The sequence below is a fragment of the Mesoplodon bidens genome, assembly GCF_964165515.1.
Source record: "Mesoplodon bidens genome assembly, chromosome: 14".
NCBI lineage: Eukaryota > Metazoa > Chordata > Mammalia > Artiodactyla > Ziphiidae > Mesoplodon > Mesoplodon bidens.
This window is the reverse complement of record NC_138170.1, coordinates 29,921,063-30,025,329: the sequence shown is the minus strand read 5'-3', so window position 1 is coordinate 30,025,329 and position 104,267 is coordinate 29,921,063. Positions and strand designations below refer to the sequence as shown.

The following is a 104,267-nucleotide window of genomic DNA, read 5'->3' as shown; positions in this document are numbered from 1 at the left end:
AAGTTTTCTGGGATTTTAAATGGACCACCTGTGTGGGAATTAACTGATCTGAGCCTCCCGACATACAACTGGCTGAAAGGGAAGGCCACACAGGAAATTTGCCAAGGGCAAAGGGAAGGGGAAGGTTCACAGCAAGCTGTGCCTCCGGGGATGGACAAGTGTTGGTGGGGTGCCAGGACACTGGCGCTAGGAACCTTCGAGGAGGGAGGGAGGACAAGGGCATCAGGGCAAATACACTGACTTCCCGGCCCTGAGGAGGTAGGTCCGCTTCTCAGCCTACTCGGGCCTGAGGCCCCTTACTGTGAACTCTCAGGCTTGGAGGCCTTTTAGATGTCCTGAGTGGATGATGCTGCTGCCTAGAATAGCGGGAGCAGAAAAGGGGAGAGAAGAGGAACAGAAAGGGCTGGCAAAGCTCGCGATGGGTCCCTCCCCCAAACCCTTCCCCCCACAGCCCTGTGGAGGACTTGGCACTTAAGGATGCTCGGCAATCTCAGTACTTGTGTCCTCAGTCTGTTTCAGCTGAGCCTCTTGTTCTGCTGGAAACCCAAGGTCTCTGGTAGCCTTCCTAAGAACACAGGACGGGGCCAAGTATAAAGCAAAAAGAAGATTCAGTTTCGAAAAAGTATACTTGAAAATTTACCCAGTGGGCTACCTGAGCACCAGGTTTCGGGTAGAAGGTGGGAGTGGAGGGGAAACTCATGTGTCATGGTCAACAGTTCTGCCCGTCTAGCCATCTCCCCCTCCCTTCTTCTGGATACAGCGTCTCACTTTTCTGAGGGAGACTTCCAGCTCCCTCAATTCCCAGTGGGACTGTCAGCACAGGATCCAAACCTGCCAATGAGACTCTGTCTGGGGATCACACAAGGAGGCTGGCACTACCTCTGTCCAAAGGCAGCCTTCCTGTTCCTGAAAGTCTAGGTCCAATTTTCCTGGCCTTCCTGAGGCCTCAAGGTCAACCCTTTCTTCAAGGTGGTGAGCTAGGATTCTTCTAATAAATGACCTCTTTTGGCTTGTATCAGCTGGACCTACACTGATAAGGTATGCCAAACATGATGCAATGGTACTAAAAATTCCCATTATTTACTGATTATCTACCATGTGCCAGGAACAGTGAGGGGGCCTGTCACATGTATTATCTAATTCTCTTTCCATAGAAGCAGAAACCAGGACTCAGAGGATTAATACCATGTCTACAGTTCCATAATTAAAGGAGATGGAAAGGGGATTCAGGTCCAGTTTGATCTAGCTTCCAAGTCTAGGCACACTCTCTTATTCTCTCGCTCTCCTTTCTTCCTTCCTTCCCTCTCTGTCTCTTTTAGACTTGGACCTTGGGGCAGAGAGCTGAGTTAACCAAGCTCCTCAGTTCCTGGCACTTGATCACCATTGGTCCACATAAAGCCCCTCTCTTGTTTTATTATCCAAGTTCTTCCCACCTCACCATACCACCTTCTCACTGCCCAGGATCATGGTTCGCAAGTGATAGGGGCTGGCCTCTCGCTGACAGGCACTCCAGGTATTTGGGAGAATCTAGCCTCTGGGTTCCTTTATTTCATTGAGAATCAAAATCCAGTTGGACCTGGGAAACTTTTCCTGTTGACTCTCCAGCACTCCCATCAATTGGCCAAACTATCAGCCTTATTATGGGCTCAGGCCTGGGCTGGACTGAGATGTGGAATTAGTAAGAAAGAGAATGACTCAGTCTCTACTCTCAAGAAGTTTAAAATTCATACATCCATCTAGTCAACAAATACATATGGAGCACAAACTTCATGTGCGAGGTCCAAGACAGAAAGATGAATGCAACAGTTACTGCCCTCTGAGAGATAAGAGCCTCCTCCACTAGGAGGAGAAGAAAATTAACCAACAAGACTTGTGTCACAATGCTGTGGTAGGAGAGATGCAGGAGAGCTAGGTGAACACGGAACCCAGGCCTGGGCATGGTGTGGCTCGTAACATAACCCCAGAAGTGATGAAGAAAGAAGAAGTATAAATCTATAAGTACATTTGTTTCTCCTCATCTGCCTCAGCATCGCACAATAATGGTGGGTGGGATTTTCATCAGACTTGGAGGGGAAGTGTGGGATGGCCAGACTTAAAATGTGGACTATGGGGCATGCAGTAAATTAGATGTGGGGGGCCCAGAGGACATCTCAGACAAGGAAGCACTCATCCTAGACTAGATCTGTCTAGGAACCAAGGGAGGCCTGCCTGCCTGTCAAATGGGACACAGATGTCCCCATATGCAGATGCTTTCACTGGAGAAAAACAGTGTGTCTAATATGAATCCCAGTCAAAAGACACAGTGCAGAAGGCTCTGCCCTGAAGGCAGGACCTCAGAGCTGGGCTGCTTCCCACACGGGATAGGTAGTAGTGGGGGCAGTTTAGCTAACAGTGCCCATTACGGGTCCCAGCACAGAGTAGGGCTCCAAAGCAAAGGTTTCTGCTCGTTGAGGAATGTTCCAGTATTACAGCAGACCCCCAAATGGTGCGGGCTTCCTTGTGAGGTAGTAAGCTGCCTGCTATGAGAATTCTTCAGGCAGAGGCTACAGACCCTAAACAAAAGTGTTTTTCAAACTCTTGGTGATCTATTACACATGTACACAAACATTATGCAAAAAAACAAGTTTCACAAATGATAGGTAAATGATACTTACTCTTTCTTCCATGTAGTATGCCCTAATATTTTTATTCGATTTCATTTTTAATAAATGCTTTTAACCACTAAAAACTGGTTTCACGAGCCACAAATGGGTCGAGACCCACAGTTTAAAAACACTCCCATGCTAGCCAGCATGTTCGATTCCCTGACCTCCACAGCGCTACCATTTCTCTTGACACCAGTGGGCACCTGTAGATAAATTACCCCATCAAAAGGTTGATTCTCTTAGAGCCGAGCAGGGACTAGAAGGGGAAGGTTCTGCTGACAGGTACAAGGGCTTCCTGGTACAGCTGCCTAGAGACCAAAGCTGCTGATTCATCCAACCCAACAAATATTTATTGAGTACCTACTATGTGCTGGGCACTGTCCTAGTCTCTGGATACAGCCATGAACAAGAGATTAAAAAGCCCTGGAACTTCCCTGGCAGTCCAGTGGTTAAGACTCTGCACTCCCAATGCAGGGGGCACGGGTTCAATCCTTGGTTGGGGAACTAAGATCCCACATGCCAGACGGTGCAGCCAGAAAAAAACAAAACAAACAAAACAAACAAAAACCCCCTGCCACGATGGCAAGAACACAGAGAAACTGGACCCCTTGTACATTGCCGGTGGGAATATAAGATCGTGCATCCTTTGTGGAAAATGGTAAGACAGTTCCCCAAAAAATTAAACATAGAATCACATGGCATATACCCACAATGGAATATCACTCAACCTTAAAAAGGAAGGAAATCTGACACATGCTACCACATGGATGAACCTTGAAGACAATATGCTAAGTGAAATAAGCCAGACACAAAAAGACAAATATTGTATGATTCCACTTATGAGAAAAGACCCAGAATAGGTCTACCTAGAATAGACAAATTCATAGAGACAGAGTAGGATGGTGGTTGCCAGAATCTGGGGGGAGAGAAGATGGGGAGTTATTGTTTCATGGGTAGAGAGATTCCGTTTGGGATAATAAAAAAGTTCTGGGAAAAAATGGTTTTGAAGAACCTAGCGGCAGGACAGGAATAAAGATGCAGACGTAGAGAATGGACTTGAGGACACGGGGAGGGGGAAGGGTATGCTGGCATGAAGTGAGAGAGTGGCATGGACATATACACACTACCAAATGTAAAACAGATAGCTAGTGGGAAGCAGCCGCATAGCACAGGGAGATCAGCTCCAGCTCTGTGCTTTGTGTCCACCTAGAGGGGTGGGATAGGGAGGGTGGGAGGGAGGGAGATGCAAGAGGGAGGAGATATGGGAACATATGTATATGTATAGCTGATTCACTTTGTTATACAGCAGAAACTAACACACCATTGTAAAGCAATTATACTCTAATAAAGACGTTAAAAAAAATAAACAAAAAAAATTCTGGAAACAGATGGTGGTGATGGTTGCAGAACAGTGTGAATGTACTTAATGCCACTGAACTGCACACTCAAAAATGGTTAAAATGGTAAATTTTGTGTTGTGTATCTATTAGCATAATTTTTTTAAAAACCTGCCTAGAACTTAGGTTCTAGAGGCACAATCTGGGGAAGAGCTCATTAACAAAGAGTAGCGCTAACTCTCCCCACCTCAGAGCAGGGGTCGTAAACTACGTCCGGGTTCTGCAGAATCTGGGTGGGGTGGTAGAGGGAGGTCAAGAGGCAGGAGGGCACGCACAGGTTCCCACACATTCTCTTCACACAGAATATCTGTTTTCAATTTCAAGCAAGTTCAGATAAAACTCTGGGGAAAAGGCCACCACATCGATTCATCAGTTGTAACAAACACATGGATCCAGCGGGGGACGCTGACGCTGGGGGAGGCTGTGTATGTGTGGAGGCGGGGGTTACATGGGAACCCTTGCTCTTAATTTTGTTGTGAACCTGAAACTGTTCTTCAAAAAAGAAGTCTTTAGGGGAAAAAAAAAGGCCACCACTACTACTTTTTTCCGTAAACCACTGCCTTCCTTTTTCAAAATGACCACTGGTTGAGAGATGTTTCCGTGAAGAGTGAGCAGGCAGGGACCACTTTGCAAGACGGGGTCCCCTGAGCACTTCCCAGGCTTCATGAGGGGGATCTCATGAGGAGGCAGGGATCCGGGGAGCAGGAGACAGGCCTGGAAGGGTAAGGATCTCAGAGCCCTTCTGGTCCTTCCCCTGGGCTGGAGTAGTCAGCTATCAGACCTCTGGCTCCAACTCCTCCCGAGGGCTGGGTTCTCGGCTGAGTCACCTCTGGTGGGGTATGGAAATGGCACCCAATTTTGGCCTTGGAAATCTTCGGTCCACATCCTGGCCCTGCCCTTTATAAGACATTTAATGTCGCAGCCTGTTTACTTAGCTGTAAAATGGGGATGACTGATACCACCTGTCTCCCGGCATACGATGTGCCACAACTCTGCAGGAGGACACCCAGCACAGTGCCGGGCACAGAGGAGGCACACAGGGAGCTTCAGCGTTTGGGGCCCTAAAGCTCAGGAATAGGGTCTGCGGGCCCCAGCTGTGCCGGGGGGCCCTGTGGCGCCCCTATACCCTTGGACCTGCCAAGCCAGCCTGGCCAGTCCTAGCACTTGATGGGGTGCAGAAGGGGCACCTCGTGCATAGCCACTCCCAGAGCAAACGGCCAGGGAGAGCACTGGACTGACGAGACAGCAGCTCTGGGGTGCCTGGAAGTGCTGTGGAGCCAGGCCAGGGTTTCAGGAGCCGGTCTCAGAGGAAGGAGGCCCTGGACTGCCACCCCGCCCCACAAGCCTTCTGCAACTGGCCGTGCCCTGGGCTCCCCAAACCCCATCCCCACATGCGACACTCCTCCACCTTCCACACTGGGCTTTGACTTGTTGAAGGCAGGGAGCCAACCTGCTCACCTGTACTCCCCCAGCACTGTGTGACGAATCAGAGGAGGTGGCGGTGGTGGTGACAATGAGTGGATGACCATCACTGAAGCTATCTGGTACACAGCCCTTACCAAGGCTGTGGAATAGCTCTAAATGCCTCGCTTTAACTCGACTAAACTTCACAGAAGTCCTGGCAGGAGTGTACTATTGCCATGATCCATATATATATATTTTTTTTTTTTTGCAGTACACGGGCCTCTCACTGTTGTGGCCTCTCCCGTTGCGGAGCACAGGCTCCGGACACGCAGGCCCAGCGGCCATGGCTCACGGGCCCAGCCGCTCCACGGCCTGTGGGATCTTCCCGGACCGGGGCACGAACCCGTGTCCCCTGCATCGGCAGGCGGACTCCCAACCACTGCGCCACCAGGGAAGCCCAAGATCCATATTTTTAATGAAGGGACCACAGTGCAGAGAGTAACTAGTCAAAGGTCACACGCAAAGTGACCAAAGCAGGACTTGACCCCGGAGCCTCAGTTTGCCCTTGTACAGCTACTTACTCCAAAGTGCCTGCGCAAAGGTGCTCTCTGCAGACTCCTCGTCCATGGCAGAGGGAACATCTTGGGAAGGAACTTTAGAATCCTCATGCCACCTCGCTAGGCATCCCCTCTGAGATGTCCCTGGCAGGGAGGCCATCCCAAGGCCGTACAAACCCTCCATTGACAGGGAAGACACAGTGCATCTTCCTCAAGCAGAACCTAGGCCTACTTCCCTCTAACTTGGGTCGCCCTCTGGACATTACAGAATTGTCCCCTCTTTCACTCTGAGACTCTTGGTGTATTTGGACTCACCTCTCTTCCCAAAGCTGACGGTCCTTGCCTCGTCACCCACTCCTCTGTCCCCAGACCCTCTCCAACCTGATGACCCGCCCTGAATGTTTCCTTGTTAGTCTCCAGAAGCCTGCACCCCACACTGGACATCCACATGTCCTAAGGAGCAGGGAGTGGAAATGGGCTGCACCCCCTCCTTTGTTCCGGGTTGGCACCTCCGGTGTGTGGCTGGGCTCTCTTGAGCCCCACACTCCTGGTCCACAAGGAGCCTGTGGAAAACCCAGCCCCTTCAGGCCCCTCCACAAGTCCGTCTCAGGCACCCCCATTACGCACTTGGATGATTAAAGTTGTTGAACCCAAATATATTAAATTTTCCCTTATAAAATTCCCTCCTCTTTTTCCACCCTGATAAGACTGTTTCAAATCCTGACTTTGTCACCCCCAAAGCCATTTACTTGTCCCTCCCAGAGCTACGTCATCTTTAGCTTAGAGAAGCCTACCTAGTGGGTCTTTATTGATTTAAATTTTAAAAATTGCTGAAAAGGACAGGTTTCAGTTTCCTTATCTATGTTGAAATCTAGGACTAATAAATGGATCTGTCTCTAGTTAGACCGCCTCTCCCTGGAAGTACTGATTCAGGGACGTGAGTCAACCTAGATGGGAAATGCGTCAGTGGTCTCTGCCCCCGGGAAGAGGGTTCCACTAACATCTCCTCTACTGTTGGGAGCCTCATTTCATTCCATATGATGTTACTTTTTCTCCTCAGTTTGGGGACTATTCTCAAGGGAGGCAGAGTTGGAAGCAAATGGGAATTGGGCACCTTTTGTTTTCTCTCTGACATGAATGCTCTGTGCTTCCCCCTTGCAGAAGGCCTGTCTTTGCCTTGTTCCTCCTCTTGACTTCAATAAGGAAGCAGACAAGCAACCTTTGTGCTGGTTGGGATTCCTTTACAATCTCTTCTAATTCTGGACTTTGCTCCTTCTGGACGTTCCGACGTGGGTGTATCACACACCAGGTATCCCATACACGTGAGAAAACAGTAGGTTCATTGAAAATTTAAGCTCGCTGGTCTTCTTTCGCTGATGCCCCTTCTTCTCCCTGTTAAAATCATTTGTGATTTCATCATCAGAATCTAATTTCCACTAGTTAGAGTGCTTAAGCTCAAGTGGTTTTTCTCTACCCTTCACATTATATTCCTACCAAAAAAAAAAAAAAGAATTCCATTAGGCAGCTTCTCAGAACCACCACTTGACCAAGCCCCAATTCATTTCTGGCCAAAGCCCCTGAAATCTTTTTTTTTGTTTTTTAATTTATTTATTTTTATTTTTGGGTGCATTGGGTCTTCGTTGCTGCGCACGGGCTTTCTCTAGTTGTGGCGAGCGGGGGCTACTCTTCGTTGCAGTGCACTGGCTTCTCATTGCGGTGGCTTCTCTTCTTGAGGAGCACGGGCTCTAGGCACGCAGGCTCAGTAGTTGTGGCTCGTGGGCTATAGAGCACAGGCTCAGTAGTTGTGGCGCACGAGCTTATTTGCTCCGTGGAATGTGGGATCTTCCCAGACCAGGGCCCAAACCCGTGTCTCCTGCACTGGCAGGCGGATTCTTAACCAGTGCGCCACCACCGAAGTCCCGCAAACCCCTGAGATCTTTTCAAAGACTTTTGATATTGTTACTTTAGTTTATTGTTGTTATTCTCCCCACGGAGAGAAATTTCATCATTTTGTAGTCACAGGGCATTTGTAAATATCAATACTAGAATTGTAATGTATTGTGCATGCATACTATGTAGCAATCTATTGTTAAGACAGAAACCTCCTGGTGGTGTGACACACCACCAACCCCACTACCTCCTACTTAAAGGTTGCTTTCTCAGATGATACGGAATAAATGATCTTTGTCTCAGAAACAGCTGGCTTTTCTTTGAGGTCCCCTTACTTATTGGAGCACCCCCGCAGTCACTCAGGGTAACTCACAGAAGCAGATCTGGGGACCAGGTGGCCAGTGAGCCGCGAGGGGACAGGCTATGGAAGAAACAGAGACCTGGTTCTGCCTCAGTGAGTGGGCTGTCCTCAAGAAGTGAAAGCAGTGAAAAGGGTGGAACTCAGCTTCCAAGCCTGCCCCCCACTGCTCCCTAAAAGCTCACCACAGCCCAAATCCCAGTGGTTTTGTCCTGCCCTCTGGTCATTTAGGCCACCCCATCCTCAGGTAGGGTCCAGATCAGAGTTCTCTCTCTACATCTACCTTCAGAATATCCGGAAGCCACTATCAAGAAGCTTTCAGAATGGAAAGAATTTATTCACAAATTCACACAGGTGAACAAAGGAACCCAACAGTAATGGTAATGGAGGGGTTTCAGGCTATGAGGCAGCCTAGGGCTGGGTGGGGAGGACTTGCCCGTGAACCTGAGATTACAGCATGCCTCAAACCTATGACTAGTCCTAATCAGGGGCAGTTCAAAAGCACCTAATTTATCCAGAATCACTGAGGTTCTCATGAATACTTTTCCTGAAAAGTGAAACTTCAATGGCCAACCACTCTAAAGTGAAATCTTGCTAAAATGTGGTCCACCGCTCTCTGATGCTTTAAAAAATGTCCTTTTCCCACATAAGTGGTCATTAGGAACATTCCCTAAGGAACTAGATAATAACATGATTGTGTCCCCTTCTTACTGTTTCTCTATCCTTCCCCATGGCTTTTACTTTCCTGTTACCTACATGTCTCTCTCTGGAAAAGACCTACCACCACCTTTCCAGGCAATTTTCTTCTGCAGTGGGTTGAGACATCAGATAGCCACTTTTCTTAGAAAAGTGTACTAAGTAAATGTCAACAGGCTTTGAGGATCTCAGAGGGATAAAACACCGGGCTTAAATGCAGGGGTTTTGAGGTAGCTATTTCTGTGGGTTCGGTTTTCAGTAACTTCCAGTTCCAAAGGGAGACGGGGCTCCAAGACTCACTGCCCCCTGGAATGTTCCTTATGTATATTTATCATCCATCCTCTAACCAGGAAGATGTTTGTCATTGTTATGCTGCATGCAAGAGCTTCCTGTTTTGTTTTTTTTTGTTGTTTTTTTTTGCGGTACGCGGGCCTCTCCCTGTTGTGGCCTCTCCCGTTGTGGAGCACAGGCTCTGGACGCACAGGCTCAGCGGCCATGGCTCACGGGCCCAGCCGCTCCGCGGCATGTGGGATCTTCCCGGACTGGGGCAAGAACACGTGTCCCCCGCATCGGCAGGCAGACTCTCAACCATTGTGCCACCAGGGAAGCCCCACTGTTTTGCTTTTATTCTATTTGTTATTCATAGCCCTCCCAGGTGAGCAGCACCAGTGAGCCCCATGGGGCCTGGAAGCTTTGTCTCCATGAAGAGCCTCATGAAATGGGTTGAGGTATACAGCCTTGTGACACTGAGCCAGCATCTTTCTGTCAAGTGTATGGAGTGCTTTATAGACTTCAACCTCCTTCCACAGCACTGAGAAAACATCTGTGGCCACTTTATGGCACAACCAACTGGGGCCCTGAAAGAAGACTCCACGGGGAGAGCAGAGCACCACCAGGGGGACCACACCGCCGCCCGTGCCATCACCTGCCAGCTCTTCGAGGCACCCAAAGGGCAACGTCTGCACAGGGTCCCTTGGCTGTGTTCAGAGTTGTTCCGAGCAGTAATGGTCTCACTCTGCATTTTTCACCCTGTGGGTTGTGTCCCATTACTGGGTTATGAAATCAGTTCAGTGGGTTATAACCAGCGTTTTCCTTTAAAAAATAAATAGAACAGAAAATATCCAAATGCATCACACGTAGTGAGTGTTATTTTTACAAAGTTTTTGTTTCAGTTTTAGATATCTGTATGTAGATGTGTGTGGTCGTTGGGACATAAGATATATTTTTCACTGGAAGTTTGAAATGCAGTGACCTAATGCACATCCATCCTGCAGCTACAGCTTCCTGAGATCCATCCCTGCCACCGCCACCCTCAACCGGGAAGCCAAGTGGAATCTGTTCAGAGCCCTACAACTGGCCTCACCTGGAAGGGACAGGCGTCGGGGAAGTCTCCTTGGAGGAAGTGGGGTTTACCGTGGCACGAGCAGGACTAGAGAGAGGATGTGGCAGGGCAGAAGGATGGGATGTTCTGGAATGAGCAAAGGAATAAGTCATTCCAGGACCGCCTTCCCTCAGGAATGCGACATCTTCCATTATTTCCATTATACCTGTAGTTCTGAATGCAAATGCCTCTGGGCGAGTAGTGGAATGGCTTAATCTCTTACCAAAGGGTAACTGGTTGATATCAAGGGCCTGAAGAAAACCAGAGTCTAAGAAACCATCAGTGGCAGAGTATGTGTGAAGCATGAGGGTGAACGGAGGTCGGAAGATAAGACACTGTCCCCAGCTGAATGTGCTGTCGGAGGATACTGATGGAGGATTAAGCTCTTCCGTCTGCGGATGTGGAAACCCTTGAGACCTCTGAGGAAAGGAAGTGACCCATAGTTATTCTTCTTCTTCAAGTGAGAAGACTGATTTTATTCCCCAACAGTCCTCAGCAAGGGGGCTATTAATACATGAGAAATAAGTGCTTCTCTGTCTCTAAGGAGGGAGGAAGTAGTGGACGCAGGCCTTCCCAGAGGTGGATGCTTGTGAACTTGGCCCTCTCCTGACTTCTACGCTCACTCTACGACTAGACCCATGGCTTTACCTACCTCCTTCACAGTGATGACTCCCTGAAAAACACCAAAGGCTCAGGCCTAGAGATCCAAATACTAACTTGGTGTTTCCACCAGAAGCCTCCACTCAATAGTCCCAAGGACAATTATAACAATCTCTGGCCCACTGCCCACCCCCACTTCCTGTAGTCTCAATTCTGGCTCATCCTCCACCTACTCAAGACGCCATTCAGGTCAGCACCCTGTGAATCACCCCAGACTCCTCCCCCTCCCTCCTTGCTCCCCACCCAAGGTCATCATCTTGGCCACCTCTCCACTCTGCCTTGAATCTGCACAGCTCAATCCTCTCCAGCCCTCACGATCGCAGGGGCCACCCACTGATCTTCCTGCAGCCTGTCATGGCCACCTCCAGCCCAGTGGTTCTTAACCGGGATAAGCAACACAATGACTTGGGGAGGTGTTTAAACTCTAGATTCTGACTCAGTACATCTGGCCAGGTTGAGAATGTATATTTGCAAAGGTGCCCCAGGTGACTCTGACGTGTGCCCTTCATTAAGAACTACTGCCTCCTCCTATTAATCACAAAAACAACAATTAACATGTTTTGTGCACTTACATGGACTTCCTTGTGTAATCTTCATGACAACCTTGTGAGGCAAGAGCTATCATCTACTCCCATTTTACAATTGTTGAAACTGAGGCACAAAAGTCCCATGGCTAGGAAGGGGGAGGACCAAAACATGACCCATCACTCCTAACCCTTCTGCTCTCCACGTACCGTATAGACTTGATATGTGGCTCCCTCCTTAACACTCTTTAAAGGCAGTTCTAGAAAAAGATGGCAACTTGAGGGCACACTCATGACTTCCCTCTCTACCCAACCTCCCACCAACAGCTTCTTAACTCTAAAACACCTATCTTGATCGGGGTGGTGGTTCCACAGTGTACACATATATAAAAACTCATTGAGATGTACGCTTAGGATTTGTGACTTTACGGTATGTTCATGACTCCTCAATAAAAAAGACCCTGAAAAAGTCACTTAAATAAGAAAAAGCCTAGCAAATGTGAAATAGGGAAAAACTTATAGGCACAGAAGAAACTAGGAAGAAGCCATCACAATGCTGCCAATTATGAAGAATTCTCTAGAAGAAACACATTTAAGAACAGATTAAGAAAAGATCCCCAGGGACTTCCTTGGTGGTCCAGCGGTTAAGACTCCGCGTTCCCGATGCAGGGGGCCCGGGTTCGATCCCTGGTCAGGGAACTAGAGCCCGCATGCATGCTGCAACTTTAGTTACAGGCTGCAACTAAAGATCCTGCACGCCACAGTGAAGATCCTGCGTGCCACAACTAAGACCACAACTAAGACCCTGGGCAGCCAAATAAATAAATACTGGGGAAAAAAAGGAAAAGAAAAGATCCTCAGAGCTAACCTACAGAAAATCGTTAGAGGAGAACAGGCTTGGAGAGCGCACTGAGGGCACTGGCTAGAGACAGGATTCCCTGCAAGACGGAGAATAAAACCCCAGTATAGGCTGGCTTGGCTACAGTGGGGAGCATATGGCTGGGTGCTGTAGCAGCCACAGCAGCAAGGACATAGGGGCTCTGAGGGCCCACAGGACTGTCTTTGGGCCAGAGACTGGGCGATGCCCCAAGTCAATGGCAGTGAGGGGCTCCTTCCTAAAGAGGCCCCATGTGATTTCTGTATCAAGGAGAAAGTCCAGGCTCACCAAACCCAGTTCCTGGTATATTTGGTGCTTATAAATACAGAGGGTCCCAATGGGGTCACCCGTGTTTCCAGCTCCCACTGTGCAGTCCAAGGGAGCAGGGCTTACAATGATTTTGCAGTCCATCCTAAAAGAACAAAGAAAATTCTGAGGAAAAAAAGTGTGAAGTACACCTTACCCTAGCACCTATTAGATATATTTAAAGAAAATGTGATCAGAACAGTGCTGCTGCAGGAGCAGACAATTCAGTGGAACACACCAGAGAATTCTAGAGCAGACTCAGGTATATACATGGAAATATACTGTAAGACACAGGTGTTATTTCAGATCACAAGAGCAAGGATAGATGTTTTAATCATTAGTCACTTAGGGGAAAAAAAGTTAAATCTTTAACTCACAATTCACCAAAATATGACAAATTCCATCCACATTTAAATGTAAAGCCTGTGAGGTGGGCCGCAACCTGGGCTCGCAGGGGCGCGCAGGGCAGCACGGGCCGCTGAGGGAAGCTGGGCCCGAGTGGGAGCTGGGAGGGGCCTGGCGGGCGGGGCAGGCGGCGCAGGGCCCTGCCCTGCCCTCCCCCTGGGTGTGGCATGTTGCCCTGGACCCCCCGGCGGTGGGGCGCAGGTGAAGAGCAGATGCCAGGCCTGGGACTCTGGAGAGGAAGCCCTGGGGGAGCCAAGAACACCCCACAGGACAATGTTCAGCCCTGGTCCCGAAGGCCTTCCTGGACCGGAAAGAGCAGCTGCTGCCTTGGCCGCCCCCAGGCCTGGCTGCCGAGCAGTCCCCGGGAACCCCAGTTCCCCTCTCCCCACAGACAACCTGGGAGTTGGCCCCGTCAAAGATGACCCTGCTGGCATCCTGGGACCCCAACTATGAAGCTCAGGCTGGTGTGGGGACCCAGATGTGGGTCAGGCACCTCCTTCTCAGGCCGGACCTCATGCCATCCCTCATTCTGGCCTCTGTACAAGGCAGCCTCAGGCAGAGGCCTCAGGCCCAGTCTAGCAGGACATCAGAGTGGAGAGCAGGCACCCAGGGATGCAGGGTTCCCAGTGATATGCTGTGAAGACGTCTTTCTTTCTTTCTGACCCTCTGCTGCCCTGTGGGCAGCATGCTCCCTTGTACCTGTCTCAGGCCCCTCAGCAGGTGATGGGCTCTCTGAAACTGCTGCTCCCACCCCCAGTAATGTCCCCCTGGGTCCTCCCCATCCCATCCTCTGGCTGCTCCACCGCCTGGCTCAGTGGGCCTGAGCTGATCGCCCTCACTGGCCTCCTGCAGATGAGCCAGGGGGAGCCAAGACCCAGCTCCCCGGGGGCTCCCATGGCCCCTGCTGGCCCCCCAGACCCTGCCTCTGACCACCCAGGTGCCAGTGGTGGCCAGAGCTGTTCTCACTGCACAGACCCATCTCTCCCACGGGCCCCAGACAACCAAGGTCCATAGCGCCTCCAGGGGCAGAGTGGGCCCTCTACTTCCCCAGGCAGGTTCTGTTGACAATAAAACAGTGTTGGTTTGCAAAAAAAAAAGCCTAAAAAAACAGATGAAACAAAGTATTAAGAGAGAATTTATTTAAATCTATAATTCTGTAGCAGAGAAAGGCTCTCTGAGCTTGACACAAAGACAGAAGCGAGGCCAGGCCTAGAGATTCAAACACCAAAGAGTTCTCTCTACCAGGAGACTCCAACAACAATCCCTAGAGGAATTATAACAGTCTCTGCGCCTGACCCCTAACCCCTTTCTTCCTGTATTCCCGATTCTGGTTCATCCTCCACCTGCTCGCTCTGCCATACAGGTCAGCACCCTGTGAGTCACCCCAGACTCCTCTCCCTCCTTCTTCACTCCCCCACTCAAGATCACCACATCTTGGTCACCTCTACTCTGCCTTGAACTGCACAGCTCCATCCTCTCCAGCCTGGCCCTGACTGTGGGCCTCGTCTTGCCACCTTGGTACAAGTGCAGGGGCCACCAATGGGCCTCCCTGCTCCCAGTCATGGCCACTCCAGCCCAGTGGTTCGGAAAGCCTAGACAGACTACGTCGATTGCATGGACATTTCAGTTTTACAAATGCTTAAATAATAATAATAATAATAATAATAATAATGCTTAAAACTAAATGGCAAATGACAATCTAGGATAAAATATTTGTAATATAAAAAAGACAAAGAGTTAATAGACTGAATATTCATCAAGTACCCTTATCAATCAGTAAGACAAAAAGAATAAACCACACTAAATAATAATAAAAAAATACTGCACAAATAAAATGAAAAAAAAGACTATTCCAATTGAAAACTAAGTACATAATCAAACAATTTGTCAAGAGAATTACCAATGACTAACTGGCCTATAAAAATATAAAAGTCCAAGTGATAAAATAATAATAATAAAGAAAAATAAAGCAGTAACAATGAAACACTATTTTGCTTATCAAATTTGCAATTAAAAATAATAATAATACCTAGTGTTGGGAAGGATGTAGTGAAAGAGACACTCTCATAGGACTGGAGAGCCTAAGCTGATATATCCTTTCTGAAAGGCAACTGGGCAATATGTACCAAAACCGCTGACAGTGCACATATTCTTTGATCTAACAATTCTACTTAAAGACTATAACCTAAGCATAAAAATAGGTTGTGCACAGTGTCGGTATTATATATCGGCCACCACTGTCAGTAACCTAAAGGGGCAATAACAAGGGATTAGTTAAATCATGGTAGGTACACAGTGAAATACAAGAGATCCATCAGTTTACTGACAAGGAAAACTGTCCACAACTTATCGCTAAGTATAAAAAGCAAGACAAAGAACAGTATGTACCACATGAGCATATGAACCCATTTATGTAATGAAATGTATGTGCTCATACCCATATATGTGCACAGAAAAAAGATCTTAAAGGATGTAACCAAGATAGTAACAATGTATATCTCTGACAAGTGTTAATATGATTCATTTTCTTCTTTATTCTTCATGTTTCCTACTTCTTTTACAAGAAACATGCCAGTGTGATACAGACCTCTCTCCCTTCCATCACCTGGTCCAGAATTCCCATTTGGCTCTGAGGGTCCACATCCCTTATATGTAATATATAGTTGGCCCTCCTTATCTGTGAATTCAATAAGCCAAGGACTGAAAATATTCGAGAAAAAAAAATTCCATAAAGTTCCAAAAAGCAAAACTTGAAATTGCCCCATCGCTAGCAACTATTTACATAGCATTTACACTGTATTTACAACTATTTAAATAGCCTTTACATTGTATTAGTTATTATAAGTACTCTAGAGGTGATTTAAAGTATACTGGAATTCCCTGGTGGTCCAGTGGTTAGGACTCGGCACTTTCACTGCCATGGCCCGGGGTCAATCCCTGGTTGGAGAACTAAGATCCTGCAAGCCTCGTAGCATGGCCAAAAAAAAAACCGGTATATGGGAGGATGTGCATAACTTATATGCAAATACTATACCATTCTGTACGGGAGACTTGAACATCCATGAATTTTGGTATCTCTAGGGGTGAAGGGGGGGAAGATCCTGGAACCAATCCCCGGATATGGGGGGACAGTTATGTATATTTCTGTGCTAGTATAACTTTTCAAACTTAATCTTGTCTCCTCAATTCTCTTGACTGTGGGTATGGTCTGTGTCTTACATTTCTTTTGTGTTCCTCTCAGCAAGTTTCCAGCAAATGGCCCAAGAATGAGTATGTCACTTCTGTGTCGATGCCTCTTAGGCTGCCCAAGCATGGGCTGACTGGCTCCACAGGTGTAGTATCCAAGCCTGGTTCCAGGCCAGGCTTGAGGCTGTGCGTTGTGAGCCACCTGTCAATCTGGTCCTATGAAGATGCCTATTGTTGCTGCTCATTACTGCTGAGTGATGGGGCTGTTTGTTCAAAGCACAGCTTACTACTCCCACACTCAGAGGCAAAGCCAATCCTATGGCCTCCTATAATTAAGTATTTCCTCTGGTGAAACGTTGGCTTTGATCCAACAGATCCCTTCCCACTTCTTCTGCCATCCTCACCCCATTTACAACTTCCCATCTGTTGGAGGCCTCCTGTGGAGAAGTACCCACTTCATCCAAACTATGGGCCTAGTCAGAACAGCCCTGTGTCCCTGGTGTCCCAAAACTGACTCACCAGCTCCTTCTTGTCCTCCTGGATGATAAAGTTTGCTCTCATGTCTAAGCAAATCTACTATCCAAGCTGCCCAGACTGTAGGCCCAGAGGCTGAAAGAGTCCTAAGAGACCACTGCAGGAGTGACAGGATTTTTTCGTGTAAACTCAACAAGTAAATTTTCATGGTTGTCCATAATCTCTGCCCTCAGTACTCATTTCAGTTAAACCCTCTGAAGAAAAAAATACAAAAGCCACTGGAAATGTCAGAATCAAAGAGAAGGACCAGTTGACTGTTTTTGTTTTTGTTTTTGTTTTCTCTTTGTACAGATATAAACAACCCCTGGTGCTTCCAAGGTTCTGGAAGAAGCAGAGAGAGGAGAGAAGTCCTGGAGCACTTGCCATGAGCACTTGTGAGAGGCCAAGCTTAGACTGCTACCCTGGGAACCTTGAACTAGTACTTTACAGCTCTATGCCTCAGTTCCTCATCTGTAAATGGGATGATCACAGTGGAACTTGCCTCATAGACTTCTTTTGAGGATTAAATGAGTTAATGGGTGTAAACCACTTAAAACAGTGGCAAGCTACAGGTGAATAAGTCGTAAGTGTTTGCCCCTGTTAAGAAAAACGGAGAGTGTCATGGTGACAGCCACTTGCTGGGCACTGTCTGCCCTCCTGTAGCCCAGGATTTCTCCCCTCAGCACTACTGACATTTTGGGCTGGATAACTCTTTGTTGTGATAGCTGTCCTGTGCATTCATTGTAGGATGTTTAGCAGCATCCTTGGCCTCTCTCTATCCACTAGATGCCAGCAGCACACCCCACCGAACCCCCTCACCAAGTTGTGATGACCAAAAACATCCCCAAACGTTGCTACATATCCCATGCTGGTGCGGATGGGGGCAAAATCACCCCACTTTGAGAACCACTGACATAGCGATAAGTTGCGGACGGTTTTGTCTGTAAACTAATGGATCTCTTGTATTTCACTGTGTACCTAACATGATTTAACTAATCCCTTGTTATTGCCTCTTTAGGTTACTGACAGTGGACAGTGCTGGCCAATATATAATTCCGACTCTGTGCACATCCTTATTTATATCCTTACGTTATAGTCTTTAAGTAGAATTGTTAGATCAGGTTGATTCCATTTTCTCCACTGCCATGGAGAAGCCATGCCACATACTCTGACCTCCCACTTCTGTGCAGGTCCGGGGTGGATCCAGGCCTAGAAGCCCCACATTGATGTCCCTTGCAGTTAGATGTAGGAGCTTCAGGTGGGGAAGTAAAGAGTAGCCAACTGTTTCTCTATGTGGCTGCCATTTTCTCTTCTTGCAGATAGAATAGGAAACTGGAATCTGGGCAGTCTCCTAGTTGTTAGGTACCCTCGCCCTTGAGAGACCAACAGGGTACAGAGAGAAAAGGAGTCCAGGGGCTGAATTCTCTGGCAGCTTGTGGCTGTGGCCTTAGTAATAGGGCATAAGCATGGTTACCAAGACTCCTGGGAGCACAGTCCAGCCCAGAGAGGAGAAGGCTAGATAGGATTCAGAGCTGAAGCCCTGGCCACCGCAAAGAAAACACCCTTACCTAGTGAGGTCTCTGGGCACAAGAGGTGTGGCCTTTCTCTTCTCAGGAAACAAGTGGGTTCTGTACTTGATTATGAAAAGAAGCACGCTGCTCTCTTCATAAAATAAACTCCTAACCATTTAGCACTATTAAAGTTTAACATGCATTTGTTGACCCAGCAGCTGCACTGCTTCAAATGTATTCTATGGATATCTCAGCACAGGTACACAGCATATACACAGGGACTGTGGTGTACTAATTTAAAGTTTAGGCTTGGGACCTGATGCCTGATTCAAATTCCAGACCTAGTACTACCACATATGTGACCATGGGAAAGTTACTGACCTCTTTGTGGCTTAGTCCCTTTATTTGTGAAGCAGGGGCAATAACAGGGCCTATATCTCATTGGGCTGTTACAAGGGTTATGTGACTTACCATATACTAAGAACAATGTCTGTGATCAATAAATGCTAGCTATTATTATGTTCATTGTGCCCTTAATTGGTAATAGCTAAAAATCTGGAAATTTAGGCCAATCAACTGGTTAAACATATGTGGTACATCCATTCTACGGAATACTGGGCATCACTGAAAGAAATAAAGTCAAACTATATCTACTTAAATAATAGGATTTATTTAACAATAAAGGTCAAATTGTTAAATAATCAAAAGAGTTGCAGATAAGTACCTGTAGTTTGCGATTATTTGTATATAAAAAGAGTTACACAGAAATAGATGCAGGTCTTTATCTGCATAGGAAACTTCTAGAACACTCAAAAAGCTGTTAGCAGTAATTATGCCTAGGGAATGGGAATGGATGACTGGAGAACTTCTGCTTTCTCCTTCAATATTGTTAGAATTTCCTACTATGAGCCTGTATTTTAAAAAAAATAATAGTTTTTTAAAAAGAATAAATCTGTATCTACTTCTATGGAAACATTTTCAAGATATATTGTGAAATCTTTTTCACAAGTGGCAAAATATGAATGGTACAAGCAACAGGAAGAAATCTCAGTTCACAAATTCAGGTGAGCAAGAAACCAAACTTTAGTTTCTATAACTCAACTCAATGTTTATGGTGAGTTTCCATCCTGCCAACAGGCAACTTAATTCTAGGTGTGTCTGAACCCTGAGAAGTGCCAGACATGGGACACAGGAAGGGGCTGTGAAGGTGGCTGAGGCCAGGTCTAGCAGCCTCTGCTGCTCTGTGCCACTGTGGGCAGCGAGGAATCTAGGACGAGGCTGCCTGCATCCCTACAGCTTGGTCCCACCATGTGGCCACCGCTCTCTGGGATCTTACTCCTGCCTGCCCAGGTGAGCTGCTTGAAGGCAGGGTGGGCTCCAGAGACCACAGATCTTTCTCCCCTGTGTCTCCTGCCCCCAACCAGTCTGGGGGATGGGAAGGCTGCAAAGAGTTGGGCGTCTTGCCACTTCAGGTGAAATCCTTCTTCCATCTTGTTTCTAGTCAAAGTATTCAGACTGTGCAAGAGGATCCTTTTCCTTCGATGAGCTATTCTGCAAATGCTGAAGTTTCCCTAAGTGTGTAAGCTTTTGATACACAAAAGCCAGAGACATCTGAAGGTTGATTCCATTTTCTAATCTGGAGAGCTGGTTCAAGACGAAATAAGCTCCATGAATGTGAGAGTGGAAAAGGGGAAAATCCAGGGAGGAAAAAAGAGATACTTTTTCAAATATTATGCAAGCCATACACATGTGTAAAAGCAGAGCAAAAAGTCTGAACATTTCCACCAAATAGTTAAGCAACCAGTACTACCAGTAGTGTAAGCTTTAAGACAGGGGAAGGGGTGGAAGAGGAGCTTTACCTTTTTATTCTATGTATTTCTGAGCTGCTTGGATTTTTTAATGATTAAGCTATATTCAGTTTTGCTTATATAATCTATTCTTTTAAATAGATAAATACCCGTACATTTTTTGCCTCCAGGCTGGAGACGGAAGGTGATGAAGGTCACACTTGTCTGGTCCGCTGGTGGGCAGAACCTTGGGAAGCTATCTTCATGAGCAGCTGGGAGGCCTGTCGGGAAATAACTCTTTCTAAAGGAAGAAGGAAATAGGTACAATGAGCTGATCCAGAGTCAAAAGCTTTGCTCTGTGGAAAGGAGGAGGTAATTCTGAGCCAAGGTGGTAACTGTGATTTAGACATACCTGTGGAGCCAAAGCCAATGGTTCTATAAGGCAATGGGGGCACCAGAAGCCCCATAGCCCTGCTCTGATAGTGGAGCTGGCTGACCTCATGCCAAAATGTCAGTGACTCCTAGCAGGGGCGGGGTGCCTGATGGGTGTGGTAATGTCCTGCAGAACTGATAGCTCCATGGGGTGTGTCAGGGGCAAAGGTTGCAGAGCTGGAGGAGGGGAAAAGATACCTAGGGGTGGGGGTAGGAGGTAGGGGGTTAAACTGCCTAACCTTATCCACCAGCACATGGGAGACACACACCCCCGGGATGCCCAAAATGCTCATGGGGTGAGCGAGTGGGAACTAGGCAGGACCTGGGATCCTGCACTGGCAGGTAGGAGCAAGAGTCAGAGACACACTTGGACGGGCTCTAATGATGTGATAAATGCACACAAGTCCAGCTGTGTGCACAGGTAGGCAGCACAGGAGACGGAGCCACAAAGTCTAGGTGGGAGAGGTCAGAGAAGGTCTCCTGAGTCAGCTGACACTGGTAACTCAGAGAGGAGGGGAAGGGTGGAAGACATGAGGAAGTGTGTATGCAAAGGCCAGGAACTGTGAGAGAGTGAGCCGGGATTTGGGGGAACTGAAAGCAACCTGGGCTGAATACAGGGGAATAGCAGGTGAAGCCACAAAGGTTGTGTTCCATGGTAAGGAATTTGGACTTTATACTGCAGGCAGTGGTGTAGCTCAAAAGGGCGTTTTAAACAGGGAAATGAGATGATCAAATTAGAGGAAAGCTTTCTCACCACCACACAACCACCACTTCTAGCTAACTCCCACCCAGTTGTGCCGTCTGAGTGTTGCTTCCTTCCGGAAGTGTTCCCTGGCCACCCCTTGGACTTAGCTAACCCTCAGTTAAGGCTTCTAGGGGTTGCCAAGCACCCCCCCATTTCTCTCTATCACACTGTGTCGGCCAGGGACTGTTGTCTGTTGTGTTCTGTGTTGTATCCCCAGCACCCTGCACAGAGCCTGGCATAGTAAGCACACAATATGTATTTATTTAATGGAAAAAACCCCCAAAACCTGTGAGAAGGTATCTTGAGATTTCCAGCCTGAGCTGTAAAGTATAGGTTGGAAAGGGAGGACAGGGGACCAGGGAGAGGGTTCTTGCAATAGTTTGAGTGAGAAATGATGAGGGCCCGGTCCTAGGCAGTGGTGGCGGAACTGGAGAGCAGGGAGTGCTTGGGAAAATAGTTAGGGGGCAGAACTGATAGGCCTGGGTGATTAGATGATGGAAGTAAGGGGGCCAGATAAGGGGAGTTCCTGGGCTTCTGGCTTAACTAGTTAGGTGGATGAAGGATGAACCAGGACTGGCTATGTGTGGAGGAAGATGATGCAATCAGTTTAGACATGTTGACTGTGACATGCCTATAGGGCATACAGGTGGAGAGGTACCAGGGGCAGCTTAAATCACAGAACTGGAGCCCGGGACAGATATCTGGACTAAAGATAGAGATTTGGAAGCTGTCAGCCTGCGGGTGATGGTTAAAGACCAGGGAGGGGATAAGATCACCCAAGGAGTGAAGGAGCAGGTAAAACAAGGAGGACACCCACCTATAAGAAGTGGGCTGGGCTTCTCGGGTGGCGCAGTGCTTGAGAGTCCACCTGCCGATGCAGGGGACACGGGTTCGTGCCCCGGTCCAGGAAGATCCCACATGCCACGGAGCTGCTGGGCCTGTGAGCCATGGCTGCTGAGCCTGCGCATCCGGAGCCTGTGCTCTGCAACGGGAGAGGCCACAACAGGGAGAGGCCCACGTACCGCAAAAAAAAAGAAGTGGGCTGAGGAGGAGCTTTGGAGAGAAAAGAAGACATGAGAGAGGAAGAGAGAAAAAAGAGCAGTAGCACAGTTGCTGGGGGAGAAGGAGCTTCAAGAACTAGCGAACAGGGTCCAACAATGTGGAGAAACTGAGAACCCACCCAGGCCCCTCCTTACAGTTGAGAAAACTGAGGCACAGGTAGGCTGACTGAGGTGTTCGAGCCCACAAGCTATCATTGCCCATGATCACATAGATCAATTATGATCTCTGGACTCCTGGGGGGTCCCGAAGACCCTTCCAGGGTGGTCAGAGAAGTAAAGACTATTTTTATAATAATACCAAGACTTTCTATAGTATTCACTTTGTTAACATTTGCACTAATACAAAAGCAACAGTAGATAAAACTGCTGGGGCCTTAACGCAAATCAACGAAGTCATATTCTTCACCCCCAAGCACTTCTATTTTAACAAAAAGGCCAACTTCATATAAGAATGTCTATAATGGAGCAATAATCATTAATTTTATTAAAACATGACCCTTGAGTGCATATCGTGTTATTAGCCTTGCACAAAGCACTTCTGCTGCACACTGAAGTACTGGATGCATTTACGTTATTGTTTGCATTGAGAGCTAAACTACCTGCTTTTTTTTGTGGAACACCATTTTTATTAGAAAGAACAATTGACAAACTATGATAATTCAGACTTGGGTATTTAGCAGACATGTTCTTGAAAATGAATGAAGTGAACTTGTCAAATCAAGAAAAATTGATAGTATTTTTTGCCAATGATAAAATTTGAGCTGTCAAGTGAAAATCAGGATGAGCTTGACAGCTTCCCAATACCTAGACTTGGTGATGAAATCAGTGATAATATTAACAAATGTGGTATTATGAACTGAACTGTGTCTACATTTGGAAGATCTGCATAAATCACTGAGCCATTATTTTCCAATGACCAATGCATGATGTTACAAAATCAGTCATGAACAAAAGGCCTATTCAAAGTGCAAGACAAACCAATGGAATTTAACACAGCTGAGTATGAGAAATTCATTGATATGGTTTCAGATCTTACATTGCAACTAACCTTTCACAAACTGACATCTGTCCAGTTTTGGTGACATATCAAAGAAGATATCCACAATTATCTGAAAAGGCTATTAAAGTACTCCTACTGAGCTGGCAAGGCACAACTAAAGGAGCCCTGGAGCCACAACTAAGGAGGCCATGTGCTGCAACTAAGGAGCTGGTGAGCCTCAACTAAGGAGCCCATGAGCCACAACTAAGGAGCCCGCCTGTCACAACTAAGACCTGGTGCAACCAAATAAATAATAAAATAAAATATATTTAAAAAGTAAATAAATAAAATACTCCTACTTTTTCCAACTACAAATCTGTATGAAGCCGAATTTTATTTATCTACTCCAACCAAAGCAAGATATCACAACAGACTGAATACAGAAGCAGGTATGAGGAACTTCCCTGGTGGCACAGTGGTTAAGAATCCACCTGCCAATGCAGGGGATATGGGTTCGAGCGCTGGTCTGGGATGATCCCGCATGCCGCGGAGCAACTAAGCCCGTGCCTCACAACTACTGAGCTCACGTGCCGCAACTACTGAAGCCCACGCGCCTACAGCCCGTGCTCCACAACAACAGAAGCCACCACAATGAGAAGCCTGCGCACCCCAACGAAGAGTAGCCCCCGCTCGCTGCAACTAGAGAAAGCTCGTGCACAGCAACGAAGACCCAACGCAGCCAAATAAATAAATTAAATAAATGGTAAAAAAACAAAAAAACAAAAATATCCTCCCTGCTCCAGACACACCTGGCACCTAACATTTCACCATTAGAGGTCCTTAAAGTAACTCAATAGGTCTCTAGGAAAACAAAAAGACCTCTTGATTCAGGGTAGGGGTGGGGGATTAGTGAGAAGTCACAAAAGAACAAACCAGTGGTAGGCCTTCAATTCCTAGATTAAAGGCTTAGAGGTAGCAATCCAGTGGGAAGAGGAGTGGGGGTGGGGAAGTGGGAGGGTTGAGAGTATCTAAAGCCATTTTTCATAGTGAATGCAGGGTTTTTAATTACACTGAATATTTATTTGGGGCGGCTTTGGCAAGGGATTGATAGAGATCTGGGATGCTAAAGACTCCCCCGTAAACCACCCCTTGACGGTAACACTGCAACAAGAGAAACAATCAGAGCGCCAAGACCTTAGAAACCAAGACACAAGAGTCCTGGACTTGGGGGGTTGGGGGAGAATACCAAATTCAATTCCTTCCCCTCTTAGTCACTCTGCTTGTCAGAGGCAGGCAAACACCCCAAGGCTGAGCTGAGGAATATCCAAGAGGGTCTTGCGTCCTCAGAATTCTCGGCAGGGTCCCCTCCCTTGTGGAGGCCTTGAATGGAAGTGCAGGAGCTGGGGCCAAGAAAGGCAGGAAAAGGGCAGAATAAATTGTGGGCTGACTGTCCAGTCACATGATGAGATCTCACTGCTTCTTGTCACGTAATTTCTTTTTCCCTCCTCCTCTGGTCTCTCCCTCTCCTCCTTTCCCCTCCCTTTGCTCTTGATTTGGTTAAAATAGATGCAAACTCTGGTCTTTTCTATTTTTAATACCTAGCCATTACATAATCTACGCTGTAATTGCTGACTTGAAAAACTATTGGCAACAGTAGAAAATCCCCAGAGTTTTAAACAGGAAAAGGATTATTACAGCACAAAAGCCTTTGGCAGTTTTACTGACTGGTAAACCGTCTGTAGTCGTCACTTGCCAGTGGAAGTCACGTGGGCCTTGGGAAACACTCTCCCCATCTCAGGGAAAGCAGGCTGGGGGAAGGGATGAACCACAGCTTCATCTGGGAGGAGGATGCTTTGTGTGGCGAGTCAGGGGGTGGGATGGTGTACTGGAGCTCCTGCTGGGCCCAGCCCAGCGCGGGAGGGAGGATGGAGTGAGCTTCAGGATATCCGCCCCCTCTCCTCCCAGGGGCCACTTTTTACTGCGTCTGTTTCTTGCTAGAGAGTCAAGTCTCCAGCATCCCCAACCTCTCCCTCATCGACTTCCTGGGCCTTCCTACAGCCTCCGGCACATTTCTGAGCAAGCCTGAGTGAGGGTGGACTATCTCAGTTAAATAGATCATTTTATATAAAGACAAAGGAGCAAGGAAGACTGCTTGTTAATCACACAGGTCTGACCCACTCCTTTGCAAGGCTTTCCACATATTAAGTCAACAACCACACTATTTAATTCCTCAATAAAATGACCTTATAACAATATAGCACTAGAGGTTTGATTTAACTATCTCATTAAGACAAAAATTCTCTGTATATGTGTTGGGGGTGTGGGTAGTATAGGAGATACAAAGGGGACAGGGACAGCTTTCCCTGATTTTGCCAGTTCTGCCACAATCTTAACCCCAGTAATCAAGGAGGGTCAGTCCAATCTGGGTGACTATACGTGACAATTCATTCAATAAATGTTTGCTGAATGCCACACGCTGAACTAGTTGCTGGGGATATAACATTGAGTAAAATCACTGCCCTAGTGGAATTGCCAGGTCAGTGAGGAAGACAGACATTAATCAAAATATTACATAAACATATCATTACTAACTATGATGAAGGGTTAGGGAAAAGTATAGGGCACTAGGGGCATTTAGAACAGGAAGATCTGATAGGGTCTGAGGGTTCCTAGATACCTACAGACTTCAGGGTTCTTTTAATTCAGCACCCTATCTTCCTTCCCGTTCCCCTTCCTCCCTCCCTCCTTACTTCCTGTAGTTAATATTTACTTCAAAAAAATTACTTTTTACTACAAATAGAACTACCATATGACCCAGCAATCCCACTACTGGGCATATACCCTGAGAAAACCATAATTCAAAAAGAGTCATGTACCCAAATGTTCATTGCAGCTCTATTTACAACAGACTGGAGGTGGAAACGACCTAAGTGTTCATCATCCGATGAATGGATAAAGATGCGGCACATATATGCAATGGAATATTACTCAGCCATAAAAAGAAATGAAATTGAGCTATTTGTAATGAGGTGGAGAGACCTAGAGTCTGTCATACAGAGTGAAGTAAGTCAGAAAGACAAATAACCGTATGCTAACACATATATATGGAATTTAAGAAAAAAAATGTCATGAAGAACCTAGGGGTAAAACAGGAATAAAGACACAGACCTACTTGAGAATGGACTTGAGGATATGGGGAGGGGGAAGGGTAAGCTGTGACAAAGTGAGAGAGAGAGGCATGGACATATATACACTACCAAACGTAAGGTAGATAGCTAGTGGGAAGCAGCCACATAGCACAGGGAGATCAGCTCCGTGACCGCCTGGAGGGGTGGGATAGGGAGGGTGGGAGGGAGGGAGACGCAAGAGGGAAGGGATATGGGAACATATGTATATGTATAACTGGTTCACTTTGTTATAAAGCAGAAACTAATACACCATTGTGAAGCAATTATACTCCAATAAAGTTGTAAAAAAAATTACTTTTCTTCTATGTAGAGAGGATGATACTAGGTTCTTTATGGTCTCATTTGCTTCACAGAGCAAACTTACAATTTAGTGCTTTAGGACAAAACTGTCTGTTAAGAAAAGCCAAACCACACTTTACAGTGAAAACTATATATAATTCATGATGACCTGAATTAGCACTCAACTGGCTGCAGATGACAAAAATCCAAATCACACTTTCAAAAGGAAAAGAAAAGGGGAAGCCTAGACCCATGTAAGAAAGATATCCAGAGTTAGACTAGCTTAAGGTATGGTTAGATACTGGTGCTCAAAAGATGTCATTTAGTCTCCATCTCTCTCCATCTTGCAGCTCAGCTTTCATCTGTATTGGCTTCAGAACTCCCCCTGGGGCAGCAAGATGGTCACCAGCAGCCTCAGGATTACGTACATTCTACAGGTTTGGCAATCCAGTTGGAAAAGAAATGAGAATTCACTTCTTAACAGTTCCAGTGAAAGTCCAGAGTCCTGACTGGCCTGAATTTCAGACCGTGCCCACGCTAACTGCCATTCTCTGACTGGCACAGTCATGTGTCCCCCATCTAGAACCAAAGGATGGACTTTACTACACCAGAACCTGACCTGAGATTAGGAAGGAGGTGGTCCCTCAGAGTAAATCAAGGTGCTCTTATCTAAGGCGGGAGAATGATGTTGGGCAGTCAAAGTCCACTCATCTCTACTGTCCTCAAAGTTTGAAATTACAGTGGATGTTAAGACTAAACAATAGGTTCTTCCATCAACTGAGTCTTCCTCCTTAAGGAATGAGCAAGAGTGCTTATTTAGGGCTTCCCTGGTGGCGCAGTGGTTGAGAGTCCGCCTGCCAATGCAGGGGACACGGGTTTGTGCCCCGGTCCGGGAAGATCCCACATGCCGAGGAGCAGCTAGGCCTGTGAGCCATGGCCGCTGAGCCTGTGCATCCAGAGCCTGTGCTCCGCAACGGGAGAGGCCACAACAGTGAGAGGCCCGCGTACCTCAAAAAAAAAAAAAGAGTGCTTATTTAGTGTGGCACTGGGTAGATTTGCCCTGTTCCCAATCCAGCTACACGGAGAACTTGGTGTCTTTAGGGCCCTCACTGGAGCCTTAATATTTGTTTAGGTACTTGCTCAGAGCAGTCTTCAAGTCCCAATACCTCGTGCAAAACTTTTCCTACCTCCCTTCACTCCCTACACAGGGCTGGCGTGGCTGGGGAGGCCACAGTTCTCTGGCTGTAACAAGCGTCCTCAGGGTCTGTGTAAATTACAGGAAAGGAAGAGAACGACAAGCCCTTTGTTGGCAAGTTTTGCTTCCCTTTTGGAATCTAAACTGAAAATGGCTTCCGTTGGGCAGAAACGGGAGTATCAGGACAGTTCCTGGAGCATCCAACAAACAGACCTCCACCAGAAAGACCTTGGGGCGGGGGTGGGGGTGGATCACTGTTAAACAGTCTGTGAGTTACACAGCACTACAGCAATCATATGTTAGCTGCAACCACCCTCACCTTGAGCATGTTACAGAAGTGCCTGGATCCCCCTATCCAATAGCCTCTCGCAATTTCTGCAAATTCCCAGCAGCTAATACTCTTAGCAGTCCCTTCTGGCTCTGGCTCCAGCTCCTGCTGGACTTTTGATCTCACTCACATCTCACCTCTTGAAGCTGGTCTCTTACCTCTGCTCTGAGTTGTCCCAGATATGGGACTTGGTTCCCTTTCTCCATGCTTTACCAGAAAGAAAAATATACACATATACCAACTCCATCAAAACACTATGCGTTCATCAGCCTTTCCTAATGTTATGAAAAGACAGATGGGTTTTATATTACCATGTTGCTTGGCTCCTTCACCCTCTCCAGACACTTCTCTCATTTGGGAGGGGTCTCCCCATCCCTCAGGAAACTAAATTCCCCTCATATTATTCAGAGCAACTTAGCTTTCCATCCCCCTACCTCTGATACCCAACAACCCATAGCTAGAGTCAGCCCACTATGAACCACCTACTCCAGGTTCCACTCGGACCAGCACTATGGAACATAAAGAAGTATAAGTTTTGAACTTTCACTCTCTCACCACTACCATTCTGTGGTAGAATGCTTTTTTCCCCTAATATGAATTGTACTACCCTTTTTAGAACAGAACTGGCTGCAGTCAGTTTGGGTTTTAAATAAGTTTCTGTTACATCACTCTATGTGAACTCTCCAGCTCAGAGAAAAGCCTACATTACCAGTCTAAACCAATTCCCATACACCCATATTGGGGTCTACTGACACTGAGAATGTGATTAAGGAACACAGTGCTTCTGTCCCAAAGAAGGACAAAGGGGTTATATGTAAGTCCTTGTGCCACCCTGCAATAGAATTCCTACTGTTTCCAGGCTGGAGTTCTGGAGCTTCAAATGCCAGGCAACTAGGCAAAACTAAGGTGTCAGTTTCAAGGATTCCTTTCACCTCTGTTGGTGGGTGCCTAAAACCAGCTGAGAGGCTTCTCCAAAGGAGAGGTAAGGACACAGGCAAGGAGCAGGCTTCCTCCCAAGATCTAGGGCAGCTCTAATAAGCCTTGCCTTCCTAGGCCACTCAGGTAATTACCTTCCCTTTCTAAGGGGAAGAAGAAAGGCCTCCCTAAGGAGGCCCCTGTCCCTTCCACTGCATCTGAGGCAGGAGGCTGAGAGGCTCTGCAAGGCTGTGTATACCAAAAAGGAGCAAATCCTAGGCAAGAAGAATTCTGAGCGTTGAATTCCTTTGTTCATCACACCAGAAACTGCAACTGTAGGCACCATGGCCCAGTAGCCTTCCTCAGGAATCCTTTTCGTTCCAGGAAGGGAGGGGTAGTGAGAGGTCCCTAAATTCTTCACAGAGGCTAAAATTTATAATACCAGATTAAACAAAGAGAGGAAGAGGTAAGAATGGGAAATAGATCTTCTATCTTATATGAAGAGAAGATAAAACTTGATGTTTTATTTGTTAATGTCATAATTTTAATAATACAGCCTTAAATATTGTTTAACCTAAAGGAACCCTCTAATAAAATTTAAAACAGGATGAACACATTCCAAATCAAATAAATAGGAATATTAAAAAAAAATTAATAGGGGCCTTTCTCACCTTCTGAGATGGCCCACACTCTGCCTGTGGAGTGTGTTTCTCCCAAGGCCGCTCTTGCCTTCTGAGATGGCCCACATTCTGTCTGTGAAGTGTGTTTCTCTCTAAATAAATCCACTTCTCACCTATCACTTTGTCTCTCACCGAATTCTTTCTGCGATGAGACATCAAGAACCTGAGCTTCATTAAGTCCTGAGACCAGCTAGACCAACTCCCGCTCATCATCAACACCACTGGGGACGTCTTCTGTGCCGTTTCTTCGTGACTTTTTGGGCACTAACACCTGGTTGGGAGACTACCTTGGAAGGGATAGCATCTAAAATCATATTTTTGTACTCTGATGCTGTTACAAAAAGTGCTTCATCATCAAGGAGATTCATAGAAAAGCTATGGAAACAATTACAACCATTCCACGCCAAGATGATGGCTATGCGAGGATTCCAGCCCATACTGACTTAAAACAAGGAGCTGTCCTGCCCCTGGGGCCCCTAGATCAGGCATCCAGAGATTTTTACTCCCTGACAGGCAGGGTTGATGTCCCTACTCAGCCTTGAAGCAGTTACATAAGACAGACCATCGCCCTTCTGATTCCCATAAGAATATGGGAATAAAATCTCTGAGGGGGAGAATGACACAGGAGGGAAGGAGGCAGGGCACAACTTCTGAAAGAATGACATAGCCCGACGACATGACTTAAACTGATTAGAACCAAATGGGTCCAAGATGTCAGACACAAGTCAACTTCCATTAGACCTTGAGCCTCAGTATATGCTCACATCAGCAAGCTAAATGACACACCCATAGGCGCCATGACAGTTCCAAGACCAACAAAAAGTGGGTGGTGGCCCAATTCCTGGAAACCCCGCCCCTTACTAAAATAGCTGGAATACTCCTCCCACTCATTAGCCTATGAAATTACCTACTGTGTACCTACTTTGTACTGACAACCCCATACCCTGGTGCCTTTCTCACCTTCTGAGATGGCCCACACTCTGTGTGGGGAGTGTGTTTCTCTCTAAATAAATCCACTTCTTACCTAAAAAAAAAAAAAAATTAATAGGAACATTCTATTCATATTGCTCTGTACTTACTTCTTTTTTTTTGGGGGGGGGTGGATGTGAATTTATTTACATTAAGGCCTTATGAAGGGATAAAAAGGTTACATTTTGTGGCATATTTAACAAAATGTACTGACTGAAAATAAAGCTGGAATTGTCCCCAGAAAACTCAGGACCCCTAGTCTCACCAGGCTCTTTATAGCAGTCTTGTAGGGTATACTTGCTCTTTTCATTGATACAGAACCTACTTCAATGTTTTCATGGCCACATAGCATTTCACAGTCCCTACTCATGGATATTTACCAATGCAATAAACATTCTTGTCCAGAGAACTCTGTGCTCAAGGATAAGCACTTCTTTAGACAAAATTCTAGTTTGCTCTGCTGTGATTTGCCTATTTGTATTTTTTGCCCATTTCCTATAGGACTTGCTGTCTTTTCTTTATTGATTTTTAGAAACCTTTTATAGATTATAGATACTAATCCACTGGGTTTTTTTTTAGGCTACATTGGGTCTTTGTTGCTGCGCGTGGGCTTTCTCTAGTTATGGCGAGTGGGGGCTACTCTTCGTTGTGGTGCACGGGCTTCTCATTGCAGTGGCTTCTCTTGTTGCGGAGCATGGGCTCTAGGTGCATGGGCTTCAGTAGTTGTAGCACACAGGCTCAGTAGTTGTGGCGTGCGGGCTTCAGTAGTTGTGGCACGTGGGCCCTAGGTGCACAGGCTTCAGTAGTTGTGGCGCATGGACTTAGTTGCTCCACAGCATGTGGGATCCTCCCGGACCAGGGCTCGAACCCGCATCCCCTGCATTGGCAGGCAGATTCTTAACCACTGTACCACCAGGGAAGTCCCTTAATCCATTGTTTATATTGCGAAAATTTTCTCCCAGCCTGTTGGCTGTCTTCTAACTTTGTTTATGATGACTGTGCCATACAGAAGTTTCTCATTTTTATGTGACAAAACCAATTACAAACAATTTAGAAAGTACTGCCATGGGAGCAATGCATTCCAAGCTCTGAGCCACACAGCCTCTTCTGCTAGGGCCCACATAGCTGTGCCTAGTAGGTTCCTGTGGTGAAACGGGGCTGGTTAGGCAATCATTTTCTGAGCTGTTCACGTCTGGTTTTACAGCCAAGGTGGTGGTGTAAATTAATCAAGTTAAGAAGGAGCAAAAAAGTTGTGAAGATTTTACTTGCTTGCTCGTTTTCATCTATTTGGAGGTTTCTTTCTTAAATGTTTGGAGTCATGTACTAACAATGTCAAAGAAATCCTGAGCCACTGAAAATCCAAAAACATCTTTATAAACAATAATCTGAGTATTTCCAGACCCTTTCAAATGTGGGCTTTAGGGCACTATTTGCTGTCACTATGGAGGGAAAAAATACATTCCAGACCCCACAGGAATAGAAAGGCTCAAGAGTCAAATGACTCCTAAAGTTTCAAGCAAGAAACCTTTAAAGTTTCCCTTCAGCCTCTCACAGATGATTAGCACTGGCCCCAATCTGATCCTGAACAGTTCAAAAAACCCTAGTGGCCAAATGGGATTTTGCCTGCAAGAGTACTTAGTCCCTGTTGCTGCAAACTGTGCCTACAGGCCCAATACTTTGTGGAGGCCATCTCACTTGGCCAGAACTACCTGCCGCCCCACTACTGAAACTCCATAGTATTCAGGCCAGCTGTGCAGAAGACAGGCCTAAAAGATGGTTCTGGCCTCCTTTCCCCTAGCTGAAACCTGACAGTTCTTAAGGAACTTGGTTTCTGAACAATGAAGGTTCTGCCATAAAATCATCCTTCAGTATCCAGTGGTACCAAAAGGAGAAACAGATGGTCTGTCTCAATGCTGCTTTAACGCCATTATTCCTATAACCTTAAAAAAAAAAATCCTTCCTTTGCTGAGGCCTATACCAAACAACAACGTTCCTCCTCATTTCTGTAAGCTATTGACCTCCTCCTGGTCATCAAGGACTTGGCCCCTTGATCAGAGTCTGCCTTTCCACTCCAAGTCACACCTTTTGCCTGCTCATGGTCTCCTATATCCTCCTATACTTCTACCTCTCCTTGTCTTGTCTTCTACAGTTTCTTCTTCAACTTCATTGATATTTCCAGCCTCTCGATACCCACCCCCCTCATCGTTTTGCTGCCTATCAGTCCTCTCCTAGATTCACTTCTTTCTCTAGTCACGTAGACAAGCACTCTACTACCAATATCCGAGACTCCCCTTACTCCAAGTCTTCCATTTGCCCCACAAAACACAGCTCCTGTTTGAATACGAATGTCCTCTGCTTTAACTCCCAAGTTGCTGAGCACTGCTAAAGCAATCATTCATCATGAGGGCTACTTCCTCTAGAAAGTCACTGTCTCCAATATTAGCTGGGTCTTTAGCACGGCTCAGCTATCCTCCTCCATGTCTCCAGATTACAGCCATTGGCACAACAGATTTTAAAAACCATGCCACTGTCCCCACTATCCCACCTGCTCCCGGCAGATGACTTCCATTTCTTCTGCCCAGAGAAAACAAAGCCCAACAGAAAGAAACTGTCTCCTCAAAACACCAAAGCCCTCTGCCCCACCACATCCCTCAGCCCTATCAAATGACAGTGAAAAGTGCTCAAGAGAGTACTAGCAAAAGGTAGGAAAGCAATAAATGGTGATGTGGTGGCGATGCAGTTAAAATCAGCGATGGCTTTGTCCTTTATTCAAGTTTAATCTACCGATTCTTAGGATACAGTAATCCCTTCTTCCCTGGAACCTTGCTCAACAATTTTTATTTCTCTTTTCTGTCTTCAACGTTTCCCTCTCTTCTAGCTCTTTCCCCACAGCACAAGGTCATACTTGGGTCTCAAAAAACAAATAACCCTCCCTAGATCCTGTGTCCCCGCTTCACCAACTCTCCTCTCTTCACAGACAAGCTTCTTGAAAGAGTGGCCTCCCTGATGGGGCCCACACCCTTGCCTCCATCTGCTAGCTGCAGAGATACTATCTAATAAAAGAGAGTGGACTGCTCTTATTTACCAAAGGTCTGCTCTTCGGAAAACTGCTCTAGAGATTAGCGAAGAAGCATAGTGAAAAGAAATACACTGTGTTGCGATTAATTCAGAACTTTAATAATATAAATGAAAAGAACAGATTTTCCTTTGTATCAACACTACCTCTGACCAGGGTATCAGCAAGATCGTTTAAAGTGTTAAAGCAAAGAAACGTGTTTTCACAAAACTCTGATTCTCTAGATCCAAAGGTAAAAATCATCTCTCCTCTCTGAGTTCCCACAGCATTAGTCTTATACCTGTCATACCCTATCAGTTTATATCAAATTATCATAAAACTCTCTGCAGTTAATAAATAATTGATAAATGATTATTATTATAGATTGGATAATTCTAATAATAGATCTACTCAACCAATTAAATCAGGCCCCCTGAAGATCCTCCACTGACATTTTGCTTAGTATTAGGCTTTTTTTACACACTGAATTTCACAAAGTTGCATTCAGTCATTCACATCCTGTAATTTAGGTTTTCACTTATTTAAATGTGCCTTAAAAACATCAAATACTAAGGCATTACCATGTCATTTGGTGTTCAGTCTGAAAAGACTAAGGTAGAAGTCAATGAGGCAGGAATTACCCAATCTGAGGGATGTGAGCAGGGCATTCTGGGGAAGGAATGCATCTTCCCTGCCTCACCTGAAAAGCAGCCCAAGAGACGCTCCTCCAGGAGGGGATGAGACGCCCGCTCACACCGTCCGCCCCTTCTGCCTCCGCCCCTTCACAAGATCTGAGTGTTCAGCTCCCTGGCACAGGCACGGCTTTGCCATTCCTGGACCTCCCGAAGTGCGTTCATTTCTGAAACAAGGAAGTCTGCCTAGAAAATCTCAAACGATTTTTCTGATACAAATAACTGCACATTGTTTAAAGCATGAAAATCAAATTTGATTTTGAAAAGCAGGTTCAGTGCGTAAAGAAAGCCAGTGGTAAATCCTTTTGTGGATATGAAGAATCTCCATGTCCTCGTCCCCCGACCACCCTCAATATAACTGTTAGATCATCTGTATGAAATCAATAATTCTCCTAAAGCAGAACATGGAGATTGGTGTCAGAAGCTTCTTCCAAAGCAGATTCCTGCCCCCACAGTCCCGCTGAAGAAGCCAGTCTTTAATCCTCACCCAGGCAGAAATACGGGCTTGGAGGACTGTGTAAGGGTAAAAAGGTGGCCAGGAAAGCATGCCAGGAAACACAGGGCAGGGCCAGGTGACAGGCCCCAGTCCCTCTAGAGCCAGAACCAGAACCTCTCAATTTGCTTTACCCTTGTAGAGGGTGTAATTTCCAGCAGGGCTAAAATAAAATCACCAACGGCACACAGCCAAAGGGCAGGGCCAGGCTGAGTAAGCAAAAGCCAGGGATGAGCCTGAGAGGCTCCTGATTTAGAATCCAAGCAGTGAGGAGCAAAGGTAGTGGAGAGCCTCTACAGAGGACTTATAAAGTAGTTGCCTTTTGAGTAAGATCCAGGTTGCCAACAGGAAATCTCCTACCTCCATGGGCCTCCTTACTTGCTCCAGAGACTTTCTCAGCAGCCTGACCTTTTTAGGAGGAAAGATCATGAGACTGGGACTCAAGTGACACCAGCATACTGGTTTTGGAAATGTCCCTTCTCTATGGAGTCACCAGCTCACAGAGCAGAAACGTCCCATGGTGTGCCCCCATTTCCTCCCCCTGCCAATACAGAATCTAAGACTTGTCCCCAAACCATCCAGCCAAGCTATAGTGTGAGGCTGTGGAAAGAATGCTTCATACAGTTCAACACGCCTGGGGAGAAAGATTCCTTCAGTCCTTCACTCGTTCACTCATTCATTCACCCAGTTTCCAAGCACTATTACTGCCCACTGTGCTCCAAGCACTCGGCTACAGGATGCCTTGCAAGATTCTTAGCGGACACCGGTCAGGCAATTGCCTAAGAACCTCTTTAAAGTGGACCCTGTTGATTCGAACTTCTGACAGGAAATAACTGCTTTTTGTGTCTATGCTAGCAGGATGGGTTAGGTAAATAATCTAATCCCATAAATATGGCTGTCAGTTGGAAAACTGCAGTGACTTATGAGACTTCTGGTTTTCTACCCATTAAAGCAGGTCTTCTTAGGATCTCTACAAGCTAATGCATACACAAGTGAGTTAACCATGTGATTCCAAAAGTAAACAAACCTAATGAGTTCACAAAAAAAATCTTTTTTCATGTAATTAATTCAGACAAGCCCTTCCTTCATGGGTCTAAGTCAATATGCTTTTATTGTATTGCTCTCAAAAGAATGAAGCCAGAATTCAATAAACCACTAAGTTACCACCCTAACTCTGCTGTAACCAAACTAGGCAACCTTATTTAAAACACCTCAAGCTATTTATGAATAGATTAGGACTTTTTTTTTTTCCTTTTGAATTCTACGGAACATCCAACATTCTCTGGTTAGAGGAATGTCAGGGCCTACAAGGGACAGGGGACAGGGCAGTGACTGTGAGTGACTTGATGTCTTCCCTGGCTCTCTTCTTCCTCCCACCTCTTAACTGTGGGTACTGCTAGCTCCAGGCTACAGCTTTTGCTCTAGTCTTTCCCTCCTTGGAAAATTCATCTCTAAGAGATGGAGAGTAGAGAAATGAGAAATGGAATTTGAGCCCTGAATACCTTAGAGTCCTAATTCTCTAACTGAACTTCAGTTCTAGTAAGGAGTAAAGTAATAAAGCATCATATACAGGATTGTGTTAAATTAAGCTGCTGTATATAATGGCCTTTGTAAATGGCAGATTGATTTTAAAATAATGCTGTGGCTGTTGTTTTATTATGATTACTGCCCAATCCTACCTCTCCTCAAGCTCTACTCTCAGGTTCCAACTGAGACCAATGCCACACTCCTCTCCAGAGTCTGCCAAGACTGCCAACAGGAAAGGGAGAACCAAGATATGACCCACCCCTCCTTCAAGAATCTCAAGGGTGTCAAATCTAGAGAGTTCCCACTCCTACCTATTACCTCTATTTTTACAGGTAAGTTTTTCTCTAAATGGGAATCCCCACCCTAAAGAACATTTCTTTTCAGATATACCTCTAGCCCTTCAAATTCAACTCCAAGAAACAAATTTGTCTCCCCTTCTAGAAGAGTGGTTCTCCTTTCCAGTTACCCCATACCTGTCATGACCAGTAGTTTTCCAACTTCACAGGGCAAACACTTTGGCATTATCAGTGACTTGTTATTCTTTCTTCTTTATCCTCTTCCTGCCTGGCAGACTACCAGATTGGTGGTTTCTTCTATGAAATGTCCTTCAGATTGGTTCTTTTCCTTATAATCCCATTGCCTACCCCAGCTGACACCTTATTTTCATATTTCAGGCCTGGACTGCCACTATAGATTCCTAACTGGTTTCCCTAACCTCATTTTTCACTTCATTCATTTCATACATTCACACCATAAAACCTTCCTACTTTTATCACCACTATTCATTACCTAGCCCATCAAGGTTTAAAAAAAATTTGTCTGGTTTCAGCCCACCTACCACCCTCAAGTCAGAATCTATTTCCTTTTTTTTTTTAATAAATGTATTTATTTATTTATTTTGGCTGCGTTAGGTCTTCATTGCTACGCACGGGTTTTCTCTAGTTGTGGTGAGCGGGGACTATTCATTGTGGTGCACAGGCTTCTCACTGAGATGGCTTCTCTCGTTGGTGGAGCACGGGCTCTAGGTGCACGGGCTTCAGTAGTTGTGGCACATAGGCTCAGTAGTTGTGGCTCACAGGCTCTAGAGCACAGGCTCAGTAGTTGGGGCGCACGGGTTTAGTCGCTCTGCAGCATGTGGGATCTTCCCGAACCAGGGCTCGAACCCTTGTGCCCTACATTGGCAGGCGGATTCTTAACCACTGCACCACCAGGGAAGTCCCCTATTTTTTTGAAGTGGCTTTTCTTTTTCTGAATTAGAAAAGATAATTTCTGTTAACAATGTGTTGCATGATTTTTAAAATATATACACATAGCTATGGCTATATTTATCTCAACTGAAACAGGCTCATATGCTATATATTTTTTCATGTATATACTGTAGCCATCTTTCTGTGACAATAATTATACATTTACTTCGTGTATCACTGTATGGACATACCACTATTTATTTGACCAATCCCCTATCAATGGCTATTTTGATTGCTTTATAAACTCTGTAATAAATATCATCACACATACATCTCTGTACACTTGCCCTTAGGATAAATACCTAGAAGTTGAATTGCTGGTTTAAGAGCATGTGTACTTTAAATCTGATACATATTGCCAAACTGAACTTCAGAGAGAATGTATTAATATTTATTCCCAGCAACAGAGTATGAGATCCTGTTTCCTCCAGCCCTCGACAGTAACAAATATTTTCTTATTTTTAATATTTGTCAATCTAACAGTTGAAAAATGATATCTCATTTCTGTTTGTTTTCTGGATTATAAATAACAGCTTTTTTCTATATGCTTTATTGGCCATTTATATTTATTTTTCCATGACTTTTCCCATTTCCTTTTTGTGTTTTTTTCCTATTGATTTGTAAGAGCTTTGTACACATTAGAGATATGTTGAAAACATTTTTTAACCAGTTGACACCTACTTTTTATTTTGTTTATGGTACTTGTTGTGATTTTTTTAAAGCTAATCCACCACACTTTTTCCTTTATGGTTTCTGCCTTTGGTACCACACTAAAAAAACTATTTTCTAGTACACTTATCACTTTAGTTTTTATGTAAAAATCTTTAACACAACATTGTAAATCAACTATACTCCAATAAAAAGTAATTTTAAAAAGTAAAATAAAATGAAAATAATAATAATTTTAAAAATAAAAATATTTATCTAGAATTTATTTTACTAGAAGGTGACAGAGATTTTCTTTTAAATGGTTAGACATTTGTCCTAAACGCTATCCTTTGCCCCTGAAGCCTAAGTCTGTTTCTGGTCTTTCGAATCTATTCTGAGCTCTACTCCCCAACAAGAATTCTTCCTCCCAGTTAGACGAGGTTTTTCATTGCCCACAATAGGTTTTATGTAGGTTGCTGCTTCTATTCACATTGCCTCTTGCCTTCCCTCCACAGATCCTTCAAAGCAAAACCATTTCTGGGGTAAGAAGAAGTAAATGTTATTTAAAACAAGAAATACTTCCAGGGCTTCCCTGGTGGCACAGTGGTTGAGAGTCCGCCTGCCGATGCAGGGGACGGGACGCAGATTTGTGTCCCGGTCCGGGAAGATCCCACATGCTGCGGAGCGGCTGGGCCCGTGAGCCATGGCCGCTGAGCCTGCGCGTCCAGAGCCTGTGCTCCGCAACGGGAGAGGCCACAACAGTGAGAGGCCCACGAACAGCAAAAAAATAAATAAATAAAAAATAAAAAATAAAACAAGAAATACTTCCAAAAGAGAAAAGATAATATAGAAGAACACAGAAGAGGTTCTACAAATCCTTTGTGTGGCTACGAAGTAGATGAGCTTTTTATTCAGCAGAGCCCTTCAGTGGACCTCGGATATACAGAGGTGAACCTGGGAGGCGGAGTTAGAGTTCAATTGCTTTGCATAATAAAGTAAGAAGTATTTGGAGCGCTTAGTGGCAACAGAGTAAGGAAGGTTTGCAAAGGAAAGAAAGATAAGATTGTAAGAGACACCAAGGCCACATATATGGGTGATATTAATGAATCCCTAATGGAAAGGTGGGCAAATTACTTTAAGGGAAAGGGATACCCAGTATGAGAATTCAAGTTGCTTACTTTGCTGCAATGTAAAATACTCTCCATTACCCCAAACTTTAATAAAGTCCGCTACACACAAAAAGGCTTTGAGCTGGGAGATATCTGAGTTCTACCATCTGGTTCAATGTGGATGGAAACAGGAACAGCATGCTTGAGACAATAAGACTGTCTATAATCTGAACTAATTTAATGGAAGCAAGAGATCAAAATCAGAGTGACTATAAATACATGAGCTCCCAAGAAACTGGTGAATTCCGGGTGAAGGAATCAGAGTTTCCACAAGTTGCAGAATGACACCTTGAGCCAAAAGTTTAAGGGAAAAGATGGTTCCAGCTAACTAATGTGTTATACTATGATACTCAGTTCTCAGAACCTTTTAAACAGAATCAAACTGCATGAGGTACAACAGTGATGAACAGAAGTAGCTGGTAGGGGAGGTGCTGATCACTCTGCCTGCACAAGAAACAAGCTGAGGATTGTCCCTTCACCATTGCACATGCTCCCAAAGGGGTCTTGCAGTCCCTACCCCACCTAAGGTGTCCTCAGTCGATTCTCACCTCTTCCACGAAGCTTTCTCCCAAGATTTTAGCCCTCAGATGTTTCCTTTCCAGAATTTCCAGTTTACTTAAAATCTAAACCTCAGATTAACCTTTATTTTTTCTGTTAATTTCTCTGTGGAATTCAACTGTACATGCCATGCAGACAAGAACTACATGAAAGAAAAAGAAAAGAAAAGAAAAGAAACAAACCACCTACACACATCCTAAACATCTTATATTACACTCAGAGCCTATTAAATTCTTGGTGGTGGAACAGTGCAAGACAGTGATGCAGAAGCAAGTTTACTAATCAACCTAGATGGAGATGCTCCTAAATCAAGGAACAAAGTAAGAGGAATAAAAATAGGAAGGAACATGGGAATAGGGAGAAGAGGATGGGTTGATGAAGAATGTAATCTGGCTTAAGACATGTAGAGTTTAAAATGCCTAAGAGCCATCCAGGTTATAATATCAATAGTGTATGGTCATCATGAGTCAGGAACTAAAAGAGAGATTTAGGTTGGAGATAGAGATCTGAGAGTTTTTGATAAGCACAGATGACATCACCCAGGGACAGTTTATAGAGGGAGGAGAGAACAGGTCTAAGGAAAGAATCTTAGGAAATGTCTTCATGTAGGGAGCCTGTTAGGAAAGACTAGTTGGGGAAAGTAAGCCTTCTGCAGTTATAGACAAACGAATAATTATACACACCTATAGAATGAACAAGTAACTGGCTGGCTCTATTTAAAATCTCTAAATGCCCATTTCAAGCCCTCTTTCCACCTTCCTGCAAGTGAACTCACTCACTGATCTTCACAGTTAAAACCATGGTCTTTCAGAGGAAGTGGCAGAAATGGACAAGTGTCACAGGCCAAGGCCCCTAAGGTGGTGCTTTGTGGGTGGAGGATGCTATTTGCTGATGTTCAGAGAACACCATACCTAAGGGAAAGTTCAACGCCGAGCCTTTCCATCTAGTTTGTTCTATGATTAGCTCAAGCCAACTGAGTTAAGATCAGCCAACCAAAGATCTCACTCATGACAGTAAAGATCCATATACCAGGGTCTCAAAAGGTCAAGAGTCTTAGTGACTTCTATCTGCTTCAAGTGATCTTTTCCTGTCCTGGTTCTGAATGACATTCAGAGGAAGTGACTGGCTTCCACTTTGGTTACCAGCTATGCCCTTGGCACTTAGTCACCCACCCTGACAGATTTAAATGGCTGCAAGACTGCCCTTCCCAGACATGGGTTTATCTTCACTGAAGGACTTAAAAAAATTATTATAGTCTGGACGGCCCACGAGCTATAAAAGAAGAGGGATTTCATAGGCAAAGTAGAAAATTTATAATGTCACACCCATTCCATAAAAATGACCTCCATACCACTTGGCACTGATGCCCATATGTAAAGTCAAAATCCTGAACCAGCAGTGAGAACTGAGACTAATGAGAAGATGAATAGTCCCAGGGTGGGAGAGATGGGGTGCCCAAAAGTGCTAGAGAAATCCTGGAAGAGGTCAAACCTAGGGAAAGAAGCCTCAGAGAAGCCCTCCTTCCTTGGATCCAAAAGCTGATGTATCTGTGGCCATGATGGCATCACCCCATTCACCATTTCCTGTTTCCACTGGAGGAAAGGGGAAGAGGACCTAAACATGGGAGAAAGAATGTAGCATCCCTACCTCCTTCTCCACCTTGGGCTCCACTCCAGATCAGAGCCGGCCTTATGCAGACACACAGTAAGTAGTCAAACACACGGTGTGATTCCAGCAGAGAGACATAAATAGCAGGTGCTCAGTGGGCACTTGTTGAATGAGGAGCCCCCAGAGAGATTTCCTATCCCCAAAGAATTTTTTTCACTGACTGTCACATTACTTTTACCTGGAATTCCTCCATTTGATGTCCATTCCTTTAGGATAAAGCCTTGTACTTCCCAAAACTGTGCTCCACCAAGCACCATACTCTGTCAGATTTTAACAATTTTCTTCAGCCAAAAAAAAAAAAAAAAAAAGGTTCTCTAGTTAAATAAGTCTAGGAAATGTTATATTCTCTATCTCCCTTTTGGAGCTTCATAAATGCATATTAAAAGCTCTTTCTGAGGCAGAGGCAGTTGGAGAGCTAACATGAAATTCAGGACAGGGGCTCAACTAAGCCTAAGAGCCTTGTTCCAGAAGCATAGCTGTACAGACCAGCAAGACATCCAATTAGCCCAAAGAGCAGTAGACAGAGTTCAAGGTGGTCAACACTAGGATATCAGTGCATGGGCAGTACTCTACTTACCAAAGAGTAGCCGTAGGAAAAGTCTCTAGTATTGGAGAAGGGACCTGGCCCAGAAGAGATTGGAAAGCAAAGGCCACAGCCCCTAAGGGGTTGACAGCAGGGTTACAGTCCTGGACAGGGCTAGGGGGTCCTCTCAGGGAAAAGCCAAAAAAAAGGTGAGATGGAGGAGAGGCAGAGACTGGTGGACAGAACTGTCACTCAGGGCACATGCCCAGGAGTTCCTCCCTGATGGGGGCACTGTCTCCAAAATCCTCGTGATCAGCAGATCCAGCTACATCACTAGATCTTGTGTATGAGGCTAAGGTGGTTGGGAAGAGAGGTAGGGGTGTGGTATATCCAGAAATTTCCAAAGAACTGTGCTGATTCTAGTAAGGAAGGAGGTCCATATTATGTCAATCTTTAGGAGGTGAGGGGTAGAGACCATTCTTCAGGTAGTTCTCTAGGGAAATGTGCTGAAAGAAGTGAGAACCTTAGAGGCCTGAATGAAGCCAAAAGTCTGATCCAAAGAAAATGCTCCAGACTTAGGGTAGAAATGTGGACAAAGTAGAAGTTGAAGCCTGAGGGTAAAGGGCATCCATGAACCCAACTGTGAGGAGCTGGGAAAGGCACTGAGATTTGAGCTGTCTCTGTCAAAGACTCCCTGAGAGAGGAAAGATGTGAGAATTCAGATCACAAAGGCAGCTTGGGAGCACTGGTAAATGAAAGATGAACAGTCAACCGGTAGAGAATTCAATCCAAAAAAGTTGAAGATTGAATCACAGGTGCTATGCTGGCACCTCTGGCTTAGTTATTTTGGCTCCACAAAGTTAGAGAACAAGAGGGAACTGCACTTTGTATGGATACCCCAAGTGCTTTGTCACTGCTTTGGACAAGGCTTATTTTACTTTCTGGTAAAGCCCTATCTCAGCACAGCTCATTGGGAAATCAAGACCAAAAGTTGTCTGTGACCAGCGGCCACTGAGGAAGTACCCTGCCCATGTTGTCATCGGTGGCCTCTTTTGCGCCACCATTTTACGTCATTTATGGGAAGCTGCCTCCTGCTTCCTAAGATCAGCGATGGTCTTGTCTGAGGACGTTGGAGCAAACCACAGACTCAAAGGTCCTACACTCCTTACTACATTCTGCCTGTCAGCTGTTCTCTAGACAACACCATGACTGCATATCCAGCACACTGGTGGGGAAATCTCTCTAGACCCAGCACCCCCTCTGGAGTTCAAGAGCCTCCATTCCCCCCACTCTCAGCTCCTTATCTTTCCTCAGGCAAAACTGTGAAGAAAACAAGGTGTTTCTTTAGGAGCCCAACTTCTCTTCTCAGGGCCATTATCTCAATCTCAGTGATGTCTCCTTCCCGTCACTATGACTGGGGGCACAATGCTTTCTGCTCTCTGTCCCTACCTTAGTCTAGTTCTCAGAAATCAATCTCATAAAGTCATTCATACTTCTACTTACATGACCAAGACGCTTCATAATCAAACCCTTTCCTGGAGTTTCTTTATTTTTAATAGGGTCTCAAAAGACTTAAAGGGAAAGAAATTTCACTTGTGGAATTCCAAGCAACAGCAAATAGCTGAGGCAAGTCTTTGAGGGGCAAGACGTATTCTTGGTGCCCCCTGAAATTATACCACTTAACAGACCAGCCCTGTCTCTTCTTATTCCATCACCTGATACCCTTAGGCTGTCTCCTCTGCCAGCCAGAGGCCAGGCTCCCCTGGATCTGGGCCAACACCTACCGCCATCTGGTCTCCCTTGAAAAAGCAAAAGGGAGACATCTCTTGTTTACTCAGTAATAATTCACTGTAATAGTCACATAACAGGTGCCACCAGCTCCCAGTTCACGCAGTAAGGCCACACCACACCCTCACCTCTGCTGCCATCATGGCTTATTCCTTGGAACACATCAACAGGTTTTATTTGGATGATAGGACAGGGCCTCTTAAACAGTACACCAGAGTTACCAGTGGTGTTTTGACAGTGTGAGTTACACTACAATGAAGACCTAGAGGTAAAGAACAAAGACTTTTTTAAATCCTCCCCTACAATTAATTGGTTATCTTTCCCACATGTTGTTGCACCATATCTATATCTATATATATATAGAACCTAGTGCTAGTCTATAAACAGGATGCTCTGGCTAAACACGTCTAAACAAGCAAAACTGTGAGATAAAGAAAGATGGTATCTCCCCATCTTCTCTTCTTTCCCCACCCTCCTTTCTTACATCTTGTGAGAGACAGAAGAGCTCTATGAAAACAGCATGGGCTTTGGAAGTGGACAGACCTGAGGAGAAATAAATCATAGCTCAGCCTTGTATTAGCTGTCTGACCTTGGGCAAGTTACATAACTTCTTTTTCAGCTTGCCCATGTGCAAAAATGGAGATGATAACTTATTGATTTGTATTGTGATATTAAATAAGAAAATATGCAAAGACATCTAATATATACCTGGCTCTCCAGGGATGTAAGTTTGTTCTTCCCAATCTAGTTTATCATGTACCTGGTCCCCTCATGTTATGCTCTGGTTGTCCAAGGTGTGTGCCACACACAAACTTTCCCTTCCTTTTCCTAAGCCCTATCAAAGTTCCCATCCCTTACAAAAGCTAATCTAATCACACTGCTAAAAGGAAAGCAGTTCTGATAAAATGAAGTCAAGTAAAACGTGGACGATATTGCTGGGTTCCTATATTAACTCTCTGGGAGATATTTCTTCATTTAAAAAGAAAAGGGGGCTTCCCTGGTGGCGCAGTGGTTGAGAGTCTGCCTGCCAATGCAGGGGACACAGGTTCGAGCCCTGGTCTGGGAGGATCCCACATGCCGCGGAGCAACTGGGCCCGTGAGCCACAACTACTGAGCCTGCACGTCTGGAGCCTGTGCTCCACAACAAGAGAGGCCATGACAGTGAGAGGCCCACGCACCGTGATGAAGAGTGGCCCCAGCTCGCCGCAACTAGAGAAAGCCCTCGGCACAGAAACGAAGACCCAACAAGGCCAAAATAAATAAAATAAATTAATTTAAAAAAAAATAAAAAAAGAAAAAAAGAAAAAGAAAAGGGGGGTGTGGAAATTCAAATGAAAGAAAAGACTTCTGATGATGAGACTCTCCTACAGGACAGGGGATCAGGGTGTTGGCCTCTCTCCCTGCAAGCACAGTCTCTGTGGTAAAGATGAGAAACCATCAGAGATATAGGACACCATCTCAGATTGCTGAATGTCACACCTCAAATCAACAGGTCCAGAATAGAACCTGGGAGCCTTGGCTACCTCTTCTGCTCTGGCCAGCACACACTACTTCCTTAGCCAAGAAGTTACGGTGGTGCTTTTTTCCCTAGGAGGTTTCCAACACTATTTTAAACTCTATGGAAACAAGCAGTAATAGGATTTAATTATGGGTCATAGCCTTGGAACAGCCTATTTGAGGCCTGGGCTCACTTCCAGAATCATACCTTACCTCACTGAATGGTCTCAGCAAGGCCCATGTTAATACAGGAAGCAAAGTGGGCCTGCATCTTGACTTCTCTCAGTGATCTAGGAAGGAGGAACACAGGAAAATTTCTGGACTTTCCACATCCAGGATCACTGAAGCAGATTACTACAACTAAAAACGGCTTAAGTGTAATCACGTGGCACAAAATGCTATGCTGACTATAAATCACAGTTCAGCATGGGAGTTCTCATTGTGAGGAACTCTTTAGCAGTGTGCATGTTCTACTTGACCTTCTTGGCAAGGCCCCAGGGAGCCCAGAGCATAGCCCAGGCTGGGCTCTCAGTGGTCTGGACACCACTGCAGGGTGAAAGGGGCTGGCTGGCAGCTTTGGCAGATGGAGTTAAGAGGAAATGAAGGTGAAGTCCAAGGTAAGGAAGGGGCTGGTCCAGGCAGGATTATCTGACAGCACATGCTCAGGGAACTGGCAAAGCAGAAACAATAATAAGTGTTTTAAATTATTTTATATTTATCCAGGTAGTCACCATGGTAAATATCAAAATTTTGCTGGGTTTTCCTTATACTTTGCTAGATTTCCTTATACTTATTTTGTGTTTAATATTGTTTTTGAAATATATACTGAGGGCTAAAATTACGAGGAACATCATAATCTTCCTATTGCTTAGGCCTCTAAAGTTCTTTTCTGTTTTTTTAAATAAATTTATTTACTTATTATTTATTCTTGGCTGCATTGGGTCTTCGTTGCTGTGCGCAGGCTTTCTCTAGTTGTGGCGAGCCGGGGATACTCTTGGTTGTGGTGTGTGGGCTTCTCATTCCGGTGGCTTCTCTTGTTGTGGAGCACAGGCTCTAGGCGCGCGGGCTTCAGTAGTTGTGGCAAGTGGGCTCAGTAGCCGTGGCTCGCGGGCTCTAGAGCACAGGCTCAGTAGTTGTGGCGCACGGGCTTAGTTGCTCCGCGGCATGTGGGATCTTCCTGGATCAGGGCGCGAACCTGTGTCCCCGCCATTGGCAGGCGGACTCTTAACCACTGTGCCACCAGGGAAGTCCCGAGGCCTCTAAAGTTCTTAATCTGGTCCTTGACTTCAGCATGAAGCAAGAAAAACCAGGATTCCAAAGCTTCATGGTCAATATTCATTTTTTCATTCAGTAAACATTTCTTCAGGGGCCAATAAGTGCCAAGTCTTTACTCAGTCCTGGGATACAGCAGCAAACAAAACAGATATGGTTCCTGAGTTCCCAGAGCTACAGTTTAGTGAGAGGAGTTGAGAATAAGATCAGGATGCAAAGCAAAAGGTCTATATTAGAAAACAGGCAAGATTCTTTAGCCAGCAATGGGATGCAGAGGGAGGAAACCTCTTCTGGGATGCCAGCAGAAGAGACCATGGCAGACAAGGTGCCTGTTCAGGGAGATGAGCTGGGTCAAATAATACCCTTATCCTCCCATTCTTTTTGGCAGGAGAGAGAGCCACTGCTGTGGGTTGAGTTAATCAAGAACAAGTGACCAGGGCCCTCGCAGCCAGTGCTACCATGAAGCTGTTCCTTCTCTGCTCAGAGCCATGAACTGTGATATGTGCCATGTGAGCTATGTGTGAGATCCTGAAATCTCCAAAGGAAAACAAGACTTGAGCTGTCTACTGACAGGAATTCTAGGACATATAGTGGGCCAGAAATGGGAAGCATAAAAACAGTCGCCAGAAGAAACTTGGTGACCCTCCCCTGAATTGTCACTGACACTTCTGACATTACAAGGGAATGAAAAAAAAAAAAAGCCTGATTTCACCTGGAGGGGTGGGGTCAGGAAGAGACCTGCTGAAATGATCGGGCTACAGCCAGAAGCCTTCTGAGGGGCATTTCTGCTTTAGGGTGTAAAGTGGGCAAGGATGGGGAAATGCTGCAGCCTGCTGTGTTAGAGAAAGGAGCTATTTGAGCAGCTCAACCTCAGCACTACCAGAAGTGGGAAGGCTGTGGTAAAGGTGAAGAGCTGATAAGAATAATAGCAAGAGCTTCAGAGTGAGTGCCCAGCCAGCAGAGCAGTGGCCTAAAGAGATTTCCAAGTATTTGACGTCTCTGGGCCTCAGTTTCCTTATCTGAAAACAGAAGTGATAATAACAGCATGCACTGGTTTCCTAGGGTTGCTGTAGCAAATACTACCAACTAGGTGGCTTTAAACAACAGAAATTTACTCTCTCACAGTTCTGGAAGCTAGAATTCCAAAATAAAGGTGTCAGCAGGGCTATGCTCCCTCTGAAAGTTCTAGGAAAGAACCCTTCCTTGCCTCTTCCAGCTTCTGGTGGTTGCCAGTAATCCCTGCCATTCTTTGTATATGGCAGCATATCTCCTATCTCTGCCTCCATCTCTACATGGTCATCTTTCCTCTGTGAGTGTCTCCCTCTTCTTATAAGAACACCAGGCATTGGATTAGGGCCCAATCAAGTTATGACTTCATCATAACTCGATTATATCTTACAAAGACCTTATTTCCAAATAAGATCACATTCATAGATTCTAGGTGGGTATGAATTTTTAGGGGGACTCTATGCAACCCAGTACAGAGCACCTACCACATAAAGAGTTTATATATGTAAGATGCTTAGAACAGTTCCTGGTAGATAATATATGCCATGTACGAGTTAGCTGCCTTTCTTCATTATCTCTGGCAGACAGTAGCTGCCATGAAATATGTGGATGCTCTGCTGTGTAAGAATCATCCTCCCTCCATCTTGAGTCAGAGGCAAAAAACTGGGTGGGACTAGAGTTCCAAAAAGAGAAGATGAGGACAGAGCTAGAACACGATGGGTTTATTACCATTCAACACCCCCTCTACCAACACCCTATCAATACAGGCTGGAGTGAGGAAGTCTCTGCTACAGCCACATCATTTGTTTTTTGAACAGAGAACGTATCGTTCCAAACTAACAATGGCCCCATCAAAGAAGTCCTCAAATTAGGACCCACTTAGGAGGAGCTTCCAGAGCCAGGAGAGAAGCTGCACCAGTGAGCCCAGCAGCCTCATCACTTAGAATCAACTGTGAGTTCTGATCCCAAACTGCTTTACACAGCATATTCATCCCATAGTTTAACAAATGAATGACTACTGACTGAGTCCAAATATTAAATTCATTCTCTAAAATGGAGATTTGCTACTTGCTATAGCTAGGATAGCTTACTTTCAAATTGGGGGAGGGGAGAATAGATTAAAGGCTCCTGCTCTTGTTCCTTCAATAAAGGGGTTTGGGACACTACTAAAAAGAAATAGAACCAGATTTCAACTGCTATCTTCATATCAAAATAAATTCCAGATGAGTCAAAGATTTAAATTTAAAGATTTAAAAATACACACCCAAGCAAAGTACTCAACAAGAATGAGTAACTATTTTTATAATTGTGAGGTAGGGAAGCATGCCTTTTCTAAACATTGAACTAGTAGCAAAAACTATAACGGAAAAGATTATGTTGACTACTTAAAAATGTCAAACTTGCAGATAGATAAAAAATTGTATAAACAAAGGTGAAAAACAAATGACAAACTGGGAACAATTCTGCACTATATACAACAGTCAACACTTTAGCTCTTACAAATTATTAACAAAATATTACTGGGAAAATGTGCAAAGGACATGACATGAATAAGTGATTCAAAAAATATATACATCTGTCCAAAATACATTTGAAAAGATGTTTAATCTTTAATATTCAAAGAAATGTAAATTAAATCATATTTAATGATTAAATATGATGTAAATTAAATCACAATTAAGTGCCATGTCTTAGTTACTATTCGAAGCATTTTACTTGGATTAACTGATTTACTTCTCATGAAATAGGTGCTATCATTATCCCTACTTTACCAAAGATGAAACTGAGGTACAGAGAAGTTAAATGACGTACCCAAGGTCACATAGTAAGCGGCTGAGTCAGAATTCAGGTCCCATCAGGCTAGCTCCAGAGTCACATTCTCAACTACCATGTTATACAGTGACAAGACAATGTTTCACCTGTCAGATGAGGAACACAAAAAACACACAAGCCAGTGTTACTGATGATATGGACAAACAGGCAATCTCATGCACTGTTAGTATAAGTTAACATTCTTAAGGGTAGTTTGGCTTCATGAATCAACATTCTAACTGTGCACATATCCTTTATCTGAGCCATTCCATTTCTTGAAACTTATCCTAAGGGGATACATAGACAACTGTATAAAGATTATTTACCAAGGTATTGACTATAGAATATACATAATAACAAATATGTTACAAATAAAAACCCCAGCAGGCACACCAAAAATCCAACAAATTCATTCATTCAACAAATATTTATTGAGCACCACCTATGTACCAGGAACTGGTACTAAGCTCTAGTTACAGAGAAGCAGAGTAAAAAAAAAAAAAAAAAAAAAACAAATCTCTATTTTCATGGAGCCTACATTCTAATGAAGTGTGTTAGGCAATAAACAAATAAGAAAAATATGTAGTATGGCATGTGGGGCTAAATGCTATAAAGAAAAGTAAAGGAGAGGGCTTCCCTGGTGGCGCAGTGGTTGAGAGTCCGCCTGCCGATGCAGGGGACGCGGGTTCGTGCCCCGGTCCGGGGGGATCCCATATGCCGCGGAGCGGCTGGGCCCGTGAGCCATGGCCGCTGAGCCTGTGCGTCCGGAGCCTGTGCTCCACAGCGGGAGAGGCCACAACAGTGAGAGGCCCGCGAACTGCAAAAAAAAAAAAAAAAAAAAAAAAAAGTAAAGGAGAGAAGGAAGATAGGAAAGGAAGGTTGTCACAACTTTAAGTAAGAGGGTCGGGGAAGGCACCATTGATTAGAGATGAGATAAACAGATTATATACTAAGAGAATAAAATGCATTATGGTATATCCACACAGGGAAGTATAATTCCGCCATTAATTCTGTATTTACTGAAAAGATGTCTATAACACATAATCCAATGAAAAAGGATTCTCACTACACACAAAAAATAGGTAACTATGTGAGGTAATGGATGTGTTAACCACATTGTGGTAATCAGTTAACAATATATATATGTATCAAATCATCACACTGTACACCTTAAACTTACACAATGTTACACATCAATTATATCTCAATGAAGCTGGGAAAAAAGGTGAAAAAAGAAAACAAAACAGTATTAAAGAAAAAAAACAGGGCTTCCCTGGTGGCACAGCAGTTAAGAATCTGCCTGCTAATACAGGGGACACAGGTTCGAGCCCTGGCCTGGGAAGATCCCACATGCCGCGGAGCAACTAAGCCCGTGCACCACAACTACTGAGCCTGCACGCCATAACTACTGAAGCCTGCACTCCTAGAGCCCGTGCTTCGCAACAAGAGGAGCCACCGCAATGAGAAGCCCACACACCACAACAAACAGTAGCCCCCGCTCACCGCAACTAGAGAAAGCCCAAGCGCAGCAACAAAGACCCAACGCAGCCAAAAATAAATAAAAATAAAATAAATAAATTTATTTTAAAAAACCAGTATTAAGTTATGGGTCCATTGATATGAAATTACATGTGTATACATGCTTATGCTTTACATGGGAAAGAGAAACAACACAGAAAGAGACTGATAATACCAAGCAAGGGTCCAGGCTGAGTGCCAGATAAGTGGTACAGGCAGCACGTGTTTGTTCTCCTACCTGCTCATTCATCCTCCTCTCCACATCTACACTTTGTTCCAAAAAGGATTTAACGACAGCAAATCCACATACGCCACAAGTTCTTTAACTCTGCCCATCCTCCCTCACCCTTTTCCCTGCTCTTCCCAGAAGCCAGGATAGTGACAGGGTGAAAGGGATAAAAGCTTAAGATCAAGATAAGCTGAGTGGACATAAGACGGATGGAGGGACACACCCACAGATCTGGATGGGATTCCTCTTATTGCAGCACATGGGAAACATCCTGGGAGGCATATTTCCTCCGTGCAGATCTGTAAGATTTGAAGCAAGGCTATCTGATTTAGATTCCCTATTATATCTCCTACTAAACCCCAAATGCCTTACAGGGCAGCCAGGAGCAAGACTGCTCATTCACAAGGAGGTGACAAGCCACAGCAGGCCAGAACACTACCCCTGGTACATGAGTGCCTACATCTTCCTTTGAGCAGAAAATGACACAGAGCTGAGCCCTTTTTGATCCTTACCTTATCCCTTCCTCCATGCCTGCACCCAACAAGCTGTCCTGGCTATACCATGACTACCCTAGAGATTCAGATTTCCCCACTAAGATTCTCAGGCTAGGTCCCTACCAAGAAAGTTGCCCAAAGTGACAAGCCATGCTAGTGTACACTGGAACATTTTCAGCTGCGACGCAGTTTCGAGTATATCCCTAGATCCAGATATATTTGCTCTCAAATATGTGGGAGCAGAACACACTTCTTGCTTGAGCGTAAAGCCACACACAAGAAATTGGCAACTTCATAAAGGTGGAATCCATGTTGCTATTCCCTATTTCTTTAGCCTGAGGGTAGCAGTGGAGGCAAACAAATAGAGGTAGGGGACCTAGGGAAAGATTTGACTATTTCAAAATATTTCTCAAACACTCTCTGTCACCTCTTGGATACCTACTATATGCCAGGCCTTGTGTTAAGTGCTTTCATATACTTACACCAAAATTGACAAATTACTTTTATCAAACATTCCTAAAATGTGCTACTGAATTTAAGACACCTAAGGCACATATAGGTCCAGCTGCCCTGCTGACAGCTGAATATCCAAGCTTGAAATTAGGTAGAGGGTAGAAATCTAAGACTTCCCTTGAGGCTACAACACAGAAGTCTCACTGCATACTATCAGGCCACAGCCTCAAGGCCCCATTCCAGCTTCTGCTTTCTCTCCTGGGCTTTCAGCAGGGAACATCACACACACACACACACACACACACACACAGACACACACACACACACAGACACACACACACACAGACACACACACATCTTCCAATGCCCTTAGTCTGCAAGTGGAAGAAATTCTTCACTAGGGAAGAGTACAAGGTGAATCAGAGAAAAACCAAAGCAATCATCTCTTCGGCAGAGAAGTCTCTTTCTCTCTTTATCCATTTCTCTCTTGTCTTTCTTGAATATGTAGTTATTGAGCAACTTCTATTATGCTTATCACTATAGGATATAATCATAAGACATGCCTCCTGCCCTCAAGAATTTACTCTGTTTAGGAAGACAAAATCAACACACAGGAAACATGTTATTGAAAAGGGAAACTCTAATGTATATGTAAAACTGAAACAGACTCACAGATACAGAAGACAAACTAGTGATTACCAAAGAGGAGAGGGACAAATTAGGGATTACAGATACAAACTATCATGTATAAAATAGATAAGCAACAAGGATATATTGCATAGCACAGTGAATTATAGCCATTATCTTACAATGGCTATCTTACAATGGAGCATAATCTGCAAAAATACTGAATCACTTTGCTATACACCTGAAACTAATATAATATTGTAAATCAACTATACTTCAATAAAGGTGGAGGGGCTTTACGATTTCTAGTGCAAGAGTGGTGCTAGTAACACAAATGGAGGGATAAATGATGTTAGACACACGGTACACATAGGTATCTTCAATTTCAACACAATCTCCCCTTTTTTTGTTCTATTCTTAGTAGAAATGTGTTTCACTTCAAGAAAAATCTCAAATACAAAAATCCAATACATAAAGTTGGGAATCATTCACTAGAAAAAAAACGATCTCTTTGCTGTAAAGTTTAGGGAGCTACCATTTAACCTGCTCCCAACCCATGTTCCTGTTGCCCCATATACACACAACGTTTACATTCAACTTTTCAGGTTCACAGGGTAAAGCAAAGTACTTTTTAAAAAAGATTATAAAAGGCAATATATTGAGAGATGAACAGATATAAACAAAATGTGGTACAAACAAAAAATGAAATACTATTTAGCCTAAAAGAGGAGAAAGTCCTATCACATGGTACAACATACAAGACCCTCAAGGACTTTCTGCTAAGTGAAATAAGCTAGACACAAGAAGACAAATAGTATATGATTCTACTTATATGAGGTATCTAAAACAGTCAAATTCCTAGAAACTTAAAGTAGAAGGGTGGTTACCAGGGGCAAATGGGAAGGAAAAATGAGGAATTGTTGTTTAATGAGTATAAGAGTTTCAGCTGTCCAAGATGAAAAAGCTCTGGTGATCTGTTGGAAAACAATATGAATATACTTAACACTACTGAACTGTGAACCTAAAAATGGTTAAGACAGTAAATTTTATGTGTTTTTTATCACAATTTTCTAAAAAAGCAACGCACACATGGGTTAAAAAAAAATTTCAGCAACACAAAAAGATATCAAAAAAAAAAAAACCCCAAACCTCCAGGGGTAGTCTGGGTATAACAAGTATATAGAGTCCTCCCCTTTTTTCATTCAAATTCTAATACTAGCATGCCACAAACTCTATTTTGCTTGCTTTAGTTTTCTCTTAACAGTAGATCTTAGAGATTGTTCCATATCACTGTGTGAGTGTGCGTGTGTGAGGGTGGGTGTACCTGTCGCATTCTTTTTAACTGCTGTATTAATATGATGCTATCCACCATAATTTACTCAACTAGTCCCTTATCAATATAGTAAGAAGTATTTTTAAGCAAAACGCGTTAAAGGCTTTGCACACTGATTTTGCACATTTTTCCCCCTCAACAAAAATGTTCAGATTTCACTCTTCATAATACCTCCAAGCAACTATAAATGACGATTGACATTTGCTTTAGTTTGAATTTAATAGTGTTTTGCCTTGGCTCATTTCTACTAGGTTGTATGTTGACTTGTCATTGTCACAAGGAGTCACCAACAGTATAATCAAGGGAACACATGAAATACACACCATCCTCTGAATATTATGGTCACCCTTTACTCCATCATCCTTATAAATGGTTTGTCAAGAGTACAGCCGTCCTCCCTTATCCATGTGGGATACGTTCCAAATCCTGGAACCATGGATATAGTACTGAACCCTATATATACTGTTTTTTCCTATAGCATACACAGCATGGGTATGCTGAACAAAGGATGATTCACGTCCTGGATGGGAAGGAGCAGGATGGCACAAGATTCCATCACACTGCTCAGAACAGTGTGCAACTTAAAACTTATGAATTGTTTATTCCTGGAATTTTCCATTTAATATTTTCAGACCTCAAGTAATTGAAACTATGGAAAGCAAAACCTCAGATAAGGAGGAACTACTGTCTACCCTTTACTGTGTTTAACTCTGAGAAAATTAAAAATACACCCCCACACACACTTTCATTATTTAAGAAATTAAAAAAAGAAAACACCTCTTTCGGGCTTCCCTGGTGGCGCAGTGGTTGAGAGTCCACCTGCCGATGCAGGGGGACGCGGGTTTGTGCCCTGGTCCGGGAAGATCCCACATGCCACGGAGCGGCCGGGCCCGTGAGCCATGGCCGCTGAGCCTGCGCGTCTGGAGCCTGTGCTCCGCAACGGGAGAGGCCACAAAAGTGAGAGGCCCGCGTACCACACACACAAAAAAAATGATAAAATAAAAAATAAAAAACACCTCTTTCACCCAATGTCTCTGGGTCTGCTATTTGGTTTCTTTTAGAGAAAGCACAGTGAAACAGAATGAGTGAGGGCTCTACAGACCCCGTGAATCAGGGTTTGAACCACGTTTCTGCCATTTCCAAGTTAATCCATCTCCCAGAGCCTCTGGCTTGTCATCTGTAAACCAAGGGCAATACCATCTATCTCTTGCATAGGGAAGATCGCCACACAGGGTGAAAAGTCCATTCAAGAGGACCAAAGTGCTATCTCTATTGAACTAGCACTGCCTGGGGAAGTCAAAGAATTGCTTAGAGAAGTGGTAAAGGACAAGAAGGAATCTGACCAGTCAATGAGAGAAAGGGTGCTCTGGCAGAAGTAACACATGCACAAAGGGTGAGAGTTCTGCAGAGCCACAAAGCACCAACACACTTACTGACAAGAAGGTGAAAGGCAATTTAGTCAACAAATCCTTATTGAGTACCTCTATGCACTCACTAGGCACTGAAGACAAAACCATGAGCAAGAAGGTCCCTGCCCTCATGGAGCTTATAATCTAGTAAGAGGGAAAGATAAACCAGTAAAAAGCACTAAGTGGTCTAACGGAAACAAACAGGTGCTAAGATAATAATATGGTGTTGCTTTGTATGGAGAGGCCAGAAAAGACCTCCAAAACAAGATAATGCTCAACTGAAACTTAAAGGCAAGTGATAATTAATGAAGTGAAGAGCAGGGTAGAGAGTATTCTAGGCCAAGTCCATGAAGCCAGAGAACTGAAAGAACTGCAAGCAGGTGAGGGTGCATGCAGGAGGTAAGGAGGAGAGGGGCTTGAAATGAGACTTAAAATACAGGCAGGGGGGCTTCCCTGGTGGCGCAGTGGTTGAGAGTCCACCTGCCGATGCAGGGGACGCAGGTTCGTGCCCCGGTCCGGGAAGATCCCACATGCCGCGGAGCGGCTGGGCCCGTGAGCCATGGCCACTGAGCCTGCGCGTCTGGAGCCTGTGCTCCGCAGCGGGAGAGGCCACAACAGTGAGAGGCCCGCGTACCACAAAAAAAAAAAAAAAAAAAAAAAAAATACAGCAGGGGCCAGATCTTGCTAGGCCTTGTAGGCCACAATTTGGGCCAAATTGTGCAAGACTGTTTATTCCAACCTGAGACATTTGGACTTGATTGTATAGGTTAACAGGAATACAAGAGAGGATGTGGAAAGGAGAGAGACAAGGCTGAGTTGTTTTATAGAAGGATAGTGGAAGTTGTTTAGAGGACAGCTGCAATAGGGAGTGACGACAGCTTGGAGACCAAAAGACAGCCTACTTTAGGGCAGGGTCACTGTGTACAGAAAAAGAGGCATTCCAGAGGCAAATCTGAAGTGCAATTGGCAGCCTTCAAAGTCTGTGTTCTAGCCTGCTTTCTGAGTCCAAAGTCAAAGTCTGCAGTATACTCCAGAAGTCCTGACCTGCCAGGGGGAATCATTAAGGCCCTCTACCTCATCTGGGATCTTTGCCTACTATGGCAACGAGAAGATAAGGTGTCAGTACATAGGGACAGTTATCCACTGTCCCCACTGAAAGACAGGTGACAGATTAAGGTTCCTGCAACCTTAGGATCTAAGTAAAGGGTTCAAAACACTTTCCTTGGGGCTTCCCTGGTGGCGCAGTGGTTAAGAATCTGCCTGCCAATGCAGGAGACACGGGTTCAAGCCCTGGTCCGGGAAGATCCCACATGCCGCGGAGCAACTAAGCCCCTGTGCCACGACCACTGAGCCCACGTGCCACAACTACTGAAGCCCCTAAGCCTAGAGCCCGTGCTCCACAACAAGAGAAACCACCACAATAAGCATGTGCACTGCAACGAAGGGTAGCTCCCACTCACCGCAACTAGAGAAAGCCCGTGCACACCAACGAAAACCCAACGCAGCCAAAAATAAATAAATATTTTTTTTTAAAAAAACCCTTTCCTTCCCCTCTAGGGGAGTAAGGGGTCAACACAGTCCTCTAAGTCAGAGTTTCTTCAAATATGGTCTGCAGATGATGACTGGTGTGAGAGTCACCTGGAGGCCAATCAAAATGCAGATTCCTGGTTACCACCCATACCTACTCAGTCAGGAGAGCAGGAGTAAAGACCAGGAATCTGCATTTTAAATAAGTAGCCAGCCCCTCAATACTTGCCCCCATGGGTAATTCTGATGTATTAAAGCTTCAAAACCATAGCTCCAGGAATAGGGCTAATGGAGGAAGGCCCTCACTTGAGGGTGAATGGCAACGTCGAAATTAGGGAACTACATAGAACCAAAAGTCAAGCTGGGCATGAAATAAACTAGAAAAAGGAGTCAGAAGGGATTATGAAATTTGAAGTCCCCCAAAGCAGAAAATAGAAGGCAGGACATCAGAGCATGGGGATTAGAGAGCAGAGGAATCAAAGACAGGGAGCACTCCTGGGGAAATCACTAACAATGGTCATGATCTCCAGCTGCCTTAGGTTGGTTTCCCCAGTGGAGCAGTAGGAAGGGAGGGCAGATGCTTCACCGCACACAGGCCAGGTGACCGGGCCTTAGACTGCCCAGTATGTGCACACAATCACTCCATCCAACCATCAAAAAGAGAACGACACTCCTCCTCAGTAAGTACTGTTTCTATCCCAATGACTCCCCTTCAGCATCCACCATGATGGTCAGTCTGTAGAAGAGCACCAGGCTAAGTAGAAAAACATACAGAACACCTCTAAGGGGTAATGACCGGCCCTACTCACCAAGATTCTCTGCTTGGCACATCAGAGCCCCCTAATGCTGCCATAAACTCTAGGACAATTCCAGGTCAGACACTTTGAAGCCCACTGCCTTCAACCTTCAGATCTTACCATCCATGCATACCCAGCCAGTCTTCCACTACTCCTTACTATGCCTCACCAAGAGAGTCCCAACCTATATTCTACACTCCCATGTCCCTCCCCAAAATTCAGAGAGAAATTCCACAAATTCAGGTTAGGCAGGGAGTCCTGAACTTCTGAGGCTAGCTCCTATGCCTAGTTTGGTGGGAGGAGGTAACCTGAAGGAGTGCCTACCCTACCTGAAGGGCATATCCTCAGCCTACCTGAAGGGAGCACCAAGACTGCTACAGGCCTCTGTACAGGAGACTTTTTAAAACTATGAGCAAGTTGAACCTAGTATATTTAAAAGGAGGGAAGGGAGGCTCTTCGGAGCAGAAATTAAATTGGGGTATTGGGGGAGGTAAGGTAGGATTTCTGGGGATTGGACTTTAAATAGCACATAAAATACAAAGCAATACAAAATTTAGCTGAAACCCTTATATGTCAACTACCTGATTGTTCCTATAATCCAAAAGCTGGTTCCACACTAAAGAAATAAGACTGCTAAAAGATGATTTTAGTAATCCCAAAGATTATCTATGGCCTTAATCCTGAACTGCTTGTCTGTCCCTTCTTACACTCCACCCACTATCCTGGTTCTCTAGGTTTCTGACCTAATGATTTAGCTTCCTGTTTCATCTTTCCCTCACCTTATCCCTAAGGTCTTTTGCTTCCTTCCTTGCTTAGGACTGCACTCCACTCAGTTATTCTGCCATCAGCCACTCGGAATAAATAATCTGCCTATCCAGATCCTCAACCTTGATCCGAGGCACTCATGCCCCCTTCATGGCCAAGTCCCCTGCCAGGCTTACCCTTACTTTATGAAGATGTCCCCGAGAGAGACAAGCATGTTAGATGGTTCATCCCAAGTATGTTAGTTGGTTCATCCAGGCAAACACTGGAATCACCAAAGGTGGAATAAGGAGAATGACAATGAGCCAGGTCAAATGTCTAGACCTCCCCCTGACATTCTAAGGCACACCTTCTTGGCCCTCAGGTGATATCCCTAGTACACCGTCCCTCCTGCCCACCACCTCCACCTCAAGGCATCCTTCTATCCCACAGCAGCTAGGACTAAGAATACACGGTGAGCAAGACATAGGCCTTTGTCTGATAGAACTTACAGTTTAATGAAGGAGAAAGACAATTAAATAATCCCAACATGTATGACAGTTAAAGGCAATGCATGCAGAGCTGTAAGATTAAGAAGGCTAGTCAGGTGAAGTTACACCTAAGATGAAACTTGAAGGATCAACAGGAGATACCCAAGCAGTGGCAGAGCATTTAAGGAAGCATGTTCTAGGCAGAAGAAACAGCGTATGTAAAGGCCCTGCAGCAAGAAAGCATATCTGAAGAGATGAGATGAGCTGGGGAGGTCAAGGTAGAGAGAATACCAGCACAGATGATGCTGGAGAGACCAAGAAGGGTCTCATAAGATATGAAGCTGTTTTATCATTCACTTAACAAGTATTCACTGAGTGCTTACAATATGCCAGGCATTGTCCTATGTTTTATTTATAACAGTAAATGAAACAGACAATATCCGTGTTCTCAGAGAACTTCCATTCTAATTGGAGGAGACTATAAACAAGTATGTGACTAAACTAGAAAAATATCACTTATTGGTAAGTGCTATGCAAAGAACTAAAATAGGTGATGTGCTAGAAAGTATGTATATGGGTGGCTACCTTATAATCGTTAGGTGGTCAGGGGAAAGCCTCTCTGAGGAGATGACATTGAAAAGTAGGTGTCTAAATAAAAAGGAACCAGCCATTCAAAGAGCAAGGGAAAAAGCATCCTAAGCGGGGTTAACAATACACACATACAAAAGCCCAATGGTAAGATCACTGAAGCTTTTTTAAGCAGAGGAATTAGATCGTGACCATTCTTACATTTTATAAAGACACTCTGGCTACAATGTAGAGAACAGAATGGAGGTAGGGGAGAATAAGATTAAGACTGGAGACAGAGATGAGAGTGGATTATGTAGACTAAGGTGAAGCAGAGAAAGAAGGGGACAGTAACAAGGATGATGATAATAACTAATACATAGCACATACTAGCTGCCGATCCACTGTTCTAAGCATTTTTTATATATTAATTCATTTAAACCTCACAAATACTGTATCTTATAAATTAGGAAACTAAGGTAGAGGATAGTGGCAATGAAGAAGAAAGCAACTGGGGACTTCCCTGGTGGCACGGAATCCGCCTGCCAATGCAGGGGACATGGTTCGAGCCCTAGTCCGGGAAGATCCCACATGCTGCGGGGCAACTAAGCCCATGCACCACAACTACTGAGCCTGTGCTCTAGAGCCTGAGAGCCATAACTACTGAGCCCACATGCCACAACTACTGAAGCCCACACTCTGCAACAAGAGAAGCCACCGCAATGAGAAGCCCACGCACTTCAAGAAAGAGTAGCCCCCAGTCGCCAACTAGAGAAAGCCCGTGCACAGCAACGAAGACCCAACACAGCCAAAAATAAATAAATAAATTTATAAAAAGAAGAAGAAGAAGAAAAAAGCAACTGGATCCAAGAAATATTGGAGAGGACAAATCCTATGATAGGCTGGTTGTCAGCTGTGGGAAGGGAAGGGGTAGGACTTAGAATGACTACTAGGCCTTGAGCCCAGCAACTGCATGGGTGCTGGTGCTATTTACCATGTGACAGGACACTGGAGGAAGAGCAAGAGGGAAAGAGCAGAAGGCTGCATTTTGCTGAGTCTTCAAAACATCGCAGTGGAGCTGTCCATGTGAACAGCTGGATATTCTGGTCTGGAGAGAGATTTGGTCATCATCCATGTATAGATGGTAACTGAAGCTGTCACAGAAGTTGAGATCACCTACGGGGAGCAGGAAGAAAAGAAAGAAAAAAAAGCCTAGGAACAGACTGCTGACATTTAAAACACAAGAAGTTGAATAAACAAATTTTTTTAAAATACATAAGGAAAATTTAAAAAAATTTTTTTAAACACAAAAAGAATCATTAACAACAACAAAAAACTGGAAATACCTTAATGTCCCTCAATAGGAAAACAGATAAATAAAATACAGTATATCTAGTCTATGAAATATTATACAGTAGCCAAAAAGAATGAGAAGTATCTTTATGTACCAACATGGAATATTGTCAAGGCACATTACTGAATCAAAGAAAGAAATATAAAAATGATACATAAAATGTGACCCCATTTGTGTAAATAAATAAAACACGGCAATAGCATTTTAAACATTTTCAGGGACTTCCCTGGTGGTCCAGTGGTTAAGACTCCATGCTTTCACTGCAGGGGGCACAGGTTCAATCCCTGGTCGGGGAAGTTCCACATGCCGCATGGTGTGGCAAAAAAAGAAAAAAATTTCTGGGTTCATACATATGTATGCAAACACACACAGAGTGTGGGAGGTACATTCTAAACCACTAACAGGTTGCCTCTGGAAATACAGAAATAATTGAAACAGGGGAGCGGGGAGCAGGAGTATTCAAAATATCTACAATGTTCTGAAATTAACAGTTTTCAGTATGTTCGTATTTTAATTCACAACAGAAAAATGTGTTCCAAAACTGGAAATTCATAATACTTGTGTAAACCATGGAAGATTAAATGTGATGTTATTTTGACAATGTTTTAAATTTTAGAGTCACATTTTATTCTGATCTGAATTTTTATCAAGATGCTGAAACTGGTTTGTTTGAAACTAGTTTGTCATACATACTGTGCATAATCATAGTATTTATTTTCTGGGACTATTGGGAATGTGTAGACTTATGTTTATTGCTAAGGGAACAATTATTTATAAAATAATATTAAATCCAGTATTAGCTGCCTATTTCAGACACTTAATACTTGCGGAGACCCATGTTACACTTACTACACTGAAGTTTTTGGTTGTTTGCTTTTTGTTTGTTTGTTTTAAAATTTATTTGGCTGCGTTGGGTCTTTGTTGCTGCGCGCAAGCTTTCTCTAGTTGTGGCAAGTGGGGGCTACTCTTCGTTGTGGTGCGTGGGCTTCTCATTGCGGTGGCTTCTCTTGCTGTGGAGCACGGGCTCTAGATGCACGGGCTTCAGTAGTTGTGGCGCACGGGCTTCAGTAGTTGTGGCTCGCGGGCTCTAGAGCAAAGGTTCCGTAGCTGTGGCACACAGGCTTAGTTACTCCACGGCATGTGGGATCTTCCCGGACAAGGGATCAAACCTGTGTCCCCTGTATTGGCAGGCGGATTCTTAACCACTGCGCCACCAGGGAAGTCCCGAGGGTGAGTCTTTAAAAAAAACAAAAAAAACTGCTCTATCTTGAATCCTTGGCCCCAGGCCAAGTTTGGCCACAGATCCCCTAGACTGGGCCAGAACCCCAGGAAGGGAGGTCAAATACCAAAGTCCTAAACAAATATGGGAGAATAAGTACAGATGGCAGCTTCCAGGACAGGGATCAGGTGGCCTTACAGGCCAGCAGCAGTCTCAAAGGGGAAAAAGTATTTAAAGATCTGGAAGCAGCTCTGCAGTGCTGGGGGATGAGGCTGGGGGGCAGTCAGGCAAAACTGGGGGAAGTGGTACGGGCAAGCTGAAGAAACAGCCAGTTCCACTTATAAAGATTCCAAGTGAAGTGCCATAATATGGTGGAAACCACATTTACAACAAAAGGAAGAGGGGAAGCTGCATTCTGTGAAGGGATTGGGGGCATGGTGGGGGGTTGTCTAGGGATATCTAGAGGAATCACTCCACATCAAAGCAGCAATTCCAGGAGGCACAGTATAAAAGTTTAGAAACTTTCTGGAGCAGCAGAAAGAGGCCAGGGACTTGGCTTCTTCCTGAAAAGAAGGTTCTATAAAAGAGGAGAAAAGACACTGAAATAAAGCCTTTCCTTCTTCAGTAAACCAAAGGCAGAGAGATCATGGTAGATCTCTGGTGACCGTGCTCTTAACTTTCAACTTTCTGAGCCTGAAAGACAACATATTTGGTCTACATGTTTTCCTAGTTACCCAAAGAGTTGACACTGCCTAGCTGAGGTCTTACCCAACAGCTGACTCACCATCAATTAGTCTGTATCACAGCCTGCTGCGCCTCATGCCTCACACAGTCACATATTGGGCGGCTCTGGAAAGAAAACAATCTGGTGTGAGCTGTCAAAGTCCTCTCCGTACCTGACCTCACCCTCTGGGGGTAGGTTTCATTTCAAAACTGAAAGGGACTGAAGCGCTAGGGAAATCCAAAGATCAACAGAGCCAGGAACAGGTGGTTCCCAGCAGAAAAGTGTCCCAAGCTGGAACTCAGAACAGAAACCAGACCACTGATAAGACAGTTTATGGTATCTGTCTCCAAGCCTTCAGATGCCATTTACATATCTTCCAATATTTACAACAGGGCATGACCACACTTATCCAACTTCTGACAACTAAATATCTAATTCTCCAAATGTTCAATCAACTTCCTGGCTTTATTAAGTTTTAGAGCTTTGGGGTATCTCCAATAACTGGGATACTGGGGGTGGGGGTGAACTTCTGAATTTTGCAGTCCTTCATATGGGCCACATTTTAATCCTAACGAATTCTACCATCTCTTCTTCCTTCTTCATTTCCTCATGACCCCTTAGAAAAATTCCTGTCTCACTAAAAAATTTCTAATTAGTTCATAATGGCTCTCTCACTAGAGCAATATTCAATACAATGAAAGTGTACCTCATCAAAGGAGTCAGGTTATTTGCTTGAGGTTCATTTTAACTACCTGAGTGACCCTTAGGGAAGTCACTTAATCTTTCTGGGCTCAGTTTCCTCATCTATAAAGTAAGGAGGTTGGAAACAGACAGAAGGAAAGCAATAAAACTTCCCTGAACTGAGAAAAGACTTAAGTTTTAAGTCTAAAAGGTTTATCAAGTGACAAGCAGAGTTTTGTCTTTTTTTTTAATCAAACCTAAGCCTATCATGATGAAACACTAAGCATGAAGAAAAAATTTACAAACTTTCAAAGAGCAATGGTTATTACTTACAAAGGAAAGAGAAACCTATTGGCAGTGGACTTTTCATCTGTATTACTAGAAACTGGAGAGTACAAGGCTGCGTACTTTGTAGAGACTAGGACTACTATTCAAGAATCCTTGGGAATTCCCTGGCGGTGCAGTGGTTAGGACTCTGTGCTTTCACTGCTGGGGGCCCAGCTTCCACCCCTGGTTGGGGAACTAAGATCCCACAAGACGTGTGGCGCAGCCAAAAAGGAAAAAAAAGAAAGAATCCTAAACCCAGCCAAGATATCATTCATACATGAAGATATATACACACATACACACAAATAAATAAGTAAATAAATAAACAGACCATCCATGCCCCTTGTCTAGGAAAATCACTCAAAGTATCCTAGTCAAATTAATATTTAGGGCTTCCCTGGTGGCGCAGTGGTTGAGAGTCTGCCTGCCAATGCAGGGGACACGGGTTCAAGCCCTGGTCTGGGAAGATCCCACATGCCGCGGAGCGACTGGGCCCGTGAGCCACAACTACTGAGCCTGCGCATCTGGAGCCTGTGCTCCACAACAAGAGAGGCCGTGACAGTGAGAGGCCCGCGCACTGCGATGAAGAGTGGCCCCCACTTGCCACAACTAGAGAAAGCCCTCGCACAGAAACGAAGACCCAACACAGCCAAAAATAAATAAATAAATTAATTAATTAAAAAAAAAATTAATATTTAAAATTGGAACAAAGCTGAGAAAGACAAAGTATACGCAAGACATGTTTCCCCTCCCCCTAAGAAAACCTTTTCATGAAATTGTACCAAGTGACTTCTGATGGCATTTCCAAGTACAAACAGAAACTGTCCTATACACAACCCTCCCTGGCAGTCTGGGTTTGCGAGTTGTACATCACCTAGTGGCCTGATGAAGTAAATGCAGTTTCATCAAGCGCCCGGATAAACTTCCAGCCATTTTGTGATCTCTGACGGTGTGTATGGGGCAGCAGCCTGATGTCTTAGAGATTCTGAGTAGGGGACGGCAAACCCACCAGGCTCATATAGAACTGTATAGATTCAGCTCACTAACCATCCATTCTCCAAGGATGTGGGAAGGGCCCACACTTCGTGCTAACTAATCACAAGAAGTGAAGCATAATTTGTTGCAAGGCTGCACTTGCAAATAATGAGAGACAGAGAATGCTTCTGTGTAGACCAATCTGAACTGAAAGCCAAGTTTAGATGCTATGAGAAAACTGCAAATACTCCTCATAAACAGGAAGAACGTCTCCAAACATTTACAAGATTGGATGTGGAAGATGGATTATATTTACCCTGTATGGTTCCAGGAGATAGGCCTATAACTGATGAGAAGATACCTCAATTAGATTTCAATTCAAAACAAGAAATAATTTTCTATTCATGAGAGCAATTCAACAGTATAATGGGAGAAACCATAAACAAAATGAAAAGATAATCTACAGAATGGGAGAAAATATTTGCAAACAATACAATCAACAAGGGCTTAATTGCCAAAATACACAAACAGCTCATACAATTCGATAACAGAAAAACAAACAACCCAATCAAAAAATGGGCAGAAGACCTAAACGGACATTTCTCCAAAGATGACATACAGATGGCCAATAGGCACATGAAAAGATGCTCAACATCACTAATTATTAGAGAAACGCAAATCAAAGCTGCGATGAAGTATCACCTCACACCAGCCAGAATGGCCATCACTAATAAGGTCTACAAATAACAAATGCTGGAGAGGGTATGAAGAAAAGGGAACCCTCCTACATTGTTGGTGGGAATGTAAATTGGTGCAGCCGCTATGGAAGACAGTATGGAGGTTCCTTAAAAAACTAAAAATAGAGTTGCCATATGATTCAGCAATCTCACTCCTGGGTATATATCCGGAGAAAACTCTAATTTGAAAAGATACAGGCAGCCAAGCTCCAGCTGAAGAAGAAGTGGGGTAAGTAAGGAGGTCTCTACAACATGGCTCGTACAAAGCGGGCTGCCTACAAATCGACCTGTGGTAAAGCACCAAGGAAGAAACTGGCTGCAAAAGCCGCTTGCAAGAGTGTGCCCTCTACTGGAAGGCTGAAGAAACCTCAGCGTTACAGGCCTGGTACAGGGGCACTCCGTGAAATCAGATGTTGTCAGAAGAAGTCTACTGAACTTCTGATTCACAAACTTCCCTTCCAGCATCTGGCACGGAAAATTGCTCAAGACTTCAAAACAGATCTGCGCTTCCGGAGTGCAGCTACTGGTGCTTTGCAGGAGGAAAGTGAGATCTATCTGGCTGGGCTTTTTGAAGACACCAACCTGTGTGCTATCCATGCCAAACGTGTAACAATTATGCCAAGCGACATCCAGCTAGCACGCCGCATACATGGAAAACACCCTTAAGAATTCACTCTGATGGGAAATACTTCATTCTTTAAAAAAAGAATTTCTCTTCTTCCTGTTATTGGTAGTTCTGAACATTAGATGTTTTTCCCCCATGGGGTCAAAAGGTACCTAAGTATATGATTGCAAGTGGAAAATAGGGAACAGAAATTGGCAATTTTTCCAGTTTCATTTGTGTGTGAATTTTTAATATAAATGTGGGGACATAAAGCATTAATGCAAGTCAAAATGTTTCAGTAAACAAGTTTCAGCAGTTCAATTTTATAACAATTATACATAAACCTGTTAAATTTTTCTGGACGATGAAAAAAAAATACAGGCACCCCAAAGTTCGTAGCAGCATTATTTACAGTAGCAAAGACATGGAAGCAACCTAAATGTCCATCCACAGATGAATAGACAAAGAAGATGTGGTATATATACACACAATGGAATATTACTCAGTAAAAAAACAAAAAGAAATAATGCCATTTTTGGCAACATGGATGGACCTAGAGATTATCATACTAAGTGAAGTCAAAAAGAGAAAGACAAATACCACATGATATCATTTACACATGGAATCTAAAATATGATACCAATGAACTTATTTACAAAACAAAAAAAGACTCACAGATATAGAAAACAAATTTATGGTTACCAAAAGGGAAAGGTGGTGGAGGGGGATAAATAAGGAGTTTGGGATTAGCAGATACAAACTACTATATATAAAACAGATAAACAGGGTACTTCCCTGGTGGTCCAGTGGTTGAGAATCTACCTTCCAATGCAGGGGACATGGGTTCGATCCCTGGTTGGGGAACTAATAATATCCTAGAGGCCGCGGGTTAACTAAGCCCGTGTGGTGCAACTACTGAGCCCGCACACTCTGGAGCCCACGCGCCACAACTAGAGAGAAGCCCACATGCCACAACAAAGAGCCCACTCACCGCAAGGAAAGATCCTGCGTGCCACAACTAAAACCTGACACAGCCAAATTAAAAAAAAACAAAACAGATAAACAACGCGGTCCTACTGTATAGCACATGGAACTATACTCAGTATCCTGTAATAAACCATAATGGAAAAGAAAAAAAAACAACTATAATGGGATTCCTCAAGATGTGATGAGCTTCCCAGCAATGGAAGTATTCAAAAATAATTTAAATCAGCTGTCCCCAACCTTTTTGGCACCAGGGAACAGTTTCATGGAAGACAATTTTTCCACGAAAGGAAGGTGGCAGGGGGATAGTTCAGGCGGTAACGCGAGCGATGGTGAGCAGCAGATGAAGGTTCGCTCGCTTGCTTGCCCGCTGCTCACCTCCTGCTGTGCAGCCCGGTTCCTAACAGGCCGTGGACTGGTACCAGTCCGCAGCCTGGGGGTTGGGGACCCCTGATTTAAATGATCATCTGTCAGGGGACTATATAAAGCAATTCTGTAACTGAATGGAAGTCTGGAGACAAGGAGATTGATTGTATTACCTCAAAGGCCCTTTCCAATTCCAAGTGTCTGTCATTCTATTAAATAAAACAAAAACAAAGCAAACAAATAAACAAAACAAAAACCACTAATAAATAACTAAAGAGTTTTCCCTCTGCATTTTTTTTCAAGCTCGGACCAAGAAGCCAGTACAACTTAGTGGGTTTGATACCACTTTCCACTTAAGTAAATGTGGACAAATTACTTAACTCTATTTGCCTCACTCTTATTGTCTGTAAATTTAGAACAATAATAGTACCTATCTCATAAGATTACTATGAAGGTTAAATAATATGATACTTATAAAGTACTTAAAACAGTGCCTAACAAAGAAAGTGTATACAACTAGCAGGTAGCTGTGGTGAATGGGAGTGGGGGGTTGAAAGTGAAACCTAAATGTGCTGCTTGTTTTAGTTATCTGTTCCCAACCCTCAACCAAAGCATTCCTGGCTGCTGCTGGCCAGAGGCTAGGTTCCCTTGGCAACCAGCCTCAAAAAAGAGCCCAGATCTACCTTCTTCAGGAAGGCAGCTCATTCTCTGCCCTGAAATCTATCATCTTCCTTTGCACAAAGCAGGCTCAATTACAGAATATCAGAGTTAGAAGGACCATCTCAGAGACCATGTAGAGCGACCCCTTTGTTTAATAAATGAGGACAACAGGCTGAGAAAAGTCAAGTCCTAGAGGTGGCAAGTTGGTGGCAGGGTCAAGACAAGATCGCAGGCCTCCTCATTCCTAGCCCAGTAAAGTTGTCCCATTTTTCAGTAGGACTGGTCCTCCTAAGTCCCATGCTACTGACCCACACTACGTACTTTACACAGGTAAAAGAGAAATAGAAGCAGTAGAGTGCAGAGATTAAGAGCATGGACTCTGGAGCCAGACTGCTTATTCAAATCCCAGCTCTACCACTTACTGTGACTTTAAGCAAGTTTCCTAACCTCTCTGTTTCTATAAAATAGGGATAAGAGTTACTACCTTATAGTTATTATAAGGATATGATGAGATAATCCATGTAAAATGCATGACACACAGAAAGTGCTCAACGTGTATACTGCTTCCTCTGTTTCTCATCATTACCAGTTGCATTAAGAAGAAAGACAATCATAATAACAAATGAGACCAGACAAGCTCCTACTTCTGGTCCAGAGAGCACTGGGAAGAACAAGCGTAGCTGTTTAGCTCCATTTCCTGGTCCTGGCCAGGAACACCCAATCCCTAGCAGGGGAAGACTACAACTAACCCATCACTCATTCATTACTTTGGATCTAGGAAAGAGTCAACTCAGAGAATAACCCAGTACATGCTATAGTGATAAGATATTTAAGATCACAAATAAAGGTTAGGGAGGTCCAAACCCACAATACAATTCTTGTGGGTCCAGTCTTTTCCTCTTAACCCACGACGGGTGGTATAGTGTAAAGGTTAAGAACAAGAGCTCTGGAGTTTGACGGCCTGAAGTGCAGTTCCTGTTCCATCATTTATTTGCTGTATCACTTAAGCAAATTACCTTACCTCTCTCTAAGCCTTTATTTCTCCATCTGTTAAATGAGAATAACAGCTATTTTGATTATGATAACAGCTGACATCTGGTGAGCACTTTCTATGTGCCAAGCACTACATTAAGCACTTTACATGGCTTAAATTACTTAATCATCACAAACACTTTATGAGGCTGGTACCTTAGTACCCCCATTTCACAGATGAGGAAAATGAGGCACAGTCTTCTTATTCAAGGCCACATGGCTAGTTACTGGCAAAGCTGAGATATCAACATAGGAGGTCTGACCTCAGAGTCTATGCTCCCTCCTCCTACGCTGCTCTATTTCTCCATAGCATCAGCTTCATATGGTTGTTATGTTGTTAAAATAAGCCAATCCATATAAGGTGCTTAGCGCAGGGCCTTGTTCATCAAGGTTCACCATTACCATTATTACTGTTGTTGTCATTATCATCATCATCAATCCTTTGAGACTCTCAAATACTACTACCTCCTGAGTTCTAATTTCACCTAAAGGGAAATGGTTGCTTTCCTACCTAGATACCAACCAGCTCACTGGGCAGCCTGCAGTGAGGTTCTAGTATTTCATTTCCCTCATGTAACACAGCAGTAAGTATCTGGGTGGAGAGGCAAGGAAATATTTTCTATAAACCTGCTACTTTATAAAAAAAAATAAAGTCTGTTTTTAAAAAATAAAATCTTCACTACTCTCATTAGAAAAGAAACATATGTTTATTATATTTTTCAAAATAAAGCACAGATCAGACTTCCCTGGTGGTCCAGTGATTAAGAGTTCGCCTGCCAATGCAGGAGATGCGGGTTTGATCCCTGGTTGGGGACATAAGATCCCACATGGCGCAGGGCAACTAAGCCCACGCGCCACAACTAGAGAGCCCGCGTGCCCCAACTACAGAGCCCACATGCTCTGGAACTCACATGCCACAGCTAAAGAGCCCACACGCCACAACAAAGATCCCACATGCTGCAACTAAGACCTGATGCAGCCAAAAAGAAAAATAAATATTTTAAAAAATAAATAAAGCACAGATATACACTATTTTTTTAAATTGTTCTCTACCTCCTTCCCCTTTCCACTCTCCTGTTCTCAAAACCAGTAGATTATTTAGTCACTTAATCCTCATAAGAAGTAAGACTGGTGTCATTCATCATTATCTCCATTTGACAAGCACAGAAACTGAGGTTCAGAGAGGTTCACGACCATACAGCTGGTAAGTGGATGGCCAGGGTCTCTGGAAAAGAACTTTCAGATATGGAGGAAGGTAAAGACAGTAAACTCCTTCTCTAAGCCTGAGAGGAAGTGGTTATGACAGATGGTTCCTTGAAGGTTAAAAAGAACCAAGACTGATAATGGGATTTTTAAGAAACTCTTGCTCTAACAAGGTAAGAACAGATGTTGTAACCCAAAAAGCCAGTAATGCAGTGAGCTATCATCAATCCTGCCCTCCCAGAAACAGTGCAAATTATTGATAAGCCTAACAAAGCAGAACTTCATCTCTGAAGATATCCATACCATACCCCTGCACACCAGTTCTTACCTCCCCAATTCCAAAATGATGTATCACTTTATCCTGCTAGAGAGCACAGTTCAAAGTAAGTGTTTTTTAGAATGAGCAACGTGAGGGCAGGAACAATGTCTTGTTCATACAGATCTTTCCCTCATTAACTGGTACACAATCTTCTATTTATTCAATACATTTTGTTTAAAAATGAATAAATTTGGGACTTCCCTGGTGGTCCACTGGTTAAGAATCTGCCTTCCAATGCAGGAGACGTGGGTTCGATCTCTGGTAGGGGAACTAAGATCCCACATGCCACAGGGCAACTAAGCCTGCATGCTGCAACTACCGAGCCCACACACTCTGGAGCCCATGCTCCACAACTAGAGAAAAGCCTGTGCACCACAATGAAGAGTCCACTCGCCACAAAGAAAGATCCCACATGCTGCCACTAAGACCCAACACAGCCAAAAAAGTAAATAAAATTTTAAAAAAAGAATAAATGGACTCATTCAACTCCTATGTGCTAGGTACTGTTCTAGGAGGTGGGGATAATAGCAATGAGCAAAACAAAGTGGATGAAATTTACATTCTAGTCATGGGTGACAAATAATAAACTATAGTAGAGAGTTCCTAGAACAGTGCCTGGCACACAGTAGGCAGCACTCAATATATTTAAATAATGAGTGAATGAATGAATGAATAGTATGTCAAACAGTAGTAAGTTCTGTGGAGACAAACAAAGCAGGGAAGGGAAACAAGGAAGGCAGAGAGCAGGAGATGGCTTTTACTTTAAATAGCATGGTCAAGGAATGCTTAGATTAGGTGACAGTTGGGCAGAAACCTGAAGGAGGTAACGGAGGAGGCCACGTTGACATCTGGAATAAGTGTTCCGGAAAAAACAGCTACAAAGGTCCCAAGGCTTGGCATGTTGGAGCAATTGCAAGGAGACCAGTGTGGCCAGAGCCCAAAGGGAAAGTGATAGACGATGAGGTCAGAGCAGCTGGGAGAGGGTGATGTTGAAGATCCCATGCAGCCTTGTAGATCACTTGAAGGACTTTAGTTTTTAATCTGGGTGGGACCCAGTGAATAGTTTTCAGCAAAGTGGTATGATGTGATATACACGTAACAAGATTATACTGGTCACTGTTAAGATTAGACCGGGGCCCCTGAGAAAACCATAATTCAAAAAGAGTCATGTACCACAATGTTCACTGCAGCTCTATTTACAATAGCCAGGACATGGAAGCAACCTAAGTGTCCAACGATAGATAAATAGATAAAGAAGATGTGGCACATATATACAATGGAATATTACTCAGCCAAAAAGGAAACGAAATTGAGTTACTGTAGTGAGATGGATGGACCGAGAGTCTGTCATACAGAGTGAAGTAAGTCAGAAAGAGAAAAACAAATACCATATGCTAAAACATATATATGGAATCTAAAAAAAAAGGTAATGAAGAACCTAGGGGCAGGACGGGAATAAAGACACAGACCTACTAGAGAAGGGACTTATGGACACGGGGAGGGGGAAGGGTAAGCTGGAACAAAGTGAGAGAGTGGCATGTACATATATACGCTACCAAATGTGAAACCAATAGCTAGTGGGAAGAAGCCGCATAGCACAGGGAGATCAGCTCGGTGCTTTGTGACCACCTAGAGGGGTGGGATAGGGAGGGTGGGAGGGAGGGAGACGCAAGAGGGAAGAGATATGGGGATATATGTATATGTATAGCTGATTCACTTTGTTATAAAGCAGAAACTAACACACCATTGTAAAGCAATTATACTCTAATAAAGATGCTAAAAAAAAAAAAGATTAGACTGGGGGAGACCAAGAGCAAAAGGAGGAAGAACATTTAGAAGGCTATTCCAATAGTAGCAGGGAAGGGGGTGAGAAGTGTTCAAACCCTGGATGCATTTTAAGGTAGAGCTCACAGGACTGGCTGGTGGATTGGATGATGAGAGAAAGAGAAACAACAGAGTCAAGGGAGAGTCCTCAATATAACTGAAACTGAGACGGGGAGAAACTGCCAGAGGTACAGGTTTGAGAGGAGAAGTTCCAGGATTAATGTTTTGAATACTTTAAGTTCAAGAAGCTATTACAGGACTTCCCTGGTGGCGCAGTGGTTAAGAACGCACCTGCCAATGCAGGGGACACGAGTTTGAGCCCTGGTCCGGGAAGATCCCCCATGCCGCAGAGCAACTAAGCCTGTGCGCCACAACTACCAAGCCTGCACTCTAGAGCTCGCGAGCGACAACTACTGAGCCTGTGAACCACAACTACTGAAGCCCGTGTGCCTAGAGCCCATGCTCTTCAACAAGAGAAGCCACTGCAATGAGAAGCCCATGCACTGCAACGAAGAGGAGCCCCCGTTCACCACAACTAGAGAAAGCCCGCGTGTAGCAACGAAGACCCAACACAGCCAAAACTTAATTACTTAATTAATTAATTAATTAATTTTTTAAAAAGAAGCTATTACATACACACGTGGAGATATCCCATAGGCAGCTGGACAGAAGAGTCTTGAGTTCACAGGAAGACATTCAAGCTGGTAATATATACTTGAGAATTCTCAGGGTATAAATGATATTTAAATTCTTAAAAGAGAGCACTTAGTAAATGAGTGTAGACAGAGAAGTGATCCAAGGACGGATTTGAGTACTCCATCATTGGAGGCTGAGGAGATAAGGAAACAGCCAAAAGGGCGGGGCGGTACGTGGGAGTTTGAGAAGAAGGGGCTCCTGAGGTAGAAGGAGAACCAAGGGAGCAGCATCCTGGAAGCCAAGTGAAACTAGTGTGTGAGGAGGAAGTGTCAAATACTACTGAGAGATCAAGAAGATGACTGAGAAATGACCACTGAATCTATGTACTATTTTCTAAGCATTCCTCCCTAATCCACACATAACACATTTTTTTCTTTTAATCTACGTAAAATCCCAGTATTGTCCAATGACTACACATCAGGTTTCTGTTTAATGCAGCTATATCTGCATCTCAAAAAACAAAATCAATGCTCTTAAAATGGACACAGCAGACTTTACACAGTGAATAATGTTGACCAAATGCTTTATCTGGTTGAAGTAACTGTCTCTCTGACATAATGTCCCTGACCAAGTCTTACTTGTGTTCAGTAGGTGGGATCAGAGAAATGAGTTATTTAAATGTATTTCTTTTGTTCTGCCATAAAGTAGCAATTATTCTTGAACTCATTTTCCTCCTTCCTAACTCAAACATCCTAAGCAGCTAAACAAAGACCCTAAATTTCCACACACACACCCTTATAAACAAAGCAGAACACAATAAAATCCAAAAGTTGGATGAGAAAGGGATATGCTGCCTATTGTAGCTGCTTTCTTTTACTGTACAAAGGGTTAATAATTATTTGCTAATTCAAAGGCTGTACTTTGTTTACATTTTGTCCTTAAAATCTCTAGATAGGAAGTGCGATTTCTAGTGTCTTCACCTTAAAAGAGAATTATTGCTACAAAATAAGGACTTTAACTTTCTGTGCTCTAGCGCAGGGGTCCCCAACCCCCTGGCCACAGACCAGTACTGGTTAGGAACCAGGCAGCACAGCAGGAGGTGAGTGGCGGGCAAGAGAGAGAAGCTTCACCTGTATCTACAGCCGCTCCCTATCGCTCGCATTACTGCCTGAGCTCCGCCTCCTGTCAGCATTATCATGAGTTGTATAATTATTTCATTATATATTTCAATATAATAATAATAGAAATAAAGTGCATGATAAATGCAATGCTCTTGAATCATCCCGAAACCATCCCCGCCACCCCATCTGTAGAAAAACTGTCTTCCACGAAACCGGTCCCTGGTGCCAAAAAGGTTGGGGGCCAGTGCTCTAGCGAACAGAGTCATGTCTCAATAATCTACACTTCTGAAGCAGAACAATAATCACCAAAAACTGGATCACGCAAACATCCTTCATGTCTTCATGAAATGGCTACAACTTCTGAAAGGACTGAGCTCTCTGCCTTTGGGAGGAATACCCTTCCCTGCCCTCCACCGTGCAATGTGCCAACTTGGGACTCAGCCTGAATGACAACTTCTCTAGGCGGCCTTCCCAGATCCCCTCCAAGGCTGAATTAAGGGTCCTCCTCTGATCCCGTAACACCACAGCTTGGTAAGCACCACAGCTTACTCATATCCCAATACTTTGACACATTATACTGTGAATCTGTTTACTTCTCTGTCTACCTCTCCAGACCATAAACATCTTGAGGGCAAGGACAATATCTCATTCATTTTTATAGCCTCAGTGTCTGAAACATATCAAACAATCAAGTGTCTGCTGAATGAAAGAATAACATGAAACTTGAGCCAGAACACCTTACGTGATTTTTGTAGCATATTTTCCTTGATAAACCAGGTGAACTGAGGCTAATATTAAAATTACTGGCGTCTATATGATCCAGCAATCCCACTCCTGAGCATATATCCACACAAAACTGTAATTCGAAAAGATACACGCACCCCTATGTTCACGACAGCACTACTCACAATAGCCAAGACGTGGAAACAACGTCACTATCCATCGACAGCTGACTGGATAAAGAAGACGTGGTACATATATACAATGGAATACTACACAGCAATGAAAAAAGAATGAAATAATGCCATTTGCAGCAACATGGATGGACTCAGAGATTATCAGACTAAGTGAAGTAAGCCAGAAAGAGAAAAATACCATACGATATCACTTATATGTGGAATCTAAAATATGACACAAATGAACCTATCTACGACACAGGAACAGACTCACAGACACAGAAAACAGGCTTGTGGTTGCCAAGGGGCGGGTGGGGGAGGGATGGATTGGAAGTTTGGGATTAGCAGATGCCAACTATTATATATAGAATGAGTAAACTACAAGGTCCTGGGGTTTCCCTGGTGGCGCAGTGGTTGAGAGTCTGCCTGCTGATGCAGGGGACACAGGTTTGTGCCCCGGTCCGGGAAGATCCCACATGCCGCAGAGCAGCTAGGCCTGTGAGCCATGGCTGTTGAGCCTGCGCGTCCAGAGCCTGTGCTCCACAACGGGAGAGGCCACAACAGTGAGAGGCCCACATACCACAAAAAAAACAAAAAAACAAAAAAAAACTACAGGGTCCTACTGTATAGCACAGGGAACTATATTCAATAACCTGTGATAAACCATAACGAAAAAGAATATAAAAAAGAATGTATACATATTTATAACAGTTTCTTACTAACACAACATTGTAAATCAACTATAAGTCAATAAAAATAAAATAAAACAGGGAGTGCGCTGGCGGCCTAGGGGTTAGGATTCAGTGCTTTCACTGCAGAGGCCTGGGTTCGATCCCTGGTCAGGGAACCATCCCGCAATGCCATGCAGCATGGCCAAAATAGAAAAAAAAAAAAAGAAAGAAAGAAAATAAAAGAAAATTACTGGCATCTATTCACATCCCCAATTGATAGCAGAAACAAAGAAATTTCCCCTACCTGACACTGGAAATAGAGGATAAGAAGAGATACGTGCTGCTCAAAATCAGATCAGGAGGAGTTATCATACTAGCTGCTCTTCCTTGATTTGTCCCACACCATACGAGAGGCTAATGGACCTCTGGATTGCTCTCTTCACCTCCCTTCCACTGATTCTGTATTCTCCTCTTTGCCCTATTCTTCTTTTGTTTGTTTTGTTTTAATATTTATTTATTTATTTTTGGCTGCTTTGGGTCTTAGTTGTGGCACATGGGATCCTTTGTTGTGGCCCATGGGCTTCTCTCTAATTGTGGCATGTGGGTTCCAGAACGCGTGGGCTCTGTAGTTGCAGCACATAGGCTCTCCAGTTATGGCACATGGGCTTAGTTGGCCTGCGGTATATAGGCTCTTAGTTCCCTGACCAGGAATTGAACCCGGGTCCCCTGCATTGGAAGGTGGATTCTTAACCACTGGACCACCAGGGAAGTCCCCTCTGCCCTATCCTTTTCTGTCTTTGCTTTACTTACCTTTTCCCACTTCTTCTCATTCTATACTTTGCATTTGCATTCTGTTCTCATTTTCCCTTTAACTTTTCTCTGCACTCTGTTCTCCAGGCCTTATTTTAGTTAAAATGACCCTGGGGAATACATGAGCAATGCTTTGCCCAACTGGGAGAACTTAGGCCAAGGATGTTGCTGTATATCCTGGTCACTTCTGTAAAGCACACCAACATATTTCTGCTGTTTCTGAGGAAACCAAGTAGTGACCCCCTAGCAGCAGCACAGGGTTATCAGAATATGAGGTCAAATTGTTACTATCCACAGTGGGTAAGACATGTTTCTAAACTGCACTCTCTAGTATCCTGGAAATAGGGTAAAGGTCCTCTTAATTTACAATAATTTTAAATAAAAGAGAAATGGGAAGCTAAATATGAAGGGCAAAGAGGAAAAGAAACCATGTTTTTGGGAAAAATGCTGCGTGTTGATGGGACAAATTTCAAAAGCTATAGGATACTTGCTGGGCCAGGTAGGTTGGGGGAAAAAAAAAGGTGGTTCCTGCCCCCAGGGAACCTAGTCTCATTCCTACCACTTCCCAAACCCATAAATGTAAACATTAAAGAACCAGAGAGAGGAGATTCTCTTGAACCAAAAGAGTCAGTAACCTAACATAAGTGAATTGGATGTTCAGGGACAGAAGAATAAAGACTGGATAGAAAACTCTTTGAATTTAAGATAAAGTTATTCCATGTATTAAAGTCAGTGCCACAAACATCAGAAGCCAAGGAAAGGAACAATCCACGACTAGGAGTCAAGAGGCCTGGCTCAGGTCCTAACAAGCTGTGTAACCTTGGGCAAGTCATTTTACTACTCTGATCCAAGGATGGTTCTTTCATAAAATGGGCATAATAATATCTCCCTGGCAAAGTTGACTGTGATGATTAAATAACACTTTGAAAAGTTTTATATAACATGCCAATGTGGTAAGAGGAAGCAAAAATCCTGTGGTTCAATTTCTAAAGTGTAAGCCTGACTCACCTTCCCAACCTTTAACCAACCTGGGAGAAGAGTCATGTGAGGCTCCAGGAGTGGGGTGGTGACTGTTTAGTCAGTTGCTCTGTATCTCAGTGGCTTCATCTGTAAAATGGGTAGTATGGAATTCACTCACATATCCGCAAGATAAGGCAGGTCTGAGGAAGGGAGTGGAGAATTTACCATAAGTGACTAAAACATTTACCCAACCCTCCCTCCCAGGGATAAATAACCAAGATCATCAAATATCATCATTCCCTGGACAGAATTAGAATCGGCCTTAGAGAGCATTTAATCTCGTCTTACAGATGGGAAAACTGAGACCCAGATAAATGAACTGAATTGTAGAATCTCAAAACTAGTTAGTGGCAGAGTTGGAGCTAGGGGCCAGAGCCACCAATTCTCAAGTCCAGTACCCTCTCTGCCAGATCTCAGGGTCACCCAAGGCACCTGAGGCCCTTATAACATATTATCAACACCAAGACACAATACAATTTCATCAAAAGCTAAATGTGGGCTACCCAAGGGAGGGGCTGTAAGACTCTGATGCAGGCAGTGCTGAGAGCTGGGAAAGAGAAGACTTCATTGGGAAAGTGAGTAGAGTCCCGGAGATACTCAGACACAAAGAGATTAAACAAATATGTCTGCTGCAGAATTACAAAGGATCATGAGAGATTGCTACAAGCAACTATATGCCAATAAAATGGACAACCTGGAAGAAATGGACAAATTCTTAGAAAAGCACAACCTTCTGAGACTGAACCAGGAAGAAACAGAAAATATAAATAGACCAATCACAAGCACTGAAAATGAAACTGTGATTAAAAATCTTCCAACAAACAAAAGCCGAGGACCAGATGGCTTCACAGGCGAATTCTATCAAACATTTAGAGAAGAGCTAACGCCTATCCTTCTCAAACTCTTGCAAAATATAGCAGAGGGAGGAACACTCCCAAACTCATCCTACAAGGCCACCATCACCCTGATACCAAAACCAGATAAAGACGCCACAAAAAAAGAAAACTACAGGCCAATATCACTGATGAACGTAAATGTAAAAATCATCAACAAAATACTAGCAAGCAGAATCCAACAGCACATTAAAAGGATCATACACCATGATCAAGTGGGGTTTCCCAGGGAAGCAAGGATTCTTCAATATATGCAAATCAATCAATGTGATACACCATATTAGACTGAAGGAGAAAAACCATATGATCATCTCAATAGATGCAGAAAAAGCTTTCAACAAAATTCAACACCCATTTCTGATAAAAACTCTCCAGAAAGTGGGCATAGAGGGAACCTACCTTAACATAGTAAAGGCCATACATGACAAACCCACAGCCAACATCATTCTCAATGGTGAAAAACTGAAACCATTTCCACCAAGATCAGGAACAAGACAAGGTTGTCCACTCTCACCACTATTATTCACCATAGTTTTGGAAGTTTTAGCCACAGCAATCAGAGACAAAAAAGAAATAAAAGGAATCCAAATCAGAAAAGAAGTAAAACTGTCACTGTTTGCAGATGACATGATACTATACATAGAGAATCCTAAAGATGCTACCAGAAAACTACTAGAGCTAATCAATGAATTTGGTAAAGTAGCAGGATACAAAATTAATGCACAGAAATCTCTTGCATTCCTATGCACTAATGATGAAAAATCTGAAAGAGCAATTAAGGAAACACTCTCATTTACCACTGCAACAAAAAGAGTAAAATATCTAGGAATAGACCTACCTAAGGAGACAAAAGACCTGTATGCAGAAAACTATAAGGCACTGATGAAAGAAATTAAAGATGATACAAACAGAGAGATATACCATGTTCTTGGACTGGAAGAATCAACGTTGTGAAAATGACTATACTACCCAAAGCAATCTACAGATTCAGTGTAATCCCTGTCAAACTACCAATGGCATTTTTCACAGAACTAGAACAAAAAAATTTCACACTTTGTATGGAAACACAAAAAGACCCCAAATAGCCAAAGCAATCTTGAGAAAGAAAAATGGAGCTAGAGGAATCAGGCTCCCGGACTTCAGACTATACTACAAAGGTACAGTAATGAAGACAGAATGGTATTAGCAAAAAACCAGAAATATAGATCAATGGAACAGGATAGAAAGCCCAGAGATAAACCCACGCACATATGGTCACCTCATCTTTGATAAAGGAGGCAAGAATATACAATGGAGAAAAGACAGCCTCTTCAATAAGTGGTGCTGGGAAAACTGGACAGGTACATGTAAAAGAATGAAATTAGAACACTCCCTAACACCATACACAAAAATAAACTCAAAATGGATTAAAGACCTAAATGTAAGGCCAGACACTGTAAAACTTAGAGGAAAACATAGGCAGAACACTCCATGACATAAATCACAGCAAGATCCTTTTTGACCCACCTCCTAGAGAAATGGAAATAAAAACAAAAATAAACACATGGGGCCTAATGAAACTTAAAAGCTTTTGCACAGCAAAGGAAACCATAAACATGACGAAAAGACAACCCTCAGAATGGGAGAAAATATTTGCAAATAAAGCAACTGACAGAGGATTAATCTCCAAAATATACAAGCAGCTCATGCAGCTCAATATTAAAGAAACAGGCAACGCAATCCAAAAATGGGCAAAAGACCTAAAAAGACATTTCTCCAAAGAAGATATACAGACTGCCAACAAACACATGAAAGGATGCTCAACCTCACTAATCATTAGAGAAATGCAAATCAAAACTACAATGAGATGTCATCTCACACCAGTCAGAATGGCCATCATCAAAAAATCTGCAAACAATAAATGCTGGAGAGGGTGTGGAGAAGAGGGAACCCTCTTGCACTGTTGATGGGAATGTAAATTGATACAGCCACTATGGAGAACAGTATGGAGGTTCCTTAAAAAACTAAGAATAGAGCTACCATGCAATCCAGCAATCCCACTACTGGGCATATACCCAGAGAAAACCATAATTCAAAAAGAGTCATGTACCACAATGTTCACTGCAGCTCTATTTACAACAGCCAGGACATGGAAGCAACCTAAGTGTCCATCAACAGATGAATGGATAAAGAAGATGTGGCACATATATACAATGGAATATTACTCAGACATAAAAAGACACGAAACAAAGTTATTTGTAGTGAGGTGCATGGACCTAAAGACTGTCATACAGAGTGAAGTAAGTCAGAAAGAGAAAAACAAATACTGTATGCTAACACATATATATGGAATCTAAAAAAAAAAAAAGGGTTCTGAAGAACCTAGGGGCAGGACAGATATGAAGATGCAGACATAGAGAACAGACTTCAGGACATGGGGAGGGGGAAGGGCAGGCTGAGACAAAGTGAGAGAGTGGCATGGACATATATACGCTACCAAATGTGAAATAGTTAGCTACTGGGAAGCAGTTGCATAGCACGGGGAGATCAGCTCGGTGCTCTGTGTCCAACTAGAGGGGGTGGGATAGGGAGGGTGGGAGGGAGACGCAAGAGGGAGGAGATATGGGGATATATGTATATGTATGGCTGATACACTCTGTTATAAAGCAGAAACTAACCCACCATTGCAAAGCAATTATACTCCAATAAAGATGTTAAAAAAAAAAAAAGAAATATGCAGCCAAAAAAGGCTTAAAATTGCAGTCTTGGGAAGACTGACCCAGTGGGTAAAATTTTCTTTAGGGAAAAGAAACAGGTGGCAGATTTAGAGAACCAGAATGCTTTGAATCAGGATAATTCTTGATTATATGCAATTTAGTCCTTTTGTTGTCTCCTAAGTTTTTAACACTTACTAAGATCAACTGTCTCTCTACAAGATAAGGCCCTCTAAAGAGACCACAGACGGTCTACCTTAGTGGTTAAGTATATAGGCTCTGGGCTCAAATTGCCTCGATCCAAATCTTCGTTTTACCACTTAACAGCTGTGTGACCTTAGATAAATCCTTCTCTTTGTACCTCTGTTAAAATGGAAATAACATCACCCCCATCTCAGGAGGATTTGTGAGGTTTAAATGTGTAGATTAATCATACTAGTCATAACCTAATAATGGGTTTTTCATCCCTTAAGTGTGATGTGTGCCTCTTTTTTTTTTTAATGTAAAGAAGACAACAGAAATTACCAGAGTACATTGCGTGTAGTATGAATAAGTACTGTTTTGCAAAAATTCTGTTTCCTTTATCTATATGTATGCATATATGTTTCAATTACGTAAAATATACTTATGGTGGTTTGCTTTTAAAAATGTGAGAACCACTGAATTAACACACAAAATAAAGGTTCAAACAGTGGCTGGCACACAGTAAGCACTTAGTGCTATGACTGTCATTGTTGCTGTTATGTACCTACCTGTTAACGTTGTTTGTAGGATTATCTAAGGTAATACGAAAGCGCTTTGGAAAGTCTAATATACAATATTAGTGTAAGTTAAAGGAAGCAAAAAGCCCTTCTCTCCACCTCTTAATACCCATACAAGCATAGCCCTGTTTTGGCACATATATGTTGCTTGGTCCACAAGTTATTTGTTACATTGAACTGAAAAGTCCACAGACCATGACTTATCTACTACTCTGTCATGCTCTGTCAATATCTGCAGAGAAACTGAGGCTTGGTGCCAGAGTAAATTTATTTATTTTTACCTGGGTGGAGGTTGGGATGGGGAAGGCGAAAGTCATGCCCATGGGAAGCTGAAGGACGCAAGTGAGTCAGAGAAATTGCCTGCTCCCCCCCACAGGTAGACTCAAATGCGCCACAGACCTGGCTGGACTGACAGATACTTGAGCCTTTATGCAGGGCTGAATCACTTCCTTCTCTCTATCCTCACCCAGACAACTCATTAAAAAAAAAAAAAGCCTCTGAGCTCCTCACAGGCATAGCTCACACCAGGAAAAACTGGGAATCCCCAAACAGATACAAATAGGGGGTGACTATGCAACAAAAAGTTACCTGAGGGGTTCCTTGAAATAACAAGCCCACCTAAACGTCCAAATAGCATTTAAATTCAAAACCCTGACTTAGAGAAAAATTCGGAAGTGTGCTCACCAATAACTGTATCAGGTCTGGATTCCATCCTCAACACTGTGTGACCTTGAATTAGTCACTGCATCTCTCTGGGCCTAAGTGATTTCATCTGCTAAAAAAAAAAAAGAGAGAGAGAGAGATAACACGTAGCTCACAGGGTCATTGTAAAAATTAAAAAAGACAGTATGCAGTAAAATGGCTAGCACAGGATCTGGCACTGGTAAATGCACAATAAATGTCTGTCCCTTCTAGCCTACAAGTCAACAACTACGGCGAACTGAGGTTCACTGGCCAGCTCATAGGTATCCTAGTCGCTTCATGGAAATTGCCTTCTTTTAAAAGAAGCTTTATAATACCATTTCTTTATCTCTCTAGCACAATAGCCTCTTCTAGAAGTCTAGGAAAGCAATAATTTCCCATCTCATTCTTTACAAGTAGTGATTCCTAAATGTTTTGGTACTGAGGGCCCAAATTATGCATTGGTACTGCCCCCCCCATCCATTATTAAACGAAATGAGCGAGAGACGCGGTATGATGCCTACATTTTACAGTTATTTGCGTTCCCGTTTCAAATTAATATAAGAAATGTATTAAAATTCCCCCTCTGAGGCTGGGACCAGCCTGCGGGGTTTCATCCCAATCTGGTCAGAGCACTCGCTGCGCGGGGAAGGCCCCGGCTCACTGGCGGGAGGGGGGGATGCGGGGGCGGTCGCGTTCTAGAGCTTTCGGCCCGACCCCAATTTCTCGTTGGCGACGAATATAGGCCACGTGTCGCCATTTTGTGTTCAGGAAACATGGCGGCCACCCCCGCGGGGAAGAAAGGGGGGGGGAAGGACCGCCACGTTAGCCGCTTTCCCTGAGGGATCCTGAAGCACCCCGCGCACTCGGCCTTTTCTGTCTGGCTCAGCCGAGGAAAAGGGGAAGGGGCAGAAATCACAACTGGCTCCCCAAGGGCCCCAGCGACCTTTCTTTACCGGGAGGAACGCGCGGCTCCACACACGGCAAGAAAGGCCCTCCAAGATGGCGGGCCCTGTTGGGGGCCGCCCCCGGAGAGCGTGGGCGCCGTGGCTGCACCGAGCGGGGAAAGGGCCGAAAGGCAGCAGCGGGAGAATAGCTCGCGCAGGGAAAACCGCAGGAGCTCCCCAGAGCAGGGGTAAATGCGGTCCCCCAAGATGCACGCCATTGTCTTAAATGTCTGACGAGGCGGCAGCGACTAAAACGACACCGCGCAGGAGGTGGGGGTTCTGCGGGTTTAACGAAAGAGAGTTGCAAAATGCAGACAAAGCATTATGTAAATGGACGCCATTCTCTTCATGGCCATGTTTCTAGCACTTCCCAGAAACCATGAGCAGAGCCGTGATTTTGACGGCGGCGCGTGGTGGGTTTTGGTCTTTCTCCTCACCGACCACCGCCACGGGGCCGAGGTGGGGGTGGGGGTGGGGGCTGGCGCGGGACGCCCCGACGCCGAACATGAAGGGGCCCCACGTGCCCGCCCGCCCCCCAAGCCTCGCCTCGCCTCGCCGCCCCTCCCCCCCGGAAGACCGCGGCTGCCCCTCCCGTTCTCCCCACACCCTCACGCACGCGCTCTGGCCGCCTCGAGCGCATGTTTTAAACCCGCGGCGTCCTAGCAGCCGCCTGCAGTTATCGCCGGGGCTGCCCGTGTCGCTCCGCGCTGAAACCGCTTTTGTAGGGCGGGAAAATAACGTGTCGCCTCCGCGCACAACTCTACCGTTTCCAAACATCTGCCGGCGGCTCTGGGGTTAATAAAATACATGTTCGTTTTAAAACTTTGCCGGACTCACAGCTTCTGCCTACCGGGGCTTTCTTTTCAATGCTAGGCTGTTAAAAGTGTATTTTAAAAACTACTCTATGGGGGTTGGCGCAATCTTGTGACCTAAAAAGGACGGGTCCTCATTTTTTTCAAGGGGTCCTGCGCAGCAAGCACTTCCGGGGTCAGAGGGTACGCGGGGTTGAAAGCGGGCTTCCCGCCCCGCCCAGACCGCCGAGGCTGCCGCCGGAGTCGCCACCGCCGCGCCCTCGCCCACCCGCCCGCCCGCCGCTCCCGGCCCCGCTCGCCCCCTCCGCCGCCGCCACCCGCCCCTGCGACGACGCCGCGGCCTCCCGCCCGCGCCCGCTCGCTCCCGCGGCCCTCGCTCGCCTCGCGCCGGCAGTTTGGGGCCTACACCTCCCCTCCCCCAGCCAGCCACCAAAGACTTGACCACGTAACGAGCCCAACTCCCCCGAACGCCGCCCGCCGCTCGCCATGGATGCCGGTGTGACTGAAAGTGGACTAAATGTGACTCTCACCATTCGGCTGCTTATGCACGGAAAGGAAGTAGGAAGCATCATTGGGAAGAAAGGGGAGTCGGTTAAGAGGATCCGCGAGGAGAGTGGCGCGCGGATCAACATCTCGGAGGGGAATTGCCCGGAGAGAATCATCACTCTGACCGGCCCCACCAATGCCATCTTTAAGGCCTTCGCTATGATCATCGACAAGCTGGAAGAAGATATCAACAGCTCCATGACCAACAGCACGGCGGCCAGCAGGCCCCCGGTCACCCTGAGGCTGGTGGTGCCGGCCACCCAGTGCGGCTCCCTGATTGGGAAAGGCGGGTGTAAGATCAAAGAGATCCGCGAGAGTACGGGGGCCCAGGTCCAGGTGGCGGGGGATATGCTGCCCAACTCCACCGAGCGGGCCATCACCATTGCTGGCGTGCCGCAGTCTGTCACCGAGTGTGTCAAGCAGATCTGCCTGGTCATGCTGGAGACGCTCTCCCAGTCTCCGCAAGGGAGAGTCATGACCATTCCGTACCAGCCCATGCCGGCCAGCTCTCCAGTGATCTGCGCGGGCGGCCAAGATCGGTGCAGCGACGCTGCTGGCTACCCTCACGCCACCCATGACCTGGAGGGACCACCTCTAGATGCCTACTCGATTCAAGGACAACACACCATTTCTCCGCTCGATCTGGCCAAGCTGAACCAGGTGGCAAGACAACAGTCTCACTTTGCCATGATGCACGGCGGGACCGGATTCGCCGGAATTGACTCCAGCTCTCCAGAGGTGAAAGGCTATTGGGCAAGTTTGGATGCATCTACTCAAACTACCCATGAACTCACCATTCCAAATAACTTAATTGGCTGCATAATCGGGCGCCAAGGCGCCAACATTAATGAGATCCGCCAGATGTCCGGGGCCCAGATCAAAATTGCTAACCCAGTGGAAGGCTCTTCTGGTAGGCAGGTTACTATCACTGGTTCTGCTGCCAGTATTAGTCTGGCCCAATATCTAATCAATGCCAGGCTTTCCTCTGAGAAGGGCATGGGGTGCAGCTAGAACAGTGTAGGTTCCCTCATAACCCCTTTCTGCTGTTTTCCCATGATCCAACTGTGTAATTTCTGGTCAGTGATTCCAGGTTTTAAATAATTTGTAAGTGTTCAGTTTCTACACTTTATCATCCGCTAAGAATTTAAAAATCACATTCTCTGTTCAGCTGTTAATGCTGGGATCCATATTTAGTTTTATAAGCTTTTCCCTGTTTTTAGTTTTGGGTTTTTGGGTCATGAGTTTTATTTCTGTTTGTCGATAAGAAATGTAAGAGTGGAATGTTAATAAATTTCAGTTTAGTTCTGTAATGTCAAGAATTTAAAAATTAAAAAATGGATTGGTTAAAAAATGCTTCATATTTGAAAAAGCTGGGAACTACTATCTTAAACTCTTTGTTGGTGCATTTCTTTCTTCCCTTCTAGTGTTAGGCTTTTGTAGGGAGAAGGGTGGGCCCGTCCCTGGTATTTTCTCCAGCCCTTTTCACCTTACTGGTAAGATTCCATTTCCATCCCAACAAAGGAACACGGCAGGCTGGGCCTGCTTTGGGACGTTTGCAGAGACAGTGGGGGGTCGCTTGGAGAGTGACATCCCTCCAGCCAGGTTCCAGAGAGAGGCCTTTGCCCATTTCTCTGGTAGAAAACATAAGGGGTTTCTCAGATGGGAAGAGTATGCCCACTCGGTAGGACCTCTGATGAATGGCAGTGTGTCCTCTAGTCCCACCAGCCCCGCCCTCAATCTCACGTGCAAAACTCTTAGCCAGGAACAAAAAAACGTTCTGAGGTGGGAGGAGCCTGGGGGACCCAGAGAAGAGGTGGGGGAGGGAAGGGCTGGGCGGGGGGGGGGGGTGGAAGGGAGGGGCTGAGGTGGGGGAAGGGAAAGGGGCTGGGTGGGTCTAAGGGCTTGGGAGAGGGTAGCTGCTACAGGGTGGTGGTAGGGTTAGTGGGCTTGGTTGGGCAGCAAGACTGAATGGGGGATGGTAGCAGCGGGGCGCATGTGTCGCGCATGCACCTGTGGCAAGCGGCCTGTCAAGAGGATGTTATTACACCTGCCAAGTGGCTACCCAGAAACAAAGGAGGCCAGCTTCTAATTCTGCTGTGTGCAATGTTTAGAGAAATAGTACCAGGAAATAATTCTGCCTAAATGGGGCAGTCCACACAGGCAGGAATGTAGGCCGATCATTGACAACCGCGTAAGAACGACCTCAGTGTTAAAAAATGCAGATTCCTGGGTCCCACCCCAAATCTAATCAGAACACTGCATTTTCAGCAAAACTCCAAAAGGTCCTTAGATGTGAGTGCCACTGATTCTCTTCACCAGTGGAGTAGGAAGATCTTTCTGTAAAGGCCTAGCAGCCTCATGTCAGCCAGTGGGTCTAGGCTGAAACTGATGAGAGAAGAGAATTTTTCCACCATTAGGCAAAAACACTAGAAACAGCAGATTAGGACAATAGACGATTAGGTGCCAGAGTGTGTTGTTCAAACCAGGCACTGTGGGAGATCACCAACAGCAGAAATTCCTGTGGGCGGGGAGTATTAGCCACCATAACTATTTGTTGAGGTTTCTTCTCCACAGGGCACCTGCTCCTTTTTTTGGAGGTACAGACCTAGTTCCGAGGGTCCCTGGAGGTAAGATTGGTGTCTACCATGTACTTTATACCCACTGCGGAGTCAGGCAGTTAGTTCCTGAAAGGAGCCCAAGTCCTGGAGTTAAAACTGAATTTAAATTTGAATTCTGCCACTGTGGCCTTGGGCAAATTACTAAGTTCTGTATAAAATGGAGGTGTTGAAGTACACATCTGGGCTTGTGAAAGAAAAAACAAAGCGTGTGTAAAACAGAACAGTGCTTATAATACAGTAGACTTCAATATACTTTAGGTTGCAAAAAGCCAAAGGCCCATTACTTCCCCCAATGTCTTCGGGCAGAGAAATACTGAAAGAAAGCAATGTGTACTAAATGATAAGCTGAGAGAAGACAGTTGTCTTGAGGGGCCAGGATAGGCAAGGGAGACACTAGTGAAGACCCAGCAATGGGTTTGATGTCTTCTGGAAATGCTGAGCACAAATCAAGTTTGTGTAGAGCAGGAGGGGATAATTAGGTTGGACCCTCAAACACCACGTCTAATGGTTTGTGAGATACCCTTGAAACTTGCTGGGGGAAGTGGTTCCAATACCCTATATAAAGTAGGCCTCAGGGCTTCCCTGGTGGCACAGTGGTTGAGAGTCCGCCTGCCGATGCAGGGGACACGGGTTCGTGCCCCCGTCCGGGAGGATCCCACCTGCCGCGGAGCGGCTGGGCCTGTGAGCCATGGCCGCTGAGCCTGCGCGTCCGGAGCCTGTGCTCCGCAACGGGAGAGGCCACGACGGTGAGAGGCCCGCGAACCGCAAAAAAAAAAAAAAAAAAAAATAGGCCTCAAATTTTCCTCAAACCCCATCCCCACCCCTTAAAAGGCAAAGCTGGCAATAGTATGTAAAATAATGATTTAGGCCGCAAGGATGGATAGGATAGGATGGGAAGAAGGGCAACTTGGAGAGAATAAAGGCAGGAACAGCAGTTAGAAAACGACCTCAGGTAAGTAGGTTCTAATATTGGTTGGGAAGTGGTATCAATAGAAATGCATATAGAAAGGGACCAATGCAAGAGAGATTGAAACTGCATGAGGAGGAGCAGTGATTTCAGACATGGTGACTGGAGTATTTGCAGGCAGAAATATTCAACAAGTAGCTTGAAATAGGAGACCAGCTCTGAAGGGAAATCAGAGCTACAGGGAGACAGGTAACAAGAGGAGAGGGCTAGAGATTGAGCTTTGGGGTATAAGCTGGGGGGTAAAGGGACCTAGTCAAATTGTTCAGTGTATCTCTAGTGCCTGTCACCATACCTAGCATACAGCAGGGGCTCAATAAGTATTTGTGGAATACATATGGAGGAAGCAGCCAATGAAGAAGGAATAGTCAAAGCAGCAGAAGAAAAACCAGGATAGCACCCTTGAGAGTAGTCAAGGAGGAAAGTTTCAAGGCCAATGGAATGACAATAATGCAGCAATTGTGAGGTTTAACAGGTTTGATTGAACATCTATGTGCAAACATCGATTTGAACTAAAACTGGAAGTTTGGGTACAGTTGGGAGATGTGTAATAGCCCATTGTAGTTAGAGCATGTTACTTGGTAAAGGGAGGGAAGCGGAGGGGGAGGAAGCCACAGAATCATCTGAGGCTAAATTATAAACAGCTTTGAATGCCAAAATAAGGGTTTGAGCTTTGTCTTGAAAGCCAGTCGTCTCCTAACATTTTCTTAAAGTGTACCCCTTCTGTAAAAAGTCTTTAGCATATACCCTTATTACGTGCTCATTTATTTATAAATTACGTATATGTCTATAGTCATATGCTTTTTTATAAACATATACATAATATAAAGCATAATTCTAAATATGTATATTAGAAAACATAAAAAACTTAAATGTTAACAGTTAAGATAAAAACAAACGGAAATCTAATTTCTAATAGTTTTTTTTACTCCCTTTCCTCCCATTCATTTTAGAGATTAAAGGGGATACTGGAGAAGACAATTTCAATGTCATGAGTATCCTTAGGGAGCAGAATTTCAGAAATATGGGGAGAAGCCGGACTGCAGCAGGAGGGGAGGGCTTGGGGGCTGAGGAATGGAGACAGGAGTATAGATGGCTCAAATACGTGGTACAAAGGAGAGAAAGAAATAGGACAGTGACTTGGGGGAGAACTGGGGGAAAGGTTTTTTGTTGTTTTGTTGTTTTTGAAAGGAATCTCACTAAAGGCAGAGTAATAAGGAAGCAATAGAAAGCTAAAAATAAAAGCTACAGGTTTCAGAAGACTGTAAATAGAAGAGGGCATCGGAGCAGTGACTGTCAGTTGCCAGGCCAGTTTGACTACTAGAGTTAAATTCATTTTGTCCCCTCTCTTATGGATACTTGCACTTCAAGACTCCTCCCCTTTCTCTTTGGGGCAGCTTGAGCAGGTCTCATCCTCTTCTGGATGGAGGACTGGAAATGGATGAGCCCCCCCCCCCCAAGTTGCTTGTCATAGCCCTATCATTCCTGCTACCAGCTGTTAGGCCACCGCCACTGCCACAGTCTGGAGGAGACTAAACAGGTTGACAAACACCTGTGGTGTCATAGCCCCTGGAGTTGTCCCCCATATTTAGAAGGCTGGTCTCCCCCCAACCCCCAGTCCCCTCCCTTGCCCCACTCAACAGACACACACACATCACCACCACATGCCCCACCCCAGCCAGCAGTTTGGGCAATGGGTCACCATTCTTGGGTTCACCCGTAGAGCAGTTACTTATTCTCTGTCACCTGTTTGCCAAAGGCTTGAGGTTTGTGAGCTGAATCCACCTCACACAGGTAGATTCAGACACACACACACACACACACACACACACACACACACCCCGCCCCCGGCTACCCCAAGTAGAGAACCACATACGGTCCAGCATCGCTGGGCCTGTCATCTCCTGCGAAAAGGCAGCACCCAGCCAAACATATACATAGGCAGTCACCACCGGAGAAGCTGTCCACTGCCAAGTCCTCTGGCCACCTTGCTTGGTCTGGCCACCTGAGGATTCCAATCTGACCACATCACTCCCCTGCTTAAAGGCCATCAAGTCTCACCTCCACCCATGGTCTACAAAAGGAAATCCAAACTTCTCAGCAGAGTTTCCAGACCCTTCAGGATCTGTTCCCACCAGCCTCACCAGTGCAAAGACTGCTAGGCTCTTGCAGTTCCCCAAAGTCATTCTGTTTGGGCATCCTTGCATTTGGGAAATCATTGTTTCTTCGTAATTCTGACCCTGGCTGTCTTCTTCATTACCTGCCTGGGGTTCTGGGGTTCCCGCTCTTGAGCATCAAAATTCTGCAAGGAAAATTATACTCTGCTGGGTTCTATGTTCAGAGACCTGAGTTCTAGTCCTGGCTCTAAGTGATCGGGGACAAATTGCTCCCCCTTCCCGGGTCGCAGTCCTCCCTCTGAGCTAACCGGGTAAGATAATATCCATGGCTGCTTGGGAAATACTGCCTTCGTGGGCACCCAACCCTGCTTCTGCCTCCTGCCACAGGGCTGACTTTTGACACACAGGCCTTCTGTAAACACTCTAAGAGAGAAAAACGGAAGTTAACAAAAAACTGGCAGCAGCAAGCCCCAGCTTGGCATTTTGGGTAACTATTCAACCAGGGCTTGATTGAGGAGGAAGCAGAGAGGAACTACCAGAGAGGTTTGCTCTGAATATCCCTGAAGGTTCTGTCCGCTTTAGACTTTCTGGGGAAGAGGAGAGGGCAGTAGAGGGAAAGGCAAAGGGGGCATGCCAGAGAAGGTTACATGCGGGCAGGCGGAGATAGGCCGCCAAGCAGACCCAGGCCCCCGCCCCTTCCTTCCCCTGCTCTCAGGCCCTAACAGTGAAGGCCCTGTGAGATGGCTCTGGCTCCCCTGAGTGCCCCCTGGACCCATGTCCACTAAAGTAGGGAGAGGGTAACTATAGCTACCCCCTTCTCCTCCCAGCAGCCAGTTAAGACTCCAGACATCTGCCACGAGGCTCAGTCCACCTTGGTGGGGAGTTGAGGCAACTAACTCTGCTTCAGTGATAGCAAACACATTCCCCAATTAGCCACTCAGGTGGTGGAAGACCCCAAATTGCTTACTCCCTGAGCCATTCGACCGTACCAAGGAGACAGATGAACTTTCTTAAACCTGCCTCCATGTAGATGAAAACCCGTGCCTTCATTTGTTAGTTTACCTCTATTTCAGAAAACATTTTCAGGGCTTGCTCAGTAGCCCTTAAGAGAACCTTCTCCCACTGGCTCCTGACAGGATGTCAGTGAGGTCAGATGTGGTCATTCCCCAGCCTGCAACCTGAGCCACTCAAGCAACATCTCCAGGACTGGCTAACATTTATCAAAAGCTTGCTATGTGCAAAGCACTGTTCCAAGCACTTCAAATGAATTAACTCCTTGAATCCACAGGGCCCTATGAAGTACAGTTATTCTGATGCCACTTTACAGGTGAGAAAACTGAGGCACACTGCAGTGAGGTGACTTGTCTGAGCTTACAGAGCCAGTGGGAGGCAGAGACAGTATTTGAGCATGAGCAATGTAGCTCCCAAGCTGCTTTCTAGCCACCATTCTGGCCTGTCCCACTAGGCCAGAAAAACTGCCCTGGGAGAGCCTAATTGTTTCATTTTGTCTTTAATAACTTTTATTGCCCAATTTTTCAGTTGACACAGCAATACATATTTTTGTAGAACATACATAAATATATAATACATATGAAAATCCATATTGGTACATATTGCTAACTAGAGGTTAACATCCTCTAGTCTTTTGTTTTACATACTACTCTTTTAAAGTAGCATATATAGGGCTTCCCTGGTGGCTCAGTGGTTAAGAATCCGCCTGCCAATGCAGGGGACACGGGTTCAAGCCCGGTCCAGGAAGATCCCACATGCCACGGAGCAACTAAGCCCGTGCGCCACAACTACTGAGCCTGCTCTAGAGCCTGTGAGCCGCAGCTACTGAGCCCGCGAGCCACAGCTACTGAGGCCCGTGCGCCTAGAGCCTGTGCTCCGCAACAAGAGAAACCACCGCAATGAGAAGCCCGCGCACGGCAACAAAGAGTAGCCCCTGCTCACCTCAATTAGAGAAAGCCCGCAGCAGTGAAGACCCAACGCAGCCAAAAAATAAATAAATAAATTTATTTAAAAAGTAAAAATAAAAAATAAAGTAGCATATATATACTACCCTTTTAAAAATGGATATACTCTACACACTAACTTGTATGCTATTTTCCTTTGTATTAAATTGAGATATCATTCGTATACCATAAAATTCACCATTTTAAGGTGTACAGTTTCGTGGGTTTTAGTATATTCACAAGGCTGTGCATTCATCACCACTATCTTATGCCAGACGTTTCACCACCTCAAAAAGAAACCCATACCTGTTACCAGACACTCCTCATTCCTCACACACCCCATCTACCCCATTCCTTGGCAACCAGTAATCTACTTTCTGACTCTATAGATTTGCTTATTCTGGACATTCCATATAAATAGAATTATATAATACGTGACCTTTTGTGTCTAGCTTCTTTCACTTAGCATAATGATTTAAAGGTTCCTCCATGTTGTCACACATATCAATACTTTGCTCCTTTTTATGACTGAATATATTCCACTGTATGGCTATAGTACAAGTTGTTTATCCATTCATCAGTTGATAGACATTTGAGTTGTTTCCACTTTTTGGCTATTATTAATAATGCTGTCATGAACATTCCTGTATAAGTTTTTATGTGGACATAGGTTTTCATTCCTCTTGAGTATATACCTAGGAGTAGAACTGCTGGGTTATGTGGTAAATCTGTTTAACTTTTTGAGGAACTGCCAAATAGCTTTCCATGGGGGCTGCACCATTTTACATTCCCACCAGCAGTGTATGAGGGTTCCAGTTTTTCTACCTTCTTGCTAATGCTTGTTAGTTTCTTTTTTTTTTTTTTTTGGAGTCATCCTAGTGGACATGAAGTGATACCTCATTGTGATTTTGGTTTGGATTTCCCTAATGATTTGCATTTCCTTCACTGAGAATTTTTTCTTGTGCTTATCAGTCATTTGAATATCTTCTATGGAGAAATGTTTATTCGAATACTTTGAGCATTTAAAAAGTTAGGTTATCTTCTTGTTGAGTTGTAAGATATCTTTTTTTTTTTTTTTTTTTGGCTGTGTTGGGTCTTTGTTGCTGTGCGCGGGCTTTTCTCTAGTTGCGGCGAGCGGGGGCTACTCTTCATTGTGGTGCATGGGCTTCTCACTATGGTGGCTTCTCGTTGTGGAGCATGGGCTCTAGGCGCTCGGGCTTCAGTAGTTGGGGCGCACGGGCTTAGCTGCTCTGCGGCATGTGGGATTTTCCCGGATCGAACCCGTGTCCCCTGCATTGGCAGGTGGATTCTTTTTTCTTTTAAATAAATTTATTTATTTATTTATTTTTGGCTGCATTGGGTCTTTGTTGCTGCACGCAGGCTTTCTCTAGTTGCGGTGAGCGGGGGCTACTCTTTGTTGTGGTGCGCGGGCTTCTCATTGTGGTGGCTTCTCTTGTTGCTGAGCACGGGCTCTAGGCGTGCAGGCTTCAGTAGTTGTGGCTCGCAGGCTCTAAGGCACAGGCTCAGTAGTTGCGGCGTTTGGGCTTAGTTGCTCCGCAGCATGTGGGATCTTCCCGGACCGGGGCGCAAACCCATGTCCCCTGCATTGGCAGGCAGATTCTTAACCACTGCGCCACCAGGGAAGTCCCGTAAGAGTTCTTTATATATTCTATATACTAGAAACTTATGTCATAGATGACCACAAATATTTTCTCCCATTTTGTGGGTTGTCTCTTAACTTTCTTGATAGTGTCCTTTGAAGCATAAAAGTTTTAAATTTTGTTTAATTTTTTTTTTTTAGGCCGCACCTCACATGGCTTGTGGGATCTTAGTTCCAGGGCTCGAACCCAGGCCCTAGCAGTGAAAGCTCCGAGTCCTAACCACTGGACCTCCAGGGAATTCCCAAAACGTTTTTAATTTTGATGAAGTCCAGTTTATTTTTTTCTTTGTTGTGCTTTTGGGTGTCATAGCTAAGAAACCATTGCTTAATCTAAGGTCATAAAGAATTATGCTAATGTTTTCTTCTAAGAGTTTTATAGTTCTACCTCTTACACTATAAAACTCTTAAAACATAAGTATAAATCTTCATGACCTTAGATTTAAGCCTTTGATCCATTTTGAACTAATTCTTATTTATGGTCTGAGTAGGGATCCAAATTCATTCTTTTGCGTGTGGATATCCAGTTGTCCCAGCACCACTGGTTGAAAAACTTTTTCATTATAATCCTATATTTTAACTTAATAAACTGTGAATATTTTCCACTGTGATAAATCAATAAATACTATTTTGTAGTAGTATTTTTTATTAGCCATATGTGCTCCATTACACTCATGTAATTTATTTAACTAATCTCCTATTTACAGACATTTAAATTGTTTTTACATTTTACTGTCTTAAATAAAGTGGTGAATATATTAGAAAAATATCTTGAGATACATCTCTGATTATTTTCTTAGGACAAATTATTCAAAAGAGGAAAGGCTGGATTAAAGGGCAGCTTTATTTTCAAGGCTTTAGATGCATACCATCACCTTACTTTAGAGCAGCAGTTCTCAAACTTTTTGGTCTGAGGATCCCTTTACACTCAAAAATTATTGTGTTTCCCAACAGGCTTTTGTTTGTGGGGGTTATTCTATTTGTATTAACTGTCTTAGAAATTAAAACATTAAACATTTATATATTCATTTCAAAATAACTATCATGAACCCATTAAGTGCTAACATAAATGATACTTTTTTTTATTAAAAATAGTATTTTCCACAACATAAAACATTTAATGAGAAAAGTGGCTGTTTGACAGTTGTGCAAACCCTTTTAGTATCTGGTTGGATAGAATATGCTGGAGTCTCATTATCTGTTTCTGCATCAGGCTGGCTGAGATATCACACATCATCTAGCCTCTGGAAAACTGCACTCCACACTAATGAGAGAATGAGAATAAAAAGGGCAAATAACATCTCAGTAATACCATAAAAGTAGTTTTGACCTCTTAGATCCCTAAAGAGTCTCAAGGAGCCCTAGGTGTCCCTGACCACTCTTTGAGAAATGCTGCTCTGTGGAAAGGTTTTACCAAGTATATTCTTGTGACTGTACCCTTTTTCCTGCACCTCCAACAGTGGGCATCATCACTTTTTAAAAAAATTTTATTTATTCTTTTCTTAATTTTTATTTTGTGTGTTAGTTTCAGGTGTACAGCAGAGTGACGCAGTTATGCATATACATGTATCTATTCTTTTTCAAATCCTTTTCCCATTTAGGTTATTACAGAATACTGAGTAGAGTTCCTTGTGCTATACAGTAGGTCCTTGTTAGTTATCTATTTTACATCATTTTTTAAAATATCTTTATTGGAGTATAATTGCTTTACACATTTTTTTTAACATTTGCTAATTTGTTAAGCAAAAAGCAGGCCCTCTTTATGATTTGAATGTGCACTCTGTAATTTCTCATAATGTTGAAACTTTTTTCATGATTTTTGTAATTTATATTTTTCTTTTATAGATTGCCTTTTCATATCCTTTGCATGTTTTCTTCCTGAGATGATCCTCTTCTATCTTAATGATTGTAAGAGCATTCTATATATTTAGGATATTAGCCCTTTGTCATGAAAGTTGGGAGTGTTTTTGATGTGCATGAGTTTTGTTTTGTTTTGTTTTGTTTTATATAGGCAAACTTACCAGTATTTTTCATGGTTTTGTCCTCTCCTTTTGCCCTACCTAAAGTCAAATAAATTATCCTCTAATTTAATTTCCCACCAGCTGTGTGAATGTGCCTGTTTGGCCTAGGAAGGCATCAGGAAGTACCAGATTAGCACTTTTATAGTATTAATAACATCTTCTTATTTTTATTCTATTGATTATGTGGGTATTACACAATGAAAGTGAAATCACATTTGAGCCAGAATGAAGATGACCTTTGGTGTCATCATGCCAGGACATCTCCCACCAAGTGTCCTTGGGGAGAAAATTCCTGCTTACCCAGAACAAGGTGACAGAAGTAAGGTTTATTGTTTGCGTGTCTGATGAGGTGGGTCTCACCTGCTCAGAAGCCTGGAGACTTGTGAGCCTCCTGTTCCTCCCAGGGGAGGAGGTGGCCCATCCGGGTGGGCTCCTGGCCTCATGCCAACGCTGTGGTGCCCAGCAGGGGGCTGTCTCAACGTACCTGAGATGGGGCCAATTTATACCCAAAAATTTAGCAAGGGATTCAGGTCTCCAGAAGTTAAAGCTTTATTAGGGGACAATAGCCAAAGCACTCATGACCCATTTCTTAGGAAGAGCCATTTGAAAATAAGAAAAGGAAACTAGAACTTAACAGTCTGACAGGATATTCTAGCTAACCACAAATTTACAGAATTATAGCTTAGCTACAGAGATCCCCTTTCGCAACTTTTTGCAAATCTCTCCAGTAAATGCTACCTTCTAGAGCTTGACGGCTCTCTGAAAAAGGTAATCAGAAACCATTACAAAGTGGATTTTTGCATCCAAGATGACTAAGCGCAGCGAGCAGGGATTTTCCCAGGATTGTTTCCCATGTTCTTAAGCACACTAGAGACTTTTCTTTGCCAATCTGGCAGGTGAAAACAAATGTCATGGCATTGTGTTAATTTTCATTCCTTAGATTACTGGTGAGTAAAAAAAAAAAAAAAAAATGATACATTTCTCAGCTGTTTGCATTTCTCCTTTGGTGAATTACCTATTAAACACTTTTTTCACCTTTTTCTGTTGGGGTGTTCATATTTTTCTTATTGACTGAGGATCTTATTATATAGTAAAATATTAACACTTCATCATATATACTGCATTTTTTCCCTCAATTTGTCAGTTTCCTTTCAGCTTCTGCTCTGCAGAAGTTCCTAATGACTAAGAAGCTAAATCTATCAATCTTTAACTTTACGGTTTCTGTCTTTAGCGTCACGCTTGGGAAGTCCTCTCCTCACCACAATTATTAAAAAAAAAAATCCTCTTTTTTCTTCTAGTATTTTATGTTTTCATTTTTTACATTTAAATCTAATCCATCTGAAATTTATTTTGGTATATATGGTAGGAAAAGCTAATAATTTTTTCCCCAAAATTGCTGGCTAGTTGTCCCAATGATATTTCTTGAATAATCCAGGAATGACAAATATGTTGCCTGAGTGTAGTCTTCTGTTCCTGGGCCCCTGGAAGACATTTCTAATCAAATGCAGAACTCCTGGCTAAGCTTAGACTAGGCCTCACAGCCCTCCTAGAACTTCAGGCAGCCACCTCCTACTCCTACCTGTGACATTTGGTATCAAGATGAAACTCTACCATTCTCTAGACTAATCCTTCCTCTTCCCCATTGATGTGAGAGGCCTTTATTAGAAAATATTCTTTTCTATTCTAGACTTTCCTTTCTGCCTTATCGATATGGCTGTCTTTTCCTGTGCCCTCTCCACCCTCTTTGGTTATTACTTCTATGCATTAAACGGTAATAATTGGTAGCACAAGTCTTACACCCTTTGCAACACATTCTTGAATATTTTCTCTCATTTAAACTTGTAAGTATATTGAATCAAAGTACCTCCAAAATAAATTAATTAAAACTTAAAATTCATGTTAGATTTTCCAATCTAGATACATAGTATTTCTTTCCATTTTTAAAGCCTTCCTTTATGTTTCTGAATAGTTTTATTCTAAGTCCTACACACTGATTAAGTTTATTCCTAGATATTTTATATTTTTATATTTGTGGTGAGACCTTTTTTCTAATACAATATCTAACTTCTTATTACCAGAGTGAAAGCTTCATGGGAGCAGAGACTACATATCTTTCGTTCATAACTGTAGCCCTACAGCTTAAGAAACAGTGGCTCCACATTGGAGGCTCTATACATTTCTAAGTAAGTGAACATAAAGCTATGCTATTGTCTTAGTGTGTCATTAATTTGTAACAGGCAACCTTGCTGAATTATTGATTAGCTTTGTTTTCCAAGTGATTCTCTGGAATTTTCCACATTTGTGAATATTGATAATTGTTTTCTTTCCAACCTGTATTGTTCTTATTGACTTTTCTTCTAAGACTTATTGAACTGAATAAATCTTTCTATTCAGGTTTCTAGAACAATCCTAAATAATAATGATGGCAGTGGGCACCGTTTTCGTGTTCCTAACTTTTATGGTAATACTTCTAGTGTTTCACTGTTAAGTATGATGACTAGAGTAAAAGCAAATTTGATGGAAAGAATATAATGGGTCCCATTCTGGACGTGTTCAGAGGTGTATTAGTGTGGAGATGTCCAGTAGACAGCTGGACATATAAGAAATCTGGGCTAGGGACTTCCCTAGTGGTGCAGTGGTTAAGAATCTGTCTGCCAATGCAGGGGACACAGGTTTGGTCCCTGATCTGGGAATATCCCACAGGCTGCGGAGCAACTAAACCCGCGCACCGCAACTACTGAGCCCACGTGCCACAACTATGGAAGCCTGCACATTCTAGGGCCCATGCTCTGCAACGAGAGAAGCCACCGCAATGAGAAGCCCACGTACCACAACAAAGAGTAGCCCCTGCTCACCGCAACTAGAGAAAGCCCGCATGCAGCAACAAAGATCCAACGCAGCCAAAAAAAATTAAAAATTAAAAAAAAAAAAAAAAGATATCTGGGTTAGAGGGACTTCCCTGGCCATCCAGTGGTTAAGACTCTGCCCTTCCAATGCAGGGGGCATGGGTTCGATCCCTGGTCAGGGAACTAAGATCCCACATGCTGTGCGGCATGGCCAAAAAATAAATAAAAAGTTAAAAAAAAAAAAAAGAAATCTGGGCTAGAGACAAAGATTTGGGAGTTAACATTGTATAGGTAGGAGCCGAAGCCTTGGGATAGATAAATTCACATAGAGAGAATGTCAAGGATAGAACCGGGGAACACCAATCTCAAGCCTGAGTAGAGGAACGGGAAACCATCAAAGAGATGAAAGAAAATCAGTAAAGGAGTCAGAGGAGACCAAAGATGAATTTCAAGGGAGAGGAGGTGATCAACACAGCCAAAGAGTGAGGAGGGGGGGCTTCCCTGGTAGCGCAGTGGTTGAGAGTCTGCCTGCCGATGCAGGGGACACGGGTTCGTGTCCCGGTCTGGAAAGATCCCACATGCCACGGAGCAACTAAGCCCATGAACCACAACTACTGAGCCCATGTGCCACAACTACTGAGCCTGCCTTCTAGAGCCCTCAAGCCACAACTACTGAGCCCGAGCACCACAACTACTGAAGCCTGCACTCCTAGAGCCTGTGCTCCGCAACAAGAGAAGCCACCGCAATGAGAAGACTGCACACCACAGCAAAGAGTAGCCCCCGCTTGGTGCAACTAGAGAAAGCCCGTGCGCAGCAACGAAGACCCAACGAAGCCAAAAATAAATTTAAAAAAAATTTTAAATTATATATATATGTAATTGAGTCACTTTGCCGAACAGCAGAAATTAGCACATTGTAAATCAACTACACTTCAATAGAATAAAAATTAAAAATAAATATGTATAAATAAAAGAAAAATAATAACTTAAAAATAAAATGCTGCTCCAGTGATTCTAACATGCAACCATGGTTGAGAAATGCTGGGGTCAGAAAGTACATTTGTGGGGGTCTTCCCTGGTGGCGCAGTGGTTGAGAGTCCGCCTGCCAATGCAGGGGACACAGGTTCGTACCCCGGTCCAGGAAGATCCCAAATGCCGCGGAGCGGCTGGGCCCGTGAGCCATGGCCGCTGAGCCTGTGCGTCCGGAGCCTGTGCTCCACAACGGGGGAGGAGGCCACAACAGTGAGAGGCCCGCGTACCGCAAAAAAAAAAAAAAAAATACATTTGTGGGAATTTCCTGTCAGTCCACTGGTTAGGAGTCTGCACTTCCATTGCAGGGGGCAAGGGTCCAGTACCTAGTCTGGGAACTAAGATCCTGCAAGCCACACGGCATGGCAAAAAAAAAAAAAAAAATGTACCTTTGTGCATATAGAGACTCCAAGCCTAGCGGGGAGGACAAGGAGAGGCTCAGCTACCCTGGCTGAAGCCTCAGTGTCCTGTGGGGCTGTGGGCATCCCCCCAGTCACAAGAGGACAGATTCCTGACTTGTTCTGCCCTTTGGTCAGGCTCTGAATTCCTCTCCAACCTCTTGCCTTAAGTTAAACCACAGAAAGTTTCCCTGACAGAGACCCAGGGAGCCCTGGAATGGCAGTGGAGGGCCAGTTTGAGGAATATGATGGTAATTATGGCAAACAATACGCTTTCCCACTTAAGAACCAAGCCCTTGGCCAGGCTCACTGCTAGTGTGTGTGCCTGTATGTGTGTGTGTGTTTCAGGCGTCCTATTCAACTGAAATACAAAAGCGCCTCTGAGGCTGGAGGGGAGGTTGAACAAGTGACCAGGATGAGTCATGCTGCTTGGCTGCAAAGACCAGGAGGCTGCCACTCCCAGTGGGGTGGGGCCTGGGTGGGAAGAGCAGCAGGTACAGCAGTTCCTGTGAACTTTCCACCCTGCCCCTGGGCAGGCTGCCTTTTGGGTCAAGCAAATATTTTTGTAAAAATTAAGACAGAAAATGTAACTTTCTGCTTACGGCCACAAATTTCTGGTGCAAGCAGACAAGCTGAAGCAAGGATGAGGCCAGTGGATCTTGCAAAGTCCTGGGATGTTCGCACAAGGATCAGGTTTACAATATTAGGCCAAAAACTGTGACCTTTTTCAAAACAGGCTCAGGTTGGAACAAGAGAAGGGCTGCAGGGCATGGATGCCCCTGTGAGGAGGGGTCAGGAGGTAGAAACGGCCCAGAGGAGCACATTTTTTTAAAATAAATTTATTTATTTATTTATTTATTTATTTTTGGCTGCGTTGGGTCTTCATTGCTGTGCGCGGGCTTTCTCTAGTTGCGGCGAGCAGGAGCTACTCTTCATTGCGGTGCGCGGGCTTCTCATTGTGGTGGCTACATGAAAGAGCCAAGTCCATAGCCCAGTCCCAGGTTCTTTCAACAAAGAGCAACAAAGTGCACCACAACTACTGAGCCTGTGCTCTAGAGCCTGTGAGCCACAACTACTGAGCCCATGTGCCATAACTACCAAAGCCCACATGCCTAGAGCCCGTGCTCCGCAACAAGAGAAGCCACCGCAATGAGAAGCCCGCGCACCGCAATGAAGAGTAGCCCCCGCTCGTCACAACTAGAGAAAGTTCGCGTTCAGCAACAAAGACCCAACACACAGCCAAAAATAAATAAATTAAATTTAAAAATATGAAATGTTTAAAAAAAAATCTATACCCACATACACACATGCTAGTGGATGAAATCAACAGGAGGTTGTGGCAAGTACATTAAGACAAGAGCACTTGCAAAGAGTAGTAAATAAGCCCTAGAGATTTAATGCACAGCGTAGTGAATATAGACAGCAATATTGTATTATAATCATCAAATCTACTGACAGCTAGAATTTAATGGTCCAACCATTAAGAAGAAAGGATAATTATGTATCATGACAGAGGTGCTAATTATTGCTACAATGGAAATCATATTACAATATATAAAGGTATCAAATTAACATGTTGTGTATCTTTTTTTTAACTTCTTTTATTCTTTTTTTAAAATAGTTATTTAGTTATTTATTATTTTTATTTATTTTGGCTGTGCCAGGTCTTAGTTGCGGCATGTGGGATCTTCGTTGCCCCATGTGGGCCTCTTAGTTGCAGCATGCGAACTCTTAGTTGTGGCATGCGGGATCTAGTTCCCCAACCAGGGATCGAACCTGGGCCCCCTGCATTGGGAGCATGGAGTCTTAACCACTGGACCACCAGGGAAGTCCCAACATGTTGTATATCTTAAATTTACACGATTACACAGTGTTTATGTCAAATATATTTCAATTGGGAAAAAAAAGCCAGGAGCACTTGTCAATAGGTCCAGTCTTCCACTTCGGAGATCTCAACGTCCCCATCTGTAAAGTGGGTAGGTTGGCCCAGACAGGCCTAAGGCCCCTTCCAACATAGACACTGCAGAATTCTAGATTGAGGTCAGACTCTGCCTTAAATTTTGTGTCTGATTCCCCAGCTAGAGAACAGGGCTGGTTCCCTCGCTAGTGCAGATCCAATGCTGTTGGCCATGATGGAGACTTAACTTTTGAAAAATAAATTTCCTTCTGCATCCTATCTTGCTTATCCCCACCCTCCCCACTCCCCCCCTCCTCATGTAAATCAGCCTGGGGAATCAGATCTCGGAGAAACTTTGATCTCTTTATCTGAAGGCATAAAGATAGCATTGCAAAGCCTGATGCTGTTGTGGAGGTGGCATGGTTCGGAATGCTTCACATTCTTCTAGCAAGTTTCACTGCTACTGTATTCTCAGAGAAGGGACCTTCCTGCAGCAAGGCCCTGGGGAAACTGGTGATGGAATGTACGGAAGAACAAGGACACGGTAGGAGGGAGTCTTCTTTGAAAGGAAACATCAGCAAGTTCTGATATGCAAAGATTTGAAAAATCCTTTACATCAGTCACTCAGAAAGAACCTGGGACTGGGCTATGGACTTGGCTCTCTCACAGTATCATTAAAAAAAGACATTTCAAGTTTCCAAGCTACTAACTGCAACAGGCCTCTCACTGAGCCCCTGAGTCCCTCCAGCCCACCATCTGTCTGCACGGCTGCCAGTGCTCGCTCTGAAATGCACATCTGACCATGTTCCTCCCTAGTTTAGGATCAGTCTCCAGCTCGACTCCTACCCTGCAGCCTCCATGACCAGTAGGAAAAAAAAATCTAAACTCTTCTCTATGTCCTTTGAAGCCTTACAAAATCTGGTCCCAGGATGCATTTTTTATCTCATCTGCAGATCCGTGCCTTTCTCCTGCTCTCCAGACCACTGAACCTGTTGCCCTACCATCCCGTGTGTCATATCCGCCTCTGGACAGCCATGAGCTCCACCAGGAACGGCAGTGCCTGGGCCCCTCTGGCCATGTCCATCCTCCAGCACCCATCCCAGTTCCTGGGACATGGGCTCAGTTAAGGTTTGATGCCTGAATGACCAACTAAATGAGCAACCATGTAAATTAAGGCCCTTGTACTGGACAATTCCTAAATTCTCTTCTGGCACTAGCTTCTGAGAACTGTTCCCCAGGGCCGAACTCAAAACTGCTT

General features: G+C 44.3%; 3 protein-coding genes and 1 long non-coding RNA gene across 7 annotated transcripts; 3 read left to right on the top strand and 1 right to left on the bottom strand.

Annotated features, from left to right (window-relative positions):
• Positions 1–13,403: 13,403 nt before the first annotated feature.
• LOC308627579 (histone deacetylase complex subunit SAP25-like) lies at positions 13,404–14,114 on the top strand (the record flags this gene model as incomplete). Its single annotated transcript, XM_081253886.1, is given in 3 exon segments — positions 13,404–13,565; positions 13,567–13,750; positions 13,752–14,114. Coding segments are annotated over 3 exon segments (594 nt in total). The 5' UTR covers positions 13,404–13,518.
• A 23,344-nt stretch (positions 14,115–37,458) lies between these two features.
• LOC308627976 lies at positions 37,459–84,674 on the bottom strand. 4 transcript variants are annotated; one of them, XR_014017479.1, is made up of 8 exons: positions 84,159–84,674; positions 83,206–83,296; positions 78,183–78,314; positions 63,369–63,433; positions 61,006–61,187; positions 49,826–49,932; positions 44,365–44,498; positions 37,459–37,883 (listed from the first exon to the last, which is right to left on the bottom strand). It is a non-coding gene; the product is annotated as an uncharacterized lncRNA (long non-coding RNA). The 4 variants fall into 4 exon arrangements; XR_014017480.1 differs by having other exon boundaries at positions 83,206–83,293; XR_014017481.1 differs by lacking the exon at positions 84,159–84,674 and having other exon boundaries at positions 83,206–83,718.
• Positions 66,033–66,762, top strand: LOC308627974 (histone H3.3-like). The gene has a single exon (XM_081254519.1). It carries the CDS (start codon positions 66,281–66,283, stop codon positions 66,692–66,694), a length of 414 nt encoding a protein of 137 aa, XP_081110645.1. The 5' UTR covers positions 66,033–66,280; the 3' UTR covers positions 66,695–66,762.
• A 501-nt stretch (positions 84,675–85,175) lies between the features above and the next one.
• On the top strand, positions 85,176–86,858 carry PCBP1 (poly(rC) binding protein 1). Its single transcript, XM_081254517.1, has one exon. It carries the CDS (start codon positions 85,448–85,450, stop codon positions 86,516–86,518), a length of 1,071 nt encoding a protein of 356 aa, XP_081110643.1. The 5' UTR covers positions 85,176–85,447; the 3' UTR covers positions 86,519–86,858.
• Positions 86,859–104,267: the final 17,409 nt, after the last annotated feature.

What these genes read in the sequence shown, in the direction of transcription:
- LOC308627974 (XM_081254519.1), top strand. Translation starts at nt 66,281, where the DNA reads ATGGCTCGTACAAAGCGGGCTGCCTACAAATCGACCTGTGGTAAAGCA.
- PCBP1 (XM_081254517.1), top strand. Translation starts at nt 85,448, where the DNA reads ATGGATGCCGGTGTGACTGAAAGTGGACTAAATGTGACTCTCACCATT.